The 116,317-nt window shown below is 49.1% G+C and overlaps 2 protein-coding genes across 6 annotated transcripts; both read left to right on the top strand.

Annotated features, from left to right (window-relative positions):
• Nucleotides 1-19,195: 19,195 nt before the first annotated feature.
• On the top strand, nt 19,196-95,285 carry ULK1 (unc-51 like autophagy activating kinase 1). 4 transcript variants are annotated; one of them, XM_065646015.1, is made up of 29 exons: nt 19,196-19,582; nt 19,757-19,898; nt 20,701-20,793; nt 20,883-20,924; nt 35,131-35,163; nt 35,983-36,019; nt 40,014-40,187; nt 41,860-41,933; nt 44,503-44,604; nt 52,277-52,335; nt 56,092-56,174; nt 59,912-59,962; nt 66,588-66,676; nt 68,733-68,898; nt 70,179-70,239; nt 70,365-70,454; nt 74,278-74,403; nt 77,914-78,065; nt 78,895-78,978; nt 79,524-79,786; nt 80,420-80,604; nt 81,392-81,507; nt 82,089-82,232; nt 84,432-84,619; nt 87,294-87,472; nt 87,615-87,733; nt 89,841-89,998; nt 90,189-90,324; nt 92,168-95,285. In XM_065646015.1, the coding sequence occupies exons 2-29, from the start codon at nt 19,809-19,811 to the stop codon at nt 92,221-92,223; spliced, it is 3,150 nt and encodes a 1,049-aa protein (XP_065502087.1). In that variant the 5' UTR covers nt 19,196-19,582; nt 19,757-19,808; the 3' UTR covers nt 92,224-95,285. The 4 variants fall into 4 exon arrangements, with proteins under 4 accessions (XP_065502087.1, XP_065502086.1, XP_065502085.1 ...); XM_065646014.1 differs by having other exon boundaries at nt 19,713-19,898; nt 68,736-68,898; XM_065646013.1 differs by having other exon boundaries at nt 19,713-19,898.
• Nucleotides 95,286-100,092: 4,807 nt separating this feature from the next.
• On the top strand, nt 100,093-107,132 carry PUS1 (pseudouridine synthase 1). 2 transcript variants are annotated; one of them, XM_065646346.1, is made up of 6 exons: nt 100,093-100,102; nt 100,544-100,768; nt 102,224-102,361; nt 103,067-103,169; nt 103,441-104,138; nt 105,991-107,131. In XM_065646346.1, exons 2-6 carry the CDS (start codon nt 100,553-100,555, stop codon nt 106,039-106,041), a joined length of 1,206 nt encoding a protein of 401 aa, XP_065502418.1. In that variant the 5' UTR covers nt 100,093-100,102; nt 100,544-100,552; the 3' UTR covers nt 106,042-107,131. The 2 variants fall into 2 exon arrangements, with proteins under 2 accessions (XP_065502418.1, XP_065502417.1); XM_065646345.1 differs by lacking the exon at nt 100,093-100,102 and adding an exon at nt 100,213-100,415 and having other exon boundaries at nt 105,991-107,132.
• Nucleotides 107,133-116,317: the final 9,185 nt, after the last annotated feature.

Here is a 116,317-nt window from a genome sequence, read left to right as displayed (position 1 = left end):
TAAGTTTATTTAACATGGGGGACTGTGATTTATAAATAAAGCCTGTGGAAAGGCTTTCAACATGCCCTTCTCTACTTTAAACTGTGCATTTTGATAATGAGAAATGGAGCAGGAATCGGGGCTCTGCTGCTGGACAGCCTCGGGGAGGATGGAGAAACGCTGCTGTCCGCTCTCAGCGTGTGGCTTGGCCATTCCTCTGGCCGCTGGCAAAGCCACCCTGCCATTGCCATCAGCTCCAGATGCGGCCACGGCAGGCTTGAGATGCCCCAGGATGGACGCGGGAGCTGGAGAGTTTCCTGTCGGGGTCACTGGTCCAGCGCAGGTCCGGCTGGGCTGGGGCATGGGGAGCAGATGATGTCCGTGGCATGGGGAGCAGATGATGTCCGTGGCATGGGGAGCAGATGATGTCCGTGGCATGGGGAGCAGATGATGTCCGTGGCATGGGGAGCAGATGATGTCCGTGGCACAAGGACACCGTGCTGTGCGCAGGGGCCACATCGTCCGCCACAGGGACACAGCAGCCCCGTGGGGTGAAGCAGTTGGGATCCATCCGTGAAAGGATTTTGTGCTTTTCATCCCCAAAGCTGAGAGCACCCCGTGCCCAAAAGGGTGGCGGGCTCCATGGCACAGGGGGGCTGTGAAGGCCATGGGGCCCCCAAGGCTCCCACACGGTGGCTCTGCAGCTGCCCATCCAGTTGGTGTAACACGATGTAACATAAACACAGTCTCCATACTCCAAAACGGTGCTGATGCTCTGCTCCCTGGCACCATCCCTGTGCCTGGATTCCTCTGGTCCTACCCAGCGTCCCTGGGCTGGCTCTCCTCCACAACCACATCCTTCGTCTTAGCTGGAAAAGCCACCTCCACCCTCCGAAAAAATAACCCGAGCATCGTATTCCTATTGCGTATTGCCTAGTCTGGATATTTTCCAACTGTTTAAATTGTCAGAGGATTTTGTGAGGTCATTTCAGAGTTGAGATACTTCTCCTATGGAATGGGAGGGCTGGGAAGTTAAAGGGAGACACTGGCCATCTGAGCCCTTGAGTATTTAAAGCTGAAAAACCTGAGTTTAAGGCAGCTATGCCTGCTGGGGCTGGCTCCAGGGCCTCCGTCAAGGTTTTTCCTGGCTCTCACTCCCACCCATCCCCAGCCCTCAAGGCCTTTTCTGTTTTCCTACCATAAAGAAAAGCAGAAGCGAAAAAAAATAGTAAGGTGGGCAGAAGCCGTTTTCAAACGACAAAGCCATGGCAATGACTGGATTTCAAAAAAATGAATAATGAGTCATCTCAGACAAGGTCTGGGATTTAAAAGCTTGAGAAACACAATAAAGTTATTGAGAAGAGGCTCATCTTTACTTGCTGGTTCGAATCATAAGACAGGCATGTATGCTATTAAAGGTTCCTGCCTCCCATAGCCCCCGTACAGCTGGGGGGAAGACTCAGCCTGAAGCCCAGGTGGCTTTTCTAAACCAGGACTTTCTGCTTTGTTAAGAATGACGTTTCCCTCCTCAGCCCCCAGTGTAATCAGAAAATGCCCTTGCGGAGCTGTGGCCAGGAGAGCAGGTGCTGGGGATCAGCCCCTGGGCTCAGGTGTGGCCGTTCTGGATGATGCCCCATATCAGCAGTGGGTTTGTGCTCCTCAGACCTTGTCTTGCTGTAGCTCCTGGAGATGGAGCTCTTCTTTTCCTTCTCAGATGGCAGTTTGCGAGAGGACAAACACCAGAGCTGCTCCAGCCCTGCTGCTTTGCTTTTTCCATCCCCTGTGCCAGGTGAGTGTGGTGCGTGTGCTGGGCTGAGCCTGACACTGCTGGAAGCAGCACAAACAAGCCCAAGGGATGTTTTGTCCAGGGGAAGGGGCTTGTCCTGGGTCTCCATGTCCCAGCAGTTCCTGGTAAGCTCAGTGCTGTGATCACTTACTTGCTTTTCTCTGAAATTTCTAGGCAGGGGGAGTTGGTTGGTCTCATGGGGCTGGAAGAGGCTGGGTGAGGGACATCAGACAGCCAAAACCAGGGAGTGTGTAGCTGAGTAATAGTCTATAAGAAGACCAGCTTGGGCTAAGAATAGCAGAGGGTATGAAAGCTGGGTGGTATGTGGAGGATTTCTGGAGGCATGTGCTGGGGCTGTACGTGGGGAGGTGGAGGGGCTGTCCCTGGATCTGCTGCAGTACAAGTGATCACTGACCTTGCAGCACTAACAGCATCATTACAAGAGCTGCCTGAGCAGCCCCCTGTCCTCCATCCAAATTTCTGGTCCTTGGTTTAAAAAAACCAAATCCCATTCCTCTGGGATTTATGGTCCTGTCAGCAGTGAAACCCTAATTCAGCAATAGGTTGCCAGCTCCAGTGGGCTTGTTTCTCAGTGGTATGGAACAATTTGGGTTTCCTTTTTATTTATTTAAAGTGTTTTGAGGTTGGTTGCACACCCAAACCAGTCAAAGCAAATGAGAGCTAGGCCTGGCTTTTGCTAGGACAGTGACCAGTCTGCTCCAAGCAGCTCTCAGCAAGCACAGCTTGGCAGGCGAAGAGCCGCACTGACAACAGGGCCACCTGGTTGCGATGACGAGACGTCACAAGCTTCCCAAGGAGCTGCGTTAAGACTTACGGGTTTTGCTGCTTGGGTTGTGGTAACTCGCCTTTGGGCTCCACGTGAGGAAGCGCGCGTCCTGGGGAGGGTCTGACGAGCCGAACCGAGCCAACCGGCCTTGGGAGCAAGAGACCCTCTTGCTCAGATCAGACGATCGGTCTGTTCTCTCTGCCAGAACAACAGGATGCTTTTTGGGGGAGCACAGGTGATGATTGCAGAAGCCTGCTTGCATGCAGGGCCTCTCCCCTAAATTCCGAAGGGTCGAAGTGCCCTATTTTTCTTCCCCCCGCAGCTGTACTGCAGAGATGGCCAAGCCAGGGTGGCCCCAACACGTTCTCCTTGTGCAGTACGGGAGGGAGCTTGGTGGTCAAAGGGCAGCTCTGTGATAATGTGTCTTTCTTCTTCCCAGCCAGTCTGGAGAAATTAATGGTTATTCTGTATCTGAGGCTCATTTTGTGCAGGGAACAAAAAATTATGGTGTTGAGTGGTCTTCATTTTGAGACGGTCCATTGTCCGCTGTCTTAAAGCACCATGGCCATCTTGCATCCCACAACTCCTCCACTCCTGGGGACTTCCCGTGTTTCTGTGTGTACCTGGATGCCAGCTACAGCCTGCGTGCACCGGCTCCTGCGTGCCAGAGGAGGCAGCGCCAGGGGATGGGTTTGCTTGTTTTCCAGGTTGCCAGGTAATGAAGTAAGTGTGGGCAAGGAGGGCTTGTTGTGACAAAACCAGGTTCCTGCCTTGAAACCCTGCCTTTGGGCAGAGCTCCGGGAGGGGTTTCCACACAAGCTGTGGTAACTCTTTGTCCCACTTATTTGCATTGCTGTGCTTGAACTTATCAGAAATGTCATCACTAGTGCCCAGCCAAGGCTCTTAACTGCTCTGATTTCCTGAGCATGAGGAAGCAAAGGGCTCAGAGTTTTACAGCAATTGTCTGCTTTAACCTTCCCCTTTTTTACCACTGTGCTTGTCATCCCTTTTTCTTCACTTGCTGCCATGAAGTTCTCCCTCCCCGTTGTAAAAATGCACAGGCCGAGCTGGAGTTGATGGTCTCTTAAGAAAGAAGATTCTGGAGTTCTGCAGGCACCAGTGGTTAGAGAGCTTCTCGTATCTCTGTATAATGATGACCACCACCCGTTAGAGGACAGCGTGACCTCAGCCCAGGCTCATGAAGTTCAGAAATACCGCATCATATTTGGTGAATCTCTGGCAGTCTGACCTGGGAATACGAAGTTGAGAACAAAACAGGACTGGAGGAGTGACCTGGGAACGTCCACGGAAGGGAGATTTGCATGATGGATTTGATAGATGTGGTGCTGCTTTAAAACATCTGTCCAGATGTGCCTGCTGGGCAACATCGAAGTTCCCAGGCTGCGATGAGTATGGTGTAAAGAAGCCATGAAGAGTGGAGCAATTTGGCTGTAACTCTGGATGCTCAGCTGGCTCTTTCTGATGAGTTACCCCTGCAAGCAAGCGCATCCCTGCTTGTCCCAGCCCCACGCCTCAGAGGGTGCAGATATCTGACCGACCAGGAGCAGAGGGCGTTTCTAGCACTCAGCAAGAGGTTACACGGCACTCCTGTGTTCGGTCTCCTCATATCCTCCCTTCCCTGATATGAGAGGGGGACTCCAAGCTGGTTTTGTCATGCAAGCGTAGCTCACAGGAGGTTCTGTCCAGAAACAGGTCCTGGATCCTATTCCAGTCTCATAAAAACCACAGTGCCTTGTGCAGGCTGCTGAGTTTTCCCCTGAAAGAGCGGGGATGGGCTCGGGAGGGAGCAGCTCATCAGGAATGCGCTTCCTTCGTCTCTGATCTTTCACGATCATGTACAACCGGGATAAACAAGTGAGATCAGAAACCCCCGAAGCAAAATCCATGCTCTGACGAGCAGAGCTTTGCAGGGCCCATGATAATCCTGCTCTGCAAAGCACGTGCCGAACACTTGGCACCCCTTGCGTTTATAGGAGAGCAGTCGTGTCCCTGCTGGCCTCCGTCTCCCACCGATGGGCCCCACCTCCCGAAGCTCTTCTCCCTGTGTGCCCGGCCGGGCAGCGAGCCACGGCTGCCGAGGAAGCCTGCCTCGAAATAGCTTCATTCCGGCAGCGCGAGGCACTGGCGCCTGGCTGTTATTCTTAACCCTTGGGTCAAGCAAGGTAGCAGTGACGCAATGGAAGAACTCGGCTCTGTCACGGCAGCAGTGAAGTATGGCTCGTCCATCAGCTGCCCCGCTGGGATCCGCAGCCAAGCTTGGGTCGTGCTCTTGGTCGCTGCAGAGATGGCCCCAGCGCTCCTGTTCCCGTGGCACGAGCCATTTCTCGTTAGCAAAGCGGAACGCTCTTCTCCACGTCGCCAAAGGTGATCCGTTGATGCGCTGTTGTCCACCCAGCGCGGGGTGAGGTGGCGGCAGCCGTGTGAGCTGCCACCTCGGCAGGGGCGTTCGAGGACAACGTCTCTCCTGTGAGTATCTGAAGACTGATAAGGGCTGGCTTGGCAAGTGCTTGCCAGCAGATGTTGACCCCTTAGTAATTCCTGTCCCCTCGCCTCCCAACAGGAGCCTGCCAGAGAAAAGGGCTTGACAAGCATCTGAAGGGGCTGCTTTACCAGCTCCTGAGAAGCATCCCTCTCCGCTGTGCTCCCAAAGCACGTGAAATGCTCTAACGCTATCCTGAGCCTTGCAAACACAAATGAAGGCTCCGAGTTTTAATCGGACTCTGCTTCCCACTCGCTTGTCTGTGTCACTGAGGGCATGCGAGCAAACGCTTGCCAGCAGGCTCCGCCAAAAGGCAGAGCTGCGCTGGCCTTGTAGGGTGTGTGTTCACGTACACGCTATCTCCAGCTCTGTTTGGACTGGGCAGGTGTGCTGCGGAGCTCCTGGGGCTGTAATCGCCTTGCAGATAGCAGAGAGAAAGTGCAGTATTGTTCTCTGCCTGGTGTCAGGGCTCTCACCTCGTTTGAACCAGCTTCCGAAGTGTGCTGGCATAGATGGATGTGAACAGCTCTGGTGAACGTTAAGAAATAATTCAAACACATAGTGGTGAATATCCATCATGCCACTGACCTTTGGAAGGTGGGTATTTCGAGTTGCCGTCCCAGCGCTGCAGAAGCAGCTGAGCTGCAGCACAAGACCAGATCGTGCGGCTGCTCTGTCTGGTTGTGCCCGTCTTCATGGGCAGAGCAAAGGCGATCTTGCTGTTGGACTTTCTTCCTTCACTTCTTGCCTCTTGAAACCATGAGTGCAGAGCAGATTTTATTTTTTTTTCTTTTTTAGAGCCGGAACAAAAGCCTAAATGCAGTATTTGGCAAGCCATGCTGAATTAGAGCAGGGTGAGCAGTAGGAGAAATATTAGAAGTTAATTCTAATCTTGCTTTTATGTTGCTAACAAGTTATGTCACTGAGCATTTGTATTCTGAATTGGAGCTCGCTGGTGAAATGCAGCCCCAGGAGGGAGAGCGGAGCAGCATCCAGCTGGGGACACGGTGCCTTCCCCTCGGCTCGCTCCCCGTCCCTCTGCAGCGCCCTGGTCCCCACCTCTGTAGCAGGCGTTTGCCTCAAGGGCTGTCTTCGGAATCCTTGCTCGGTGCTCCCGAGGTTCCCTCCTGGGGCTGTGAGCCAGGGAATCGGGGCTATCAACCGCGGGCTGTTTGTTTTTCCACCGGCTGTTTAAATTGCACCAGCGCTATCAGTGAAACCAGGTCTGCTCGTGGCCTCCTGGTCCGCGGGTGCGGGAGGCTCCGACCTCCTGCTCCTGGGCTTTTGGGGGGGGGGGAATGTCTTGCATGAGTCTCCACAGCACCAAACACAAGGTGACCACGTTGTAACTACTTATAAAGGCAAACTAGCCCTACAACAGCAGCTCTGTGTGTTTGGACCTGTGGTAGATGTAAAAAATATTGGGGAGGAAACAACTGTGTGGTCACACAGCTGGGGTCACCAAGCTCTTCAGTGTTCCTGCCCTCGCTCTGAAAGGAGGGCAGGAAAATGCCATTATTTTGGAGGGTGCTGTTTGTCTGGTTAATGCTTTGCTATGATCAAGTGGGATGTGACCAGTCTGGAGCAGTTTTGAGGAAGGTCCAGCTTTGGAGCACCTGGATTTTTGCTCTGGAACCTTTTGGTGGTTGGTTCAGTTCTGCTTATTTCCCCCCCTGCCCCAGGCGGAGGATTTACCCGCTGGAGTTTCTGCCTGTGCTGCTCTTCATGATCAACAACCGTCCTTGATCTACACCCTGATAAGGCTCCAGGAACCAACCTGCCCGGCGTTGATAAAGCTCTGGGTGCTGGTGCCCCAGCCCTGCGTGTGGGCACAGCCTGGAACAGCAGCTGTGCCCGGCGTTCGGCTCAGACCCGGCTCTGCCTCTATTGCTCTCCTTATCCAAGCGAAAACAACTGCAATCTGCTCGTGTGTGTGCCGCAAGAGCCCTGCCAGAAACAAAGAAAAGTTCAAATATTTGCCTTGGGTTGTTACTCTTTCCATCCAGGCGATAAATGACAGGCTGCAGCAGAGTCTTTTGCTGCTGAGCTGCAGCATTTCCACTGTACAGGCTCCAGCTTCGCAACCTCACCGCGACGGAACACCCATAATTAGCAGTTGGGCTTTAACTTGGGGGGAAAAGGACTGAGGGTGATTAAAATATGGCCCTTAAAAAAAATTTAAAAATTGTCGGAGTTTCTCTGTGTCAAATTGGAAGTGTCTGGTCTTTGTGTGTAGTTTCCTGCAGAAAAGCATTTTCACCACTAATCAGCTCTGTAATTTATTTCTGTCCTAGTGCCTGGGATGCAAGCTGTGAGTCTGCCTGCAAACATTTCAGAGATGCATTTCTTTGGAAAGTCCCAAGCTCAAAGCCACGTGAAGGCCTGAGTTTCTCTGGGACTGGAGCTCTTATTTCCTTTTGACTGAGTTGATCAAGGAGCCAAAGAGCTAACAAATTAATTCATTCACTTCAGAGCTCTGCCTCTTGGTATCTGGGAAGCTGCTGTGCTTCAGCACTTGGTAAACCCGGGAGCAGAGCGGTGGAAGAGCCTGTGTTACTTCTTCCATCATGCTCGGAAAGTCAGGGTGCTGCTGGCTTTTCCTGGCATCAGTCTGGACAACTGCATCTGCTTGACAAATTCCGATTGCCTTATCGAGTTAATTTGGTATTTTCTACTAGTTTCACCGCAAGTTTTCTTGCTCAGAAATTTCTTATCAGGAATTAATTAGCCCTGAAATGTAAAGAACGGACTCTTCAAGCTTAAATACCTTCTATAATTACCTTCTCTTTGTGTTATATTTTAGAAGATATCTCTAGCGTTTCATTTTACACAGCAGGCAGTACTGCCCTAGTATTATGATACGAAGTTAAATCGTCTCTACTTCAGGTAACTGAAAAACTATCAAAAATCTCAAGAGCTTCAGGAAAAAGAAAACTAGTGTTGGAGATGATGGTTTTTCTGGCTTCCTTTTTTGTCCTGTTCATTACACACAACAGAGACAAGCAGCACTATTGGAGTCTGCTTCAGCTGCTGGTTGTGTTTCCAGAAGGATCCATTTTGCAGGCTCTTTAGGTTCCCTCCTGCTCACTTAGGTCACTCCAGAGATCATGTCAGAGCCCAGGAATCTCCTGCGAGCCCTGTTTTGCGTCTAGGCTCAGCCTGACCCTTGACAGTCATGCCTATTGGGGCTATAATAAAAGTATGTATTAAAACGGAGATCTTTCAGGCAGGGAGTAGAAGGTGGGTAGACACTGTGTCGTCCATATTAGAAATGCTTAAATTCAGTTTATTAGCACAGCCCGACCCTAACGTTCACTGACTGACAGCTTTGAGGGTAGAAGAGGGGTAAATTTTTCACTGCCTTTGGGTCTTTAGCACTGGCAGTGGGTCAAGGACACGAGGACATAACTTTGCCAAACACATTTCCATTTTCAAGCTAAATGCAGTATAGGTTTAAAACAAACCCTTTGCAGAGTCTATGTATGCATCATTGTCTATGTAAAAGCAGTTGGTTGATAACAGTCCTTGCAATCAGCACAAGCAGCACTGTTGGAAACTTCCTGGAAAACACTTGTACACAGCAAACCTGCGACCAGGAGCTGCGTGATGAGGGGTGAAGAGCAAAGAGGCCTTGGTTTCCTGGATAACAGAAGGAAAAAAAAAAAAAAAAGGCAGATGTTATGCAAGTCAGCAATGTATAAGTCAGTCATTTTGTGTAGTTACAGAATAGGTTTAATGCTGGCTTTAATTATCGCACACTGTCAGCCTGGAACATCTTCGTTACTCGTATTCTCACCTGCCAGAAGTAACCGGGCGGGTGTTGTGGGTGCCCCGTAACCCAGCGGCTCTGCGCTCCCGCTTGCAACCTCTGGCGCTCCAGCCTGGCATGGGCAAGTCTGCTCCCAGCAGCTGAAGAAAAGCACTGAATGGCCAGCCTAAATCCTGAATGCGGTGTGCTAGCCAGGACCCATCAGCAGTGATGCTGAGTAACCTGCTGCTGTGGTGCACGGTGACGCCTTTGCCCGGTGACCCCAGGGCCAGGCAGGATGTGTCCCGTGTGATCAGACAGCGTGTGCCTCCTCCGGATCACGAGGGAACTGCCTAAACCATTATAAGGAGGACACTTGATTAATTGTCTAACAACAGATCCTCGATGATTCAGATGAGACTATACTTACGTTGTTAAAATGGTATCATTTGCTCGGAGCCTGTTTGTGCCTGGTCTTTCTAACTGAAGCCAACCACAAAGGATTTCCCTGGTCAAACTAGGCAGGTTGGTTTGGTGGGTTGGTCTGTTAGCAGCAACTCTCCCCCTCAGTCACAGTGCTGACTTGCAGTGACTGATGATGTTTGTGGTTTGTTTCTGGTATATTTTTTAATATGTATATATTTCTTTAAATGCTGACGGGGTGTTCTATTTGGATATGGGGGACCCTTCCTCTGAAGCTAACTGTAAGAAAACCCAAACTTCGCATCTGCACAGATTTAATCCTCTCAGCTCTCGTGTACCGCGACCAGAATGAATACGGACGCATGTGAGAAAATGCATCTTGCTGAGGCTGTTCCTCCTGCTCACGTACAATGGCTTTTTCCGTGCCAGAGTCACAGGGATGGCCCATCAGTGTCTCACACAGCAGCCTGTGCCCATCCAGGTATCAGCAGATTTTTTTATCGTGGCCTTATTTTTGTGTCCTGTGACACGTTAAACTGGTGCTGCAATGGTTACATGTGTCTTTCAAGTTGATTTTCTTCCTAAGCATGTTGGCTGGCATTAGCCAGATCCTCTGCTGGCGCAGGACAAGATAATCAAAACTGTTTCAGCTGGCTGAAGCTCCGGGCTCCTATGGGAGTGCGACCTTGGGTTGAGTATAGTCTTAAAAGAAAAAACTTGAGGCCTATGAAGCATTTGGAGTTTTTAATGAAAGATGCTATATTAGTTTAAAAGACTAAGACAGAAAAATCTGGTTCTCAGTGTAAACCCTGAGATCTGAAGGAAGTTATATCAAACAAATCCTAGTCTTAGAAATTAGAGAATAATGTCATAATAAAAATAAGCAAGTTCTCTTAAGACAAATATTTCCAGCGTTCCTCTCCCTTAGATGCCATTTGAACTTCATTCTTCTAGTTTTTTCTTTATCCATCATATCTAGGAGAAATTTTCTATTAAGTTGGAATCAGAATTGTTGGAATGATACAGTACGTGTTATTTAAACCAGACTGACTGTGATGTTTCAAATGCAAAATGTATTGTATTGCTCCCTAGGGTTAGGTCTGTAGTGTTATAACTCTACAGGAGAATTCAAACAAGCCATTGTGATCCCAGATATGGTAAGGGTCGGGCTGAGACTAAATGTCTAATTAAAAATAATGGAGCACCTCCTATTCCCTGTAAGTCCCACAGTGGGCAAGCTTTCCACTGCCAAGCGCTCTGTGCTCCCCTGGAGCCCATACCTGTTCAACCAGCTGCCTCCCGGACCTTTCTATGGCCTCTGTCACCACAATCCAGCACCGGCCCCACAATTTTCAGAGCATTTCGTCCTCTCTACTCTGCCGTTCCACTCGCCCTGTTTCACAGGGAGCACAGCGGTACAGTGGGGTTAGGGAGGTTTCTCTGCACTCTTCAATTTTCCAGCTTGATTGTCTTATTGTAGTTGCAGAGGTGCCCAGAGCTTTCCAGGAAATTGTCTGCAAAGCGAGGAGCCCGAATGCACCCAGCACGTTGGAAATGTGTGTTCAGAGCCCCCTTCCGTGCCCTGTCCATGGGCTCAGGCTATTCCTGTTACAGTGTTAAGCAAGTGCATAACATTTGGGCAGAAGGGGAGCCGGTTAACCTTGTTTACTGTATTTTATCATGTGGTTCATTTAAGGCTACACTCTGGTTTCTGTGTATTTGCCTGATAAACTTCATTTATTTGCAGTAGAATGGAAGAGAACTGCATTTAAACCTAAGCTAGTATTAATAGCTCATTGCATGTGGTCACACTTTCTGTAACTGGATTATATTAATATTGCTATTCAAGCCTTGAAGCTGCAAAAAGTGCCCCATCCTAATTACACAACCTCAGCTGAGGTCCCTTGGTAATAAGTGAGTGGATAAAACTCTTCCTTACAAGTCCCTCAACAGTCAGAAAGAGGATGTTGGTATCCTGCTTATTATGTCATGTTAATTCTAAAGGGCTCTTGTCAACCAAGAACCCAATGGCTTTTCTTCCCTCTGGGTTTTGTGAGGTTAATCCATGAGTCACGGAATATTTGACTACAATTTCATGAGTCATGGGAAAGCTCCATAGCCCTCATAGTTCAGGATGATCTTGCTGTGCAGTACTGCCAGGTCAGGTGTGCTCACAATGCCGAGAGATATATATATATATATATATATATATGTGTCTCGTGAATGCATCCTGCAACATTCTATAATGTCAATAAAACCAAAATCCTCTACTGGGAAACATTGGAGTTAACCTGGCTTTTCAGGAGAACAGCTCTCACGGCTTGTCCCCAGCCCTGGGGAGAGCGTGAGCAATGGACAGAGAATTCCAAAATCAGGGTTAGCCTATTTCATCTTGCTTTCATCCAGATATCTGGTTTTATTGGTGATTGTATCTCAAGGCATTTGACAAAGGGCAAAAGACAAATGCTGAGATGTGAATGTTTCTGATCTTTAATTGGGTGTAACCATTACTGCATTACAGTCACTACCAAAATCAAAGTAGTACAGAAATAATTGTGAGAAATTAGGTCTTCAAAGATCTTACCATTTACACAGATGAGGCAAAGGTGCGGGTTGACATCTTAGCCGATCAGTGTTGGGTTTGAGGGGTTTTTTTTAATGAGTTTGAAAGCATTAAACACTACAGAAACTCTTCTAATGCTCCACTGGAAACTTTTCTTCCATGTCACTCATTGCTTCAGTTTTCCGTGCTGGAGAATTGTCCCTCTGCTTTCCTAGAACTGCGCAAGGATGAGGGATCATTGCAACATGGGATCGGATCCCAGCTGCTGCAAACAGCAACATCCAGACTCGCTGCAGAGCACATCTCTGCTAAATTTTACGTTTCTGTGAGGCAGCCTGTCCTTGTCCGTTGAAAAAGCTGGCTGATAAGAGGTCCAGAGGAAGAGCCCGGGTTTTTTGTTTTGTTTTTTTTCCCAAGCGATCTTTCTTTGTACCTGTAGGAGTGGGATGAGGATGACAACTCCCAAGGCCTGGGTTAGGAGTAACTGCTCATCTGGACTTCTAGGGAGAGAAACTCTCGGCCTCTGCCCAAAACCAGAACACTGAAAACAAACCAGAGGAAGGCGGAGGGAGCTGGGCATGACGTAGCTGGCTGGTCCAAGGCCGCGGTTTGGCCTCGTCTCTGCCGTTCCTGCCAGATGCTGGCCCAGAAAGGCTCCAGCAGTGACAGTGCTCTGAACCCATCCATGGGGGAGAGACCTCCTCCCCGGCTGCTGATGCTCGTTATGTCTTGTCCTGTCTCCTGTGGACACTCCTCACTGTTACAGCTGTTATTTATGTGTGTCTGTAAATAAAGGAAACTATCTTTTCTGCTCTGGCTGTACATGGAATGAGCAAGGCCTCGGCTGGACCGATGCCTGCTTGAAATTGTCTATGCTACTGGTCTGCTTGAAAACGCAGACACCTCCAAGCCAGTTAGTCACAACGAGGAAAGGCTCATTACCCGTCCGTTCCCGAGGCGAAGCTGCAAGCAGCCAGCCGTCCCGGCGAGCTGGGCCCGGGTGCTCCCGGCCGTGCCCCCACAAACTGCACACGGAACACGGCTGGGGGAAGGGAAAAAAAGAAAAAAAAAGCCTGAGAATCCCTTTTTTAAGCTGTCGCAGGTCTCGGAATTTCCAGGTTCACAACAGAGAGGAAGAGGCGCCTGTTTCTATAAGCCTGCACACTTCTGCGGCTCCTTACCTGAAGCCAGCAGGGAAAGGGTGTTAAACCTGCTCTCAGACGGGCAGGTTTTGGAGCAGGAAAAGTGACGAGGCCTCTGATTCATAACAGGACAGATGCAGGCTCTCTGGGAAGCAACCGCTGACTTCTAATATTTTAGCTTTCATAGGTGATTAAGGCTGCTTTTGAGAAGGTTAAAGACAGCTGAGGTGATAAACGTGACTTCACTGTCCCCCTGGGCTGCTTTGGAAAGACTTTCCTGAGCAGAGACGTTCTTTTTGACCACGATCTTCGGCTCTCTCCTGGAGAAGGCGGTAATCCATAAACCTGGAGGTTTTCCCTGTGTGAGTCATGCCCCCTCCTCACCCCGCGCTGGCCCTGCCCTGTCTGGAGATAAGCCCAGGCTGAAGGCTGAGCAACCTTCTTCTGGCCTCCTAAACATACGGCTCCATGGATGTGAAAGATAAGGGACGTGACACTTGTACTCCTCCTCCTGCCATGAGCTGAGCGGTTATTTTAACACAGGCCACCAAAGCAAGGGCTGGCGCTGGAGCACGTTGGAGCTGCTGCAGAGGACCCTGTAGACTTGAGTGGGCACTGGAGGGGGTCCCAGAGGACCCGGGCAGGGGCTGGAGTGAGGTCCATGTGCGTGTCCCCTCTCGGCAAACCTTGGCTTTGCCAGGGCTGACACGAGGGGCCCCCCAGACGGCAGGAGCCGCAGCGTGCGCGGCTGCGGAGGAGGCGGAGGGTGGCGAGCGGGCGGCTGCTCTCACCCGGGACAGAGCTGACACCTCCAGAGCAGCTGCATGGGGACACCTGCGGGCTTACGGACAAGCAGTGTTCGTTCTGGCGAGAAATAGCTTCCAGTTAGCTGAAAACAGACTGCTCTGGGTGGAGGATTTGCAGACTCTCTCCTATTTCTTGGCAAACCCCATTTTAATATGATCAGCCACTTGACAGGCAGGTTAGGTGATGGTCCTTGATGAGAGCACTGACAGATCTGAACACTGAGTACAGCCCGGAGTGCCCAGAGCCCTCTGCCAGTAGCTGAACCGCATCTGGTATCAAAATGCAAGGGGAACCCAGGAAGCCCCTTGCCAGAGCACCTTGCTGCGTACATTAAAACGCTGCCTTCAATAATTCATAAAATCTGTTCAGAGAGATGGTGGATATGTGTGGGGAGGGGGGAAATAAAACACCTCAGACCTGGCCTGCCAGGATAATTGAGTGGCTAGTTAAACCTCTCAACAGTATTAATCAATAAAGGGGCCCACAGTGTAAATAAATCTAGAATGTAATATGACAGGGCTATGGAAGTGCATGGAAAGCAATTCTTCCTCTCCTGTGCACGATGCTAGGTGCTGTGCTGCTCCAGCAACTGGTATGTGAACAACCTCACTGCTCCGACAGAGCAAACATCCAGCCTTCCCAGCTGTGTTATCCCATGTCTAGATGTCACCTGCGTGTCTTCGATCCAGCTGTGTGTGCGACGGAGGAGCAGCCGGCTGTGAACGGCAGGGAGCGGAGTGTAAACTCTGTCACTCAGCTGAGTGCCTCCAGTTTCGGTGACCGAGAGCTGCTGTCGTGAGTAGGGGATCACTCCCTTTCTAAGATAAAAGCATTTTACCAGAGCTGGAACGCTGTTTCTGCAGATCCCTGGTGAGGTATGAACAAATACTCTTGATATAACTTACACTGCTGCTGTAAATTTACAGATGTTTTCAGGGCTCCAAATTAATCTACTCATTCAGCTTCTTCAGGAGTGCAACACAACACGGCTGTGCTCGAAACTCACTAATCCTGCTGTGACTTTGGTGCAACTCTGCTGCAGTCTGTGTCTTACCCTTCCTGTAACTGAGCCGGAATCCAGCCTACTAACAATCTAATAATCTGAAACAAGTACGATTAAAAGATAGAATTTTAGTTTTCCATTAAATTCAGTGTGCAGCTTTCCTTGTATTCATTAATACCAGGCTAATATTTACTTCTACCATTCACAGATATTTGTAGACCTTCCACATATTTCTTTCACCAAACCGATTTCCAGCCAAGCACTGCATATGCAGTTCCTTCACTCCTCCCTGAAGAATTTGGCAAAAATTCCAGCATGCAGGTTAGTGTTGGCGCTGCCCAGATACAGGCAGTTACGCTCAGCTATTAGGATGTCTGGGGAAAGCGGATATGTAAGTGTTTTAACATGTCTGAATTTGAATCGGATTTTGAATCCGCACAAATACAGTGTCTGCTCTTCATCCAGATGTACTCTGAAACCAAGCCATACCTGACTCTTTCCTCTTGTGCTGCTCTGTCCATCTCTTTCGGCTATGAAATGCCCAGAACAGGTTTCAAGCACCCATTTCTGTGAGGAAAACGACTTGCCCAGCAGCAGCACTACCTCTGTGTACACCCATGACTGTGCTACAGCTCGTGCTAGGCTCAGCTTTCATTTCACGCAGAGACGCGTGGCCAATTAACAGGCTCAGACCATGTGCAGTAACTTGTCCAGTCACATCTTGCTCATGTGCCCAAGCCTCATAGTTCGGCATTTCCCCTCCTACAGAAACACTGATGTGTTTCCCCGGGCCCTCGGTGCCTCTGTCTGTGAGGCGATTGCTGCGAAAAAGAGGTTACACAGGAGCGCGTGGAGATTCCCTCTGTGTCAAGCGGAGCTTTGATTTCAAAACAGAGACACGCGGCGAGGGGAAGAGCTTGTTCTTTGCTGTGGTACCTGGCCGAGGACTCCCCCCGCGGGCCAGCTCCGCTGTGAGGCTCCCGCTGCCTCACGGACAGCCTGGGGAACGCTGGAGTTCGCTTGTTCTTGCATAATTCCCTCGTGTTTCCATAGCTGTAACCAGTCCTGCAGCACAGAGGTGGTGTGAGAACTAATTCTATCGTACCCCTGCAGCCCAGAGGTCAGGAGGGCACCCTTGGATTCTGGTAGGTAGAAAGAGCCATGTTTATGACTGCTGATTAAAACACCGTATCAGAAAAGAATATCATCTGAGTCATCAGGAGATCTGTTGCTTTCCTTGTGTGAATTAGAAAAAAAATTAATGAAGTTGCTTTAAATTAAAAAAAGAATTTCAAGACAATATTCAAAGGTTTCCCACAGTCGGGTGTATGCTTATGTTTTTCTCCACCCATCGTAAATCACAGCTGTAGATCTTCCCCCACTCATGTTTTGCATTAGTAAATTGAACTATATACTCTGTCCCCTCAAAGATTAATGCCTTCATCTGAGGGAGTAGTTGCATATGTGCTGGTGGTAGCACTCTCATCATTAGCAAATGGAAGACTGTGGCAGGAGAACAGAATTTGCATGTGTTGGATGTTGGCCCGAACACGCTCTCACTGAATTCTGGACATCAGGGAAGAATTGATAGAGCATAAGCATTTAACCAGCAAACCACAGGAAAAAAAAAAAAAAAAAAAAAAGACGAATCCTACTTCTAATTAAAAAGCTTTTCAGCTGCCTTTGTTCCAAAACGAACAAATGTTTTGCTAATACCATGTGTCTGCAGAGTGTACTCCAAATATCTCAAAACTGTACTTGCTGTCAAGTGGCATTACATTTACTAGTTGTCCTTGGGTAAGTTTTTAAATCTTTGTAGAAGTCTGAAATCTTTTCACTAGCCTATTTTTGGAAGGCACATTTGAGAGACATTTAACTGCTACAAATGTTAAACCACCAGTTCAAAGCAAGTGTCGCGACTCATGTGTGCACATGGCAGCTAGTACAGCTCGGGCCTGACCCTTGTAGAGACCTCCAAGCACCTTCACAACTCTTGTGCTACTTTGAAGCCGCCCAGTGAGTCTTCAGGCTTGCTTAAAAACAAACCCAGTTTGCTTAGAATAAAAACAAAATGCCAAAAGAGAGGAGGCTGGCTTTACTGCCCTGCTCGGTATGTAGCTGCATGCAGAAAGCTACCTTAGAACCCACGCTTAATCAAAACCAATTTAATTTAAACATTTTTTTTTTCACAACCATCAACACGTGAAGGAACAAATAAGCACACGCTGTACCAAGCAAAGCACATTCATGACTGTGGTATTTCGGCCTCTAATTGAACACCGTTTGTACCAACCTCCTTGTTCGGCCAGCACCGGGACGGTGATAGCAAAGGAAAGGCAGAAAACACCTGTGGCCACCAGATTTCACCGCAGCTCTTGCAAGACTGCCCTTGCTAACCATGGTGCTCTGGCTGTTGTCCAGGGAAGGATACGAGATTTTGCCTGCCTAGAAATCACCTCAGATGTTTCAAAACATCCTCTTCACTTCCTGCCTTCAACTTTTGCAACTGTTATGTTCTGCATTACAGTGGCTTTTAACAACGGGTAAAATAAATTCCTGTGCCTGTCGTTTGCCAAGTAGCTTGATTTTATTGCACGTTTGATGATGTTTGCCATTTTTACTGCTTTGTGTGTTAATTTTTGAATTAACGCCTTGTTATCATTGACAGCCTGACATTGTAGACCTCATGGATGGCACAGGCCTGGACGTGAGGAAGAAAACAAGTAAAGTTTACTGTACTTTAAAAAAAACACAATAGTTCTGCTGCAATAACAAAGGTGCTCTAGTAACGTTTCGGTTTAAAGGCTATTTCAACAGATGCGGTTACCAAATTCCCATGGAAGAATACCCTTATCGCTTTTACAGTTCCCACTAAGCACTAAATAATAACTGCTGGAATTTGAGAGGCAAATTACCACCGGTCAGGCCCTGCTACTTTTATATCAGCATTTGGTATATGCTGTCATTTTTTCAACAAAACTTTTAGTGCAGGATGGTACCTGAACACAAGTTATCTAGCAACCAAGGGCAACAGACCACAGGCCAGCCCTCGTATCAGTCTGATTTTGTACAGCAACCACAGCCTGATGCTGAGGTGCTGCTTGTTCCTAATTTTTGCTGAAAACAGCGGTAACTGCAGATGCTCGGTGTCACGACACGAGCACCCTTCGATACCGCCGGTATCTGTAGAGCTGCGGGCCCTGTAAGGGCAGCGCGTTTGGTGTTACAGTGCTGATAAATGTTGATAGACAAGTTGATATTGTTAAATTGTGTAAAAAACAAACTTCAGAGTGGAGTGTGAGAGCATGGGTGCTGCCTGCGAGGCGTGTTGTTTAACCCGCAGCCGGAATACGATGTTCTGCTGTGGACACTTTGATAAGGACGCAGACGAACTGGAGCGAGTGTGCAAGTGGTGCAGATGGGATGGGTCAGTGTGAGAGGTTCCTGCAGCGGAGGGAACGGCCGGCACAGCTCGTGGGTGACTGCGCAGCGAGGATCGACGGTGGCCCAACGCGAGCAGCAGGCTCCGGCTGGGAAAGGTTTTTCAGCGCAATAATCATTGCACATTTGGCTGCGCAGCAGGGCGTTGAGGTTTCTCAGTGGAGAGCTGGCTGGATGCACCCTCCATCACCACTCATGGGGAGCTGGAGGCCTCGTTTGCTGCCCAGAGCCGGGGACGGAGCCGGGACGGAGCCGGGCATGGGGCCGGGGATGGAGCCGGGGATGGAGCAGGGGATGGAGCCTGGGACGGAGCAGGGGATGGAGCCGGGACGGAGCAGGGGATGGAGCCGGGACGGAGCCGGGGATGGAGCCGGGACGGAGCCAGGACGGAGCCGGGGATGGAGCCGGGACGGAGCCGGGGATGGAGCCGGGGATGGAGCCGGGACGGAGCCGGGCCGGAGCAGGGGATGGAGCCGGGGATGGAGCCGGGACGGAGCCGGGACGGAGCCGGGGATGGAGCCGGGACGGAGCAGGGGATGGAGCCGGGACGGAGCAGGGGATGGAGCCGGGACGGAGCCGGGGATGGAGCCGGGACGGAGCCGGGACGGAGCCGGGGACGGAGCCGGGGACGGAGCAGCCGCGGCCCCAGCACAGCAGCACATGCAGATGGGCCGGGCTGCGAGCACGGGCCGGCTGCCCCCACAGCCCCTCGGCTCCCACCGGGGCGCTGCCACCCATCCGCCGGCGGATCTTTAACAATCCACAGATCGGACCCATCTCTGCGGCTGCTGGGAGCACCTCCCAAACGCTCGGGGGGCAGGCGGGCGGGCGGGCCCCTCCCGTTGCCCGTCGCTGCGGGGCCACGAGGGCCCGTGTGCCGCCGCTGACTCAGGCCCGGCCGCGGCGGCGCCTTTAAACGTGTCGGGCCCGGCCGCTCCGCCTCAGGCGGCCGCCGCCTCCCCGCTGCCGCGCACCGCGCCTGCGCCGCGGCCGACAGTGCGCCGCGGGCCGCGCTGCGCGGAGCTTTGTCTGCGCCCCAGCGGGCGCTGCGCAGCGAGCGGGCGGCGGAGCCCAAGCGCCCCCCGGGCCCCGCGGGGTGACCCCGGCCCCGCCGTGTGCGAGAGTCGGGGGCGCAGGCGGCCCGTGAGGCGGACTCGCTCTTAAGGTGGACTGGGCGTTAAGGTGCACTCGCGCTTAAGGTGGACTCTCCGCGAAGCCGCGCCTGCCGGGCGGGGGGGCCGGGGCTCGGCATGGGGAGCCCCGCCTGAAGCGGCCGCCGGAGGAGCCGCGCCGTCCCGAGGAGGAGATGGGGGAGGCCCGCTGCTGAGGAGCCGACATCTCCCCGGCCTCTAACAATGCCCGGCTCCCGGCCGCTCTGCAGGAGGAGGCAGCCCATGGACGAGGTGGGGGAGCGGGGCCGGGGGCGGCAGCGCCGCGGCTCCCCCCGCCGCGGCTCCCGACCGCCCTTGGGGGGGGCGGCGTGGGGGGTGCCGCGTTGTGTTTGGATTGGGAGAGGTTTACTTTTCTCTCAAGGCAGCTCCTTCATCCCCGCCACCCTGCTCCCCGTCCCCTTGCAGCTCTGAAGCCGGCCCGGCCGCGGTGTCCCCGGGCAGCCCCCGGCGCAGCGCCATGGAGGCGGTGGGAAAGTTTGAGTTCAGCAGGAAGGACCTGATCGGACACGGAGCCTTCGCCGTCGTCTTCAAAGGCAGGCACAAAGAGGTGAATAATCTCTTATTTTCTTTCTTTTTTTTTTTTTTTTTAAATTAATTGTTTTGTTCTGGGCACCGCGTCCCAGCCGCCCGTCCCCGCTGGGCTGCGGCAGCTATTCTTAGCCTGGGCATCAGCCCCGGGCTCTGGGGCAGCTCTGGCCATGCTAGACATATTTTTTTATTATTTATTGCTGTTATTCTGGAGTTTTTGTGGGAGGCAGGCCTGTGTCCCGGTCGGACCCGGGCAGGTGGCCTCACCTTGCGGCTGCGGAGGAGCCCGCAGGGATGTCCTGCTCGCCAACGCTACCAGGGAAACAAGGACAAAAAATCCCCCCCGCGCTATCTATGAACTGGATAGAGGCCTCTTGCTTTGGCTTTTTATTTGTGTGCCTGCGAAGCTTTGTTCTTCTCTACTTAATTTTTCCAAGAGGAGAGGAAATCGCTCCCTGGTAAATAAAAGGAAACCAATCCGGCAGTGGATTTTCCATCATTAGGGCTCGGGATAAGCCGTGGCTCCCACAGTGCGTTTATTTCTAGTGATTAAATAAGAGGATAGAGGATAATCGTTGTATAAAGTCGTAACAAAAACCCAAACCTCGGGCTTTTCTCCTTGGGCTGACAAGCGTAATTCGGGAAAGGGCAAGTCTGAACAAGTGAGGGATACACGTCAGGGTATAAAGTGAGAGGCCTTTCCCAGTGCTGCAAGACGCTTCTTTCAGTAGTATTTGTCATCTGTTAAGAGGCCGCTTATCCTAATGTAAATTAATGGTGACATTTCCATTTGTTATTGAATTACATATGCACTCTTTCAGAAACCTGAGCTGGAAGTAGCTGTGAAATGCATTAACAAGAAGAACCTTGCAAAATCCCAAACTCTGCTGGGCAAGGAAATAAAAATATTGAAGGTAAAGGCAGACTGACTTGTTTTCTTTAGTCTTTTTTCTGTATGCCCTTTGTTGCTCCTAGCTTATGGTCTTTGTTTTACTTTTTCTAGGAATTGAAACATGAAAACATTGTTGCCTTGTATGACTTCCAGGTAAATACATTTAATTATGGCAAAGCATTCTGGATTTGGGAGGGGTTGAATGGAGTTTGTGGAATTTAAGTTTTTAACAGATGTTTTGTTATCAAATGTGTATTCTGGGGGAAAGAAAAGTCATCTGTGATAAGTTAGGGAAAGATAAACACGGCTGAGCAGATCACATTTTAATAGTTGTCTGGACCACAGAACTCTTACACAGTTAGGAGCTCCTGTTCCCAGGATGTTCTGCAATGAAATGCAGGGTGTGGTGAATATATGTCTGTGTTGGAGGCTCCTAAGTTCTCAAAATGTTAGAAATAAAATTGCGGTAGTTATTTTTGGCATGCCCACCTTTTATTTGCTTTCTCTGGTCTGGATATACTCCCTAAGAAGATTTCTTTTTCCTAAGCAATGTAAAAATAGTGTGAGTGTGACTTAGTAGCATATGATTGTCTCCGGTTCCTGAGGATTTTCATTTGCGTTTTTCTGTTGTCCTTGTGGCGGTCACTAAGTGTTAAAAATTGCAGCAGACATTTTTAGATTATTGTGGTTTCCCACAGTTGCTTTTTCCTTCGAGGTCAACTCTGAAGAACTAATCTAAGGGGCTAAAACCGATATGCTCTGAAACCCAAGGTATCAGATTACTTGTTTCCCTCCTTGAATTTTTAGCTAAAAGTGGGGCAGGTTTTCTCTGACACTTGTCGTGCTTTTTTTAAAAAAAAAAAAAAAAAAGGCAGGATCTAAAAGCCTAAAATGGACCCCTGGTGTCTCTGGATGGAGGGGTGGGTGTGCGGTACATGGGTACAACACGTGCTGCCCCGAGGTCTGATGTTTGTGAGCAATGGCTGCGTGACCGCTGGCCCCGCCGGACCCCCGGCTGGCCCTGGGGTGGCTTATCGGGACCGCCCGCCCCGTCCCTGCTGCCACCCTCTTTGTTGACATTCCTCCTGCTCCCGTGGATTGGCTCCGGTGGCCTCCGCGTCACCCCAGCACGAGTCCCGGACGGGTCCGTACGGCCCGTTTGCAATGCCTGCCGGGTGCTGTAGTCTGCCTGTGTCACCCACCCGCTCCCTCTCCGTGTCACCCGCCGGGTCCCTCTCCAGGGGCAGGGGGTTTCAATGAGGTGCTGCAGGTCCTTGGAAAGCATTTAACGCCTGACGTAGTTTTGGCGAGAGGGGGATGTGGGGGATTTGAGGTTGTTCTAGGAGGGAGCCAAAGCTGTGGGGAATGGGATTGCTGCTTGGAAACGGGCTTTGTGTGAGCGGCCAGCTGTGCGCCGGCCCTGAGCCAGCTGTTAGGGCTGGCTTTGCAAAGCCGACGCTGCCGCAGAGGAGTCTGAGCGCTTGGGACGTTTCCTCTGGGCACAGGCCACTTGGGGCATTAGATCTCGTGGTTTTTTCATCTTCCTCGGTACCTTTAAGTTTACTGAATAACTTCAGTTGAGGGAGTGAGTGGCCACTCCTGCGCTTCCTCTCTAGTTTGCATTTGTATGAAGCATTATGCTGCTGGATTTGCTTATTGCAGATCTTTCAAAACCTTTGTTCGCATTCTATTCCTCGCCCTGCTTCAAATAACTGCCTGGTAGGAAGCAGCTCAAAGGCATTTCCTGCAAGAGGGGTGACTTCATCACGGTTACAACTGCAGCAATGCATTTTTCTCTATGCGATGGCTAATGAGCTTTAGTTAAATTCTGTGTATAGCAATGTAGCCCAGCAAGAAGCTGTGTAAGGTGCCACAAAGTAGGAACTGGAGCGTGGCCCTGGGCTCCAGGCATGCCCACGTGTATGTTTAGTTACCAGCTTTGTCAGAGACTCCTTGTGTGACCTGGCTGATTCGATTTCTTGGGCTGAATGAGTGGCATTGGATATTTTATATAGTGCTCCTAGGGTGTGGAGCCTCCTCTGGTGTAAGGTGGCTGGTCATCAGATACAGCCTGCTGCGTCCCCCCACCTGGATCGCGTGTAATGTGTCTGAGTGTTTGGCCTTGCTCTGTGTCTGCTTGGAACAAATTATCCATAAAGGTAAAAGTGCAGCTCTGTGGAAGGCTGGCTGCTCCCCACCTTTCCTTACTTTGTGGAAAAGACTACTTATTGCTCACCTTGTTCCTCTAATACAAGACGGGTTGCTTCATTTGTGTGTGTTTACCCTCGAAAACGTCATAGTTGCAAGTTAATTGAGCCCTTACTCTTAGGCTTTTTAAAACCTGAAGAGACTTATTCTTGTCTTACAACATCATGCAGCAAAAAGGAAAAAATATTTCCTGTGGATCTTCGTGTTGCCCTGAGGCTCTGTCTGTCGGTGTGTTTTGTGTCGTCCCTTCGTCTGCTCCTCCTGTCAATGGTGACTTGAACTCTTACTCGTGTGTTACTTACACACACGGAAATGGTTGCCAAAACCACAGCAGCTGTAAGCGAGTGATTACACCCTGTGATGCTTTTGGTTGCATTTTCCTGGTTGAGAGCTAATGCTAAGCAGGCCCCACACAACTCAAGATTTTTTGATGTAGTGCTAGATTTGCCCCAGACAGATACTTGCAGTGCTAATATTTAGTATTGACAGCAGCTCTCACCTTGGCACACTTACTTTATCCTTCAAATCCAGGAAAATTGCTGTGTTCCTTCTGATTTCATAGACCTTTGTGATATTGGTTCATAAATAATGACAAAATAAGAAGCTTCCTAGGAATAAATAATACTGGTGAATGTTTAATGCATGGAAGTGCATAAAAGAAGGGGACTTTTATAGATCCCCTCACTGGAGTCCTAAGACATGAGAATGGCTGATAAAATGAAATATGCATATTCCCATTATGATGTGCTCATGTATTAATGAGAGGTGCTGTGAATAGTCTAGGAGCCTAATGCGAGAACCCCTGCTCAAAACGAGGATAAATCACATTGTATTGCCTTTCTGAAAGTACTGTCTATGCAGCGTCTGTGTGGAGTTGTGGCGCAGGCCTTTCCTAGGCGCAGGAGATGTTTGACATACGGTAAAAACCATATTGCACCGTACGTGGAGTGCATTAGTTGCTGCTGAGCAGTCCTGACGCGCGCTGGCAGAGGGTCTGGGGTCGAGGTGTCCACACTGCAGCAGCTGGAGGGAGCACAGCGGTCCAGAGGGACATCTGGACACCACACGTCTCTTTACTCTGCCTGAAGACAGCCAAATGAGCGCTTGTTTTTAACGTGGAAATTAGTGGCAACAAGGGTATAAATGATGGTTTCTGCCAGGTGAGGACTTGGTCTGGAAGTGAGGTTCCCAAAACTCTGAGGATCAGCTCCGCTCTTTGCACATGGTGACACTGAAGGTTTAGCAGCGTGTGGTCTGGTGTGTGGGACTTGCTTTGGTTTCATTTGAGAGTCAGATGCTGAATCTGTGATCAGAGCACACTTGACTAGCTAAGGAGATGCGGTGGTGGGAATGTAACTCTGGAAGCTGTCGGGTCCTGGGAGCACTGTGTGCCAGACAGCTTCTTCCAGCACTACCAACAAGGGGGTTCTTACATGTAGCAAAGATCTTCAGGGCAATGGGAGGTCCTGGGTGTGTTTTCTTCCCGGTGCTCCAGGAAAGCTGGCTGAATACGTGTCAGCTGAAGATCTCGCGTGTGGCTGTGTTGGTGCTAGGGCAAAACATGTGCTGTTCCCGGACATAGATCATGCTGTGCATATTAGAAATGTTTTTCCTGTATGACATAAGAAGGATTATTTTACCAACACATTTTTCCTCGTTGTGTGCTGTGATCTGAGTTTGCATCTTAAGGCAGCCTAGTTGCGACTGCACTTGTGCGGGTATCAGGTGGTGTTATGTTTGGGGGTTTTTTTAATAATTTTTGTACAGGTGGGATGAGCTGGTTGTAGGAACGTAGCTGTTAACGTCACGCAGGGCACTGCTGAGTTTCTGGTTCAGCCTAGGTTACCTGGGGTCTGCTGTCCATGACTTTTTGTCAGGTTGGCTTACTGTACTCACCAGCTCAGGATGAGCTGACAGCAATGCTTAACTCACTCATGCGGGACACTCACCAAAAATATTTTGCTAGGGTGACTGTATCACCTGGAGCTCTTGGAGACAAAGCACACGGAGCCCTTGCACTGCAGTTTTTCTTGTGCACGTGGATTAAGGCATGGGTGGCAGAGCAAACACTTCTCAGCTGAATGATCAGTCACCCTGGGCTGGTCTTGAGGGCCACGTAATAACAGGCGTGTTCTGTTGTTGCTGTATAGAAAGTCTTTGTGATCAGTAGGACTGTGGCTGTTGCGCTGGGTGTGCTGTTGGGCTGTCTGCACCATCGCTCCTTTCCAGCACGGAGCCTTTATCTGCTCTGCGCCTCGTGTCCGTGCGTCCTGCCGTCCCTGGGATGCTCCACGTGTGGCAACGTCCTTTGCTGTGCCCTCCAGCACCGCTCGTTCCTGCTGCAGCGCTTTGCCGACGAGCGCGCTGTTGGGTGAATCAGAGCTGCCGCGGCGTCACCTCCGTGCCGCCTGACGCAGGATCTTCTGTTCCGCGGGCGCTGCTGCTGGGGTGCCGTCTGCGGCACTTGGAGCGGCTGAGCAGGGGCTGTGTGTGGGCGATGGCGCCGAGGCCAGGCTGCCTGCCTGGTTAAGCCCTGGTTTAATTCCCTCCCGAGCGGAGCTGGCAGGCTGCCTGGGAGTGGGTGTGAAGTGCAGCCTTCTCTGAGCTGCCGAGCCACCCTCAGTTTGCACTGCGGGCAGGAATGAGGTGTCTGCTGTCCTGCTCCGTCAGCATCCTCGCATCTGTTGAAGGGAATCACTCTGATACTGAAGATTGGATCTGGCTTAATTTAGAGCTAGAAGGGGAAAAGGACAAAAACACAACCAGCCTCTGCCAGTAGTTTGTAGGGTGAGGCTTGAGAGTTCACTGGACCAAAGTGGCTATGTTTATGGAGAGAAGAGAATTTTATAGTCTTGAACTTCTCCTTTATGTTGGCTTCACTAGCTGAGTACACTCCTGTGCAGGTCACAGAAACATCTAGCAAATGTTGACCACTAAATATAGACCTCAGAGGAGTCATGAGGTTTTTATAGAGGGAGTAGTCTTGTTGCATTTCTGAAATTATGCTCACTGTTTTACTCATCCTGTGTGCGAAGCACATACCTGTGTTCTTCTCACATGATTAAGGTGTCATGGAAGAGCCGTCGACGTGGACATTAATAGTCTCTAAAGCTCCTGTGGAAGGTGGCATTACTCAGACTATAATGACAGAGTAAGGAATGTTCCCCGGGAGTAATCGGAAACTGGCAGGCGGTTGTGTTCACAGTTGGACAGCAAAGCTCTGCCTGCCGAGGTGGTGCTTGTGCTGCTCTTCATGAAGCTCCGTCAGGGCTCCCATTATGAAAATTTCCCCTGTTTAAATCCTCGTGGTGGTTGAATGCGTTGGGTTGGAGTGAGCAAAGCGAGGAGGGGGAGATTTGGGAGATGGATGGGAAGAGGTGCCTCCTGGTCAGTGGCTGGCTGGGATCGACTTCAGGTGGAGAACCACTGTTTAAATTTCTTTCAGATACTTACGGGTCCAAACCAAAGCCCAGCTAGAAGCTTTAATTTTGTGGCTGGACTGCACTTGACCCTAAGCTGTGAAACTGCAACAAAACTGTGTGTTTCAAAAGCTCGTTGTGATGTTTAAGCATGTGTAGAGAATTGAGGATCCAGTTCACTCCATGTGTCTCCTCTCCCTTTCCTGCCCCCCCTGCCCTCCCACGGGGCTGCTCAGCACAGGATTGTCATGGAGCTGCAAAGTCCAGGAGAGATTTATGGTTTGGTTTTGTTTTCAAAATAAATATGTACTTTTTTTGCTTGTTTTCTATTGGTTGGGTGTGTTGTTTTTGTTTTGCTTGGTTGAGGTTGTTTGGTTTTGGTTTGTTTGTGTGTGTAGTTTCTTTGTTTGGGTTTTTTTTGTCATTTGTGTTTGGGTTTTTTTGCTACTCCTGTTCATGTAGCAATAGTAAATGGCAATCTTGATGGAAAGCAACTATGAGTGATGTGGCAATGTTTCTCGGGTACAGACCTAAACATCCTTTGCTTAAGAAAAGCCATCTTAATTGTCTTCAGATGTTATGGTTCCTCCCCGAGGAATTTAATAGTGAATGTCCACAGCAGAATCCAGGGGAAAGCCCTGCCAGCGAATAGCTTCAGAACATCCTTTGTTCTCAGTATGTAGCAAAGAGGTGCTTTAACTCTGTGATGTCTCCTGTTTTATGATGTGCAGGCCTTAAATACCACGATGAACGTAAAGAGATGCCCTCAAAATGCAAAGTGGGGATCTCAAAGCTGCATTTGTTTACTGAGCAAGGTTGTTTCAAGGGGAGCTGATAGGAGTGAATCAAATTCTGCATCACCGCTTGCTTCGGGCAAAAATGTTCTGTCTGGCTGCGGGAGCACCTGGCTCGTCTCCTGGCATCAGAATAGCGAGGAATTAGGTCAGCTGAGCTGGCACGGTGGAGATAACCAGACAGGGGGCTGCGGGGGGCGGTGAGAGAGACAGAATCTTAAGTCGTTAGAGATCCTATTTAGCAAAGCGTCTTAGGTCTCTGGGAAGGGAAACCTCCTAGCCAGCTTGGGACGTGATGGGAGCTCCCGATGGCGGGGGGGTCGGGGGGCTGAGCGGGGATTTGGGGCAGTGGGAGCCCCCGATGGCAGGGGGGTCGGGGGGCTGAGCGGGGATTTGGGGCACACAGACTGTGTGTCCCTGCGTGTGCTGCCCCATGTCACCACACGCACCCTGGGCTGCCTGCTTTCTGGAGGCTTTTGCCTTTGATGTTTTTTCATTCAGTTGGCAGTCGTAGCCAACATGTTAAATATGTTAAAATATACTCGGTTCTCTTCTCTCTCTCTCTCTCTTTTTTTTTTTTTTTTTTTTTTAGATACTGCAGGTTCAAGCCCATGTTACTCTGGCTTCCAGTGACTGGACTTTTTTCCTCCCCCTCTTAATTTAAGGCTGGTTTTATTTGAAAGAAAACCCATGCTTTTTTTTTTTTTCTTTAGACTCGTAACTTCTTAGTGCTGTCTATCAGCATTCTTAAATCTGGTAAACAAACTATGAAGTAAATGAATGTAAAAGGGAAGACTTGCAAAGTCCAGTCAGTCGTGCAGCTGCCATAGGAAACCCTGTGAAGGCTGGGCCTCTAATTTCCAGAGTTGCTTAAAAAAAAAAAATCTCCTGTAGAGTATTAGGTTGAGGTTGGGATAGACCATTTAAAAAAACCAAGTAGTTCTCAACTTTATTAGTAGAACTACCTCGGTTCTAAAATCAAACTTCCAGATTGAGTGGCTTTGCTCGTATTTGAACATATCTCAAAAAGTGAATATGTCTGGGTGAGTGTGGTGAAAGCTGCGCCGCTTGCTCTCGTAGCCTGCCTTACTGCCTTACTCCTCGACCCACAGCACCCGCCGTGCTCCGGCTCATAAAATGCAGCTTTTTGGTATGCAAGGATTTAATTCCAGTACACGTGACTGAGCTTAAGGTAATGGGGAGTTCAATCTTAAATGTTCATTTTATAATATGACTGTGGTACAGAAAGGAGATAAGGAATAAATATAGAAAAGCAAATAGAATCCCCAATATTTTTCATTGCTTTTAGAATTCTGACGTTTCTTCTCATTCTGTGATTCTCTCGATATGTAATTCATTGCCATTCACAAAAAGGAGCTTGCTTTTATTTAAAGAAGCTTCTAGGTCTTATTCTGCCAGTTGGCAAAGGGGTTACTATTTCTTTCTGCTCCATGTTAGAAAGCCCAAACTTTTCAGGATTCTGCTGCTTTATTCTCCACAATCTCTTGTCCTTGCTGGGCTGCTGGAGGCAGATGTGACCTGCACCGTGTGCTCTGGGGCAGCGATGCCCCCCGAGAGCTGGGGACACCCGCTGTGTCAGTGTCACAGTGTCACCCCGGACCAACATGACTGCTGTAAGAAGGGACTGTGTTTCAGTGTCCCAGCAGCACAAGTCTTCAGTTTGCTCTGATGCTTTTGGCCTCGCCGTGAAGCTCAGCGGCTTACGGAACCTGCCACTTTGTCTCTGCACTCTTATTAGACGTTAAGGCTGTAGTTTGGTTTCTGCGGTCGGGCTGGGGTGCAGCTCTCGGCTTTGACGCGCTGTAGCGCGTTGCTGTGCCGAGGCCCGGCTGCCTCTGGAGGAGAGGGACGTTTTCCTGTTTGAGCTGCGTGCGAGCGCTGCAGCCGTCGCTCACCCAGCGTGCTGGATCTCGGGGCTTTGATCGGAGCCTGCACTGAACTCGTGCGAGGCCAGAGGAGGACGGAGCTGGGGCTGCGGTGGAGGCAGCTGCAGAAAGCTCGTGTCCAGCGGAAGGGGTGGCGGAGCTTCTCCAGGTCTCTTGAAGACCGAGCTGTCTTACCAGCTGTCCTGCCATTTGTGTGTGGTGGCATTTGCTGCCTGGCAAACGGCATGACGTTGGCTTGTTTGTTTTTAATGTCATGCAGACGTCAGGACTGCTGCCAGGGGATGGGAAGTCCTTTCCCTCCCTTCCTGAAGCCCACGTACAACTGGAGGATGGCTTTCCTGCTGTTTTTCATCTGCCTTGACGTACAACCTGTCCCAAAACAACTCATCTGTGGTATAAGCAGAGAACAGGTCTGTAGGAAGCAGAATGCAGTCAAGAGCCAGTACAGAAGTTGGGTCTCTCCGATTCTTGCTTCTTATGCTTATTCCCTGGGATCTACATGAGGAAATTAGGACCCCTCATTCTTTTGGGCAGTCGAAGATGTGCTGAATGTGGTAATAATGCGTCCCAGTCGGTAGGTTTTATTGCTGGACCTGGATGTGCCAAAGTGGGCGAAGATATCGAGTAGACTCTGGTTGATGGTATTTGTTGCTTGCAAGTCATCTCCTGGACTGTACTTGTGTGAGTGCTACCACAGCCCGAGGTGGGTCACTGCCAGTGAACCCCGTACAGAAAATGAAAGCAGCCGCTGGCTTCTTACAGCCTGTGACTGTCTGGGTGCAGGACCTCACTGGCCGCACCATCTGGATCCCAAAAGCCTGTCCTAAAATGTGCTTTTGTCTGGCTGTGAAGCTGTGTCTGGGTTTGAGAAATGTTTTGTGCTATTGTGTGTCTGTGCAGAGAGGAGATTATACTGCAGTGAATGAGTACTTTCCTCTTCTTTCCTCAGTTTCTTCCTTCATCCCAGTTAATTGTTGTCTCTTGAACTGGAAACCTGCTTGTAATGTTTGAGTTCCTTATTGGTAAGGTGCAGAAAGAGTCAACAGAGTGACCAGGGCCAGAGATCAGGGAAACACAGTGGGCTCTGAGGTGTGTTTTTCTTTCTGAGTGAGGTCAAAAGGCATGTGAATATCTTCTAGCTATTTGCTTTAGATCTAGTTTCCAAAGAGTGAGCACTGGTAGGTGCTCCCACAATTCAGATTTATGTTACTATTGTCTTTTATCTTGCTTCCGTTCAAAGAGTTGCGTCAAGAGAGAATCCTTGCACAGCATGATGGTTTTCCTTTCCTCCTTTAGAGGTTAGCCTGTTCAAACCAAGCTGCGGGCCAGAGTGAAATAATACCAAGAGATTTTGCTGTTCGGAAAGTTTCTTCCCTGTCTGAAGAACGGTGGGTTGTGTTTCCCGATCCCAGCTGGGGTCGGAGCGCCTGCCTTAGCCAGAGCCTTCCCAGGTGCCGCTGGCCGAGGAGTTGGCTTCTGTACAGCAAAACCGTGCTCGTTACAGCCTGTGTTTGTGACGCCAGTGCCCCTGTCAGAACAGTGACGAGCAGAGACCATAGCCCAAAAGGGCTCTGGCTCCATGGGGTCCTGCTGGCAAGACAGGCCGCGGTGTGCGGCGTTCTGTGGCACGCGGGGGAAGTGACATTGGAAGAAAAAAGGAAAAAAAAAAAAATAGAAAAGCTTAGCTTTCTATTGGTGTCAATTTATTCTTTTGCTGTCAGACCCTCAGCTTTATCTTACGCTTCTGTTGTGTTGGTACAATTGATGAGTCCCAGCCCCGTTCAGAGATGCGTGTGCAGCGATTGTCTTTGCTGGGCAGCTGCTGCGGGTGCTGTTGGAGAGGCGGCGCTGAGCAGCGCCGGGTCGGTATCATCTGAGAGGTACAAACCAGAAACCTGTGCCGTGGGAGGGAGGCCAACAACCAGGCAGCGGCACGCTGGTCCTCGTGGAGGAACAAAACCAGCTCTGAGGAGCTGAGTCCGTGGGGCTCCTCTCCTGCGGGCCCAGGAGCCTTGTCAGCCATGCAGCGCTCAGCTCATCTCTCAAGTGACCCTCCTGCATCCCCCAGTCTTCCTAGAAAAGAGGGTTTGTGTGAGGTGGAAGCCATTCTTCGCTGCTTTTATCCCAGTGTCTGCTACAACACTGGTCCCATGCAAACTGGTGAGAACGCTGCAGCGCTTGAGAGAGTTTTGCAGTGTCGTGTGATTAAACTTCAACTTTTTTCCCCTTCCTAAACGTCTTTCTAAAGTTGGTGGCAGTCTGGGTGCTACGGTAGAGTGCGGAGGAGGATTTCTGAGGAAGTTTCCTCTCTCAGGCCTTTTTTTAGGCTGGGGCAGGAGGGTGACTAACTGTGGGTACACCCAGACGTTTCCCTTTGGACACACCTAAACACACTTTCCAAGAAGAGGATCATGCCACCTTCCAGTGTGGGTGGAGAGAAAACTTAAAGGGAGACGGGACTAATGGGTCGTGATGTCTGTATCACCATCCTTCCCAGTGTCCCAGTGAGGAATTTTAAGACAGCGCTGGTCTGGGGTGATTTATGCTGTACAGCTAAATGAAGTTGCTTCATTCCTTTGTCTTCTGTCAGCAGATGTGTGTCATTTGTAGACAGTAGAGGCCGTTGCCTGTTTTTACATTCAATTAAGGTTTAACTTCATCACTGGGGCCTCTGCTACAAGTGATCCAGACTGATTGATTATCAGCGTAACGTCTCTGGCAGCGGGTTTGGCGCTGGTGCGGAGCATGGTCGGGGCGCTGCTGCACTTGGTGACGGGAGGAGCAGTTAGGGCTTGTCTCTGCTGTTCCCTTCGTCGAGCTCGTTTAGTGGCAGAATTAGCTGTGGCGGCACGGGCTGGCGCTTGTGAGAGAGAGGTCTGGAGTCAAAGATCTGTAGCGTCTCTCAGACATAAGCCTCTGCAGAAATACAACGAACTGTAATACTGTTCTTGTTACTGGTGTGGAAATGAGTGGGTTGTGCATTTTGTTTCTTTTCGGAGAGACTGGTAGCCTGCAAAATTTGGCTTGCAGCATTTTTTTCCTTGTTTTGTTAATGAAAAAAAATCAGAAATACTGTGGAAGCGTAAAAATGGAAAAGAAATAGTTGCTGCTGCTGAATCAGCTTGGGAAAAGTCCATCAGCCCTTTTCAGTAACCAGAAGTCTCTTTAGACAGCTGTATCTATTGTAACCACAGTAAGTTACTGACTGAAGTCTTTTTCCAAACAAGAGCTTATTTCCAGGGCCCTTCTCGAAATCAGCGTTTAGGTTTGGTGGCAAAACTCCTGCGAATCTTTCTGGTGAGTGGGTCTTGAAATGCTGAGGTTGCCAATGTGGAAGTTGTGTCATTCGTGCTATGGGCGTCTGCGGTCTGAAAATACACGTGCTAAATGTTCCTGTGCCGGGTGGAGGGTGCTCCCCAGTGTTCCCAGTGAGGCTGGACTGGGCAGAGGGCGCTGCTGCCAGTGGGTGCGGGGGAAGCCACCCCATCTCTCCCAGGAGCCTTTCAGGCCTTGCCCTCTTCTCTTCACCCTGTGTTGGTGGGATAAAACCACCGAGGTCCCCCCGTTGCTGGGGCAGTCGAGCAGAACATCTCCCTGCCCATGCAGGTCCTTGGTTAACCCCAGTTACTGTACGCGCTGCCTGCCAAAAATCAATGACTTGCTTGATGATGTTTGTTTGCAGAGTCTTCAAATAACGTACAGTGGAGAAACAACCAAACTGCACAGGGTACATTAGCTGTTGGCTAATAACTTATTACAAATCTCTTTTGGGCTTTGTGTAAGCTAAACTTCCCTTTCATTTTCTACACGGGTAATAGTATATTAAGCTTCCCCGAACCCTGCGGGTGCTTTACATATTAATGTGTAGAGTTTACTGAGCTGCAGTGATCACAGCACATTCAGACAAGAAGTGTCTATGACAAATGTTGCTGTGGCAGTGATGAACTCAGCGTGAGCTGCAGAAACCAGTGCAGACACTTCCCCGTGGCCCACGCGGAGCTCCTGCCCCACAGCCGGTCCCTGAGCTGCGTGTCCTTGTGTCTTCGGGTTTACCTGTGGCTGGAGCCCCTGGAGAAGGGAAAGGCCTGGATGTCTTTCATAAACCTCGACTTTCCGCTGCTCTGCTAAGGACGGCAGGAGCTGGCGGGCTTCGAACACTTCTGAAAATGTTCCCTTGGTGTTTTGTCATGTGCAAAGTTCGTGAGGATGCTGGGGGTTTTCCTCTTGTGCTGCTTCCCTGGGCTGGTGCTTTCAACCACAGACTGGTTCCCCACTTCATCTGAAGCGTGTGTGAAAGTGGATGACTTACCATGTGCTGCTTTTGAATGCAGAGCTTGGAAAACAAGGCCTGTTTAAAGAAGCGCTCATTGTGCAAGGAAATGCAATAAATTCTGCCTTGCAATATCACAGAAAATTGCTTTTTGGACAAACAAGGGGACTTCCAAACAGCTCAGCTGGGCTTGGCGGTGAGGAGAGCTGTACAGACTGGGGATGGCCAGTCCTGGGGTCTGGTGGAGACTCGAACCAGGGGAGCCCCAGGAGCTGAGGCTGGTGCCTTGGGCCCCCCGGGGAAGGTGCAGCTGCAGTTTGGGTCTCTCAAATTGCAGGTGGTTCAGCTTCTGCTCCTCTCCCCTCCTTCCTCCAGCCAGTCATCCAGCAAGCACCTGGGAACTCAGATTTCACGTTGTGAGGTTAAAAGAGGACTGCGAGAGACGCGATGGGAGGTGCTGAGGACTCGGGGCGTTGGCAAAGGCAGTTTGGTATGGGCTTGGCGGGAGGTAGAGATGAAAGGGGCTGAGAGCAGAGTGCTTGGAAACTGAAAGGCTGCTGGGGTGGATGCTTTTTGAAATTGCGGTCAGGGTCAGAGGAGCAATTGGACAGGCAGGTGTGTAAACAGGCTGTAAGTAAAGGCATGCTGCCTGGAGCTCTGGAAATGGAGGGAAGGCTCTTGCTCTGCTGGTGCTTTCAGAGCTGCTCCACTCGCCCAGGTAGCTGCTGCCCGCGCTTGCCCAAGGCTGGGCCTTGAGTTCAGGAGTGACTTCTGGCATACAGGCGCTTATGTAGTAGGTCTGCTTCTGCCTGACTTCTATCTCAACAAGAGGATTTGGAGTTTTTCACCCTCTTGGGTCCACCCAAGGCTGGAACATGTGGCTGTTTCCCCGTGGTTTGGTGGCTCTGCTGACCAAGCGCCAGGCTGTGTGTTGAGCAGCCACCAACGCTCCCGATGCAGCTCGGGGTGCATGTTTGTGGGGCTCTGCCCTGCAGCATCTTGTGCTTGGACGGTGTGTGTCCTGCCTTGTGTGTGCTTCCTAAGGAGCCAGTGGAGCAGAGCGGCGAAGGCTGGAGGTGACCTCTCAGACTGGAAGCAGCATCACCTGCAGCACCCGTAGCAAACTTAGGAAGATGAGCATTTGGCCTGGAGTTTGCTGGTGTTGACCCCTGTGGTAATCCAGAAAGCTTTAGGCACTCAACAATAGCACCATTGATTCATGTGTAGAAATCGACTGGCCAAGGTTACATTTTTGACCCCAGATCTTGCCTTTTTGCCCTCAAATCAAAGGTGAATATCTTGGGTGCTTTTGAGGTGTGGGTTGAACTGCAGGTCCCAAACTTGTGTTGATCTTCTCCCTGTGTTCACACTGTGCTGCTCGTGTGGGCATAGCTCCTAGGAAGGGCCCGCTGAAATGTGGAGATGACGAAGGCTCAAGACGGTGGCGTGCCAGCATCTGTGGTGTGTGCTGCGGTTACTCCTGGAAGACAGAAAGGAATGTGGAGGCCCAAGCCACAATACAGGAGATTTGCTTCGTTAAATAGGTGCACACATAGCAAGGAACAGAATGCCTAAATACTTAGCACTTGCAAAATAAGCAGCCCTCCAGGAATTAATCTGTAATGAAGTTTTTTTCCCTTCTCTGCAATCTGAATCATATAGAGCTCAGTTTACCTGTTTAAAAACAAATGCAGCAGCTGTAATGCATGTGAAATGTTTCAATACATAAATATTTTATTTTTCCATTTTATCTTTCCCCAGGAACTGGCCAACTCTGTCTACTTGGTTATGGAGGTGAGTGTGTCTCTTTGGTGGTTGTTGTTGTTTGGGGTTTTTTTTCCCCTATTATTTTTGCCTTCTTTTTTTGCCATTTTTCTCTCTCTTTTTTTAACTTGGTTTAAACATAGCAACTTGTTACACAAGTAGTGCTTTCTGCTCACAGTGCTGTTGATGGTGCTCTTGCTGGTGTAACCTGTGGCTGCATTGCCTCTGAGAGCTGGAGCAGCCGGATTTTTCGTATTTCTGCTGTCAGAAGGTCGTGCTGACACAGGTTTAATCAATCAGATGTCTTACCTCAAGAGTCAAATTATCTGCTTCAAAGATACACGGAAAGTAAATTTTCTCCACGCAGCTTAGCTGCAAAGCACTTGAGTGATTTCTTTCCTCTGCGGTCTTTGCTCGGAGGTCTTGTTGACTTTCCTTAATGATCTGGAACACAATGTGGGGAGTTTGAGTTTCCATCCGTGGCTGCTCCAAGGCTTTCCTCAACCAGATTTCTGCTGGTGTCTCCAGGGCTGACCCCTCTGCTTTGTTCTGGTTTTATCTTTCTCTCTGCTGTGCCTGCGCACAGGTGTCCACATGCACCAAAGGTGGTTAATGCTCGTGGATCAAAATGTAACATAACATGTAGGAGAAATAGGACAGAAGAGGAACCTACTGGAATGTTTTGTTGGGTGTTTTTGTTTGTTTTCCTGCCAACTTCTGAATACATGTTTTGACATGTGTGTTTATTTATGTTTAAATGCCATGATAAGCCTGCCATCCTAGTGAAGTTTACTGTTTTCACATCTTTGCTTTGCCTTGCATTAACTGAGCTTTCTCTTCTGTTTGCAGTACTGTAATGGTGGTGACCTGGCAGACTATCTTCACAGTAAGTAGAACAATATGGAGAATATCTTCTGTGTTCAGAAGAAAACACTGTTTTAACTCATTGAAGTTGCTGGGGTTTGTGGAAGGTCTAAGTAAGCAGATGGTATCTCTCTTTAATTCCTGCAAAGTAAACTGAGAATCCATGACAATAAAAGCTGGTCTTGTAGTCTTTCCTATGTAGGCCAGTGGTGACTGTCAGTAGGTACAATGGCTTTACAGATTAAACATACTTTAACATTGCTAGGGACGTGGTTTGTCTTTTTCTTGGTCACTGGAAAAAGCTGTTTATACTGAAGCCTTGCAGTTCTGTAGAGTTGCATTAAAATAAAATCCCAAGAGTGTATTTCCCTTTCTTTAAGTTTACTCTTAAGGGTGTCCCCACATCCAGGACAGAACACGTTTCTTCCTTCAGCGTGGTGAGGACGACTGTAGCGTGGCCAGTAGTGTTGTGAGGGCGATGATCTTCTGGTTCATCCCAGGTGGGGCGGGGACCCCTTTGCCAACAAGAGGTGTGGGGCACTGCTGTGTAACTTTTCACTCTCTACAGCGAGGTAATTAAGAACATGATGAGACTAGACCTATCTGGAATAAGTCTTCACAGGAGTCTCCCTGGCCATGCTCTGCATGGGTGGAGACGGGCCCCAAATAAATCAGCTTGGTCTCTCAGCCTTCAGCATGGTTTGGGTAGGGCCCATGTTAAAGAGACACTTGTGGCACGTGTGGGTAAGAGGAGAAGTTCTTTTTCCTAAATAACTTCTCTAAAATGATGTTGTCATGTAACATCAGCAGGTGTCCTCCAGTGCATCCACCCTTGGATCAGCTGCCCAGGGCTGTTTACTACAGTTTACCTGGCAGGTTGGACATCTTGGCACAGGTTGACCAGAGCACTTTTTAGGTGGTTTCATCCTCTTCCTACACCTCAGGAGGTAGAAGGCACGCGGGCCCACGCTGCCCCGCGGTGAATGTTTGCTGTGACCCACTGGCCAGTGCAGCCGCCGTTCGCCAGGCAGGGAGCTGAGCACCTCGGCACTGAAGTGCAGCCCATGAAGATAAACACAGGGATATTATTACTTCTCAGTAATAGCAAAGCAAGGCTTGTGAAACAGCGTTTTCTGCAAGAACCTGTTGCTGACCACAGGCCTCCATGGGGATGCCCAGGCTTCAATGCGGGCTTACTGTTTTGCCAGCAGTTTTCTGATGAAGATGAGAGAGATCCCGTTTTTACAGGGACAGAATTACAAGTTCCCTGTTTGGGATGTAGCCGAGAAAGTGAGTTGTTTTGTTCTTCACACTTTTTTTTTTTTTTTTTTGGTAGCACCTAAATTGAATGAGTTCTGTATCTTGTCCCTCCCTCTGCCTGTGGTAGCTGGTCTAGAAGATCCTTTGCAGACCAATATCCTGAAGTCATGGAATGTGTTGGTTGAAGGACAGAGACATAAATACAGTTGGAGATTGCTGCTGTCATGCAGTAGACTGATGGGCTGAGTATGAGACAGAGAGAATGTGTGTTTCTGTGTTACAGCCTGTTGGTTAATGGAGAGAGGGAAAAGGAGATGTCCCCACACTCCCCAAGTACCCGGCTGTCCCTTCCGTGTAACTGAGAGCAGTGTCTCAATTTCATGGTCCTACCTTGCCGTGTACCTGGATTTGTCAGATTTAATGCTGCCGGGGGATCCAACAGAGCTCTGTCTCATTTTGCTGTGCTGCAATGGGGTAGCTCAGCTTTGCCACAGCAGTTGCACTGGAGGATTCTGCAGGCTCAGACACCAGCTCAGGTTCTGCGTGTGTCAGGAAAATGGTCCCTTTGCAGGGCTGAGAGCTTTGGACAGACTTCTGTGAAATGGAAAAGCTTAAATTTGACAGAAATTGGTAGCTTAGAGGCCCTGTTTTCTTTGGGTGAATGGATTTTTCTGGTCTGGGTAGCAGTGTTTTTGTTTTCAGCGTAAAGAGTCGGAATCCACATTAGGGAGGCCGCTTAGCTGGTTTGCTGGGGGATGGTGACTAGTGCTGCGTTAGCCTTATAACCCCCAAATTATAGAGGGGTAACGCCTTGAAGATGCGGCACGCTGTTGGACTGCAGGTCAGAACAAGGCTCTCGACAACAGAGCTGTTCTGCTAGAGGCAGAGTGTACTTAGCCAGGGGTTTGTAATTGCCTGCTAGCTTCATAGTGTTTAGAGCTGCCAACTTTCAAGTCTTGCTTCATGTTTGGGGAATGATGAGGCAGCCTGTCCTTTCCTGGGCAAAAAAACTTTGGAATTCTAGTTGTTTTGTTTAAAGATGGTGTTTTAACCATTCCTGGATAGATTTCCTTGAATAAGAATCACAAAAATATTGCAGAGAGCTTTTGTTGGAGAGAAGATTGAGCACAGCTAAGCTTCTGGACCTTGAATAGACAGAAAACAGTACAGGACTGAGCGCACTGCTGTGTTTCAGCAGGAGGTCGGGGAAGGCTCTGTTAAGGATGAGGCAGTGCTTTTTCCAGAAGGTGCAAGTGGGTTTGGAAGACTTGCTTCTGAGCTGCCTCTTAACGTCCTTAAAATCCCTTTGCAGAATCTCCCCTTCTTGCAGAGGAGTCTCTTGAATTCCGACCGAGTGCCAGCTGGTGAGGAGAAAGGCCCAGTGAGGGGAGGGAAACTCTATCTACATGTGCTCTGGTCTCACGCGGGTGAGCCCAGGACCAGCTGATAGCCGTGGTGACATTTCAGCTCTGCCTGTGCCACCTCCCAGAACAGCCAGCTTTGGGAGCCCTGGGAATTTATTTTCTGTTCCAAGTGCTGTTTAACTTCTGTGTCCCTCACCGTTTCCCATGCACATATTTTAAAAGCTGGAGTTTTTAATTTCCTGTGTTGTGCTAAAGCTGCGTGCAACCTCCTCTGTGTTTTCAGAAGGATTCCTCCCTTCTAGCTGACTGGGTAGAGTAGCATTTTGAAGCTCTTGCCAGCTTGTTTAAATGTCTTACTAGAGAACAGCTGGAAAAACACTAATGGAGTCCCAAGTAACTTACAAGGACCTCTTACAAAAGGGGTTATTTTATTCAAGCGGAATGGTGCTTTCTTGAAGGCCGAGTTGCTGTGTGAGTGACAGGGAGCCGGGCTGGCAGCACCGTGACCCTGGGCTTGGTTCAGCAGGCTGCTCCCAGCTTCAGCAAGAGTTTCACACACGTGGCTCTTAAAATAACGAGAGCTAATGTCTCATCACTCTGATTAAAACAGCCGATTGAACATTATTTTAATCCCTTCAATGTTAATTTTCACGCCACTGTTCTTGGGAAGCCCATATCTCAGGAGAACACAGTGTAGAGCTTCCATATTTGCAGATTTTGATGGCTAATATTTATTTTAAAAAACAAATTGCTTATAAATGTGTTCTGAAGCAGTCTTACTGCTCTTTCCTACCGATGGATGCAAGAGGGAGGGTGTCAGATGACAGCTTGCAGGGGTTGTTTGGTAGGGCTACGTTGTTGGATATTGGACTGTGGTTCATCCGAACACCGGGTGTGGGATTAGAATTATGGTTTGGTCTGGTGGGCGATGACGCACAAGGGTTAGGCCTAGACTTGGACTCACACCCCGAAGTTACAGATTCCCACTGGTCATGTACCCTGACTCTATCTGAATTTAACCTACCAGCCCTGTCATGGCCCAGCCTGGGCCTTAACAATCCCTGCAGGCGTAAAGCCTAATCCTGACTACCTTTTAGACTTTTTAGACTCAGTTGATAACCCAAATTTAGCATCCGCCACTGGCCTGAGTTCACTGTGAGAGGCTCGGGGCTGAAAACAGCCCCAACCACAGAATAAGCTGGGAATGCAAACGCTCTCCCTTTTTGCCTGTAGGAATCATTTAGAAATAGTGTGTGGAGAAAAACACGCCATATGTAGAAGTGAAAATGCCAAATTATAGCTAATTGCTGTGGAGAATCTGCCTTCTGGGCTCTTCATAGAACTGGTGTTGTAATTTTTTCATCTGCAGCTATTTTTTTTTCTCCTTCCTAGCTATGCGGACACTTAGTGAAGACACCATCAGGCTCTTTCTCCAGCAGATAGCAGGTGCCATGAAAATGCTGCACAGCAAAGGCATCATCCATCGGGACCTGAAACCACAGAATATCCTCCTGTCCTACGCTGGAGGCAGGAAATCAAATCCCAACAACATTCGCATAAAGATCGGTAAGACCCCATTGCAAACGTCACCCTAAGAGCTCTCGGGTGAGTTTGGTGACAGAAAAGTGGCAAGCCTCCATCTTTCTTTGGGCAGCTGTCTAGGAGAAGGAAAGAATTACTGCGCTTTTTAAAATACCCTCATGTTTTTCATCTTCCTCACTTGGTTCCCCTGCTAGACATAACCATCAGTTGGCTCCAAGCAGGAGGAGCAAGAGCTTCTGCTCTGCCAGGACACAGACACACAAGAACTGGGCAGGCCTTGCTCCGCTTCCAAGCTGAACGGTGCCTGTCTTGGTAAAAAAACACACCAGCCTGCCTGAATTGACTTGTAGTCTCCAGGCTTACTAAGAAATGAGCAGCAGTTGTGACTTTTGTCTTCAGCTTTTTATAGAATTGAGGTAAATGTTGGTGTCTTAAGGCCTGAAAGTAGCTGCTCTCCTGGCTGGCCTGGGACCGCACAGCGGGAGTCGGGCATACCTAAAAGCAGTTGGAATTAGAGGCAGGTTTCCAGGTATCTGGAAGAGATTCACTTTTTGCACATTAGGCAAGTGGCACAAATGGACCAGTAGCTGGGACAGATGCCCTAGAAATCCAGTTACAGAGCACACTCATCCCCCGTGGTCCCTCAGAAACAAGAGCTGGATGATATCACCCTCAACACGGGGACCTTTTGATTATGTTACAGTTCACGAGCTGAAGCTGACTCCAATTAGATAAAGCTGTTTATTGCCTGAACCCTGTGCTGTGGAGGGAGTGTTAATGCTTTGATTCAGCTGAGAAATGAGGTCCAGTGGAAAAGTTCGGGACGTTGCTGCCCATTAGGCTGAAGTGCAGAGTTACCTGGTGGGTGGCAGCGACTGGGAGCTGCAGATGGACCCTGCAACCCTTTCCTCTCGCTTCCCTGAGAAATATTGATACATGGTCCAGGGAACAGCTAGCTGTACCCATCAGTGACAGGTGACAGTGTCAACAGCTCTGTCACTCTCCCAGCCTGAAATATCTGGTAACCTTGAGAGAACCTCTGAGTATCATATGATCAGATGTTGAGTAACCTGCGGAGGGAATTTGTTGTGGTATTCCTTGCCCCTGGATTCTCTAGCCTCCAGGTGAAGTGTGGCTCAGCTTTCTGTCCTGGAGCTGGAGTCAGCACTGTTGAAACTCTTCTAAAGGAGCAGAACAAGACTCTTTTCACCAGGGCCAGTCTAGAAATGGGGGTGGTGATGAGTAGTGGTTTCTCATGGATGTATGTTACATTGCAGCCTTTTCAGTGGAACTTTTAGTTCTCCAAACTAGAAGTTGAGATAGAAGCAGGTGAATGAGGCAGTACGGACTGATGCCCTCTCACTGAAGTCAGGAGAGCTTTACCAGCTCCCAGCAGCTGACATTTTGAGTGCAAATGGATATAGGAAGAAATGACTACTGATCTCTGAAAAATGAATGGAGTTTGTTCTTCAGAATGCTTTTTTGGTTTTGTGGCTTGATCTGTCCTTCTCTAGAGTCTGCAGTGTGCAGTAATAGCTAACACAAGGAGAAGAGAGCTATCAAAGTATTAAGACTTTGTACTTCACTTGCTGTAAAGATTCATGAGAAGCAAAAGAAGAGGGAATCAACTGGGGAAGGGATGGGCTCTGTAGAACTGGTGTCTGATCCTGACCTACCTCTCTGTTTCTCTTTGTAGCTGACTTTGGGTTTGCCCGATACCTGCAGAATAATATGATGGCAGCAACGTTGTGTGGTTCACCAATGTACATGGTAAGTGTGGTTTACCTACAGATTTGTCTGTATTGTTCTTGCTTTGCCCCCTAGAAGCAAGGCTTTGTTTTTTCCTAGTCTTTCCCCCAAAGGTGAGATTTTATTTACTTGTCAGAAAGCAGCTATTGCACAGGGAGTTTCCATAAAGTTCTAGCTGCTGGTAATGCTGGACGACAGGTGCTTGTGTTATCTAACTTTCAGGTGAGCTGTTGATAAATAGAACTGAACAAAATGGAGTAATGATTGCTGTCTGCTCCCAGAAACTGCATCTTCCAGAGGGGCCTGGGGTGTCTGTGCTGGAGGCATTGGGAAATGAATCTATTTCCTCTGCTGAGAGCAAAGCAACAACAAAAGAGAATAAGGGCTGGGGTGACATTTCACATATCTGGCTATATTTGAGGTGTTGCTTCCTTGGAGAGGAACCTCAATAAATCGCTGTTTCAGCAGGTGCTTTGGGGACGGAGTGGTTCCGTGAGCCTGCTGCCACCTTGGGCTTTGCAGTGCTTTTTGCTAAGGCCACAGCATCAGGAGCAAGGTCCCTATTTAACAGCAGTTTTGTAAAATGGTCTTTTGGTCTTGCGAAGTCCCTTCAGATATATGGACCTTTGCAGGCAGAGATTTTGCCATTCTGGTTAACTTAATCCTAAGAATTCTTTGCTGTATGGCTCAGCAGGTAAGTGTAAATGGAGCTCACCTGCTTCTGTTTGCAATTTGTTTTGTGCATTCCCACTCTCTAACCTTTCCCCCCAGCAAATACTTTCACCAAACCAGCTGCTTCCAGGATGACTTCTTAGCTTGTGAAACAGATGTGTTCAAAAAACCAAACCGATCCCTTTCACCCCCTTTGTACTGTCCGCTCTGAGACCAAGATGTGAGGAGGCGATGTCTTGTTTGTGCTCATGGCAGCAGTCAAGACCTCAGTGTCACCTCAAGTCAGTGGAATTAAAAATGACAAAGCCAGGCCAGAAATAAAAATGTCCAAGTCAGCTGGCCATGTAATAGTTCCTGGGGATGTGGGTGTCTGAGCTCAAAGTAGAAAGATGATGTGGATCAGTTTGGGTTGAAATGCTTACAGGTGCCCTGGGGCAGTAGGTATCTGATCTTGAACATGGTCTAATCCACTCCAAGGTCTTGCCCGTACTCGTTGGGCAGGGTTGGGCTGGACTGGCTGCACTGACAGGGGTGGGTGTCTGCTGGTCTGCTCCACAGCACTAACTCCAGCAAAACAGACTTTCTCTCTCTCCCTTGTTTTGAAGCCTGGTGTTTATTTGAACTATGCTATATGTGAAGATGATGTAATTTTTTTTTTCTTCTGTGAGAGTTTCCTGAATTGTCTGTTTTTAGTGATACTTTTTCTTTCAGAGTCTCTTGTGAAAGTAAATGAAAACACTCAGTTTATTTTTTTTAAAGGGCTAGGGATGAGCTTTCTCTTTTTTTTTTTTTTTTTTTACAAATTGGACATTTGGACATTACAAGGAATTTCAGAATGTTTCATATTATTCTCTGTTCACTGATGGATTTGAAGGAAAATGGGGAGGGAGGGTTCATTTACCTGCTTTAGCTTGTAGCCCATTGCTGCTCTTTCCATTTTGCTCCTTTAAAAAAGGTATTTTACCCACACCAGAATGAGCTTTCTGTGTGAACCCTGATGTGATCTGTGTCACGTGAGACTGGAAGCCTCCTTGTGCAGTTCTTGTCCTGCTTCCTTGGCTTTATTTGGTGTCAAACCTGCTTCCCTTGGGCATAGACCAAGCTCCTGTCCACGACTTGTTTGCTGCCATTTTTTTTCTGTTATGTGTGGCCTTTACCTCCAACAGAGCTAGAAAATTGTTCTTGTTCCACGCTGGCAGCACTGCAATGCGATCTGTTGTTATAAACACGTGGGATTAGCAAGCCTGCCCGTCTGTCTCTCTGCCCCGAGCCAGGGCGCTGGAGACTGGCGCCGTGTCCAGCTCTGAACAGCCTGCGAGGGAGCGAGCGAGGGCGCAGGGAGGGTTTGGAGAGCAGGGGCAGGCACGGCAGGGCTGGGGCTGCTGCTCCGGAACGCACACAGCAGCCTTTGAACCCCAACTGGGGCACTTGGCAGCAGGCTCTGGAGCTGCTGTCTTGGACTAAATGAGGACAGTGCGTAAGCGATGGAGATGAGGATGGAGGCTGAAGCTTACCTGTGCACTGTGAGCCCTTGCTTTTCTTCATCATTTACACATTACTTGCTTTGATGTAGAAGATCTGTTTGAGTGAGGCGTTTGCTGAGCACAGGTGGATTCAGAAGCTGGTACACCGAGAAGAGAGAGTAAGGAGTTTGCCCCAAGTAGCCAAACAGCATAGTGTACATAGGGTATTTCTGTCTGCCTGAATGAAAATCTCTGCTTCCTCTGCTTAGATGGGGAATTGGCCCTTTCAGGCTTGTGTTACAGTCTTCTCGGGAGCAAATCTTTAATGGTTACTGGGGAGTGTAGCTCAAGGGGTTTTTTTTAAAGCATATTATGACTTCTGTTTCTTTCTTGCAGCTACTAAAAAAAAAAAAGTACATCCTTTATAAAACTGATTTCTGTTCTCTCCCAAAAAGGCACCAGAAGTCATTATGTCTCAACACTACGATGCCAAAGCTGACCTCTGGAGTATAGGAACCATCATTTATCAGTGTCTGACGGGAAAGGCTCCTTTCCAGGTGAGTTGCTTAGATCTAATGTTTCTGACTCTTTTTTCCTTTTCTCTTTTTTTTCCTTTTAATCCACTTACTCTAAAGCTTCTGTCATCTATAATATTAACTCTCATAGATCCAAACTCATGGAGGTCTGGCTGTCCAACACCTTGACAATGTGGTGCTTTATATGTTGTAATGCTGGGTGTGTTACTTCTCTGGACTGTATCTCAGTGAAATGGATTTGCTGGTTATAAATCTTTAGGAAGAGTCATCTCTTCAGAAAACGATCGTTAATCGGTTAAAGCAGTGGTTTTTTCCAGGCCCACACTTAAAAAAAAAAAAAAGTTTCTGTTTAGAGCTGTACTTAGTGTATATTTTATAATTATAATTCTGTTGGGTATGGAAGGACAATAAGGAAGATCGTAAATGCAAGTTAATGTTGATGATTTGGTGGTAACTGGTGTATTGCAGATATATTGACTTTGGTTTTAGGGCAGTTAAGTAGGATCTTATCAAAAGGATCTTACCTGTCATCTCTCAGCAATCCCTTCCAGCGTGAAACCCCTCAAATGTAACACAGTCCAGTAAAACTCCACCCTGTAATTTATGCCGTAACTTCTGGATGAGCTAGACCATATCTTTTATGAAAAGTATTCTCTGATTTTAAATTTTTGAATGATGGAGAACTTGTCACAGGATTACTTCATGCATTTTTAATTATATAAAACTGGAGTTCTTCTGGACTCAGTGTATTTGTCTCGTTTCAAATCATTAGTGTGCCCCACTGCCTATTACTTTTCTGTGCCGAGTGAGATCTGCAGGCTCTCCCTTGCAACCACTATTTTAAAGTACTGTACTTTTCTGGGTTTTTTTTTTCTTTTTCTTTTTTCCTCTTGCTGTCTTACAGCATAACAGGGAGATGCTTGAGTTGCTGCATCTTCTCTGCCTCTCTAATGCGTGAGCTCTGTAGAGCTTGTCTCTGATCAGTGGACAAAGACCAAACCTCACGTCTGCATCTGATGGGTTGGCTGATGCCAACTCTGCAGCTTCTTAGATCAGTCTTTATCCTGACTGCCTAACAGAACAACAGAAAACACATGGCACTTTAGGGGAGAGGGGGAGAATCTCTGCTCATGTAATAAGGCAAATTTTATGAACTGCAGGCCTTCTAGAGCTTTAGCTCCACAGCTCTTCAGAATTTCACACTAGACCTTGAATGTTTATGTAGTTACATCAGCAGGAAGGATAAAGTGAATTCTGAATCTGTTGCAGGACAGAGTGGGCAAATACAGCAGTAAATTAATGGTGTGTTTTGGTTTTGTGTGGAGCCAAGAACACTTTTCTCCTTCAGGGTCATTTTTTCCCTGCTGCTTTAAGAATCTCCCGTTTCAGTGCTGTATATTGTGTGACCAGCTTGCTCTGTATTTAGATCAAGACTTCATTTCCTTTGCACGTTTCTGTTTTTATAAACACTCCTACAAAGTAGGCTGGAACTCCTGAATGGCTCCTGTTTACTAGCTGCATCCACTTGTCAGTGTTGGTAGCTTTGTTTGAGAGGAGAAAATGACTTGTTAGGATAAAAGAAAATAAATATTTGTGCATTAAGGAAAAACGGGGGGTGGAGAAGGCAAGCTTTGGCTCTGAGAGCCTTGTGCTTGTTCGTTCTTTAACCTGGTGCCATTCAGTCTCGAGACACCTTGGTGTTGTACTCATTCAAATGATTTAGTTATCATTTAACGTGGTGACTTCATCATCAGTGTTCTTCACTTGGTAGCTCACACGCAACCTTGGGGCATCTGATTGCTTTGAAAAGAATTAGGTAGTTTTTATCACTGGTCATGGAAGTGTGTCACAAATGTTCTTCTGAAAATATTTGTTCTTATAAAGAAGGTTTTTCACAGGACATAATATTGAACACTAGTCAGCTTCGTTCAGCTCTCCAGGTTTTGAAAGGGCAGGTGGCCCGAAAACCGTCAGCTCTGTGTGTCGTGTGGCCCAGGGGAGGTGAGAGCAGACCCGATGTGTCCCGCTGGCTGGGCACAGCTGTCCCCGTCATGGGCACGAAGGGACGTTCTGGTCCTGGTCCTTGCTTTGTGCCTGCCCGACTGGATACCTGCTCTCTTTCCCATATACACCCAACACCTGTTGGGCTGGGGGCGGGGGTCATTTGTTTCTCTATTTTATTTTTCCCCTGCACCCTTTCCTCTGTTGGGGTTTGTATTTTGAAGGGAAATGCCAGGCCCCATCTGTTCCTGCAGTAGCAGCTGTGGATTTGTTTGATCAGGCGGAATGCAAAGCTCAGCCCAGATGGTTCTCCGGGTGCCATCTATTTGTTTTGACCACGCGTGTCACAAATCGCTTTCTCCTAGCTGCGAGTTTCAGGTGAAAGAAGCCTGTCTAGGGCAGATGTTGGAAAGCTAGTTAAAGGTTAACCGGCTTTATTTCTTCGTTGGCATGACTGTGCTGTTAGAATTTGCTGCTGATGGTCATGGAGCAGGCGAGAAGCAGCTGTTCACAAGGCTTTGGGGAGGAGAAGAGGGGTCCTGGGCGGAGGTGATGGGGAGACCCTGAAGAGGAAAGATGCTTTTGGGAGGGACATCTGCAAATGGGTGGGGAGAGAACAGGCTGATTCCACATGGTGCCCCCAGCAGACCCGGCTGTACAGAGCAGGCAGGAACTGGGTTTCTGATGTTGGAATCTTCCCCGTGTGTTGCTGGCAGGGACAGCCCCGCTCCTCTGTCTGGGTGAGACTCCACCGGGATCCGGAGCACGGAGGGCGAAATGTGCTGCGTTTGGGTGCTCTGGCTGTTCCCTGCGTGAGCCAGTTAGGCACTTGGATGGGCACACGAACCAGAAGGACTCCAGTGTTATCTGTGCTGAGCAGGAATGAGCTGTCTATAAATAAAATAGGGCATCAGGAGGCTGGGTTAGATGGAGAAAAGATCAAATGTGTTGAAAGGCTGAGGCAGCTGTCAATCCAGAAAGTGCCTGTAAATCGAGACAGATGTGTGTGAATGCGACTTCTGGCTTTCTCAAAGTTAAAATTAACTATAGCTGGGTCACCCAAGGCAACTTCCCAGAGCCATTTCTGTCCCTTCCCTGCACGCGGACAAGACAGAAGCCGCTGATGCTCAATGTGAACAGTTGGTAGGATGGCTGGCGAAGCTGTCTTAAGGAGCTTTCTGTAGTAAACATGCCCATAAACAAAACAGCGAGGCTGCCATAGGGATGAGATTAATGGGATTCATAATCCCTATAAACAGATTTGCTGAGCACTGTATTAATGTGGAATTGTTAATTTGCCTGGCCTAATAAGAGGTGTGCACGTACATCTCTTCTCTTCTGTTGCTGAGGACAGGACTTGAACAGCGTGTTTCCTGGTCATGCTGAGCGCTGCGGAGAAGTGTCTCCAGGGTACGGTGGTTTTCTCTTGTCCTTGCTGAGCTGAAAAGATGGGGACCCGGTGCCCACCATGAGGTGACATAGGCTGTGCAGGCAAGTGACAATCAGAAGCAAAACTGGAGGCAGAGAAGAAAAAGATTCACACAGCCTCTAAAATATCTTCCAAAAACAATCTAGTACTTGTCAGATGTTTTAAACAAAACTAGAGTTAAATGACCTCAATCTTTAAAAATTTTTTTAGCGGAGAGGGATCTTCCCGATGTACCTGTTGGTTTCTCTTGTGTGACCCCTTTGAAAACTGGGCAGCTCTCAGTAGTCACACAACCAAACACATGCACTTTCTGTCAGAGCTGTCTCTGGCAGTGGCACGGGTCCAGTTAGACACCAGATCCCGCGAAGGACCGCGGAACCTTGGCTGTCTGAGCCCTTGTGTGACTCTCCTGCTCTGTGTGGCTGCGGGAGGGCGAGCAGGGACGGGACAAGAGGTGACGCGGGTTTTGCTGCCTGGTCTGGCAGCTCTGAAGGAGTTAACCTGCCCGCGGATGTTCTCATCCCAGCTAGCTGCTAGGTGAAAAATTAATTTCTAAGCCTGGTGTACCAAGTCCACTGCTTTTCTGGGTTAATTCTGCCTAAGTCCTAGGATTATGTATCGCTTCCAACAACTGCTGTGTTGTGAAATGGGCCTCAAGGAAGACTAAGGAAGGGCGAATTTTATACCTAGGATTTGAATTCCTGGTTTATTTGTTAGGCTCCTCTGTTCCCAAAGCTGTTCCTCTGGACTGTCCTGTGTCAATGGGGACAGGTTCTCCTGGTGGTGGGGGGTTACTCTGCCAAAATGGGGTGCGGTGATTGACTTGTTGCTGTAGACAGTGAGCCACTGGCTTTTGGCCCAGTGTTTGTGGGTCTGATCCTGCTCTGTTGGCAGTAGAGAGAAAAACATTCATGAAGAGCTAAAGAAAAACATTTAGGGTTTGGGTTTTGTTGGTTGGTTTTTTTGTTTGTTTGTTTTCCAGTCCTTGTGCTTTCAAGGATCCCCTGAAGGCCAACTGCTTAGTTGTGGGAGTCTTAAGACATCAACTGTTAAGACTGCGCACGCAGGAGGTGTTTGCAGCAGGTTTTCAAGCTTTTCCCAAGAACTACTGAGCTAGAAACATCATTACTTATTCCTTTCTTTTTTTTTCCCTGACGTATCTGAATCCCTTCTTTACACCTCCAAATCCCCAGGAATCCCAAAGGAGAGGATTCAAACAAAAGAGCAGATCCCGCACAGCTGCTGTGAAGTGTTGAGTGGAGCGTGCTGTTCACCGAGGGTGTGAATGTCTCTGGCCCTCTTCAAGCTGAGCTCTGGGCTTTTGCACCCAGCCTTTCCCCAGGCACAACAAATCCGGTGCTGAGTGCTTTTGGAAACACCCCCTGCGTGCTCTTCGCGTGCTTCTCGCTTGCGGGCAGCCAGCAGCCGGGGGGGTTTGGCAGGGTGATGCCGAATGCCTTTGGCTCAACACATTTCCACTGCTGCTCAGGACAAAGTCACAGAGTGGCAGGATTGAATTTGTCCAATTGTCTTTATATATAGAAAGGACAGACAAAACCAGGGCAAGTTATGGTAAGGCAGCTGCTCCGTAGTAACACAAGAGGGGGAACAAGGTGTGAATTGTCCCGCTGGTGTCTCCTGTTCTTGGGGAAACGGAGCTGTCCATTCTGCATCCCTGGTTCTCACAGATGGCTGCTGTCCTACAGGTAGCAGCTGGCTCTCTGTACCCTGAATGGTCTAGTTCTTAGGTGCCTAAAATGTGCTTTTTCTGGTATTTTTTCTTGAGTAGGCTGTATCTGCCTTGAAGGTAGATTTCAAATTAAGTCCTTAGCTTCCTAGAAGAAAGAATTCAAATGGCATTTTTGGTGTTTTACGAACATCTCTGCATTTTTTTTTTTCCATGATTCTCAGAGAAACACTATTGAAAGGAGAGGTAAGCAAGGTGGCTGGAGGTACGGAGCTGGGTGAGGTGGATGCTGACAGCAGAGCAGTGGGCACCTTACAGCGACCTGCAGCCCGCTGCTGGGAGCAGAACTGCACCACTCGGTTCATTAATGATGACTTATGTGAAGGTGCGGTTGGTTTTACCAAGTTAATGATGATGCACAGTTTTCTGTGCTGGGCACTCGCTGAAATGACTCTATTCCCCAGCAAGCAGCTTCCTATATCAGAGACCAACCTTGAGTGTTGGGCTCTTGGGGACAGCCTGGTGAGGGATCGTGGTCTGGTGTGGGAGCCTGACATCTGGGTATGGGCCTTGCAGAACAAGTGGGAATTGCACTGAGACAGCAGCATGTGGAAGAACATCCCTACAGGGACATCTCTTTAATTTGTACAAAGAGGAGGGTTACTTACTAGGGATTTTGTTTTCTATCCAAGCTGATGCTTAGAAACCCTCTCTAATGGACTGAGCCTTGCATATGTGCTGCTTTTAAGATACTCTGTCTTTATTGCCAGGAAGATTTCTGACAAAACAGTGTTTGAAATAGATCAGAGCTTCATTGTGTTTGTGAAACAACTGAGTTGTTGCAACAGGAAATGAACAGAGCAAACAGCCAGAGCTTGTATCTGATGTGAGCGAGCGCATCGATTCCCTGCCAGGGAGTTCTGTTCCTCCTTGGACCTTATGTCTGTCAGGCACGTTTTTCATCACACGGAGCATCGTGGCCACGCCATTTGGTGCAGTGTGCACACTTGCCGTTTTAAAGTTTGCCAAATGTTAAGAATCTAATTACAGGGCAAGATCTGCAAGGGAAGAAAGCATAAAATGCAGCTTTACTGAACCAAACTGGGTGGTAGGGATTGGAAATTTTGATGCAGTTTGGCATCTACATAACAGCATGCTTTGCTGAATAACATTAATTTTAAAGGTTTGTGAAGAAGGTATTTTTGTGCCTCCTGTTTGGGTCCCTGCTGTGTCTGTGAACAGCAAAGGGTATGTTGTTGCAGAAAGGACAACCAGGAAATCTTTCTTGTTTCCTTTTAGGAATCCAGTAGCTCTTATTGTACAAATTGATGGGAGAGCTGTGAAGCTGGGGTTGCTCAGACTGTGCAAGAAATACTGTCCTGATCAGTTCTATACGAGTATTAATATTTGCAGCTTTTGAGACTCTCGTTTTGGTTTCTCTTGAGGTTTTGTAGTGAGCTCTCAGTTATCCTTAATTTCCATCTTCAGCCTGAGGGAGCAGGTGATGTTGAAACAGCATCTTATGTGGCTGCTTTTCCAGACACGCTGCGTTAGTGGTATTTTGATGGCCATCTGCAGATTGGCTTGTCTGATTTGCTGGTTTAAGCATCTTAATTGACCTTAAATGCTTCTAATTTAGAAATGGAAGTAGGTGGAAGGCTGGAGGGTTTTTCGAGCCTGCCCTGCACCTCGGGAGAAGCTGCCTGTTGCCTCCTCATTCTCACTTTGCTACACACTCTGCTGCGCCAATAATTGATCGCAGATGAATCTCTCTGATCTTCCCTCCGTGTTTGTATGTGCCTTCGTGTCTGTGCTGTGCCAGCCAGCCTGCTCGGCCTTTTTTAAAGAGACTTTGCCTAAGCAGAAGAGCTTGAGACGCTGGGGTTAATTTACTGGCCTGTATTATTCATTGCATAAAAACAAATGGAGAAATGACGTTGGGAGATTTTTATGTGTCTGTACTTCTGTACTGGAGATTTTATTTTTAACCTCAGCTGTAAACCTCTTGTGCCTAGACTTTTTTTTTTTTTAAATCGCATCTCTCAGAACTTGGGATCTCGTCATCAACACCCCCCGCAGTTGTGTATATTACTGCGCAAATAGGAGCTGTGGCTTGAGACCTTCTGACTTCCTGGAATTAAAGTGGAAAATCGTAATTCAGTTGCTGTTCCCTGGTGTTCCTGGTCTCTTCACAGGTCCCTTGCCCATCACCAGGCTCCCTGCCCCTTTTCGGAGTGCCCTGCAGCCCTAATCCGCGTTCTCTGCGGGAGCTGCTGTTCCTCGCTGGGGACTCCTCACGTCTGCAATGCCGAGCAGCTCAGACCCGCAGAGCCCTTGGAGGGCAGAGCAGGACAGGACCAGGGCAGGGGCACAAACACAGTGGCTGAAATATTGTATTTTCACTCTGGCACAGTGCTGGCTTTTCAGTGCAAAGCAACCTGCAGGTTCTCATTCTCTCTACTGGTTCAGCAATTGAAAAGTGCCTCTGTTCTTCAGAGTAGCTGCGAAATAAAAATGTGAATCCCTTTCCTTCATTGTCAACTGCTTCATGCTTTGCTTTTCTTTCTCCTCTCCAGGCCAGCAGCCCACAGGATCTTCGTCTCTTCTATGAGAAAAACAAGATGCTGATGCCGAAGTAAGTGATTTTTCCAGTGTCACCATTTCTGTGCACTTGTTTACTCTGTATTTACGCCTGTCCTCATATGCTCCTAGCTTGTCACTCAGAGAGGTGACTAAAATATTTGGCCACCTGCCTTCCCCCATTCCTTAAAGCAGCAGTGATACGGCCCAGAGACAGTCAGACAGCAGTGCATTGCCAGAGTTGGTGTTCCCTCTTTTTGCAGATGCTGTTTCTCTCCTCCAGTGCAAAAATCCAGAGTCACTAGTGATTTTGAGAGCCAGCTGATGGCCCTTCCCCTTGTGTGGCTTCCCTGAGGTGGGAGCAGCTCTTGAAGTCACACAATTCTTCAATCACACGAGCAGCCAAACCGCAGTCTGTCCCATAACCTGCCACACCTGACTGCAGATCACATTCCCATTTCTTACATGTCAGGACAGCAACTGCTTGTGTCCATCCTGCTTATAGGAGGAAATATTATAACCTCGATGGAAATGAACACTACAGCAGTTTCCAAGGGGAAGAGAGCAGCTTTCGTCCCACCAGGTTGTACATTACCTAGCTGCTCGGGGCTGTGATTTGTCGGTGTATTTTGATTTTGTTGCTGTGGCCTTTCCTTTTGATCTTTGAGCTCTTAAAGCAGAACGTCATGCCTTCTCTGGAAACCTCAGCATGGTATAGAGACATGAGTGAAGTTCCAGATTATAGATCCAAAAGTTGGAAGGTCTCTTTTAATCAGAAAGTTAGCTTCCATTTGACAGAGCTGCTAATGCAACCACATATGCAGGAGGTTCATTGAGTTGCTGTATATGGATTTTATTTTTTTTTTCCTTATCAGTTTGGACACCTCCAAAAGACAGCGGAAGGAACTGTCTAGAAGCTAGAGCTCTTATCAGTGACTTGTGCTATGCATTTAATTTCCCTTTTAAGTACTTTGTTTTTTCATTTGGGGGAAAAGGGAGAATTTTTACCAGGGTTAAATTTGGGGCATCTGCATGCCCTCCTGGATTGAACCAGAGGGTGCAATGGAGTAAAACACCCAAACAGAACAATTCAGAGCAAAACCACTGCCACATACTTGGAGACACATAGTCTGCATGGGCAGACAGTAAGAGTTTGTTTCCCTTACACAGCCTAAAAGATGTCTGCTCACCTTTGAGGCAGTCCCTCTTACTAAGAGAGCAATGAATCCCTACAATTAATAAGCTTCCTGTGTTGATCACGGTGTGTGCAGGAGGATGCAGGCGAGCGGAGAAATGAAACTCCGCTCTAAGAGGAGAGCGTGTCTGTTCTTGTGGGGATTAGTCCTTATCCTTGGTTGTGAGTCCTTGGTGCACACTCTGCATCTACCATTTTCCCTCAGCTCTACTTCTGAACTGTCAAATTCCTCCAGAATTTAGATGCAAGCCCAGGTCTGATCCGAAGCAGCCATTGTGTAAATGCTGATTCCCCACTTTCCAAAGTCACTTTGTCTCTTGAACATGAGCCACAATCTGTGCTGTTTCCTGAGTAAACGTGAATTAACTGCCTCTGCCAGCACGGGATGAAACACAAGCGCACTCCAGGGACCTTCTCAGACTGCAGCAGTGCCGGGGTTTGGTTTCGTTCTCCTCGGGACGATGCACCCACCTCCATCCCCAGGGAAAGCGCCGTGTTTGGGCTCGGGAACAGGGTGGGCAAGAAAAGCTCATTTCACGCTCCGCAGGTCTGTGCTGGCGGCTGAAGTGGCGTTTTCAGGTGGGGAGGCCCTGTCAGGAGGAGCAAGCCCAAAGGCCTTACAACTTTAATAGCGTTGATCTAAATAACCAACGTTCGTTGTCCTGATTTGCATGGCAAAGTGAATTCTGGATCGTGGGGGAAGAAGGTAGTTTTGTTCCTTATGTTTAGAAAGATGGCCTCAGAAAATAATACTGTAGCGTAGCAAAGCTTGATGTTTTAAATGTGAGAGATAAGAGGAGGCAACCAGGCTGTTAATCTGCACCATCTTCAGTCTGTGTTGTGACATCTGAGGTCTCCTCCTTGACCTGCCTGTTTGTTGGCTTTAAAACCATACGAAAGCTAAAGTCATTGCTGGGAAGTGGACTCATTTTGGATGAGAGCTTTATGTGTCACGGATAAATAAATGATGACGATAACGCTGGAGGACTGCAGGTCTCCAGCACTAATGTATTTTTCAGGAGACTCTGCTAGCTGTGGTATCTCGGGTTATTCCTCTGCGCAGTGTGCTCCTAAGGCACTCCTTTTTTGATGAGAGGGAGTTTTTTCTTGGCTCAGAGTCTCAGTTTAACTGCAGCCGATCCAGAGTCCGGTGGCCTCTTCCTTTGGCCTGGGAAGGAACCGTTCTGGGGTCAGGGATGGAAAAGCATCTCCAGTACAAACAAGGACAAGGGATGCTTGCCATCATTCTCTCTTCTAGGAATTGCTGGGCTCAGATTCCTGCACCAGCCAGGCCTGGGGCTTCACAGGAAAATAACTGAGTAACACAGAAACCTATAAATACATCCCTCACCTCCCATCTCTAGTTTCACTGAACAGGAGTCTGTTAGTGCTGGCTCCTGCCCCTTCTTCCCTGGCTGCGTTTTGTCCTGTTTCTCTGTTTCTCCCCTGTCGGTGGTGGGGCAGAGTTGGTGGCGGTGCTGTGGGAAGGGTTGTTTCTCCCAGCGCCGCTCAGGCTCGGCTGGAGGGCGGCGAGCGGTGCCAGCCCAGCAGAGCGGAGCCTTGCCCGAGCCAGCACGTGCTGTTGGAATCCTTGTGCTGAGTTACCTCGGCTGACCCAGGCACGGGGCGAGGGGAGCGCCTGGCGGACCGGAGGGGCCGTGCTGGACACAGCCGCGATAAACAGAACCAATACTGAACGGAGCTGGAGCCACCTACATGTAATTTGGAGAGCTCAGCTCTGGCCACTCTGGCCCCTGAGAGCGCTGCTGGTTGTGCAGGAAAGTCAGCAGAGCTGAATCCACTTACGCAAGGGCTGAACTCTGCTTTCCCTGCCTTAATCTGTTCATTTATTCCCTGCTTCTTGCAATCTGCTGGGGCTGTGAAGAGCTGCCCTGGCCTCTCCTCCATCTGCCTGTGGGGTGAGGGAGTGCACAATGATTTACTATCTCTCTTCGTGCTGCAGTGGCCCTTGAAAATAATATTTTCTTCCTAGCTAACTGGAAAGTGGCGTAATAGCTGCACTAATTTTAGCTTGTTCATGTGGCAGTTGCTCACATCTTAGTGGCCTTTGGTTAATAAATGCGGTATATCAAGGCAGCAAATAGACAAAGGTTACTTGTTAGTCTTACATAAGCTGCATTGAAAAAGAAATGCCTTAATAAAATGGTAGTAATTGGTGATACATTTCACCACCAATGTCTTAATTGGAAGCTTCCCTTTGGTAACTGCTTCATTTTAATGACCTCCTTATTCCCATTAGAGCAAGTAAAAGATTTTCTTTATCATGTGCAAAATATTGCCTGTCGAATGAACTTGGCTGAGAAGCAGAGGGATGACACTGGCACTGCTGCGGAGGGGAAGGATCTGCAGGTGCTCATGGGAGCGGCCACTAAGGCCAGATTAGCTCTGGCCTTGACAATGACAATGGGGAGTAAAACCTAAACAGAAATGCAAATAGAGATGTTTCTGTTCAGCTGCTCTCCAGTGAGCCCTGGTACAATCCTAGCCCAGCAGGCACAAAGGGAGTTTGCATTTGCAGGTTGCCTTCCTGAATATGTAAAAGCAGTTTAAGTAGACTGCAAGCCTCTCTTATTTTGCTTTTGTTTTCAATCCTAGCATCCCCAGGGAGACATCAAGCCACCTGAGGCAGCTGCTACTGGGCCTTTTGCAGCGCAATTATAAGGACCGCATGGATTTTGGTAAGACCTCCTTCCAGTCTTGGTTCTGCTGCTTCTTTGTTGTCTTTTGTGCTGTGGCATTGCACAAACTGCTGTACTTTTGCAATACCTTCTGTTTCTCAGGGTCTGCAGGGATAATGTGAGCCAGGAGACATCAGCTGCTTGCAGACCCTTCCCTCTTCCTCCAGGTTTCTGTGGAAGAAGCCTTGGTTCTCAGGAGGGCTCAAGCTGGCAGCTTCTTGGCTCTCCCTGTAGACCTGTGTCTCAGCCTCCTGACTTGTCTGGCATGAAGATTTCTTTTTTTTTTTTTTTTTCTTTTGATGTCTTAATTCCTTCTAAACTGAGAACAGTCACTGTGCCAGGCAGTTCTGGGTTGGGCAGCCTCTGCCGGATGTGTCCAGCTGAGCCAAAAGGTCTGAAGAACCTTCAGTGAAGCTGTGGCCAGCAGATGTGGGACCTTTCCTAGAGCCCCTGAAAGGACCAGGTCATCTCAGGGCAACTCTGTGGTTTTTAATCTTCCCCCCCGCCTCTCCCTTCCCCTTGGGCAAAGATGTTTGTTCAGAACGTGAATATTGTCTCACCAAGGAAGTTGGCTGAACCAAGGCCAATCATAATTATGCCATGCTGAATGTAAAGGACTATGGTTACTGGGGCGCAGAAGTGAGAAAAGCCTTTTGAAAAGGGAGTTGTTGAAGCTGCTGACAGACTGACTTGGATACAAGCACCTCTGAGGGTTATTCCCTGCAGATCTTCTGTCTGGGCTCTGGATCTCTACTTCTGCTATCATGCTGCTGTGCATTTCAAAAGAAAACATCTTTGAGGTTCCTGTTTCCCTGCTGTCAGAAATGGTCTGGTAAACCTTTTTAGCCCTTCATTAGCTGTTTTTGTACCTCTTGGGAATAAACTGCATGAGTCAGTGTCTAACACTTGGAAATTTGAGATAATAGACTTCGATCCCATTTGGGATAACAGTCACAGCACATCCCGCTGCATTAGTGCTGGACTTGGGTTATGGTTGGACTCGATGAACCTGAGGGTCTCTTCCAACTGAAATGATTCTATGATTGAGATTGTTGCCTGCCCTTAATCACGTGTGGGATCCTTTTCTCTACAAATTGGCACATCCTTGTAAGATGTAATTGTTCCTCAGGGACCGTTTGTGAATATATTCCATACAGAAGCCTGTATTTGAGATATTCCTTCTGCTTTATGGAAGCAGATCTCAGTGGCTATGTGGCATCCTATGACTTACTCTAATATCTCCTGTCAGTTGAGAGGAAAGCAAGTACGAGAACCGTGATTTATTTAGACCAGTGCACTTCCTCAGCATCCGGTGGTATTCTTGGTCTCATCCACCTCGGCCTTCTCCTCCGAGTCTCTGCTGAAGCACCTGAGCCTCTTCCCTGCATGTGACACAGCTGTTTTCCTTTCCCTGTTGGTGCTGGGTCTTCAGCTCCTCTGTGTTCCTGAGGACTCGGAGATCTCTCTGAGCTCCACCTACTCAATGGTCCCATCCTTTCCTTGGAGCATCAGCTCAGGAGGCCTCCAGCTGATGCCCCTTGCCAAGACAGCAGCAATAGCTACACGGGAGCACTTCCCTGTGCCCAACTGTTGTCATGTTTTCTGCTGCCGTGCACAAAGCATTAGTGTCCCACAGCTCCGATACCGTCTGAAGCAGATGTCCCCCGTCCCTTAGATGGCTCCTGGTAGACAGATGCTTTGTCCTCCCACTGGCAAACTAACCGTAGGCTGCTCTCTTCACCTACACAACTTATAAAGAGCCTGCTTTGGCTGATGGTCAGTGCTCCTTATTGTCCTGAGCTCTGTAGGGTGAGGTTCAGGTGTGCTGCAGGGTCAGGGCTGGTTCTGAGCCCCCTGCCCAGAGCGGGATGTCCTGCTGCTCCCTGTTCCTCCGCGCTGCGCCTGCAGACGGGCACAGCGACCTCCATGGAGCTCCCCCAGAGTTCAGCCGATTCACACAACAGCAACACACAAGCTTGAAACTTCAACTACTTGTTGTGTGTCTCAGCTGCTCCTCTAGCAGGAACTGATGGTCTTTGCAATCTCAAGATTATCTAGAGGAAAGCCAGAAGGGTTTGAAGTTGCAAGTTTCCTGCTGATGATTACAAGCAGGGTTGGTAAATTTTGCTTTGCAAGCACAACTAATAAACAGTTTGGAGTTGGGAAAAGTGAAAGAAATTGTCATTTCCACCCCCTGGGTTGAGTCAGCTCTGGAGGAGCAGGCTGAAGAAGCAGGAAACTCCAGCAGCTCCCGGCAGGATGGGGATGTTCTCCATCCACAGCTGATCTCATCTGCGAGATTCCAGTTTCCCCTGCCGGAGATTTCCATCACTTCTATTGTGCCAACTCCAAACCGGTGTCCTGTGGCTGCAGGACCTTGGCATGGCAGTGGCCACGAGGGGCTGGGGAGGGAGGGTTTGTTTAAAAAGCAGACTGACAAAAAAGCCAGTGGCTACTTGCTGGAAAGCTCACAGGCCAAAGAGGAGCTGTTTACAGAAAGCAGAAGCCTGTAAACCTTGGGTGTTGCAACAGGAAATCCGTGCTGGGCAAACAAGTTGAGCTGCCTGCAGTCAGCCAAATAATGAGTGGTGATCATGACTAACGCTCCTGAAAGGCTGAGTTTGAGTGTGGTGGGAGAGGACTTGGTGTGGAGCTGCCCGGGGCCAGAGATGGAGTCAGGAGTGGGGTCTGCTTGTGGGGACGGGCAAACGTAGAGGGTCTCCAGCAAGCCAGGACAGAAGGTTTTCTTGGCCTGGATCTGTAGAATATCCTCCCACAATGAGTGGAGAAAGCAGCAGTTGTGTCAGTGCGAAAGGAAGGGTGTTCTGGGCTGTAGTTCTGTGGTGGAGTTTTAGAAAATGCATTTCTGCCTTCAGTGCACGGGGGATTCAGGTGTAAAATCACTCAGTGGAGCTCCTGCCCATCATTCCTCGTTGCGAAATGAGTGGCAGTGCAGTGTGGCAAACAGCCTCGCCTGATCCCTGCAGTGAAGGTGACTTGCTGTCCTGAGCAGCCAGGGACTTTGTCTTTTAGTGCTACTTTGCACCTTGGTATTTCTCTCCTCTTGCTGATAGGAGCTTTTGACGCACATGCACGGACTTGGCCGTACCAGGTTTTGACATAGTCGTGCTATCTGTGTCCCAATAAGCGATTCCTACAAGTGTCAGAGATGTTGTAAGGCAGAGGAGCATTCACAATTAATTGAGTGTATTCTCCCTGGCAGCCCAGAGTTGTAGCTTGCAGCCAAACCTTATGAAGTTCTTTACTGCCCTGTGGGGAAGGAAAATCCATTAGTATGGATGGTGAGTCCCAGGGAACAAACCCTGGTGTCCTTTGGCCATGCTTTTGGCAGCGATTTTTTTTTTTTTTTTTTTTTTTTTTTTTTTTTTTTCCTCCTTGTCTTCATTCATGTAACTGCCCCAGCTGATTTCCCTTGCCTGCCTCGCTCAGCCGATTTTGCAGAGATGGCTGGTAGCAGAGAGACGCTTTTTTTGGTCATACTTACATAGCAATCCCAAATAACTTCCCACCCTTTTTTGATGAGTAGGTCCAGCATCCAGCCCCAGTCTGCATTCTTGACCACTACTGTCTGCAATTGCAGTCAGTCAGCTCCCATGGTTCACTACATTGCATGGAAAAATTACCATAAAATACTGTAACTTGCTGTGCTTTAATTGCTTTGTAAACTTCATTTCCTTTCACTGAGTCATTGTTCTTGATTTTTTTTTTTTTTTCAGATGAGTTTTTCCATCACCCGTTCTTGGATGCAAGTGCCTCTATGAAAAAATGTAAGTTGTGTATTTTTGATTACAACTCTTTTTGAACCGTGACATGACTTCCTTTGCCGCTAGTTCAAAAGGAAAGAAAAAAATGCTTTGTTTTCTTAGCTACTTAGTAACAAGTGCTGAATCCTTGCCTGTGTCATGCCCAGATTTTGCCGTCAAGATGTATGTATTTTGCTCAGTTAACTTCAAAGGGGTGAGTAGGGGGCTGTTTAGAAAGCTAAAGTAGAAGTAAATGTAGCTTTGAAATGTGTTCAGCTGCTTTGCATGAAGTGCTTGGCCAGTGGGGATGCTTGTAGCTGAGCAGGAGCATGCAGCGTGATCTTGCTGTTCACCCACATCTGTAGGACAATTCAGGATGGCAAATGGTGGAGGCTGTCACTCTTGTCCCTGCGTGCCAGGTGGTCCCTTAGGCTGGCTGTGCAAAACAGCAGGCTCTGGTTACCCAGTCTCGTTTCAGCATTTACCTCCGAATTCATCATAAGTCTTGTTTTAGAGGAGTTGAATTCGGGTGCCCTGCGACAACTGGCCAAAATAAAGGCAGATTTCTGTTGAAAATTCTTTCTTTCCTCTTTCAAGTCAAAACTTTAGAAAATTTCCAACCACGTGTTATGATGCAGAGGTTTGTTTTCAGTGGAAAACAACTTAGAATTGCTTGTGGTGTATGGCATATAACAGTCCTCTGGCTGAGAGACTTGGTTTAGTAGAATTGTGTCTGGTTGGCATCTTCTTCTGGAAGGATCCTGCTGGGCCTTTAATCTCCTGAGTAAGTGATAGAACCGAGATTTTCATCAGTGACTGACTCAGGGTGCCCAGTTCAAAGGCTGGAGGTTTCAGAGGCAGCTTCCTGAACATGGAGCCTCTCTTGGATGTATGTTGTGGGTAGACACCCTTTGTCTGATGTCCGTGTCGCCCCTGGCAGTCTCTTGCTCTCCTGGATCCAGAGCAGGACTTCTCAGTTGTTCCTGATACACATTTAACTGTGTATTTAGGTGCCTGTCCTGCGAGCAAGAAGAGACGCTTCTGCTTTAGGGGAGCTCGCAAGCCAACCAGGCCCTTGTCTCCATCCACGCCAGCAAGATGTGGGGCGAGTCCTGCAAAGCAGGATTGCTCTGCAGGCAGGAGAGGACTCTGCCTGTGCACCACAGCTCCTAAGCTGGCTCCTAAGCCGGCTTCTGAGCCAACTCCGCTCCCAGCGCCTGCTGCACCATTGCCGTGCAGGAAAAGCCCTTCCAAGCCTGATCCTGCTGTGGGCAGAAGAGGACTCCCCCAGCATGTTCTTGCATGCCCACCAACTCATCTCTTACCTCCAGCAGTTCCCTTGGTTCGTTGGCCAGGGGAACAGAAAACCCCGTGCAAACAGGAGAGGGTTCTTCTGATTTGGCCTCCGTTTCCAACTTCTGCACACTTGCTGAGCAGAAACCGGAGGCACCATTATGAGCAAGGGACTGTTGTTCAGCCTTTGCCCCCAGCCGCACCAAAATTAATGGTGTGGGGTCAAGGCCCGATCAAAAGGGCACCTTTACTGGCAGATAAGGACTGTCTGAACACCGAACCTCTCTCCTGCTGGTCCTCTCCTCCAGGCATATGTCCACAGCCTGGAGTAGTGTCCAGGCGTGAGAGGCCACTGCTGGGCTTGAGAAGATGAGGGGAGAAATACCTCCCATCTCTGGCGGTCCCCAAGCTGTACACAGCAGCCTGCTCTTGGAGGAGATGGTTCTCTAGTCCCCCATGGAGGCCTCTGCTGCTGATGGGGCTGGATGGAGGTCTCTGGGAAGCACCGTGAAGAGCCTGGATGGTAAAGGCTGCATGTGGGAACCATGCTCCTTTTGATTCCTGAATAGGTTAGAGAAGAGCCAAAAGTTTATCGTGCTACTTCATCTCAACACGTGGCTCAGCAGCATGAGTGTAGGAAGTATCAAAGAGACATGGCTGCATCTGAATCGTTATGGTCCCGCTCAGAGTGGATTAGAGTCTTCAGGCCTGCAGTGGGGAGCCGGGGGAAGGAGCAGCGTGCCCTCGTGGTTTTGTTCTCCCAAGAGCTGGTCATGGGGCTGCCACTGACTTTGGTGGAAGCAGGACTAGGTCATTCACATCTGAGCGTTCAGGTTTCTCTTAGAGTTTGGATGATCCGTACCAGGATGATCTGTGTTTTGGGGTAGTAGCTGTTGAGTGATGGAGACACTGATACCTGAGCTAAGCTTGGGGACCCGCTGTGCAGCCTTTGCATAAAGGACCTTCCCGTTCAGAGGTGTCCGTGCTGCGGGTGCAGGCAGCCGGGCATCCGTGTAGGTCCCAAGCCGGTTTTAAGGTGAGACGCTTTCCATACAAGAACATTTTGCAGCCTGAGCAGAGCGTGGTGGTCTCCATAGCCCTGCAGGCAAATCTGCCTTTGGGTGGCAAGGGCAGAACGGGAGAACATGCGGAGCTGAGCACATCACCCGGGCCTGAACCCCGCCAGGGCTGGTCCAGATCTGGGCACACAGCGATTAACAATAAAGGGAGAGCCATCGGCTGTTCATTCTGTGGGGATATGTGTTAATGCACCACCTCATGGAGTTATAAAGAAAGCTTTTTCAATATAACATAATTGTGGAATTCTGGAAAACTGGGGAATCCTCAAATGTGGAAAATCCTGTAAGTGGATAATTTTGAAGTGGCCAAGGGGGGGTGGTCCATCTCATTTAAATAAATTTGCACGTTTTTCAAGGCACTTTAGCAAAATCAACCTTTCTGTCAAAAATCTTTAAATATGGCATCTCTGAGCAGCTTATCCGCGCTGTGGTTTTGCGGGACGGTTGTTCTCGCATCCCTCCTCTCTCGCTCCTCAGTGATGCTGGGACACGTCTGCTGCTGTTCAGGGAGCAGCACAGAGCTCTGCTGCCCCTTGGCTTTAGCTGAACCCTGCCCTTTTCTTTTTGTTTGTTTATTTACATTTTATATTGTGGGGTTTGTACCTGTGACTGAGCATGTACTTTAGATGTGTAGAAGTTTATTAATAAAAAGTCTTTAAAATCCTGTGTCTAGTCAAAATGTTGTCTGTCTGTAGCCAGGGCTGATGAGCATATCGTGTGGGGCAGTGTGTTACTGTAATAATGCACGAGGAGGCATAATTAGACACTTGTGCAAGTCTTCTCTAGTAAACACATTGTAATTAGTACCTGTGCAGAGTACTTTGGAGGTTTTTTTGCCCCTGCCATTAATGAATGGTGATCTGGTACCTGCTTTACTCTGAGTTAAAAGAGCTTGAAACGTGAGCAGTTACGGTTCCGAAGTGTTTGGGGGGGTTCAGTGTCTGGTTTAACTGGACTTTTACCATTTTAATAATCTTATTGTACATAAAATACTCAAGTAAAAACTAGGAAAAAAAATCCTTGTGACTTCTGCATGTTATTGGTGCAAATTTTTTAACTCTAAAAAGCAGCTCATTATTGGGCAAGTCTTTTCAGTTTTTGCACTCAAACTATTGCTCTGTCAGAAACTGCAATTAAGTAACTTTTTAATGACTGGTTTTAATTGAATCCAGATAAACACAAAAATGTTTCTCTCCAGTGTGTGTAAAACTTGGATTCCAAATGAAGCTTTTATATCTAGCTTGAAGCTCAGATATTTTTAGGACACCTGGGAGGATGGTTGATCAGCAGTGATTTGTGCAGGATCCAGGATCCAGATCCTCTCAGCCTTTATGGCTCCCAGCTCACCCGCTTTGGAACCAGCTCGTGTTGGTTACACGACACAGGATGAGTGTTTCGTTGCTGGAGCAAGTTGGAAAGGACAATTATGAAAACAGACTTATTTCCTTTATAATTACAATCCGGTAATGTTTGGATTCAGGTGGGGGCCTGCAATTCATGTTAACATTGCCCACACTCAGACTGGAGCTGAAAACATGATGAGCCAAGTGTTTGCACCTTTTTAATTTTAACTGGGAGTGCCTGGGCGTGTGGAGATGGAAGCGTCTTGCTTTCAACCTGTCCTGTGTGGCTGATGTTGAAAAATGCATGAACAGGGATACATGGTCGTCAGGGAGGTTTATCAGAGCCAAACCTTGTGGTTCTGCATGAATGAAAGTCTGGTTTTAGTGTCAGGACCTTTTGAGTTAGACCTCACAGCATTACAGTGTGTATTGGGGGAATTTACAGGGTTTTAAATAAGAACCTGACTAATAGAGGCTGTGTTAAAGGCATGCCGAGTGCAGAGGGAGCTTTAACTTGAGTTTCAGATAATAGTGGCAAAGTCTGCCTGGTTGTCTTCCTTCCTAGACTAATGGAAAGCTGTCCAAAGCAAATAGACAAGAATAGAAAAGTCTAAACTCCAGCCAGGTTTAAATCAATAATAAACACAGAACCAAAATAGAGCAGAGGGGACCTTGAGAGAGAACAGAAATAACTCTTAACGAAAATACTAATTCCAGGAAAGTGATGGAAGTCTTGCAGCAGGCATGTGCGGATGCAGTTCAGAAATCTCTTCTCCTTTTCTTAAAAGCGCCTTTGCATAATAAGATGTTCTGCCTGTACAAGGGTGGATTGTTCTGTAACAGCTGGCGGGATGAGATGGGGAGGCTGGTTCTCAGAGCTCCGTGTGTGTTCCCTGAGCGTGGGGAGTGGAACCAGCGGTGCTGAAGAGCAGCCGGGGTGCGGGTTGTTTTATCTCCCCCTGCCAAGCCCTGACCGACCTCCCAGTACACCCATCATCAGGGTACGGCGCTCACTGGTCCTTTACTGGAGCTGGGGCGGCGTGTTCTACAGCACAGTCCATCGGGGGTGCAGAATCACGTGTAGAATAGATGCAGAGGCTAAAAAGGCTTCGGAAAGATGTATCGCATTATGGACCTGACACAGGAGGGAACAGTCTGTGTCACCGCACGCCAGCCCATGGCACAAACCCTGGGACTTTGCCAGATCGATCTCTATTTGCAGTAGAGCTTATCCTCTTTAGGAAAACATTCCATTTCTGTTAATGTTAGGAATGGGCGGAGGAGATCGCTGTGACCCTGGTTAAACTGTTACAGTGGTTGGTTACTTAGGTTAAAACATACGTTTTTAAGCATACACTTCTTCGGCTTCATTTTCCTGTTGTTGGATCTTGTTACATGTCTGTCAGTCTGAGGACTCAGCATCCGATTGTTCTCTCTGTGCTAAGAGTCACTGGTCCAGTCATCCTTCAACCTTTTTTGACAGGCTGCATGGAAAAACTTCTTAAAGCCTTCTATTAAAAGGCATATTTTCCCATTCTTTTGTAGTTGCAATACTATTTCAACAGTTAATTGCGGAGAGATGTACTTTCATTTTTCTAGCCAGTTGAATAAAGTACTTTGTAGTATCTAATGCGATTAATGACAGAGGTAGTTTCACTTCAAACAGAAGCATTCTTCTTCTAGGTGTTATTAACTCTCTTTGTATTAGGTATGGAGTCATTAGCCCAGATCCTGTAAAGGCAGACATCTGCTACACGGTGCCGATTCTCTGCCAGCACAATGGAGGAGAAGCAAAGCAAAGTGTTCCTCTCCTCACTCAGGCATTGCCTCTGATCTCTGTCTTAAGTCATTCAAATACCAAAATGGTTGCAGAGTGAAATCGGATTTCAAGCTGCCTTGAAGTGGGGATGTTGGGGCTCTTCTGCAGCTTTTACACTGTTCCGTCTGGTGTGGGTGGAGCAGGGAATTTGAACTACTACGTACTTCAACGTCTGGTGAAGAGTCAGTGTTACCTTTGACTCATCTCCCTCCTCAGCTGAGCTGAGCTCTACCAAGTTACTCACGGAGCCTCACTTTCATAAGTCATTGGACTTCAATATTCTTTTCTCCTGTGATACCTTAATTATCTTTTCTGCCTGAAGGTCAATGCTTACTACTCCTTTCAGTGTGAGCTTTGTGCCTCTGCGAGGGTTACAAAATCCAGTTCAACAATGAAGTGAATTAAATGGACAGGTCTGATATTGAAGAATAAAACAGAAAAGGAAGGGATGCAAGAACAGCCAGTGCTGTGGAACGATTTCTGTACAAAGAGATTAAATAAGCAAAACCTCTTTAACTTGCAGAAGTGACTGAGGGAGAATGTGTTGAGGTACAGGAAGCACTGAGCTATTACCTTCTGGAATTATTTTTTTTTTTTTTTTATAACATGCGGCCTGGGATGTCCAGGTGCCTGTGTTTAACTGAGTGCAGACCTACCAGCACTTGCAGTCTGTGTGCTGAGCCACAGGGTCTGGTGAAGCAGCAGCTGTCAGGATATGGTCTGGCTTCTGCCCTCTGTCACTGACACGAGTAACTCAGTCCACTTTGCTGTTTGTCTTTCCCTTCATTTGCAAAGATGCTTTGGAGGCACTTTAGGGCAGAAACCATCTTGCCACCTGTGTGGGTCAGCTATTGAGTGGGTATCTGACCTTGGTCAGAGGTTCTGAGACCTTTACCCTAAGAGCTGTAACTGAAATAATGTGTGGAAGAGTGGATGGATGTCAATCATATAAGTGGACAGAATGCTAATTTGTATTCTCCTTTAGCTGATGATATTGTCATGAGATAATGATGGTACGTGTGATAAACTCATGGGAAGGATGGAAAAGACCTTTTTTATTGTTGATTGATCTTAGTTTGACAACTTCTTTTGTTTTTGTCTTTTGCTGGTTTTAGCTGCTTCCGTGCCAATGCCTTCTTATCCCAGCTCAGGCTCCGGTAGTTCCTCCAGCAGCTCTTCCACTTCCCACCTGGCATCGCCTCCCGTAAGTACAGCTCAGAGGATGCGCTGCTCGTGTTAACGTGCGCCTGGCTGCTTTGAAACAAGGTCTCTGCTGCTGCTGTCGTCTGGTACAAGTCACCAAACGCTTTAGTTCTGCCTGGTGTTGGTTCAGTGTCTTCTCCAGTCTGTTGAGAGTTTGCATCTTGAAGATTGTCTTTCTTTTCATGAGCAATACTGCAACATGCTGTTGCCTATTACATGAAAAGCCATTATGAAAGAAGTTGGTATTGGCAACACTGGCTTGTCTTGGCAGAGTTGGAAAGCTCCTTGGACCAAAGAACCGTTGCTAATTCAGGGCATAGCGCTGCTTCCGTGGCTGCAGGTCCTCTGTTCTCACGCAGAGTCGCTGCGTCCTGGCAGCATCTCCGCCCCCCCCGTGAGGTGAAACAGGCGCCACAGAGGGACATTCGGCAAAGCTGTTTGCTCAGACCCGCCACAGTCCAGTGGCCTCGTGAGAGATGATCTGAACTGACGGGTTTTCTCTCTGGTTACCTGAAATGATGAAAGGTTTTCTGGAGAGCAGAACGTTAACTGACCAGTGAACTGACATTCCTCCAGCTCACTGAACTGAAAGCTTGTTTTCAGAGGCTCTCGGTGAAAGCTGCCTTTTGACTTTGGACTCAGGAATGTTGGTGGTGTGATGGGTAGGGGGAGGGAGGATTGTGTTTTTTCCTCCCTGGCATTACTGCTTTTTTTTTTTTTTCATTGTTCTCTGAGTTTCCCTGTGCCGAGGTGTCTCAGCCTGGTGTGGCAAAGGCTGAGAGGCTCCATCAGAAGCTGAAGCAGGTGCTCCTGATGCAGAGGGCTGTTCTCTGAACGTCACAGAACTGTGTCCTCAAGAGCTTTTGGCCCCCTGCAGCCCCAAGTTGTTGGCTGGGGCCCTCCTGCCTGGAAGACCCCGGGAATGGGCAGATGGTGTGAAAAGCAGACTCTGCCCTCAGCTCCCCCGGTTTGGGAAGCCCAGGGATGGTCCAGACTCACTGCCAGGCTGGGAGGGGGTGTTCTCAACTGGTCCTGCTCTGCGTTTTGCAGTGTTGCTGGTGGAGGTGTGCTGGCTCAGCGTGTGCACAATGTCACGTCTGCAGGGCAGAGCTAGCGGGCTGGGTGGAAAAAAGACAACTTTGGCTGCTGGAAAATTCCTTCATCTTGTATGTCCTGCATGGCCAGTGAGAATCCCGCCACTGGGACAGCAGGAGAGGCTTTGGAGGGTCAACAAGGTCTTAACAGGGCCCAAGTGAAAGCTGATTCAAGTCTTTCTCAGCCTACAAATGCATTAGGATAAAGATTGTGATCTACTCTGGGTATGGTTCAGCTGTTTTAAATCTTTCTTAAACCATCTGGCTTTGTCCATCTGTCTGCAAAACACGAGGTTTGCAGGGCTGTTCATTGTTTGGCTGAAGGAGGAGGAAAAACCAGACTTTTTAGGGTCTGTCCTGCCTCTGATGGCAGTGACATGTTCATCTATTGAATGCTCACCATTCTCCAGGCCTTTCTTTAACTCCTTATCAGCACTACACCAAAACAGAGTTGTCTTGAAGGTGCAGGGACACTTATGTACATGTTCCTGAGTGCTGCTTACTGCAAAAAAGTGAATAGAAACCAGATGTTTAATGTTTAAGAAGAAAACAACAAAACATAACCCAAAAGAACAAGCAAAACTATCTCTGAAAGCTCTTCTCTGTTTCACAGCTACGTTAAATTGGGTTGGTAGAAAATGCGTGTTTGATGGAGGAAGCCTTAGCAGAGGGATGCCGTACCTCAAGTGAATTTTTCTTATCCGGGGAGCATCAGACATGCTGGTCGTATGTTTTGTGTAACAAAAGATGCGCTGTTCTGGCATGGACGTAAAAGGCTGTTCCTTTTCAGTAAACTAAACAGCTGCTTCTGGCAAACTATGAGCCCTGGTTTATCGGCAAGATGTTGTTTGTAGCCTTATACAGTTCAGTTTAAAGGATCAAGCAGAATGATGAAGTAGCTGTGCTGAAGCCAGTGTTTGTTGGTTTTTTTTTTTACTTTTTTTTTCTTTTTTCTTGAATTAGCAGTCCCTGGGAGAGATGCAGCAGCAGCTGCAGGAGAAGGCGCTGGCATCTCCTACCCAGGACTCCCCCGGCTTTCTGCACGGATCCAAGGACTCTGCTGGAAGCAGCAGTAAGAATTCGTCCTGTGACACGGATGACTTCGTTATGGTCCCAGCACAGTTCTCAAGTAAGGGGGGTTTCTGGAAATGCAGATCTTCTAAGCAGAGGGGGATGTGGATGCCAAGGATAGTAATTAGAAAGTTAAAAGAGCGATTAAACCTGCCTGTTTTGACTGAAGAGCAGAAATGGTTTTGTTCTCGAGCTGGTGCAGACATCTGTCTCACTGGCTAGTTCCTTAGGATATTTTGTAATTACCTTCAAAGGCAGGATTTGAGAGTAAAGATTACTTAGGGACTCAAGAAGAGATCGAACCTGGAAATCTGACTGGAAAAGAAGATAAGCAGGCTCGCAGGGAAATGTCTTTTTCTCACAGAAGCCGTTCCCGTGTCATCCTGTCTTCGGTTTCAGTCAGCATCACAGTCTAAGACAGGATTTCAGCCAGCAAGCTGGATTTTATAATGAAAAAATCCCAGAGAAATCTAAAAGATGTTGGGTTTTTCTTCAAACATTCTGATTTTCATTTTAGCACCTCTGTGTTTATACTTTGATAGGAATTGCTTGAATAATGTATGTACATAGAGGCCAGGGCCCCAGTTCAGCCACAAGCCCAAGCACGTCCATGCGCGAGTCCTTCCTCAGCCAGCAGAAGGGTGTTGTTCAGAACTGACCGTGTGTGTGATGCTTTGCTGAGCTGGGACTTGGTGATAACTGCTGTGATTCCTCCTTCACAGTTGCACTACTTGTATTAAAACAGGAATTTGGAGGGGTAGAACTGGAATCTGTGGAAGGTGTCTGCTGTGCGATCCTTACGATAAGGAAATGCTCAGTGTTGCTTGTATTTTTCCTGGGAACTGCAGTGGGACCAGTAAATACTTGTCCTGTGCTAGTCACGTTTCCAGTGCTCAGATGTTTTGGCAAAGGCACGAACTCCCCTATGTTGTGTATCCAGCCACCAGCTCATTTGGCTGCCCTGGACTTTTGCCACTTATGACACGGATGTTTCAAAGCCCTATGCGCAACACATACCGCTGGCTTTCTGCACAGCAGCTACTTGCTTGCACCAAGTGGGCATATACCTACTGCCCTAAATGATTATTGTCAGGTTTTGACCTTCTTCCAAAAGGGCTCCCTTTCAGCCTTAATTTTCCAAAACTTCAGGATATAAGGATCAGAGGCATCCACATCAGCTTCAGCCCATGTGTATTTGGCAAAACGCCGACTTCAGAAGTAACTCAGCGGGTCTTGGAGCAGCAGGAAATTCTACCCAAAATCTCAGTTGCTCTGAATATTTGAAGATTTTTAAGGCAATTATCTCAAATTGTTTTTCTGCGCTTCCGTGTTCCTCAGGTGATTTAACTGCTGAGGCTGCAGGAGGGAAACCAATCCAGGACAGTCTGATGTACAGCGGGTAAGAGCACCAAAGGGTCCTGAGGCTGAGCCGAGGCTGCTGGGCAGACACAACTTGGTTACTACATGTTGTAGCGAGGGAGCAGGGTTGGTTCTAACAGCTGGGTTCTTTCTTTCATTCCTCAGGAGTTCTCTGGTGACTTCAGCAGGCTTGGAAAGCCAGGGCAGGACCCCATCTCCTTCACCCCCGTACAGCAGTTCTCCCAGCCCATCCAGGTAAGAACAGCTGTTCAGTGGTCACTATGCAACAGGGATTAGTTGTACACCTCTTGACTTCCAGGAGGGGATTTTATGGGTGTTGCTGTGCTGGGTAAGATCCACATCTCTCCTTTAATTAAAGGGTAATGAGGAACACCCAGGAGAAACTCCCCAGCCTTGGGCACTGATCAGTGCCAGCTACAGAGCCTGTCTCCCTTCTCAGGAGGGGCTAGGACAGAATGCAGTAGAGCTGGAATTAACCCTCTTCCTGCAGGGGCAGGAATTATTCTCAAGCAGAAAGTAAATGTACTCCACTGTTATTTATGTGCTACTCATCCCCTCTGTGTTCAGCCTGCAGAGGCGGTGAGTACTCCAGCCAAAGACCCTTGCTTCCGAATTCATGCCGTGAGTTACAGCGCAACACTTTGGCCAAGGCAGAGACTGCTGCAGGCTTCTGCAGTGCTGGGAAAGGATAAGAGAGCACATGAGGATTGTTGCTCTTCTCCCCTTGCTGTTGAAGGACAGATCTGGGCCTACTTAGTTGTTTGTAGTTTGCTTGAAGATCTGAACATCTCCTTGCACCATGTCTGTGTAAAGCAATGCTGCTGCGTGGGCCTTGTTTAGTGATAGGGAAGGCAGGAGCAGGAGTAACGAGTGTAAATAGGCGTGGTCGTAGGTTCAGTTCTAACTAAACCAGTTGCTCTAAGCTCAGCTTTAGCCTTTGGAAATGTCATAGGTGACACCTGCCCATGCACACCAGCACCAGCGACTGCCTGCCGACGCGTTTAAGTTCAGAAGATGTTAATTGTCTGTGGAAGGTGATCCCATGGACTCTAGAGCTTGAAGCTTTAGGGTACGTGCTTAGCTTGCAGGGAGCTGCTGGTGTTGCTTCCCAACTCACTCGTACCTCGTGGGGAAGCAGGACAGCTTTCATCTCTGGTCTGGCAATATGGTACCTGCTGGGGAGGAGAGATGAAGGGGATTTCACACAAAGAGATGGATGACCCTGTAATCTTCCTTAAGAAGGCAATGTCATCCCAGGCTATATGTTGAACATGCTTGTCACTTAAACAGAGCCCAGAAAATGACAAAACGTAGCCTCAAAGCATGAAGATTTAAAGGAGAAGAATATAGCTCAAAGCCTTGCTGACGTGATCAGATTAATTGGCAAGCACGTACCACAGTGTGGAGTTTAATTGCATGGAGCTTCTTATGCCATCGCCTGCTAAGCTTTTTAACAGCTTATTCCTGAACTGATCCCTTTGCATTCTGGGGATCAGTCTTTATTAAAGGATTTCGCCTTGTTTCTGGACAGCAGTGAGTGAAAATTCATGGAATTTCACCACAAATGCTGCCTACTTTTCACTGTTCACCACAGTCTTCACCAAACCAGCCTCATCATGTTCAGCTGGATCACAAGGTGGCAAATCAATGCCCATGGCTGTGATCTAAACGTATTCCTGCTCTCGCTGTCTTTCCTACTCATTCCAAGCAGCTTCTGTGGAGCAGATGCCAAACCCCCTGGTGCTACATCCAACTTTTCTATCTACTTTGAAGAAACACTGAAAAGCTACTTCCTTCCCAGTCCAGGATGGGGAATAAGACATAAATAATGAAAGATTGAAGCAGTCACTCCCTCCAAATCCAGAATGTAAAGCACGATCTTTGGTCTGACCCCTAAAAGTGCTTTGAACTGGTGCCACCCGGGTATGTCCTTCACTGTGGATGCTGCGAGGTCTGTTCATCCAGCACTTGGCTTCCCTGGCACAGAGGACTCTGGGTTTCCTCTCCTCCGTCTTTCCTCACTCCCAAGCCGCGTTTCTCCCTCTCCTGGGGGCTCTGGGCTGGCGAGCAGCTCTGGGTGCCGTCCAGCTGGGACAGAAGGCGGCCGTGTCCGAGTGGCCAGCAGTGGGTTTTCCTCAGGATGTCACGGTGCGCTCTGGAGCAGCTCTCCTTGCGAACCAAGAGCGTAAGAACCAGGCACAATTAAAATATGCTGACATTTTCTTTTTTGTTAAAACAGCTCCTTGTTGAAAATGCTTAATAAGTTGAACGAAAGGTACTTCCTTGGATGTATCCCACAGCAATGGGTTTAATGCCATTTTCAAAGAGCTTTTAATTACTGCCAAGTAATTAAACTCCCTGTCCCTGCTTTATCTCTTGGTCCTTGCAAATTTATGCTCAGTTGTTTTCTTTGAGGCTTGAGGCCAATTAGCAGGTTTGGTGTATGTCAGCTCAGTTGGGTGCGTTTTTTGCAATTTGCACATTGTGGAGAAACCTGGATCCTGCAGGGATTTGTTAGAGCTCTTGGAGAGAGGAGGCATCATTTCACCTGAGAACTTCTTTACCTCCAAGGGATTTTGACCAGATGGAAAAAAAAAAAGCATTTGAAATGTATGTTTAAAGTCAGGATATGTACAAAGTTTGACAATAACATTCAGATTTCTTGATTAAAGATCCATTCACTTTATCTCTGTCTGACACAATGTCTTACACTGACGGATGGCAGAGACATCAAAGCCTCACCTTTCCACTGAGCAATCAGATACCTGGAACACCTTTATTTTATTGTATGTCAGTGAAGAATCAAGGCTTCCATGCTACCTTTGAGAGACAAACATCAGCTTAAGAGCCTATTCTCTTGGTGGAAGAAATAAGAGCACACATGGTAGAATATATAGAACTTCAGAAATCATTAGACATATGGAGAGAGAAACAAAGAAATCTGAATCATGTCTTGATCTTTCAGCCCTGATGAAAGGTCTCTTCACGTACACTCTGGAGATCTGCAGACACATTCCTGCAGGTCAGCTTTGTTCAACACCATCACCATCAACCACAGAGTACTACTGACCTTCCCCAAAATATCAGTTCTGATGGTGGGATGCTTTAAACTGGGCAGACCCAGATCCAGGACCCCTCAACTGACAGCAAGGAAGGCTGCAGAAGCCTTCATTACCAATAAGATCTTTCTGTAATTGTGCAACATCCCTGCAATTGGTGTTGGCAGTTGTAAATAGCATTGCCATGGCAATTAATCCTAGAATTCTGAAGCCTTTGAGAAGAGAATTTAGGCAGCTACTTAGTTAAATGTGATGTTTGCACGGGTTTTGTATAGCATGGCTTGTGTATAGCGTGGGCTAGGAGTAACAGGGAAACTGTCACCTGGGGGAACATGTGTGAGACATGAGCTGATTAACCTGCTTAGATGGAACTCGAAGCCTGAAGTTTGCAGAATGAGCCTGTCCCATTTTGTGTGTGTGATATTCTGGCCGACCTTGATGGGTATATAGATACCAGCTTCTGTCCCCCAAATTTATTCTCTCCTGAGTTGCCTTCTCCACCCTGTAGTTAACTTGCAAATACTCTGATATACACGGCAAGTTTATATTCTTTTCATGGAGATGCCATTGCTGCAGCAGTGCCTCTGCATGTATGGCAAGTAGCTCTTGGCAGCAAGATCCTTACCGGTGCCCTTTGTGAGCCATGAATGTTTAGTCCCAGTTCAGTGCTGTGCTCTTTGGCCGGGGCTCTGAGCTGCTGGGAACTGGGCCAGTTGAACCAGCAGGACTCCAATTTTCCTGCAGGGAGGGGTGCACTCGGGCGTGTGGTTTAACTTCAGCCCGTGGGTGGGAATCGCGCTGGAGGAAGAAAGGTGCCTGTTTGCAGGAGACGCGTGGTGTCACTCCCTTTGATATGACTTTGAACCGCCTCCCAGTATAAACCCACAGCCCGAGAACAGCCAAGGGGACGCTCCCTGTGTACGAAGATAAACCTCCAATTACCTGGCTGGAGAGCCACCCCTCACAAGAGCTTTTCTGTGTGTGTTTCCTCTCAACAGCCGGCCAGGACAGTTTTCTAGCAGCAAGTACGGACACTCCGTGCCCATTCCGGTCCCAACGCAAATTCATAACTACCGTCGGATTGAGCAGAACCTGCAGTCTCCCAACCAATACGCGTCTCCACGGTGAGTGCTGGGGCTGGGAGGAGAGGGCAGCGCCAGGGCAGGGGCGCTTCTGTCACAGCTTGGGGCTTGGAGAGCAAACTGCTTTACAGTTTATTCACTGTACCTCTGGAAGTTTCCCTGTGTGATGGGCTCTCCTCCTTGCTGAAGCGAGCCTGTGTGGTAACATAGTTTTGGGGTATTTTTGTAGCAGTGTCGAGATTTGTTACCACATGCCATGAATTTTGTCTGTGTGTGTGTGTGACAGCTCCCGTCAGCTTTCAGCGCAGGCTGAGCCCCTGTGAGTCTGACAGCTTTTCCCATGCCAGTGGGTCGGGTGTCTGAGCAGAGACAACCATCCATCTGGCAGATCCCTTTACGAAAGGAAAATTTGAGATAAACAACTAAAATGGCTGGGGTTACAACACTTACCTGACTTCACCTTAATTGGTTCCTGTAGTTAGTCGCAACCTCGATGATGTGTCTTACATGAGCTGCATATTAATGTGGTTATGCAGCCAGGGCTGGTTGAGTCACGAGCAGTTTCTGCCCGAGAGGCAGAGGATGTTTTCCGACCCCGGTGCCGGCCGCCAGCGTGCAGCCCGCCTGCGGGGTTCCGTGGTGGTGCCTTCTACATCCAACACACACGGGGCTCTTATCTCTTCTCACGCATAATTTCTGGTTCTTGCAGGCTGGAAATCCGGGTTCACAGCAACAGCCCAGGTCACAGGCTGGTTTGAAGGAGACTCACGCAGGGTCTAGAAGAGTTTTGCAGCAGGGGCACTCAAACAGCCGTGACTGTGAGGCGTCTTGTCTCTTTTTTGGATGAGTTGCTTTGGTATTTGAATTAGTTGAAGTTCAGATTTCAGAAGCAGAGGAGTACCTGTGTCAGCTGAAGTTTGGGCTTCAGCCAGCCTAATTCAGGATAAGGCTTATTCAGAGTGAACCCAGAAGTAGAGACGCAATATGTTGGTATTAATCAGGGATCAGCAGAGAGATTGTTTTGTGCCGGTGTTACTTTAATACTATCTTATGTTCACTTCTTTGAGTGTGTGGCAGGTTTTGTAGAAAGCGCCTTCCTGTTTCCTACGTGCCTTGTATTTTTTACAGCAAAACTTGTGGACTCTGTTAGTGTTGGTACTCACCAAAGAGTCCTGGTTGTCTATGTGATGTATGAAGTGAGAGCTCTGGAGAAGATGCCCCCAGGCACACTGTGCCCACCCCAACCTGCTGACGAGCTGCTGGTTCAGGTTCTCAGCCTGCAGCTACCAGTCGAGGATCAAATCATCGTGTTTTGCTCCTTGTAGTCAGTGCTGTGTAACGATGAGATGAGCATCATCCTGCAGAGAACTCGAGGAATGGATGCAATCAGATGATTCACGCTTTGCTTTCAGCACCTGCTCAAAAATCTCTGGCATCGTGTTTTCTTTCTGCCCCAGGAAGCCATAGTTATCTCTCAGCATCACTTCCTCTAATCAGCAAATTTGGGAGCCACCCTTCAGGAACGGCAGGAGAAACCCTCATCGGGCACTGAGGATGTGATTCCACTTTTCCATCAGGTGTATCAGATAGGCCATTACAGCCAAGTGCCTCGTCATGTTTGCCAAGTCATTAGACTGCAAACCTCGATGTACACTCTTGTTTCTGAAAAATGGACCACGGCACCTGCCTGGCAGGTGTGTGCCTGCGGAATGTGGCCACTTTGGGGATGGGCATGGTGCTTGTTGAGGTGGTAATTACGTGTGTACTTTCGGCCACATCACCTGTCCTGCTTGTCTGCTCGCTGGCTCATCCCACATCTCGTAGGGTGGCATCTGACATCCCACGTCTTTCAGCAGCTGGTGTTCTTTTCCACGAGTTCCTGGTAGATAATGTTCAGCCTCCTGGATGGCTCTTGCTCTGGAGAGTTAAGAACAGGGACGGCAGTACCTTCTGCCACTGAATGTCTGGGTATCTTTCCACCTTGCCAGGTACCCATTTCCTTGTTGTGTGTTCATTTTGCTTCGGGGCCAGGCATCTGATGAGCATAAGGCCTCTGAATCTGGAACAACCTGAAGAGAAGTCATTTTAAGGTTAAAATTGTAAAGGATTTCTTTTTTTTTTTTTTTTTTCCCAAGCATGTGAATGTAGCGTGGGTTCATTTGGCTGAGAGTGGCATATCACATTCTTTTTATCTGAACTGCTGAAGTAGATAGGGTTTGGTTTTTATTATTTTAGTTATGTATGTATTTTCTGAAACATGGCAAAAGTAAAACATACACCTAGTAGTGCTGTTGCGTCAATGTACTGAAGCTTCATTAGAATGACTTTGGCATTCCTGGCTGATGTTGCCAGCCCTGCTTGCACTGCAGAAACCAATTTGCCTTTGTTCTGTGTGGATATGTATGGGCAGCTCAACGTAGTGTCACCGGAGAGCAGGCAGGATTCTGTACTAATAGAATCTTGCAGTGCTTTGAGCACAGAAGCTTTTTTCAGCATATTCATTGATTCCTGTCCAGAAAGCCACCTACTAGCTGAGACTAATGTTCTTTTAAGAAGGGAAAAGATGTTTCCAAGTTGAGAGCAGAATGAAGGATTTGATGAAAAGACCGTCTTCTCATCTAGAGGAATGTAATGGGACTCCTGGTGGAGGAGCCTGCAGAGGCAGAACGGCGTTTCAGTAAATAGAGTTTATGTTGGGCGTTCTTAACGTGCGGTGAAAACATTAAAATATTGAGGAATTATTAATATATGATCCCGTCTCTCACCAGAGTGATGGTGTGGCTATACTCACTTCCCCCAGTCTAGTTCCCTCTTTTGCTTCATTTTAGCAGCTGGATAATCCTTGAGGTTCCTGCCTGTGTGGGCTGTACAAATTAACTTTCCCTTCCTACGGTGAGGCTTCATGAGGAGTTAAAGGAGTTTGGAGTCCAGGCAGTCCTGACTATCCAGCCCAAGGAGAAATTCCTCTGGGCAGGACTGAGCCGTTGCAGGTGTGACAGCCGCACGCTGCTCTGTTCGGCTCTGGAGCTTCTGATGTGAGTCAAAACCCTCGGCAGAGCTCAGCTCCGCGTCCCGCGACCTGCAGCTTTCTGCCCGAACGGCTGCTCGGACAAAAGAGCGAGGAGCTCGGCGCGGGAGGGACGCCCCGTGAACAGAGCCATCCCGGGGCGTTCCGAGAGTGCTGCCTGAAATAAACACCTTGGACGTGGCGAGATATGAAACTCTGTCTTGTTCGGGATTGACGTAGATACCTGAAAGCATCTAAAAGTGACTTCTGAAAAATGACAGGCTTTCCTGCTTAGAACTGCGCTAATGTCGTTTTTTCTTTTCATTTGGTTTGTGAAATCTTATTTGCATTGACACTCTGGAGAACCAGGATGATCATGTTAATCTGTATTGGCGTAGTCCTGGAACAGTGGGATTTTGATCCAGGATGAGCAGTCACGAAGCTCCACTCTGTGGAAGTAGCCGTGTGTGTGTATGGAATGGTTCTCCTTACTCCTCTGTACTGGCATCCAGAGTAACGTCTGTGCTGCTGTTTCTTGCTGTAAGGTCTGGTACGGTCCGGAGGTCTAGCAGTACAAGTCCTCTTGGTTTTCCTAAAACTGGTGCTTCACCTCCTTATCCTGGAGAACATGGATCTGCGCCCAGCTCCAGAAAGCTCTCCTTCGGCGGTGCAAAGCCGTTCATGCCATCACCACAAGGTAAGATGTCAGCTGGCATGTTGCTGCCCTAATAAAATCATGTGCCTCTTTCCTGTAAAGAGGGAGGTAATGACCAACTGTAGCTGCCAGGTAATAGGGAATTCAGACGCTTGTGTTCTCCCATGGCTCTTCTCAATAGATGATTTGACAAGTGTTTTGGCCTCAGTAAGGAGAGGAAAATACCTATTAGTCCCAGGAGAGGCAAGCTTTGGTTTGATGTCTGCTTCAAACATTTTGCTGCCCTCTGAAGCAGACTTGTGTAAGTGCAAAATATCTTTTTACTGGCTCAGGCTGGGGTGTGAAAATATGTGAGCCCATTGTTGTCAGAGCAAAATTCTGACCGGCCTTGGAAGGGCTTGAACTTCTCTGTTCAAACTGAAAAGTAGCTGTCTGAATATCTGGTAGCCTGATCCAGATGCTAACAATCAATTCAAGTGGAAAAGGGATAAGAAAAACCCCAGTGTGCAACTGATGCAATTTGCTGTTTTCTATAAAAGAACAGATTCCGATGTAACTAGCTATTCTATATCCCTAGTGTCGCCAATCATGTATTTATTAGTCTCCGCTGGTGGGGGAATGCAGAATATTCATGTTCTATTCCTCTAAATTAATATCACTGCAAAGTCAGACTAAAATTGGCTAAACTAATACGAGACAGCTTTTTTTTCTTCCTTTTACTGGAGTTGTTGATCCTATCACTACACAGCTAGGGCTGAGAAGATGGGAGAGATAACCAGCATCTTTCTGTAAAACAGATGATGTGTAGTGTTGTTATTGCCAATGGAAACTTAATAGTGGATAAACTTTTTTTTCTTGTGTTCTCTCAAAGTTGGAACAATCCCAGAGCAGCCCAGCCAGACTGTTATCCCCTCTTCTCTTGGAGCAGAAGTGAGAAGCCGGATTCCTGTTGCCGGTGCGTTGGTCCTTATCTCATCATTCCTGTGGCGCAGGCCAGACCTGTAGTCTCAGGGCATTCCAAGTTGGATATGGTACTTCAGCAGCTGTTCTTGGTGCTTGGCCAGCAGGATTTCAGTGTGCTGGTCGGGGTCGATCCATTCACATCCCATCGGCCAGCCTCTTCCAGTGCTGACAGACCCTGGGTCATGGAAACTCTTAAATTTGAGACTTGGGAGTTAATGGATTGAGTGGAAGAAAAGCACCTCAAAAGCCCCAGCTCCCCCTTGCTGCTGAACTCTGCCAGTCAGGGTCCCTTTCTCTGCAAGGGCTGCAGCGAAGGAAAGAAGCTGCGCTCCCGTGTCCCTGCTGTGCCTGCTCTTCCTCCTGCAGTCACAACTCCATCAGGCCTGGCAGATGGTGGCGCTCATCGGAGTTCCACCCTTAGCCACCACCGGAGGCTTTGATCCGTAGATGTTTTAGCAGTGGATCCAGGGATCAGGCTGGCTTTTTGTGGTAGAACCAGAACATGATGTGGTTTGTCTCTGTGTTTGGGCCCTGCAGGTTCCTCGGCGCCCGAACACTCTCCTCGAGGGATGGGCTCCCGGCTCCACAGTGCTCCCAACCTGTCGGATCTGCATTCCTGCCGGCAGAAGATCACCAAGCAGCACTCTGATCCTCTGGTTGCTCACTTGGGTCACACCCCAGGCAGCCAGCCTCTGCAGATCCACGGCCTGCAGCACTGCCGGCAGCTGCGGTCCTCACCGAAGCTGTCCGAGTTCATGCAGAGAAGCCCTTTGCCCACGATAATGGGCTCCCCTACGAAGGTAGGTCACGGAGTCTGCTTTTGGGCTTCTCACGGCTTGATCTTCTGGGCTGTTTGAGGATGAATCGCTGCGTGATCGGAGAACTCTGACCTGGATTTGTCTGTGCTCGCGCGCTTTTCTTCAAGGGCTGTTTAGTGATCTGTGTGAAATGGGGTAGTGTCCTACTTCTTAGCGGGCAGATCTCACTTGGCAGCAGCACTCACTGTCTGAGCAGAGCGCAGGGTTTTCAACAGGCGGTGGGAAGGAGCAGAAGCGCATTAGTGGCCCGCGGTGCCGGGGCCGGTTTGCACGCAGCGGCTCGGCTGGTGACGCACGTGCGCGTCCCGACGGAATCCCCAGCAGGGGCGGCAGACGGTGAAGCAGGTGACAGCCCTGGTGTCTGTGCGACGCTGGCACCGTGACAGCGTTTTCTCTGCTTGTGTTAGGCTGCTACAAACTTCCAGTGGAGTTTGTCATTTCAGTTTAGTCATTCTGGGATTGCGCGCAAGTAACTGTGTAGGGTGGGATTTCTCCCTCTTTATTTCAGGCAGATTGTTAAGCATACGATTTAATTTTAATAAACAAATGAGAGGGCGAGGGGAACCTTCCTCCTTCACTTTAACAACAGATCTCTGTTTTTTCTCTTTTCCATAGGCTGTGTCCCCCTTTGAGTTTCCCAAAACCCCAAGTTCCCAGAATCTCCTCACCCTCCTGGCCCATCAGGGGGTCATGATGACTCCGACACGGAACAAGACCTTGCCAGATCTGAAGGAGATGGGTCATTTCCACTGCCAGCAAACTGGCTTGGGATTGAGGCCTGTGGAAGAGATCAAGGGCAGGTGAGCTTCATGCAGTGGTGCTTTGTTTCCGAAAATGGGACAAATGGGGCAAATTTCAAACCCCAGTTAACATTTAAGTTGTAACATAGCATCTGCAAGCATTCTGCAGTTATCTGCTAGCACCCTTGGATTACGAGCAGATGTGATGCAGGTTTTTAAAGTTCTCCTCTACAGGGGCAGGCCATGGCCTAGATTTTTATCAAATAAAAGATTGCTTGCAGCTTCACGTGGTGTTTAGTGTCAAGAGTTTTATCAAGTGGGGATCAAGGATTTGGTTATTAGGCCAGACTCCCTGCAATTATGCAGATGCCTTTTTTCTTTGTAGAGCCTGTGCCTGTCGTGGCTGAGAGGCTGTTGTGGGTGTTCCTGTCTATGAAACAGTGGGCACCGAGCAGAGATCAGGGTTGCAGGATACCAAGTCGCTCAGGTGTTAGTGTTAAGTTTTTCTAACGTGCCTCTTTGCAGATTGCAGATTTCTGCAGTGATGTGGAGGAGCCCTCTGTTATTAACTTCCATATGGTCCGCCAAAGAAAAATTGTGTTAGAAGAATGCTGGAGTCAGTACTTGCATTACTGCACTTAGTCATGGTAGTTGTTTGCTTTCTACAAGTACCAGGAGGTGCTTCAGATGCTCTGTTGAAAGAGGAAGAGAGGTTATTTCAGCTCCAGACTGTTTGCTGCATAGTGCTAAGTGGTTGTGGACCGGGAATGGCACAAACTGGAGTAGAACTTAGCTGAAACCTTGCACCTGTTAACTTTCTGCATCATGTTGTTTGTCCTCCTTTTAGGTCTCTGAGCACAGGCCGGCTCACTGACCTGCTTCTGAAGGCAGCCTTTGGGGCACAGATCTCGGAAGCTGGCAGCAACGACAGCCTGAACAATGAGAAGCCAATGGAGATCGCAGGTGGGTGGGGAGGCTGGGCAGATCTGGCAGGATGTCCTGGGCTGGGGTGAGCGGTTTGCCTGAATGCCTCCTGCAAACGGGAGGCTGCTCCTCTGGTGGCTTCTGGCGAAGGAGGTGACTGCCGTGTGTGAGGAGTGCGATGGTGTCTGCTTTCTTTTGTGGAGCGCTCGAAGGTCTGTGGGCTGCGCCTGCTGTGTAATTGCTGGCTAGCGGTGTGATTTTCGTAGGCAGGGCTTCCTCTTTCGACCCCTTCTGAATGCGATAACTTGTGGAAGTAGAAACTTTCTGCCAGGCGGTTGGAACATGAATGGCTCCGCGAGGGTGGGTGTCCCTGGGCTCGCAGGTTGGGAAGCACGGAGGGGAGAACAGCTGCAGCGATGCCAAACGCTGCCCAGGCGCGTGTCCTGCGGCCGTGCCAGCCTGGCCTGGGCTCGGCGATGCCTCCCGAGGGACACTGGCCCGTGCTGGTCACCACTGCCTCCCCGGAGAGTCTGCAGGAACACAAACTGCTGGGTGAGGCACACCGTGCTCCGAGTAACCTTCCTGTAATGCCAGTCTGCACCTTTCAACTGTCTCCCCAGCTCCCTCAGGTGCTTACGGAGGGACCCTGCACTCTGGTGCCCGGGCTGGGGGCTCTGCCAGCCCATCCCCAGTGATTTTTACTGTCGGATCCCCTCCCAGTGGAACAACCCCCCCACAGACCACGAGGACCAGGATGTTTTCAGGTAAAGGGCTGATACCTGCCTGTTCCAGTGGGAATGCCCGGGGGCAGAGCGATGTGTTGGATTCCTGCTGATGGCTGGTGGTGGCAGAGGCTGCTCAGAGCACAGCCCGCAGCTCAGCTGCTCTAAGTGCCTTTGAGATCCTCACGCTGGCTCCTGCCAACCCCCGTTATTGCTGAAAACTGTCGCACTGGCACAAGGACTCGTGCCATATACTGGTTTTCCAGTACTGGAAGAGTGAGGCAAACTTCTTTTACTTCATTTCTCCCTGCTTCAGGAATAACGCTGCAGCTGTTCATAAACCCACTGTTGCTTATAGGTCGACAAACATAAAGATTGTGTTGTGTTCTGATGGTTTTCCCTGTGGGTTTTGGATGAGCTATAAAACGTGAGCATGACCATCCGTGCCCAAGAATTTCAGTGCACAAGTACCATTAGGAAAGGGCCAGGATGGCTCTGTATGCAAGATTATTAGTGGTGTTACTTGTGCTCTGAGCTGCTGAAGTGGGAAACAGGGAAATGCACTCCTGCTTGGCAGACCCGTCTCTTAAGCCGCCAGTGCTGTGGTCTCATCAGCCAGCAGTCGAGGCTGTGGTAATTGGCCCTTTTGGGATCGTGTGTCTGGGAGCTGGAGTCTGTGTTCAGTTTAAAAAAATATTTGGACACTTTTATTTGCATTTTTGGCTCGTTTGGGTTCTTGCCTTGGCCGTTCCTCATCTGAATGTGGTCCACTCTGTTGTTCTTAATTACTGCAGGGAGGGGTTGGATGTAACCATGAATAAGCTGCTTGACTGGGATGGGGGGACACATGGGCTGGGTTCCTGGGTATGGCTTGGATTTCCGTCATAAATAAAACTGCTCACATCCTTGATCGTCTGGAAAGTTGGGACCATAATCCTTTCTTTGTCTTGTCTATTTAGAGGGTAAAGCTCTGTAGGGCAGGGTCTTGTATAAAGTGTCTGACAGGCCTGTAGCACAATGGGGTTCCTGTCCTGGCTGCAGCGCATGGCTGAAATGTTATGAATAGAGAATGCAGGCTTCCTGTGTTGCTTTTGTGGGTATAATAGCGATTTGGAAGCAGATCCCAGTACTGGTTTTTAGTGGGTTGATATCTGGAGCCTTAAGGGTCTGCCGAATGGTCCAGATCTCAGGTGGGACACCTGGAAGAGAAGGCTGTTGAATAGTGAACCCACATCACGGACGCAGGGTTGGGTGAGGGCAGGCAAAGCAATGCTGCTCGACAAGCTTTGTTTATTAGGTCTGTGCAGTAACTCCTTATGTTCTAGTTAATGCACGAAGTTAATGGTGAAAAGGGGAGCTTTGCAAGCTAAAACTGCACCCCAAGTGCCTGGACAAGCCATGAGTAAGATCACTTGGCAAATGCAAAGGCAGAGCCATTTCATGAGTCATCATAACAATTTCTGCAAACAGCCTCTCGGAATTACGGGGTATCCAAAATGTGATATTGTCGGTCCTTTCCTCTCTCTGAAAGATCTGGGATGAATACCCTGAGACAGAAACTCCTTTTGAAGTGCTCATCTTTTGTAAGCAATGTGCTCTTAGGGTGGGTTCAGTGGTTAAGGAAGGGAAAAGATGATGGTGAGGGGGTTGTCTGATGGACACCGTGCTTCAGGGTCCCCTGGATCATGAGATTACGGTCTCGACTCAGCTGAAATCACTCCTGCACAGCCCCCTGCTTGTAAGGAGGGGAAGCAGAAGCACAGGGCGTGTAATGCAAAGCCCTCCTGGTTTGCATTTAAGTGGATGATATTTTAAAAGCCTGATAAAAGCCTCTCTTATCAGACGTGTTCATTCAGTGATAGTGTAAGAGCCAGGGAAGCAGTGTTCAGCCCGCGCTGATCCGTGATGGGGAAGGTGGCTGTGGTGGTGTGTGATAAAAGTCAGCCCAAGATATTGTGGCAGGATTCAGAAAGGGTTTGGACAAAAAAAAAAAATAAAAAGCCTCTGAATTGTCTCCATAAATGACAGACATTCTGGAAGGTGCGTTAAATCTGCTTGTGCTTGTAAGCTGGTCTACCTGAGCCACCAAGGAGCACATGAGTCCTTGCATCTTCCTCCCAAGTCCATGTTACTGCTCCTATCAGATCCAGGATCCTACAGGATTGTCCCCTGTGCTGGGCGAGGAATACCTAGCCTAGTATTAACATCTTCAGTAATTCCTTTGCCTGTTTTTCTTCTCAGTGGGGTCTTCCAGCTCTCTCAGTTCTGGAGGCTCATTCACCGGCAGGCACTTGGCAGTGGGAACTGGTGGGGACGCGGTGGAAGGTCCCTCGAGTCTCCGGTACGCGTTTGCTGATCCCATCACCGCCAACCTGGAAGGTGCTGTTACATTTGAGGCACCAGAGTTGCCTGAGGAGACGCTCATGGAGGTGGGTATATCCCAGAGACTTGTTAGGGGCAGAGGACAGGGGGGAATAAAAGTGAACCAAATCCAGAGGTGAGATGGCTCCACGTTTGCAGCCAAGGAAGGGAGTTGCTTCCAAAGGTGGTGGAAACTGGCTTCGAGAAAGCCAGGCCAGCGCAGCACCCAGAAAGCCCAGGGCATATTTAGCACAGTGACTTTTGAGCCAGTTACCAACCTGTTTAGTCCGTGAGACAGCCCGTGACCAGGGTTAAAATTCACCATTTCCAAAGCTGCGATCGCAGGTTGGAAATATCAGGTACCTGATGCATTCTGTATTAACAGCTTCTGAAGAAAAACTGGCTGCTTTGTGCCTTTTCTAAAAGGCTCAACATTAGTAATAGCTGCCTTGAGAGCATGAGAAGCTAGTGTATCGAACAACTGCCTGCACTGGGGGAGTCGGGCAGGGATACGGCCCCTGCTGAAAGGTCTGGAAAAGAGTAAACCTGACAGCTCTGTGACTCACGGGGGCGGGGGACACCACGGGCTGCACCACGAGAGCTGAACCAGATTGTGGAGCTGAAAGGCTGCCAGGCTGCAGCACAGCGACTGCTCTTGTAGCCGAGATACATTTGAAATGTAGGCCAGGCTGCCCGTTTGCGGCGGAGGTGGGAGGCAGGTCAGCCACGGCTTCAGCTCTCTCTGTGACGGCTCCTTGGGCTGCCTGGGACTGACAGAAGCTCTTCGTGTCTGAATTTTGCTGGTGTTGCTAAAAACCTCTAGATACCCACAGAGATATGCATACGTTTTTCTGAGGATGTGGGTTTGCTCTTCTACTTCAGAGTTTATTTAGCTCAATTTTGTTGTCAATTATGCATTGAATTGCATTTGTTTGCTTAATTACCTGCAGAGTGCTAGGACTTTCAGTACCGATGTGATGGCAGTAGTAGTGAGTTTAACTGAGCATCCTCGCCTCTGTGAGGCCCCACAAGTGTGGGGTAGTGCCAGCTGCACCACGTCGGACGCTGCTCTGAAGTGTCCTAGGAACTATCAGCTTGATCTTGTTAATACCACCCAATTCAGCTTCTCGTATCTGTAATGAATCTTTTGGGTTTGGTCACCATTTCTGCTGAGCACAATAATCCTTTTGCATGTCACAAAACCTTCCTGGCACCAAACCTTCACAGCATATTTTGAGAGCCCTTTGTGCTCTGCAGAGTTGGCCGTTGAAAATTCGCTATTAGCACCTCTGTTGATCTTGAGCAGAGCTGTTACCTTCAGAGAGGTGGTTCTTCCATCTTTTGAAAAATATTCTCTAGGTGCAGGCAAGGCAAATTGAAGGCTGGGTTTTAGCTTGTTTCGCATTGCTTTAAAAACAAGATACAGAGGTGGCTTTTGAAGGAAGGACTCTTGTGATGCCAGTGAGGCCATGAATGGCAGCATACCTAATCGGAGATGACTGTATAAGCAGAGAGGAAGGACTGTGCACTGGTTAGAGATTCCGGGCTGAGACCTGCAAGATCTCAGCAGTTTCCTGCTCTGCCACAAACTTCTTGTATGACTTGGCAATTACTTAATCTCCAAGTTCCTCCTCTGCTTTTAAAGATAGAGGAAGATGGAGATAACACTTCCTTACCATACTGGACTGTCCAGGTAGCAAGACAGTGGGAGGAGAGATTCATATTTCACATAGTCAAAGCTGCCTTAGCAGCCAAGTGCCTGAGCCAGTGGATGAAAAACAAAAGCTTGCAGAACTTGAGCATGGTTTTTTTCTTTTTCTAAATTCATGTAAAAAGCATCCCTACCAGCCCCCCCTTGAAAGAAAGGAGCCACTGGATAGTTGAAGATCAAGCAAGTTAGCCACTTCTCTACAGAGAAAGTGCAAACGATGGCGTTGCATCTGATCCAGGCAGCAGTTAATTTTGTAGACCCACAAGCATTCAGTTTTTCCACAAATACTAACTTCCCAAAAATGCTTGCAGTGGCTTAAGCAACGCAGCTTCACAGGAATAGGATAATTCCCTTTGATCTGTATTAGCAAAGGAAAAACTACTTTGGTGTGAGGGCAGCAGCTGGTGTAGAGGCTCCCTGCCCTCATGGCTGGACAGGAGCTGCAGATCAAAGGTTGTCCCCCTGCTCAGGGTCTCACCCGGGGCTCGCTGCACTGAGCTGGGAGGGTAGAAGGACCAAGGCTTAGGCGAGGGCTGGGCTGTAGCGTGGGACATGCCGTGTCCGCAGTTTTCTGCGGTGTGGGAGGTTGTCGCTCTCATGGAATCCATACCCGCGTTCAGTGTTGTACCAAGCATGGCCGTGGTGGGGACCAGAGCTGGGCCCGTGGTGCACATGGTCTCTCCCCGTTCCTCACTGACCTCTGAGAGAGTCCCACAGAGCTGAACTGCTCCTTGGGAAGGGGGCATGTAATTTTGGAGCAAGTCTCAGCAGCTTCTCCAGGGAGCCGCGTGGAAATTCCTGGCCTGGTGCTGTCACTTGCTGGTGTTACTGGGGCGGAGGAACTGGTGTGGTGTGCGAGCTGGGTGCTGAGTTGGGCTGTCCCTGCCCAAAGCAGAGGTGTTAGGGGGGCTTGGGGGCCCAGTGTTATGTGTGTAAGCTGGGCTGAGCTGCTGGCACAGCTGGAGACGAGCAGCCCTCCCTGGCACGCCAGCTTCCTCTCTCTAACCCCCACCTTGGCGTCCCTTCGACAGCAAGAGCACACGGACATCCTGCGCAGCCTCCGCTTCACGCTGGCCTTTGTCCACTACGTGATGGAGATCGCTGCCCTGAAAGGCAGCTCCAGCGAGATGAGCAGCTCGGCGACGTCCGAGTACCAGCTCCAGGAGAGCGTGGTGGCCGACCAGATCAGCCTGCTCAGCCGGGAGTGGAGGTGAGCGCCGGGCACCGAGCTGCCCGGCTCCCCCGCTCCTGTCGCTCCCTCCCACCCCACGTATCTGGGGTGCGATGAGTCCTTCGGGACACTTCCCGCTGTGCCGTCCATCTCTTTGCATTACGATCTTCTTTCTTTGCAGCTACGCAGAGCAGCTCGTGCTGTATCTGAAAGTAGCAGAGCTCCTGTCCTCGGGGCTGCAGATGGCCATAGAGCAGATCAAAGCTGGCAAGCTGTGCCTCTCCTCCACCGTCAAGCAAGGTAAGAGCCTGCCGGGCACCCGGCGCGCAGGTCTGCCCGCAGTGCAAGGTTTGAGAGTATCGCAGAGGGCATGGAGGGGGGTGAATGAGTGTGAACCCCGACCAGTGTGCCCACCGGCTTATTTCTTATTGTCCCCTGGCATGAGGAGGAATGTTCCTCTCTTCACATTGACTTTAGGTCTCAAAACTTCTGCTCATACTCCTCTGAGAATCTTCAGCACTAATTAGCGGGAGGGGAATGTATCTTAATCCATGTGCACCTCTCTCAGGTGCTTATTTGTACTTGACGTAAGTCCAACTTAATTACACCGCGCATGTCCTAGGAAGTGCTTACTTGGCAAATGGAGACCTGGCTTGGCAGTGAGGATTTTTCAAGTGAAACAAAAACACAGGAAGTAAAATACTGGTAATGCTGGAGTCGCTTCTTTGCTAGTGTTACAGCCTTGCATCTGCATCTGACTGGCTGGCTTGTGATGTGAGCTGGCTGTGATTCAGTGATTAGAAAAAATAATTTAAAAACTACCATTGTAGTGTTACTGAGGGAGCTTTTTGAAGCACTTGAAGTACTTGACCCACCAGCCACCTTCCCCAAGAGCTAAATACAATAAGCACACATAGATTGCAGCAGGCAGTATGGAGCAAGATGTACGGGTTTAGCTACACACCTTCTATGTGTTCAGGCTAACCGGAGAGTTGTCGTAACCCAAATCAATTACTCCTTTTCGGGGCAGATTGTAACTTCTAGATTTGTAGTGTAATCTGTCCTTCAGTGTGGGGGAATGGGGCAAGGCCATCTTATTTCTCTCCCCACAAAATACTGCTCCCTTGAGGCTTTTCAGGGCACAGCAAGGGCACGAGGATTTTAAAGGTACTTGTGTCCCCTGTATTTGGAAAAGCAGGGGAGCAGGACAGGACACTGCCCACAGCCATGCTCTTTCTGCTGATAACCTGGGCACAGCTCAGAGCTGGGACTGAATTTCATGGAGGAGGATATTGCTGTGTTTGTGTGTTGTTTCCTTTTTGGTTTTTAAGTAGACTCTCTTCTCCTGGAGTTTTTCTTTTCACTCTCCTGATGTCACCCATGAGATCTGGGTTCCCACTCCCTCTCAGATTCTTTCTAAGCAAGGATGATCTGGCGGTCTGGCCCTGACAGGGTTAGCTTTTGTCCCTCGGTGCTTTTCTCCGATGAAGAGTCACAGCCTTTCTCCCCGGAGCCGCTCTTTTCTCTGGCTTTCTGCTCGTGTCTCTGCCCAGGAACACCAGGTTTAGTTGTAAGGCCTGGCTGTCATGTGAGGTGGTCCCTCTGCATTGTAGCCAAGGAGGCTGGTTCGTGGAATGGATTAACTTGCTTCTCCAAGAAGCAAATTGTGCAGCGTGGGTATTTTCAAATGTGCACATAGCAGTTACCACTCATCAGGTGTTGGCGGGAGTTTGTGTTTGGTCCTTCGTGCAGATCGTGCCCTGCAGCTAGGGACATAGGGACACTCAAGCCTGTGGCATCGCTTGCTGGTTTGGATTGTTATTTAATTCCTTGGAATCCTATTTTATTCCTGATTCTCTGTACTGTGACCTTCCCGTACGAGCTGCTGTCATTCAGGGAAGGAGGTGGCCTTTCACAGCCATCCGTGTCCTTTCTTTCTGGGACAGCAGAGTCCCGAGAGAGAGATTCCATTGCTGAGTCAGTGCTGCTCATCCCCACCCAGCTCCAGCAGCTCCCACACGCAAGTCACGTACCTCACGGCACGTCATCGCCGTCGAGCGGCAGCAGCTTGCTATCTGTCACGTCTGTTGCTGCTGGTGGTGCGTGAGACATCTCGCACGGTGCAAAGTGCGCTCTGCCTCGTGGCAGCCGAGGGAAGCAAAAATAGCCCTGGCCTCAGGTGAACCGGGCCTATGTGTAGGTGTCATCATGTGCAGGCTTAGAACTGGTGAAGGTGGCAGAGAGGACAAAGACCCTGTTGGTGCAGCAAGTACTTTCCTGCCAGTCTTTTGGCTTTAACATAAATCTTTTGTCTTGAAGTTGCTCATTTGGGGTCCTGTGCATGGAGACTAGGAGGCACAGAGAGAGCTGGAAGCAGCACCTGAAGTGTTTCTGTCCTTTACTCTAGTTGTGAAGAAGCTGAATGAGCTTTATAAATCCAGCGTATCATCCTGCCACTGCCTCAACATGAGACTCCAGAGGTTCTTCTTGGACAAACAGAAACTCATGGATCGGATCAACAGCATCACCGCGGAGAAGCTCATCTTCAGCTACGCTGTGCAAATGGTAATAACCACAGAGCTGGTGTTGGGCATTAACGGTTCCTGCTGGTGGCCTTAGCAGGTGGTTTTGCTCCTGCTGCTGGTGCAGGCTGTGAAGGCTGCGGGAGGGAGGTGTTTGTGCAGCTGAGGGGCGGTGCTGGGAAAGCCGAGGCTGGTCTGGCAGTAACCTCTTGGCACGGGGTTATTTTCCACAGGTACAGTCTGCAGCGCTGGATGAGATGTTCCACCACAGAGAGGACTGCGCACAGAGGTACCACAAGGCTCTGCTGCTGATGGAGGGGCTCCTGAACATCATCACTGAACAGGGGGACATAGAAAACATCAATAAATGTGAGTATTCAGGGACTTCTTTTTTTCCCACTAGAACATGTGTTTTTGCAGCTGCATGGATCAGAAATTTCAGTACCCAGCATCCTTTTTTTCCTTTGCCTACATCTTGGTGGACATAGCAGAGATCTCTTGGCTTGTTACAGCTCCTCCCGCCTGGCCTCCTGCTTTCCCAGCAGGAAAACTGTGAGAAATGCAGGTTCCTCTTCTAAGTGATATTTTGGGAGCTGCCCACGCATGGTGCTTGCCAGGGCTTTGTTGGAGCTTTTGATGTGTGAAAGAACTTGCTGAAGGAAGTGGTTTGGCAGCAGTAGGGGCCTGGGCTTGGTTTCCAGCCGGAACCATCCCTCTGGTTGCACAGAGCGCTTGGGGACGCGAGGCTGCAGCAGCCGTGGGGCAGCGATCAGCACAGCCAGGGCTCCTGAAAAGGGACGGCTCGCCCTCCGGTTCCCCAGCCCCAGGCCTGGCTCAGGAGGCAGCAGACAAATATTTTTCTGATCAGCAAGTGCTTTGCTGTAGCAGTGAAAGCTGAACTCTTACCCACTTGCCATCGTTTGGCTTCCTCTCCCAGGGACAGATGGACCCCTCTGGCCGCTCCGAGCTGTCGCCTCTCCCTTTGTCGGGTGTTGTTCTCCGTTGCTGCAGGCTCGGCAGCTGACACTGGTGGAAGGGAGAGGACCGACCTGACCTGTTTGTTCTGGGTGTGCTTTCCCTGCCCTTACGGCCGGGGTTTAGTCCCGGCTGTGGTCTCTGTCCACGGGGGCAGGCAGGGGGGCTGGGGAGCAGCCGTCGTCTGTCAGAGCAGTTGACGTGGCCCGGCTCTGCTCCATCCCGGTTAAACCAGCCGCGGGGAAGGGGCTCAGCTGGCAAACCGTGCCTGTCCCCCCACTGCTCCCCAACAGCTTCCTTGGGCTGGCGGGCAGAGCGCGGCCGGGCTGCTGCAGCGGCCGTGCAGGCGGAGCTCTGCGCCTCGTCTGAGAGGAGGCAGTTTGGCTCACAGGCCATCAGTCAGTTAATTAGCACCAGCTCCCGCAGCTGGCAGGAGGCTCACTGAAGGAGAGCGCAGGGAGATTGGCACGTGCTGTGTGCTACTGCAGGGCTAAGTGAACAGGGAATACTAAGTACTTTCTATTGTACCATTTCTTACCAGACCTAAATCGCATCTTTTGCCCAGAGATCCAGTTAATAGATTTCTTTTCCCAGTTGATATCCCGGTATTCCCTGTTTAACCCTATGTTCCAGCTTCCTGATGGAGCCGTTCCCTGGCAGGCTGCAGCGGCTCTGCATTCATTTTAGATCTCAGGTATACGATTACTTTATTTCTGAAAAGTCAAATGGTGAATAACAAGTGTTCCTGTGAGAGGAATGAATTCCACCAAACGCTGAGCTGTTGAGAGAGCCTGGGGCTCGGGCACTGGAGTGCTGGGCCAGGTCTCTCAGGTGTGAGCTGTGACAAATGGCACTGGAGACCCGGTGCCTGGAGACCCTGCACTGGAGACACTGCTGCCAATAGCCACTCCGATAACCAGAAGTGAATAGATTGTTCCCAGTGGATGGTGGTTCTTTATAACATCTTGATACCTCTGTCAGAACTGCTGCCTCCTGGCTTTCATTGTTGTACCTCCAGTTATTCAGCCCTGGGACCTGTCCCTTCCCAGCATGGTGTTTGCAGGTCCTCACCTGGTCTAAATTGATATGCGGTAATGATTCTCAAGGGGCTGGTTAGATTTCCTGAAGTTCTGCCTTTTTTTTTTTGCTTTTTTAATCTCCAGCATGTTTTGGCAACCTTTATATTGCCAGGAAAATGAGAAGGTGATTTCTTCTGTTGTTGTTTTCTCTCTCCCAGGTAAGCTGTGCATCGAGCGCAGGCTGTCAGCTCTGCTGTCGGGGTTCTGCGCCTGAGTCCCGTGTTGTTCTTCTCGCACCGCGCCCCAGCTGATCCCTTTGTTTCCTGCTGCTGTGCTGGGAAGCGATTCTGGCAGTAGGAGGCCTGGAGGATGCACCGCTCCATGTTTTGTATTCTGACATTTTGGGAAGTTGTTCCACAGACTTGGATTCCTTCGCGGGGATGTGTGACTGCAGCAAGCACAGGTGCTTCCCCGAGTGGAGACGCAGCCGATGTGGAAAGGGTGAAGGATAAAGTCTGCTTCTTCCCAGCACTTTGAAGGATAAGATTGCTGCCTGTCCCTCTTGCTTAAGAACAGGGTATTCCAGTGCTGTGTCCATTGCAGGCGATGGATGTGCTGAAACTGCTGGCTTCAGTTCATGTCGGAGGGTGTCGCGCAGAAATCAAGGCCAGTTCCTGTACTTTTCCCTACCCAGCTGAGACCCAGGCGTCTTCAGGCTTCCTGGCAGCCCCAGGCTCCCTCCTCTCCCTCGTCACACGCGTCCATGCCTGGGAGTCCTCACACCGAGGAGGGAACCTGCTCCCTTTTTCCCGAGCGTTGCTGGAGCGGCTCCCACAGCCCCGGCGAGCGGAGGACGCGCCGCTGCTGGGACGGGGGCGTCTCCCGCGGGACCGATGGGCAAACACGGGGAGAGACTCTGCACGGAGACACGAGCACGACAGAAAGCGTCACGCTCCTGTCTTTGTAAGAAGCCAAAATGAATCCGTTCCTCCCGTGGTCCCCGAGCTCGGCGGGATCGATGGAGCCTCGCGCGGTGCAGCGCGGCCCGTCCGCACGCGCCGGCCTGGAGGGAGCGCTTGGCTGTCCCGCTGTCAGCTCTGGGCTCTGAACCCCTTTCCTGGACCCCCCCGAACCGAGAACACTAGCTTTGTGAATCAAAGGAGCACTTTACACACTATGGGAACTTGGAGAAGTTGACTTTGCATCACACAACAACCCAGGAACATCACGACTGTTAGGAATGCTGTTCCTTTTATTCCTTTCCTTGCTTCCTGGTTGTTTCATTGCACTACGTGTGTGCGTATATTAATATGTATTCCTAAGGGCGAATATATATTGATATGGTTTGTGTGTAACTGTATGTATTTAACTGTACTGTACCTGTGAGTGTGAGGCACGAGGCACTGCAGAGCCTGTGCTGTTCCTCCCCACACCAGGCAAAGCTGACTTGCAGTCTGGCAGTACCACAACTTGTTTAGTTTTTTATTTAAATGTTCTTTTAAGGACAGTCAATATAAAGCTCCGTGCTTTTTAAGAGCTCAAGAACAGGCGTTAAGACCCTACACACTTACAATTGGAAATGCGTTGTTTTTTTTTAAGAGGTTTTATTTGCTGCTTCATTTTTTTATATATATATAAAGAAATCTTGTAGTGTTCAGTTTTATGTTCAGCATTTCTTCTGAGGAGACTCTGTAGCCAAATGAGACTGTGGGTGCGAGTGGCTGGAGTTGTGGTTGAGGCTTCGGATGCTGCGTGCGAGCAGAGCTGGCTCCGTTCCGTCCGTCTGCGTGCGCGTGTGTGTGTCCTATTTATCAGAGTCGTGGCAGTATTTTGTTAGCGCTGGGCAGAAAAGTATCTTTGAAAGCAACTCAGAACCTCAGGCTTTGTTTTTGGGATCTAAAAATATTTTGCACGTGGTGGTTAAGTCCTCATTGCTTGTTATCTCTCAATATTGGCACGTTCAGTGTCATATTTTACAAGGGTTTCAGGAGCAAGTTAATTGACCTTGGAGCTGGCACCATCTTTGGCAACGTGGGTGTTTCTGGTCACAGAGCAGAAATGCCAATAAAGAAATTTAAAACTATTTCCAGTTGCCCCAACCAGGGAAGTTCAAGTGTAGCTTTCACAAATGCTTCGGTAATGGGCTGCGGTTACATCGTGTGTTCACAGCCTGCTGCTTCTGTGGCCGTTTGTGCTTCTGCCTGGGAAAAAAAAAAAAAATACAAAAATACAAAAAACAACCAATCACCCCCCCAGTCTGTGGCCAGAAATGCCAAGGAGACTCAGAGTGCTTCCTGAAGGGAGAGCAGTTCTGCACAGGCGGGAGCGGCGCCCGGGAGGCGGCAGGAACGCGCTAAGCCAGGATTAACTCTGCGGCACGGCCGCTGCTGCACGCTAAGCCAGGACTAACTCTGGCTCTGCGGCACGGCCGCTGCTGCGCGCTAAGCCAGGACTAACTCTGGCTCTGCGGCACGGCCGCTGCTGCGCGCTAAGCCAGGACTAACTCTGGCTCTGCGGCACGGCCGCTGCCGCGCACCCCGAACCTGTGGGTGTCTCCTGCCCCACGGCCGAGGGGTCCAGCGCGGGGTCCCCGGCTGTGCGGGGGGGGCAGCTCGGCACCAACCTCCCCGCTGGGCTTTGTTACTTGAATGTACCAAAATTGTTCATATTCGATGTGTACAAGTATATATTGCTCAAAAAAATTTTGGTTTACAGACCTACAACCAATGTATGTTTGTGTATATACATACAAGAATATGTGTGTATGTGTACAGATACACACGCAAACACAAACGTATATATGTGTTTTCTCTCAATACTTGAAACTTAGCCACTGTGCTTGAATTATTAAAAAAAAAAAAAAGAAAAAAAAGAAAAAAAAAAGAAAACAAAAAAAGAAAACCCACACATACAAAAAAAGGAGGGGAGGGGGAGAAATCAGACAGGTGATTTATTTTGCCATCACTTTGACTTTCATTTTTTATCTAATTGCATGTAGCGTGAAACCAACTTTTTTTTGTGAAAAATATTTATTGCTTTGTAGACAATAAGGTATGTAAAAAAAAAAAAAGAAAAAAAAAAAGAAAAAAAGACCCCAAAAACCAACCCCCAAGCATTGTTGAAGTTGCTAGTGTAGTCCACCTGCTGTTGTCATGGCCCTGTTCCTGTTGCAGCGTTTGTGTCTAGCGTCTTTAATAGATTTCAAGAAACCTCAGTCTAATAAACACGTATCTTCAGGTTTGTGAGAGCGTATGATGATGTTCTTTATGAGGTAATGCTTGATACTTTGTCAACATTTTTTATTTGTGTTTTGTGTGACTTTTTTTGGCTTTAAATTGTACATCACCAATTTAAGAAAATAAAATTTATTTGAAATTGTTATCGGCCCGTTTTCAGTACTTTATCATTCCAGTCAGTGCGGTATCTGAGTGAGGTATTGAACATGTTTGGTTCCACCAGCCCTTTCTCTTGCCCAGGGAGCGATGCAGAAGGTCCCTGAGCGCGGCAGATGGTCCGGCAGGGATGCCGAGCTGGTCCTGCCCGCGCTGCGGGACGGGGAGCTGCAGTCCCTGCTCTGCCTCAATCCGAATATTCCAGCGTGAGAAGCTGAGCTCTGCGTCTGGGACCTGAGAAAGGTCCTGAATTAATCAGTCCGGCCCTTCCACTCTTGCAGGAGCTCAAGCGACAGCGGTGTGAACTTTCAGGAGCCGAACACCATGCTGCCAGCAAGCGTTTCCCGCGGCTCCGCTGGCTGCACCGCGCACGTTACTGTTGGCTGAGCATCCTGCGACAGCCCTGCCCGCCAGCCTGGGCGGCTCGGCACCACCCCACACGCTCACTGGAGTGTATTGGTGTTTTGTAAGAAAACGCCCTGTTTCAAGACCTTAATTTACCACGAGCTGGAATTGTTTTTCCTTGCTCAGCCCTATTTATAACTGTGTTTCCTGCCTCTGCCTCTCCCAGCCTGTGTTCGCGTGGTGAGAACGGCCCTGCCGGGGGACGCCGGGCTCCAGACGGCTGGTGACGCCACTCGGGGACAGTCCAGTCCTTTCCCCGGGTCGTCCCACGCTCAGCGGCATCAGCGTTGGAGACAAAGCCGAGAAGCTGCACCTCAACGCGGGGAAAACACCGCGGTGGTACAACCGGGCTGAGACCCCCGGCAGCCCTTGGGAAGCTGCTCAGAGCAAAACCAATAGAAATGCTGCTGTTGCTTAAAGCCTGGCAGCTCAGCACGCTCAGATCTTTGGGGTTTGGTGGGGTTTTTGTGTTTGGGGTTTTTTTTTGCTCATTTTAGGTTTGGTTTTTGTTTTCAACACGCAAAGCCACCCCTTTTGTGAAAAAAGCCTTGCGTTTGTCCCCTGCAGCGTGGGATTGTGGTAAAGAACAGATATGTAAATGAAAGTTTCTGATTGGGGGGGTAAGAGAGGGGTTTCTTTTGAAACTGCCCGTGAGGAAGGTTAAAGGGTCAGGTGGAAAACCTGTAGCTGAACCGAAGCTGGAGCAGCATGTGCCACGCGCCCATGTGGACCGAGGACACTGCTGAGTCCAGGGGACTCTCTCATGGGCAGAAAGTGCTTGCTGGGAGGACTAAACAGAAATAAACTGTCCCGTGTAAAGTGCTAAACCGTGGGGCTGGGCAGCTTAAAAGCACCAGTGAAAACTGCGCAACTTTCTAGATGTTGACTGTGACGTTATGTTACTGTTGATTTTAGGAAAAAACAAATCTGAGCAATTCTTCCAGGGCATTTGGCTTCATTCCCGCGTTTATATCGAGTTGTCGGTAAGTACGTCAGCAAAAACGCGCTTATTCAACTCTAAGAGACCAGAGGTGGCTTAGTGACATCAAGGAAGCAGGAATGGGTGGGTGCGTGTTGAACCGAGGCCATACAGAGACGGAGCATTCCGCTGCTGGTTACCCCGCGCTTTCAAAGCTTTATTGCACAAGCAGTTCACCCCTTCGTGGGGTATTTTAGCTCTGCGGGGTGGATCTCGCGCTCGCTGTCGCGGGCTGGGCGCTGCGCAGCTCTAAGGGCTGGGGGTTCTGCTGAAGCTCCGCAGGGCAGGAGCTAATGCTCTCCAGACAAATCCCAGCAGTGGGATTTGTTTAAATTTATTACCATAAATGCAGTGGTGATGACGGGTGCCGTTCCCTGGATGAGGAATGGCACGTAGCATGGGGACACAAGCCTCCCTGGGACGTTTCTGTTCTAAAACCAGCACTTTTAGGGACAATCGACACGGAACCACCCTCCCTCCTGGGAGCTGAAACCTGGCAGGGGGTTTGAATGCTTTCAGAAAACATGTTAAATAACGTATTTCTAAGAACGAGGGGAACGCGTATCCCCTGGGCTGATACGCGCCCGGCTGCGGCCACAACGCGGCTCGCATCACAAGCGCGGGCGCGAGAAGAGTCGGCTCCCAAAACAAGTCGCTCCCGGGCGTGCCGCGGCCGGGGCGGCGCCCGCGGGTCTGCGGCACGGCGGGCTCGTGGCCCCTGCTGCTGCCCAGCCTGCGCTGCGCGTCGGGCTTTGCTCGCACGGGCACAGGGCTCGTTAACAACCACGAGTCTGCGAGGGCTCCTGCTGCGGGGGACCCTGGAACGCTCCCAGGTGACTTGTTGCTAAACTTCCCACAGTTCGGGTCTTGCAGTCAAGTCACTTCCAAGTGAGACGGGACTGGGTGACGCCGGGAGCACCCGGCGGAGGCAGAACTTGGTGCGCCCAGGAGCCCCTGCCCTGCGGCGGGTTTGCTCCCCGCGCTTCGCAGCACCGTAATTGTCCACAAGTGCCCAGACGCGCTTGTACGTGGAAAGCGTTTACGAGGCTGATTTCACCGCTGAGTAAACTTGAGGGTAGCGCTCCCGCTTAAAGCCAAGCAGATGGTACCATTCAACGTACTTCAATTTCATCAGTCTGGTTAAACACGTACGAGGTGTTCTGCTCCTCACATAAACCGCAGGGAACTTCGTAAATTGTTTGCGCAGGTTCCAATTTAACCCTGGGTATGCACGTGAGAGGAACGAAACCCCTCGTTAATGTAACTCCGGAAGACGCTGGGTGCTCGCTGTGCACCGCAAGTCAAACCCAAGCAGGCACGCTGGCTCCGCAGACCCCGCACGGCGATCTGATGTATCCATGCGAGTCGTTCGCCTTCCCCACCGCTGATTTTCCACATGGGCTGGGACCTTCTTTACTCTCAAATTTAGCTGAAATACCCAAATTCAGAAATGACAGCAGGGAGGGAGGAGGACGCGGTGGTGGGGGACAGGCAGGCAGTGTGACTGCACGAGCTTCGCTTCCTAAGGAAATGAGGCAAAAGAAGATTCAGACACCCTGGTCGAAGCGATAGAGAAATGTGGATTCCTGTTTCCCCTGGCATCTGTGACAGGACATCCTTTATCACCTCTAAACGAACTGCAGCTGGGACCGTGTGATAAATCTTGCCCTTGCCCCATCCCGCTACTGAAATAATTCAGCAGCATCAGTTCAAAAGAGGACGTGCTGCATTTCTTCCCCTTATTAGCAGAAATAACAAGCCCGTGTCTGAAAATCTGGCCTGCTTGGAAGCGCCAACCCTTCCCATTTCCGTCGGAACGAGCAGACGGAGCTCCCTTAGGCTGATGTCGGTGTGCCAGGGAACCCGCAGCCTCTTGGGGAAACTACATCCTACAAAGCACTGATGCTCATAGCGTAAGAAAACAATTTCCAGGTGCATTTGGCTTTTCGGGAGGTACATGCTGCTGCCTGATAAGGGTGTCTGTTGTGCTCGGTTTTCCGAAGATGTGCATTGCTGCAGATAAAACCCGCTGCAGGTAACACCCGCTGCGGGTAACGCCCGCTGCAGATAACGCCCGCTGCAGATAACGCCCGCTGCAGATAACACCCGCTGCAGGTAACACCCGCTGCAGGTAACACCCGCTGCAGGTAACGCCCACTGCAAATAAAACCCACTGCAGGTAACACCCGCTGCAGATAACACGTGCTGCAGGTAACGCCTGCTGCAGGTAACACCTGCTGCAGATAACGCCCGCTGCAGGTAACATGTGCTGCAGATAACGCCCGCTGCAGGTAACACCTGCTGCAGATAACGCCCGCTGCAGGTAACATGTGCTGCAGGTAACGCCCGCTGCAGGTAACATGTGCTGCAGATAACGCCCGCTGCAGGTAACATGTGCTGCAGGTAACGCCCGCTGCAGGTAACGCCCGCCGCAGGTAACATGTGCTGCAGGTAACGCCCGCTGCGGGTAACGCCCGCTGCAGGTAACATGTGCTGCAGATAACGCCCGCTGCAGGTAACGCCCGCTGCAGGTAACATGTGCTGCAGGTAACGCCCGCTGCAGATAACGCCCGCTGCAGATAACGCCCGCCGCAGGTAACATGTGCTGCAGATAACGCCCGCTGCAGATAACGCCCGCTGCAGATAACGCCCGCCGCAGATAACATGTGCTGCAGATAACGCCCGCCGCAGGTAACATGTGCTGCGGGTAACGCCCGCTGCAGGTAACATGTGCTGCAGGTAACGCCCGCTGCAGGTAACGCCCGCCGCGGGTAACGCCCGCTGCAAATAAAACCCACTGCAGGTAACGCCCGCCGCGGGTAACGCCCGCTGCAAATAAAACCCACTGCAGGTAACGCCCGCCGCAAAGACACGCGGGACGGACCGGCAGGTGCTCGTGCTTGCTGCCGGCACACCAGAACGTGCGGGCAGCGCGGCCAGCCCGGCCCCGCCCCGCGCGCGATGCGGACTGGCCGCCGCTGCCGCCGGCTGGCCGTGTTCCCGGGCGGGCTGCACGGCACAAGCAGCCGGCTCGCTGCTGCAGCTGGTGTTTCCCGCGGGGACGCGTCTGCTAGTTGGCTTTCCCGCCGGTGCCGGACTCACAACCTGCCCGGCTCTTCGCGTGCGTTGCGGTGCGGGCCCGGGCCCAGCGGGAGCCATGTCCCCGCAGCGCCCCACTGCAGCGGCAGGAGCGGCCGGCCCAGCGCAGCCCGTCCCCCGCCCCGGGGGGCCCGGCAGCCCCGGCGGGACCCGCGGGCCGGGCCGCGCTGCCGCTGCCGCCGTGGGACGAACGCGCTGTCCCACGCGTGTCCCCCCGCGGCCGCCGTAGGGCGACGTGGCTCTCTGGCCGCGCGGTGACGTCACTCGGCAGCGCCCGCGTGAGTGGCGGCGGGACCGGGACACGGAGCGGGGCGGCGGAGCTGAGGGGGCGGCGGCACCGGACCGGGGCGGAGCGGGGCGGAGCGGGGCGGCGGGAGCGGGGCCGGGCTGAGGGAGCGGCGGCCGCGGGCGGCGCTCGGGTCGATGCTGCGGCTGCGGTGCGGGCTGCGCGCTCTGAGCTGCGGCCTGCCCGGCCCGGGGAGCCCGGCGTGCGGCGTCGGTCCCCGCCGGGCGGGCCGCGGGGGAGCCGCCCCGGCTCGGCCTCTCCTCCCTGTGCCGGTCCTCCCCGCAGCTCCTCCCAGCGTCTCCTCGGTATGCGGCGGCGGCTCCGGGGGTGACCCAGGGCCGCACAGCGCCCGGCGCCCCCGCCGCTGCTCCGGGTGGAGCCGGCGCTGCCCTCGGTTCCGTGCTCAGCCCTGCCCGCTCTGCCGCCCCTGCAGGTTCTCACCATGGCCGAGGATCTGAGCGCGGCGGTGGGCAGCCAGACAAAGAGGCTGAGCAGCAGCAGCGAGGCGGTGGAGAGGCCGGAGGAAAACGGGCATCACAACAAGAGGTTGAAGGGAGATGCGGGTGAGGAAGATGCAGAGGATCAGAATAAAAAGTCACCCAAAAGGAAGATCGTGTTGTTGATGGCGTATTCGGGGAAAGGCTACCACGGAATGCAGGTATGTGGTTTGGCAAAATGACGTGTCCTGCTTTTTTTTTAAGTCTTAAGCTTGTAAGTGGAGTTGCAGTGACTGAGCAGGGAAGCAGCTGCAGCTTGGAAAGCTGGGGTGGGAACAGTGTGTGGCTGGATTCAGACGGCTTGGTAGTAACTGGAATAAAACAGTCCAGTGGTACATCTCTGATATGGGGTGATTCTAGTGAGTCTGCCTGTAGTACAGTGCACCAGCAGATCTTCCAAAGACTGTGCTGCAGACAAGGCTCTTGAGGAGATGGGCACTGCAGTTCTGTCAGAAGCTGGACCGCGGTCTCATGATCCCCTTCTGACAGTGCTTCAGGTTCTGGTTGAAGCTTTATGTTCCAAAGCAGTTGGGCTAAGTTTTCTGTAGGTTTGACCTCAGGTTGTCTCACTATGTTATGCAAAACGTAAAGATTCTGGAGAACTGAGCTGTATATTTGAATGAAACAAATTTGCATTTATGTTGCTGTCTCTTTTAAAATTATTATGTGTGTAATCCTCGAAGACATTGTAAATTGCCCTTTTTCTCTTGGACTCTAATGGGGTGGCTTGTAGCACTTGAGAAACACGAAAGCTGTTGTGAGATGACTGTGTTTGCCTGTGGGCTGTTGCTTTGTTGCTGCACCAGCTCAGGAGCAGTGACCAGCGCCAGAGCAGCCGCTGCAGGGACGGTCCTGCAGCCATCGGCAGCACAGGGATGATTTTGCTCCATCTGCCGCTCCTCTCAGCGCACTGCAGGCTCCATACGCACTCTTGAGGTGTTCTTTAGAAACTGCACGGGGTAGCTGATAGGATTGAGCAGACGGGAAAGGGAGCCTTTCGTGCTTGTGCAACAAGGCAGATCTGTTAACCGCAGTAAACCTCACGCTTACGGGCACATCCGTGTAAGTGCCTGTGACTTCGCTGCTCTCACAATCGACTGGTGTGTGTCAAGTTTGTGTGCCTTGGAGCCTTACACACGAGTGGAGTTGTGCGTTTCTGTTGTAGTTCGTCTGTGGGTTGAGTGCACAAGTCACTGCAGAAAACAGTCGTCTGCCATATACAACAGCAGAACTCAGCCCGACTGGGAGAAGCAGAGTTTGCAGGGGCTGCGTGTGCAGCAACAGCTTCTGACTTGCAGGCCCTGGAACAGAATTTCATTGGTGCTGTTCCGTGCAGTGGAAGGAATCATCAAAAAACTGTATTGCGGGAGTATTGCACAGTGAAATTAGAAATTATCTTTGCTTGTAATAACAGCGAAAGGTAAATCAGGATGTAGATGTTTAATTAACACTCCAGTAAGGTTAGATTTGTTAGAGAATGTCAGTACTTTTAGGGCTATGAAGGGAAGACTTTTAAAGAATTTCACAGCAATGTTTGATTAACAGATTTTTTCAGTTATCATCAATTATCCAATTGCTACTATTTGTTCTGTTTCTTACTACCTATCCTCTTTTAGAGAAACATGGGATCTTCACAGTTCAAGACAATTGAAGACGACTTAGTGTCTGCCCTCGTTCAGTCAGGCTGCATTCCAGAAAACCACGGGGAAGATATGAAGAAAATGTCTTTCCAGCGCTGTGCTCGAACAGACAAGGTACATTGGTTGGGGCCTGTGCTCTCACAACTCCGGTGTACCCCTGCCAGTGCTACTGGGATCGACTGGTAAAGCGTTGTCTAGAGGGAGATCCAGCAGCAAATACTAGTGGCAGTGAACGTTGTTTGAAACTTCTCCCTTCATCTGCACTAAACTTAAGCACAAGCAAATATTTAGAAAGCACAGGATATTGATTAGGTGGTGTTTGTAAAGCTGGTGCTTCAAACCTAAACCTTCTGTTTGTTTCTCTGTCACATTCATCTGCTTCAGCCTCCCAGCCTGCGCCTGCTCCTCCTTGTTGCTGCCTGGCTGATGTGGAGCTTGAGAGTTTAACCGTATCTGTTGTTTCAAGCCTCCTACAGTGGGGTTCAAAGTCTGAACTGGAGTCAATGGCTGATTTTATGTATAAGTAATTTCTTTTAAATTGGTGCTTTACTTAATAGCAAATACAGTGAGATGTCAGAGGAGGGAGTGCAGTGTTGTGCTGTCTGGGATTGCTCAGGTGCTGTGGGGCAGCACCAGCAGGGCTTCCACGAGTACTCTTGAATTTCTGCCTGTGGCCTTGCCTTCACCTCACTTCAGCTTGAATGGCCAGTGACAAAAAGGACTAAACTTTGTTCTTCAGCTGTTTCAATTCTGCAAGTGCTGTCCCAGAGCTTTCAAAGTACATAATTCTGTGTGTGTGTGTGTTTGTGGTTTTTATAGGGTGTGTCTGCAGCTGGACAGATTGTGTCGCTAAAGGTCAGGCTAATAGATGACATCTTAGAAAAGATCAATAACCATCTTCCTTCTCACATCAGAATTCTGGGTAAGGATGCTAAAATGGGTAGGGAAAACGTTTTCAGAGAAGCTTTCTCATGTAGAAGGTCTCTCCCTTAACAATGTAAGTTTACTCATACGTGGTTTAGTTTTAACATGAGTCCATATGTTTCCATTAGTTTGTAATTAGGGTCCTATAAAATAAATCTTTCTATCTTTTGAATGCATTTTATTTTTAAAATGTTCTTGTTGGTATGAGTGAGATCACAACCAGGTTGTAACCTACTGATTCAAAAACCTAATGTCACTTTTCAAACAAGGTCTGAAGAGGGTCACTGGGGGATTCAACTCCAAGAACAAATGTGATGCCAGAACCTACTCCTACATGCTGCCAACATTTGCCTTTGCCCATAAAGACCATGATGTGCAAGAAGAGGTTTATCGCCTGGACAGAGAGACCCTCGACAAAGTCAATAAACTGCTTGCGTGCTACAAAGGAACTCACAACTTCCACAACTTCACGTCTCAGAAGGGACCCAAGGACCCCAGTGCCAAGCGGTACATCATGGAGATGTACTGTGGAGAGCCCTTCGTGAGGGAAAACATGGAATTTGCAGTGATCAAAGTGAAAGGCCAGAGTTTCATGATGCACCAGATACGGAAGATGATCGGGCTGGTGATAGCTATTGTGAAGGGTTATGCTGGCGAGTCTATCATGGAGCGCAGCTGGGGAGAGGAGAAAGTAGATGTCCCCAAAGCTCCGGGACTTGGGCTGGTCTTGGAAAGAGTGCACTTTGAAAAATACAACCGGCGTTTTGGAAACGATGGGCTGCACGAGCCGCTGGAGTGGACGGAGGAGGAGGAGAAGATTGCTGTTTTCAAAGAGCAGTACATCTATCCTACCATTATCAACACAGAAAGGGAGGAGAAATCCATGGCGAACTGGCTCAACACCCTCCCCATCCATGACTTCAACTCTTCTGTTGTTGGGATGCACGCTAACCACAAAAATTCAAAGGTAAGGTTTGAAGCCAGTATTGTATCAAATGGAAGCTGTCCAGTTGAAGTAGCTCTTCCCTTAGTAACAGTTTTGTTTGCCATGAATACGCCATGGAAGTTGACAGTCATCGGGAGCATGAAATATTTACTTTTTCATTTATCTTTTCCATCTTTGTGCACTTGCTGATAACAGAATGAACTATACAAAGGTATTTTTGCAGGGTTTGGCATGGGGATGTTGAGGGAGGAAATAATAATAATACCTGCTGGCTCTTTGTGTTCACTGATTTTTGCGCCACTTCTCATTTTGTCTAATGTCCTGTTCACTTGAAATACAACAATGCTTGGTTGGACAAGTCCCCGATCAGCCCAGTCTAACTCTGAACCAAGCCCTGCTTGAGTTTGGCTTGGACTGGGCGACCTAAAGACACCTCACAGTTCTGTATGTAATTCAGGGTTTCTTGCGCTGGCAAATCCTTGAAGAACGAATGATGTGGTGAGCAGGGCTAAAACTTCTGTGTAGTGCAGCTCAGAAGAGAGTAATGACCTTTTTTCACTTAACGGAGTCCTGAAAATGAGCTTTATTTTGTGTAGATAATGATTCTGCTCAGAGCACATCAGGTTTAATCCTGTCTCGGCCTTTATTTTGTTTGAGAGTTTCAACATACACAATTTACAGCCTCGTTAAATAGTACAAGATACCAGCAATTTCTCATGCTTATTTTTGCACTTGAGGTCATTGTTTCTCTGAAGTCTGGTGCTGTATGAGGACACTTGTGACAGCAGGTGATGACAAATGCCACATTAGTTTGTTTAAATGGGACCCAAAGAGACCACGTGGTCCTCACCTGGCTCCGGGCTCTTGCTGACCATGTTGGCAGAACCGCTGCTGGTGGCTGCGGGAGGCTCTGCTGGCTTTAGATCAACTCGACCCAATACGGCTGTGGCATCGCAGTTAGGACGGGCTGTCTGGAGCAGGGTAAATAAGGGATGATGTGACGGGCTCCTTTGCGAGTGTGCAGGCTGTTTGCGCTTCAGCGGGCTGCGCTTGCTGGGGGGAGAGCAGCTGCCTCTCAGAATGGGTTTTCTAGTGGGATGTTAAATTGTCAGTGTTCAACTCATGGGATTTGGGGGTTTGTATGGTGAGGCAAAAAAAGGAGTAACTACGGGGATATTGTCATGTTAACCTTTCTTCAGCAAATCCTTTGATGCCCATCAGAGCGGTCAAAATACGTGCTTCAAAAAATGGCATAAACCCCCCAAATTAGTCGCAGCATGTTGACTTGCTCCCGAAGGAGCGGCTCCCACTTAGGAACTCAGACTTTGGCTTCCTCATAAGTTACTCATATTTGTAGTGTTTCCCTAATACTACTTTGTACAAAACTGACTTCATTTTTAAACAAGCATTAGTGAGCCCTTCATATGTCTAACACAGTTTGGACATAAATTCTCTGTGCAGACAAAAAAAAATTCTCAAAGAGGGCTTTAGACAATGTAATAAACTTGGCTTTTGAGGGACTTGCATGAAAAAAGGACTTGTTAACTTGTCACACCTGCATTTATTTTAAACATCAGCATTTCATGCTCTTATGCCACTTTTAAGTTTCCAACATGCTGTAGGTTGTAATCGTGCTGTTGTAAATATAAATGAGAAAAAATTTCTTCTGCTGCTGAGTGTAATCCAACATACGCTTTTTTGCTACATTTACCATCGTAGAAGTTTGTCACGATAGATGGGTCTAAGACATGAAGTTGGGATCTAACCCCATTTCCTTAACTTTTGGGGAAGTCTGAAGTCAATGTTTTTGATGTAGGTCGGTCTCCAGATGTAAATGAAACACTGACAAAGCATTTTTTATTTTACTTTACAGAACAGCAGCGATCTGGAAGGCAGCGATGGTTGTGGTGACGATTCCGACTGAGCCGTTAGTGGCTGGACATGGGGCCGTTGCTGCTTCCAGTTCCCTTCATCTACAAAAAGTGGCCTTTCCAAAGCCCAGAATCCAGCACCGCAGGGGTTGTGTCCTTGCGGAACCAGAACCGGCTGCCCAGGAGAAACCGGGTGGGAAAAACAGCGCTGTAGAAAAAAGGAAAAGAGGCTTTTTATACCACTGACTGATTCACCTGACTGGTATACTTGAAAATAGCGTAACAAGAAAGCTTTCTAAAAGAATCCTAGGATCTTGTAATGCAGGATGTCTTAAGTGCTATTTGAATAGTGTTTTTATTATATGTTTACCTGGAAAATAGTATTTTAAATATGTATAATCTATACATAAAGATGGGGCAAATCATTTTAATATACTCTTTGATTATTATTATGAAATTATGACTCCATGAACTTTTGGGGTTTGGGTTTTTTTGTTTGTTTTCATTTGGTTTTTTAAAATTTTCTCCACCTTTACTTAACCTGATCTCTGAACACCGCTAAGGTTTTATTTTCCACGTCACCCGTGACTTTCCTTTGGAAGAACATCCGTGCGTTAGGAGCTCGTCATGCTGACTGCTGTGAATTCTTTTGGTATTGAAACAAATTTTCTGTGTTTTCTTCTAAAGCTTTGCAAGTCTGAAAGAAACGATTCCTGTACTCAGTGAGAGGTCTTAATTTTGGACCATGGACTGAACCAGATATTTCAAGCCTGGACCTTTACCTGGGAGGTGTCGTCCTCCCCGCGTTGCAGGTTTTTTTTGCCAGGGTGCAGCTGTCCCATAAAAAGAGATTCGCTTGTTTATTTTATCAGGGTTTTAATTAGAGATTTTTATCATGAAGGCCTTGCTCTATTTTATCAGAGCAAATGTGTAAAAGGGCCTGGGGAGGGATTCTACCCACATCTTCATTTATATCCCTTGTTGGTTCACACTATTGACCTTGTCTGCATTAGTCTTCTATCCAAAGCTCTGTCTTTCTAGTCTTTTCAATAAAAAAATACCTTTATTTGACTATAATAAAGGCTGCAAAACTGATGTGTATCTCAGTTGAAATCAACGAGAATTTCTATTTATAGCCTTTGAAGAAAACAAAATAATAATAATAAAAAGAGGATATTTCTTACCTCTTGCTATGTGTGCTGTTTTAGTTCATGGGGATTATTAATTTGGTATTTCAGCTCCCGTTTCATTGCAGGAGCTGAATAAAAACCCCGAGAAATACTACAGAGGTGGTTTAAATTCTAAAACGGGCTCTTTGAAAGGGTGCGACACGAAACCGTGTAATGGGAAAAAACACAATGGCAGGCCCGCGCGGCTGTCCCCGGGGTGCTGTGCGAGCCGCCCGAGGGAAGCGCCGCATTTTAATGCAAATCGCGATTATCCGCCGCTAATTGCAGAGCGGCCGGCCCGCCCGGGCTCCGCGCATGCGCTGTGCTCGGCACCGCACCCCCGCCTTGCGGGTGGTCCCGCCGGGTGGGAGGTGCCCCCCAGGCGAGGGGGGAATGGTAGCGCTCAGGGGCGGGGCCGCCGAGGGGCGGGGCCGGGGCACTGGGCGGGCGGGGGGGGTGTCCCCGGCAGTCGCGGGTTCGGGTCTCGCCCGCTCCGCGGGAGGTTCCGCCGCCGGCTGCGGCGCTGGGGCATTAGAGCCGATTTTTTTCCCTTTCGCGGAAGATGGAGGGCGCGGAGTGACCCACCCCGTCCTGCCCGGAGCCGCAGCCCCGTGCCGGGGTGCGGGCTCAGCGCCAGCCGCCGGGAAAGCCGCGGGTGAGGCTGCCGCTGCGCCCGCCGCGGGCGCTGGTGCGTCCCGGGGCGCTGCCCCTGTGCGCTCCGGCGACTCCATCTGGGCGCCGAAGCTCCTGCCCAGCCCGGCCGGCAGCGCTGCAGCCGGCACCGCGTTTTCGAGGCGCTTAAACCCTGCGTGGGTTTGCGGTAACGAGGCGGGGCTGTGACGGACTGGCAGGGGAAATCGCTGGGAGGCGCGGGGCTTGCACGGGTGACACCGGCAGCGCCTCCGGCTGCAGCTCCCACCGGTGCAGTGCGTGGCCCCCAGGGACCCCCGACCCCGTGTCCGTCCAGTGCGGAGGGACCCCAGAGCGCCCGCGTCCGTCCTGTGCCACCTGCCACGGGCAGATGTCCCCGGTCGAGACCCGGTACGAGCTGCGGGACTCCGCTGCTGGGGATAAATCACTGGATAAACCCGCGGGAATGACCGAGAATTCAAGCGGTTAAACCGAGTCAAAAGGCCAATGACCATTGAGATGAACCCTGTGAAAGTTGAGCAGGAAGCAGTTCTGCTTCCATAAAAACCTTTTCAGAACAAAATAAAGAGAATGTAAAAGCGAAACCAAATGTAAATGCGGATAGAACTGTGGAAGTAGTAGATCAATGTACCGTTTTATTAGTAATGAGATACTTTATTAGGTTCACTTTATTTTAGTTCCAAAGTAGTAATTCACACAGAGACTCATCATTAAGTTTGATTAACTGTTTAAGAAAGATATTATGGCCGTTAAAATAACGCAGGTATATCTTGTACATATATTAATGATTTATGATAAAGTATTTAAGATCAAATGTAAATTTTAAGCTTTATAGTTAAAGATAATTGCTTTAATGAGACTTTCTCTAATTGTAACATTATATCTAATACCAATTATTATGCAGTTTAAAAACCCTCTGGAGAAGATCTCAAATATCTTAGTGTGCGCTGCACATCTCATTTGCTGTGCCTTGGGCTTCACTTTGCACCCTCTGTGCCCAATTTGTTGTTTTCTGTAGTTGATGTTGTTGCATGAAATTTTTCGGATTTGGTCATTTGTTGCCAAGTTATCACCTCTCTGGAGGGTGGTGGTAAAATTATCTCTGTGTTGTCAGGTTAGAGAGCGGGTAAGTACATTCTGGACCAGCACGCTGACTGAGTTCCATCTTCATCGATTTTAGGTACGCAATTGTATCGTATGGCAGAAAGCTGATTTGACCAACTATGCAACAGTCTGTGTTGCCACTTTCTTTGGCCCTTTTTGCTATTCCACTGCTTTAATTCCTGAAACGATCATTTCAGAAGTTCCCCTGCAGGCGGAATGCCTCGTGCTGCCCAGGTGCCTCAAGGGACGCGCCAGGAGCAAAGTCCCGAGCAGAAGGGCCGCAGCTCGGCGGGTGTCCCTGCTCCTCACCCTCCCCGCGCCCCCAGCCGGCGGCGGGGACAGGGCCGGGGGCCGCGTCCCCGCTCCCAGCACCAGCGGGTATCGGATCTGCGTGTTGTGTTGTGTTCGAACAGCTGGTTGGCGTGTATTGGAATTGCTGTCGTCGACTGTTCTGCACTATTAAATAGTCTGTCTGAAAACCGGGAAGAGAGAATCCTCAGACACGAAGTGCTGTTACAATATCTGTCCTGTTAGGAAAGTCTAGCCAAGATCAATTTTTCACACTTTACCACTGCTTTCTCTTAGAATTTTACTCCTGCGAAGAAGGCATCCGTACACTTCTGTCATTTGCGACGGCTGCCCTGCTCTCACTTGAAATATTCTTCTGCTGGATTTTCATTGAATCAAATTCATTTTGAGCTTCAAAGTGTGTGTGAGTGGCAGGTTGTGGAGCCACAAACCGGAGCAGGAGGGCCCAGCGCTGAGCTCGGGCTGCCCGTCGTGGTTTTATTTTGTATTTTGTATTTTGTTTTCGTGGGTGACAGAATTTATTACTCCAGCCTGGGGAGAAAGGAGCAAATAGTTTCAGTAGCTTTTGTGAAAGACTTTACCAAGCGCTAATAATTTGCTTCAAATGGCTTTTTTTTTCCACTAAAACTTCGTTTGTCTTGGAATACTCTGCAGACAGCTGGAACTCTCATCTGGTTTTCATTAATGGTGCAGACATGCCATATAATTTTTCTTGAAGGAAGAAAAGGAGTGAGAAGAAATCAGGCAGATTGTCTAGGGAAGTAGAATTGATTCTTGTAATGAAATCCTGGAAGGAGATTTAATTAAACCAAATAAATTATTTTAACTTTTTATGCAGCATATTTAGAACAAGGGGGAGAAATCACAATGAAAATTTGTGCTGCTTCTGCTTACTTGCCAGCAGCTGCAGGATGCTGACGTGTGTTAATAAAAATGTCATAAATTAAATGTATTTCTGTGTGAATATTTTAGAGAATTCTGTCCATCTGCCACCTGGCAGAGCATTTCAGTTCTGTGAAAACCCTCCTGAATCAGCTCTTCTGGTGAGATCTAGAGGTTCTGTGTTTTAGGGGAAAAAGCGAGGTTGTGCAGACTGGTACCGCTGAGCACCGCTGCGTCCCGCACTTCCCCGGTCCACACAACGCCGCCGTGCCAGAGGCCTCCCGAGCCTTCCCAGAAACCCGCACAAGATGCGTTATTCATTATCTTTTAATAACGCGCAACTTCGAACAGCGTAGATTGTTTCCAGGGACTGAATAATCATTTCTATTGGTTATTCGTGAAACATTTTTCAGAGTGTGTCTGTCTTGGTTTTGTGTTGTGTGGTAGGAAACGTAAGTTTAATTATGTTTACTTGAAGGAAAATGAGATTCTGCAGCAAATAACAGCACTGAGAAAAGCAGGTTTGTGGTCCCTGAGACGCCTGCCCAAACTCCAGGAGGCTCCACAGCACAGATCGCACCGTGATTATCTTTTGGAAGAAATGCGGTGGGTGGCAACTGACTTTTTTCAGGAAAGAAGATGGAAGATGATAACGGCCAAAAGAGTAATGTGAATTTGATATTTCTAACCAGAAAAGGGGGGAAGAATGGGCAGCGTTTCCATGGTTAGGACACGATCCCTGAGGACGTGGGGGTTTGGGGTTGTCTCTCCACTGCGGGGGTGAAGTTTGGGCAGGACTCCTAAAGGGATTTTAATTTTTTTTTTTGCTTTCTTTAGAAATATGCTTGTTAGATAGAACAGAGTAAAAACTTAAAATAACATTATGGTTTTGTTCAGCTGATTTTAAGTGCGGCTCGTCATCACGAGGATACGCTGCTTCACAAGGAAACCTGCAAGAAAAGAGAAGAGAGGCAGCTGAGGGCTGTTGCTGCTTTTGCTGCTAGAGAAATCGAACATTTCTGGTCCACCATTAAACAGGTAAAGCTAAAAAAAAGGCAAAAAAAAAAAATCTAAAGATGCACTGAATAAAAACCTATTGGACCCCAACAGCAAGGATCTTTCAGCCGAGCTTTGCTCAGCCCGCGTGGGGAACGGTGTCTGGTGAAGACGGGTCCGTGTGGTGGTTGTGCGGGTGATCGGAGGCGTCGTGTGTCGGAGGAGAGCGGGCGCCTCAGTGGCACACGTCTCGGTGGCACACGTCTCCGTGGCGCACGTCACGGTGGCACAAGTCTCGGTGGCACACGTCACGGTGGGACACGTCACAGTGACACAGGTCACGGTGGCACACGTCTCGGTGACACACGTCTCGGTGGCGCACGTCACGGTGACACAAGTCTCGGTGGCACACGTCACGGTGGGACACGTCACGGTGACACAGGTCACGGTGGCACACGTCACGGTGACACAAGTCTCGGTGACGCACGTCTCGGTGGCACACGTCTCGGTGGCACACGTCTCGGTGGCACACGTCGCGGTGGCACACGTCGCGGTGGCACAAGTCTCGGTGGCACAAGTCTCGGTGGCACACGTCACGGTGACACAAGTCTCGGTGACGCACGTCTCGGTGGCACACGTCTCGGTGGCGCACGTCTCAGTGGCGCACGTCTCGGTGGCACACGTCTCGGTGACACAGGTCTCGGTGACACACGTTTCGGTGGCACACGTCTCGGTGGCACACGTCACGGTGACACAGGTCTCGGTGACACACGTCTCGGTGGCACACATCACGGCACACGTCTCGGTGGCACACGTCTCGGTGGCACACATCTCGGTGGCACACGTCACGGTGGCACATGTCTCGGTGGCACACGTCACGGTGACACAGGTCTCGGTGACACACGTCTCGGTGGCACACGGGGTGCGGGCGGCTCGCTGGGGGCTGTGGGTTGCGGTCTGAGCTGCTCCCGGGCAGCTCGGTTGCCGTGGGGGTGACCCCTCTCCGCGGCCGGCTCCCATCGGGCTGCTGCTCTCTCCGAGCGCCTCTCGCTGCAGCCGCGTCTGGTGAACGTGGTTCGTGTTTTAATTGCCCCCGCTCTCCGCGTTTCAGGTCATAGATTTAAAACTGCAAGTAAAGCTGGAAGAGAGGGGGAAGAAAGCATTAAACTCACAGAACATCTCAAAAATAGGTAAGAAAAAACTAGGACTCTTTTATTTTGTAGTAGTATAAGCTTACCAAAATAAATATTCGGTAGCTAGTATTTTGCTCTTAGTTTTGAGTAATAAATATCTCCTTTGCCATCTCTCTAGTTTCCTGTACCGTAGCAAAGCTTTGATAAACGCGCTGTGAAGGCTTCTCATTGCTGAGCTCTTGTTTGTATCAGGTTTGGTTTTCTGTCCCGTGGGGACCATGCCCTGAATTCGCTAAAACTGTGTGAGCACCTGTGCCCGCTGCAGTTTGCCCTTATTTATGTAGCCAAGTTTGACAAACTGGATTTTACATTATTCTTATAGCATCAAATTCCTGCAGTCTTTAGACCCTGGCTGAGCTATAAATAGCATAGAATCTCTTAATGGATTATTCATCCCGGATATGGCAGCACAACAATGTTTATTATTTTGTGCAGCAATAATTGACCCTTTGAATAAGAACGAGAGCCGTCGGAAGGACGTGGCGCTCCCGGATCTCGCATCTGCTGTAGAGAAACACGTGGCGGATTTGGCAGACGCTGCTGCACAAGAGCCGTTGCCCAGCGGCAGCGCCCAAACCGCAGCGGCAGCAGCAACAGGTACTCCGGCTTTACTCCGCGGCACCCTGAGGGAGTGCCAGAGCGCTGGGCTGGAGGGGCTGGCAAAGCTCTACAAGGAGAATGTCAATGGCGTTCTGGCTGACGAAGCTGGACGCGGAAAAACGGTGCAAGTTGTTGCTTTTTTTGCACACCTGGCATGTAACGAAGGTATGAAATATTGTAGATCTTTATTTTGTAAATCTCTGTTTTTAACAGTTCATTAGTGAAGGTGTTTTCAGTAAGAAAAAAATTGCTTTTAATAATTAATGATTTAAAGAAATGTACCTGGAATTAATTTTATAGAGTAGGAGATAAAATCCTTTCATTGAGTGTTAGTGCATGTGTGTGTTGTTTGTATATACACAATTACCTTTCCTTGTAAGTCCTGAACTGGTGTGCAGTCATTTCCAGTCATTTTGTACCTTTTCTCTCTATAGGTAACTGGGGTCCTATTCTTGTTGTTTCGCAAAACTTTAATGTGCTGAAGTGGGAGATTGAACTGAAATGCTGGTGTCCTGCTTTGAAAATTCTTCTGTATACTGGGAATCCACAAGAACTTTTTAATACAAGACAGGTATTATGGAGCACTGTTTATCTGCCCGTGTGCTGGGTACCATTAAGTGTTACACAGAAAATACCAGCTCGAGTCACCCTTGTGCCACTGTGGTTCTAAACTTCAGTATGGTGATATCACAAGCAGGTTCTTGCTCTTCTGCGATGTGCCATCCTGGGAGAACGAAGGTATCTCCTCATTTCCTGGATGCTGGGTCAGAAGCAGGGTCTGATACTTACCAATAAAATCTGCTTTGATGACCAGCAACGTCTGGCTAACCTTTCTGAGTTGGTCTACTGTGTTTTCTGGGTAAAGGTTTTCCTTCTTTAAAATAACCAGTTTCTGTTAAAGATATTTTATACAATGTTTTGAACATCACAACCATAGAGTTGAATAGAGCATTGTCTTCCCTTTGGGGATTTTGAAAGCTTTGAAGAACTGCACTGGGATAAAGTGCAAGGTAATCTATTTTAATCCCAGAAGAGAAAACAATAATCTTTGCTCTGAAATCCATAAAAAAAACCCTTTGGGATTTTTTTGTTTTTATGTTGCAGGAATGCACAGACCCCAACAACTTTAACGTCTGTGTTGCCTCCTGCAAGCAATTCTTTAAAGACTATGAAGCATTCCTGAAAGTCCAATGGGAGTACCTGGTTTTAGATGAGCGGCAGAATGGCGATGACATGACAGAGAAGCACTGGGATGCAATATCCAATCTCTGGAGGTCTGGAGCCTTCATTACGAATTTTCTTTTTGCTTTTGCCTATCAGCTACTTTCTGAAATAACTCCAGCGCTTGTACCTGCAGGATTTTTTGATATTTTCTTGCTGTGATGTAATTTGTGAAATAGATCATAATGATTCTGCTCGTCACGCAGAGCCGTCGTGTCTGCTCCGCAGGACCCGCGCGCCATCGCCCGCGCCCCCGCGCCGGGGCCGCCCGAGCCCGGCTGGGCTGCGGGAAGGCGGCAGCCGCGGAACGGAATAAAGAGCGTTACCAGAGAGCGGCAACGAGACTGCACAGGGTACGTCTCCCTGAGGACAGCGTCTCATTACTCGTATCTCTTTCCCTGAGGAAATACGATTAGGACGTTATCATTTTGTATTCTTTTAGGCGGCGCAGTCGCTCGTTTTGCGGAGGTTCGAAACCCACGTGGAGCAGCAGTTACCGAGGGGACACGAGCACGTGCTGACCTGTGCTCTGTCTGATCGGCAGAAGTCGATGCGCAAAGACGTCTTGTCCCAACCGAGGTACGTCTGTGAAGCGGTTCTTAATTGTTCATTCCCCACTAACGTTAGGAACCGCTCCCGTTACACTAAGAGCGTGTTTGCTACTGTGTTATTTCTAAGCGAGTCGCGGGCAAACCTAAAAATTAAAGCGCGTTGGCATAATCGTGGTGCCGTGCAGGCTGATCCTGCGCTGTGCTGAGCAGTGACTGCGTTCGGCCAGTTCTTCATTCCCTCTTTGTTTATATCTAGTTGATTCACAAGGTGAAAGCAGGCGTAAAGAAACAATATTTGCAGGTTAGGGGACAAAATATTTATAACTTAGCAACTGACCATGTGTCACTGTTTTTGCCTAAATTTAGTTCTTAAGTTATTTAGGAACTGAATATCCTAGGTTATATGTTACATTGCTTTCTGGATAAGTTGAATTTGTATTTTCCAGTGAATTTGATAATTTAAAGTAGTTTCTATTCAAGTCTCAAAAAAAGGCCTTAATGTTGACAATCTGTGTTTCATAGATTATCCAATGTCATTTTCATTTGAAACAGAGTGGCTATTTGAGGAGTTCGGGTTTATGATAATGTGGATTTAAAAATCCGGATATATTCTATACATTAGTAAAAGTTTGTGTGAACGCGAGAGAAGCTGGAGGAATGGAAGACTGCATTTTTAAACTCATACCTAAGCTTGATAACATGGTGTTATCGGATTTATTCAGAAAAAAAACCCGATGTGAGTGTGCAGAAAGACTCAAGCTCCTCAAAAGCACCGGGTTTTAAAGATGCTTTGAATTATATTTTCATTTTAACTGACGGAACTCGAGATCGTCTGAGGAGCGGGCGCTTTGCGGGCGTGCTCCCCGCCGTGACGCGGCTGCTGCGGGTGTGTGGCCACCCCGACCCGCTCCGTCCCCGTCCCCCGGGCCCCCTTTGTCCCCGACGCGCTGCAGCTCGCGGCGGCCGCGCTGGTGCCGACGGCGTTGGGACGGGACCTCTGGAACGCGAGCAGGAAAAGGATCCTCGTGTGCTTGATGTGGTTTGACTGGGAGAGCAGGTGGCTTGGGACATTAAATTTCCTACGCGTAATTTGGGCTCCAAATAAATTTCGAAATCTGAATTGTTAATTCATTTATTTTTAGAAGCAGCTGCTAAGACTATAAATACTAACCACTGACTTTACGGTAGTCCTGACTTTAGTAGGCATGCCGGCAACTTGCTATCCCTGTTGAAGGTGGTCAGACTGTTTTGCAACAGTTTTTGGGTTTGTTTGAAGTTCCCAATTAACTGAAACTGATGGTTCTTGGAATGAAGGGGAAGGTGCCGTTCTTGTCCTGTCCTGAGGAGCGGTTCGGACACAGTTCCGCTGTGTGCAGGTCTGGAGATCAGAGGCTCGCTCAGGTTCCACAGTTTATTTTTAGCTGTAGTCTGTTTGTCAAAGTTATGTTGCAAGGGATTTAATACATTTTTTTTTCTAGTGATTTCAGCAGTATTAGAGGCTTAAGAAAGACTGGGTGAAGTTAAAACAGTAGCATTGTGCGCCCTGGGAAATTCAAACAGTGACTCCGTTGAGCCTGTTTGAAAAATCAGTTTGGGACGAGGCGACAGGGGGGGTGTCAAAGGCTCGTGCTGATGTATCGAGGTGGGAATGGA

Source organism: Caloenas nicobarica, chromosome 16, assembly GCF_036013445.1.
Source record: "Caloenas nicobarica isolate bCalNic1 chromosome 16, bCalNic1.hap1, whole genome shotgun sequence".
NCBI classification, from domain to species: Eukaryota; Metazoa; Chordata; class Aves; order Columbiformes; family Columbidae; genus Caloenas; species Caloenas nicobarica.
The sequence above is the reverse complement of the archived record's forward strand: the minus strand, read 5'-3'. Positions and strand labels throughout refer to the sequence as shown.

Coding starts and splice junctions, on each gene's coding strand:
- ULK1 (XM_065646013.1), top strand. CDS start 19,535: ATGCCCGGCTCCCGGCCGCTCTGCAGGAGGAGGCAGCCCATGGACGAG. Junction 19,583..19,712: donor GGAGGCAGCCCATGGACGAG/GTGGGGGAGCGG, acceptor TTTTCTCTCAAG/GCAGCTCCTTCATCCCCGCC. Junction 90,325..92,167: donor CATAGAAAACATCAATAAAT/GTGAGTATTCAG, acceptor TCTCTCTCCCAG/GTAAGCTGTGCATCGAGCGC.
- PUS1 (XM_065646345.1), top strand. CDS start 100,248: ATGCTGCGGCTGCGGTGCGGGCTGCGCGCTCTGAGCTGCGGCCTGCCC. Junction 103,170..103,440: donor TTCTCACATCAGAATTCTGG/GTAAGGATGCTA, acceptor TTTTCAAACAAG/GTCTGAAGAGGGTCACTGGG. Junction 104,139..105,990: donor CTAACCACAAAAATTCAAAG/GTAAGGTTTGAA, acceptor TTTACTTTACAG/AACAGCAGCGATCTGGAAGG.